The 144,179-nt window shown below is 27.7% G+C and overlaps 4 protein-coding genes across 4 annotated transcripts in view; all 4 read right to left on the bottom strand.

Annotated features, from left to right (window-relative positions):
* The window catches only part of LOC107451190 (uncharacterized), a 148,696-nt gene extending 130,193 nt beyond the window's left edge, over positions 1 to 18,503 (bottom strand). Inside the window, exons 1-2 of the mRNA XM_016067207.3 lie at positions 18,242 to 18,503; positions 7,354 to 7,460 (exon numbers count right to left, since the gene is read on the bottom strand). Coding sequence (XP_015922693.2) covers positions 7,354 to 7,460; positions 18,242 to 18,313 — 179 coding nt within the window. The 5' untranslated portion in view covers positions 18,314 to 18,503. The remainder of the gene's footprint in view (positions 1 to 7,353; positions 7,461 to 18,241) is intronic.
* Positions 18,504 to 25,563: 7,060 nt separating this feature from the next.
* Positions 25,564 to 95,102, bottom strand: LOC107451201 (ubiquitin carboxyl-terminal hydrolase 24). The gene is made up of 59 exons (XM_016067220.3): positions 94,457 to 95,102; positions 91,304 to 91,478; positions 90,488 to 90,555; positions 89,972 to 90,115; positions 89,673 to 89,792; positions 89,422 to 89,457; positions 88,861 to 88,926; positions 88,191 to 88,331; positions 87,885 to 88,043; positions 86,763 to 86,877; positions 86,452 to 86,555; positions 85,181 to 85,288; positions 84,594 to 84,689; positions 83,427 to 83,585; positions 82,965 to 83,048; positions 82,110 to 82,259; positions 81,898 to 82,029; positions 81,309 to 81,420; positions 80,808 to 80,884; positions 80,500 to 80,637; positions 77,867 to 77,920; positions 76,809 to 76,921; positions 75,673 to 75,850; positions 74,628 to 74,726; positions 74,440 to 74,514; positions 73,024 to 73,122; positions 71,677 to 71,762; positions 69,945 to 70,029; positions 68,858 to 69,034; positions 68,582 to 68,775; positions 67,174 to 67,351; positions 66,310 to 66,466; positions 63,701 to 63,859; positions 62,666 to 62,888; positions 60,812 to 60,873; positions 60,538 to 60,723; positions 59,004 to 59,115; positions 57,985 to 58,129; positions 56,714 to 56,874; positions 54,966 to 55,229; positions 54,095 to 54,233; positions 53,492 to 53,611; positions 52,954 to 53,168; positions 51,410 to 51,543; positions 49,453 to 49,606; positions 47,088 to 47,322; positions 46,657 to 46,763; positions 45,768 to 45,881; positions 43,787 to 43,886; positions 39,182 to 39,301; positions 37,917 to 38,012; positions 37,286 to 37,397; positions 37,088 to 37,206; positions 35,712 to 35,825; positions 35,534 to 35,599; positions 34,955 to 35,045; positions 34,246 to 34,324; positions 31,578 to 31,746; positions 25,564 to 29,115 (listed from the first exon to the last, which is right to left on the bottom strand). The coding sequence occupies exons 1-59, from the start codon at positions 94,685 to 94,687 to the stop codon at positions 28,930 to 28,932; spliced, it is 7,692 nt and encodes a 2,563-aa protein (XP_015922706.1). The 5' UTR covers positions 94,688 to 95,102; the 3' UTR covers positions 25,564 to 28,929.
* A 6,269-nt stretch (positions 95,103 to 101,371) lies between these two features.
* LOC107451203 (Rhythmically expressed gene 5) lies at positions 101,372 to 112,158 on the bottom strand. Its single transcript, XM_016067224.2, has 5 exons — positions 111,906 to 112,158; positions 109,899 to 109,965; positions 107,223 to 107,327; positions 104,353 to 104,427; positions 101,372 to 101,567 (listed from the first exon to the last, which is right to left on the bottom strand). The coding sequence occupies exons 1-5, from the start codon at positions 112,005 to 112,007 to the stop codon at positions 101,470 to 101,472; spliced, it is 447 nt and encodes a 148-aa protein (XP_015922710.1). The 5' UTR covers positions 112,008 to 112,158; the 3' UTR covers positions 101,372 to 101,469.
* Positions 112,159 to 122,705: 10,547 nt separating this feature from the next.
* Positions 122,706 to 123,218, bottom strand: LOC139425255 (uncharacterized). Its single transcript, XM_071179207.1, has one exon. The coding sequence runs from the start codon at positions 123,216 to 123,218 to the stop codon at positions 122,706 to 122,708; it is 513 nt and encodes a 170-aa protein (XP_071035308.1).
* Positions 123,219 to 144,179: the final 20,961 nt, after the last annotated feature.

Genomic DNA, 144,179 nt, shown 5'->3' with positions numbered 1-144,179 from the left:
TTCTTTTTTTTTTGCTATTTCTTGACCCTTAAAATACATAGTTTTCCGAATTCTGAAAAATAGAGTCACAATAGTTTACTTAGAAGAGCGGTTGAAAGTGTGAACTCCTAAAAGTTAATTTCTTCCGAATATTCCACTTCACTTAACGAACTTTTTAAGAGAAGCATAAACTTTTTGCCCTTGATTATAAGAGCTTGCTGATCTAAAGATTTCAAAAATATTTTTTAATAATTATTTGTGATTTAATTTAGCAATAATTTTAAATTGTAAGGCATACAAACTTATACATCATATCATCGATATATTTTTAAAAAATAAATCAAAATTTGAACAAAATCCGTTGAATAGTTTAAAAAAATACAATTTCAAAATACCTCTCTTTTTAAATTTTTTAGATATTTGTATTTTTTAGATTCCTATTTGCCTAATTTTAATTTTTTGTGTTTTAAAATTTTAAGTTATATAATTGTATACTTAACTATCAAAAAACGGTCATTTTTAAATTAAGTGGTGCATTAGCTTCAAAAAATTTAATTACCTTTTAATAAACAAGTATTATAATTGCAAAAAAAGCTTAAATGGTTTCAGATATCCAAAAAAAAAAATACATAGAAAGTCAAATTGTTAAGGAGTCTAAACCTTTTGATAGTTTTCCTATCTAAAATAGAGGATCTCAAATTTTGCTCCAAAAAACATTTTCTTATGTTCTGCAAAAAAGGATATTTCTAAAAAAATATGAAAAAAATTTCAAAAAAAAATATATCAAACTTATTTTAAAGTTTAAAAAAATACGAAAAAAATATTAGTTATTATGATATTTTGGGCTCGCGATGTTAATAAAAAATTTTAGTATCAATTAACTTTCACCGTTCAGGTAAAATATTGATTGCAAGAATTTTTAAAGTTTGTAATGGGTTAGTTTCAAGTCCATCATTCGAAAAATTAAAATTCCTGTCAAATGATAACAACAAATTACACATTGTAAACGTCACACAAATATAATTCCATGATATAGATTTTAAAAAACTTGTCTAATAAATTTGAGCTTAACTAAACGGAATAAAAAAAATTAATTAGTGTCATAGAGATAAAATAATCAAGTTGTAACGCAGCAATATTTGAAGTAAATTTATATTTTTTTCATGTAAAATTTTGTGATGTATATTGTGATATTTTTGTCTGAAAATTTAATGTCCTAATAATGAAATGATTGCAAACCGCCAATACTATTTTGTCATTCCATGCAATAAATGCTCGTACTAGATATAGCTGCAATATAAAAATTTAATGCTCCACGATGAATTTTCAGTTTTAAGGGTGCCCCGTATCTGAAGTAGTTAGAAACTCTCTGATCTAAATTATTAAAATAATGAATTTCAGACTGTCCCTACTACATCATCGTATTTACAAGGGTCCAAAATTCCAAAATCGTTCAAGAAAGGGTGTGTTTATTTAGAAATGCTTAGGATTTATACTTTTTTAATAATTTCATAACTTAAAATGTCATTTGCACGAATTAATTATCATAAGACAGCCAAAAACTCATATGGATTATCATATGGAACCAAAAAAGCTCTATATTGCATTGATAAAAATAGTTAAAGGGAGGAACGGTTTTGTTAAGTTAAAAAAAATAAGTAACGCCAATATGCAAATAAGGTATTAGATGATAACTAAGCTCTTCCCGGACAACTCTGCCAAGCAGTGCTTGTGATTTCGCAAGGCAGTGGTGCTGTGATCAAATTTGTGTAGAGGTACCTCATATGCTTGCCGAAGCTTGAAACATTGTAGCTTGTCGCAATCTTTTTTTTTTTTGACACATCGTTAGTATAGCCAGCTGCCGTCTTCTAGAAGACGATGCCACAAGATGGCGGACAGTTGCAATACTCGAAACGGGCCAGTCACAGTCAACCTGTTGTAAGAACCTCAGAATTTCCAGAAATGTGAAATGTAGTGTGATCTCTTTGGAAATAGTTAACAGAGATAGGAAATGTGGTCCACCGACCTGGCCAAGGCCTCAAAGAAGCAACAACGCAGGCTCAAGACAGTTAAAAACATCTATCCAGAGGGATAGGTCCACGACAGCATCACAACTGTCTCGCAACCAGTGCAACAGGAACAACCATTTAACGGATAACAGTGATCCGGAGACTTTATGCTGATGGATGACGTACCAGGTCTCCTGTAGTCCACATTCCTCTGACAGTGAACCACCAAAAGGACGGTGTAACATGGTACCGTACCGAGAACACCTGTCTTGGACATAGGCTGATTGGCAGTGCGTTATCTTCAGTGATGAGTCACGACTCAGTTTGGACAGAGACTTGAGACGTGTTCTCACCTGAAAAGAACCCAAAAGTCTATATCGGCTTTCGAGCCGTGGTGTCTTACGGGACAGAGCACTCGTCCCCCAATGAGGTGAGCCGGTTTCGAATCCCAGCAATGGCTGGCTGATTTGAATTCCACACCCATCTGGCACCGACCACAGTGAGGACGTAAAATATCCTCAGTGGTAGACGGATCATGGATTAGAGTCCTCTTGTAGTCAAGTTAACAGTAGGAGGTTTTGTGATTTTCCTCTCCATGCAATGCAAATGCAGGTTAGTTTCATCAAAAAGTCCTCCATCAAGGCAAATTTCTCCCAATACTTGATCCAGGAATACCTATGTCTTCTGGATTGGGTTCAAAATTACAAGGCTACGGAGTTGAACATAACCTGAATTGCAGTAGTAAACCCTGAATTGGGTCGGTGTTCAGCGACGGTTATAAAATAAAATATGTCGGCCCTCTAACAATGTATAAAATGACCTCTATGGTCGAAGCGGTGTAATGGTGTGGGCAAGTATCATGGCAGGCGAGCATACCGATTTTCAAGTTTCCGATAGAGGAACTCTTGTAGGCCAGACGAGATCTATCTAACCTATGTGAGACTTTCCTACAGAGTATATGGAATGAATTTCATCTTTATGAACGATAACACCTATCCACACAGGTATCATTTGGTGAACGAATGTCTTCAATCGGAGGATATTTAATGATTGGAGGGGCTTGCGATGTCCATTGACCCTAATCTTATGGAAGATGTACGGGACGTCCTTGGACGTTAAAGATCAGCTCCTACGACTATCGATAAGCTCAAGGAGTGAGTGTGGTTTCCACAGGAAAGGGCCCTAGTGAACTACATGAAACGCTGATGCGAGAGTTGTGTAGCTGTTGAGGCAATCGTATACCCCATTAGACATGTTTTTCTCTGACTGAAAAGGTGTCGGTCAGCTGCAGTGCTGGACAGATGACAGTTTCCTTATTTAAGGTACAGATTATGCCCATTTTTGTTTTTCCACATATTGGTCTTATGTCGGATGATATTTTGGCTAGATTCAGTTTTATTTATTTTGTCAGTGGAGTTTGTTGAAATCAAGCAACTTATTAAAACTACTAAGATGTACTGGTTCTTATTTTGAGGAATAAACGTCTAGAATTAATCAAGTAACATAAAGAGATGATGATAAATGATTCGTAAAAACCATTTTTATGTTACAAACGAGTGCTTATTAACGTATTCTTTCAGACATACGTACAAACGTATTAATACAATCAGAAGTATAGATTGATAATTTGAAGTAGTAATTAATATAGAAGAAAATATAATAATAAATAGCTTTCTGTGCTTTTGTGTAGTTTAAGAGATGGAAAGGTGTCAACTCATACCTCAAAAACTAATATGGTCAGCATAAAAATATTGAAAAAAGAGAACATTTTTGAGATTCAAAATCCATAAGAATAAAATAAAGATTAAATAAAATTTTGTGGAAAACATAACAAAAATGACAGACAAACAGAGTTCGTTACAGACAAAGAAACTTTTGGTAAAACGCAATCGCAATTTGTTACAGCTAAAAATGCTATATTTCAATCGATAATCGGGTGAAAACAAAATAACTTTCAATGTTTCTTTTTCTAACGTAAATATATCAAAGTATTTCTTGAGAATACTCAAAATTAAATAGATGTAAATAGAAAGGTTAAGTAAACATTAAGCGTAGTTTTTAATAGATTAGAGATTTAATTTATTAATTCGCTGTTATATTTTGGTTTACAAGCCAATTTTTTATGCGTTTTTATTATTGCTTTGTTTATACGTTTAGACGCTTTTTTTACTTGTAGAAAGATACCTGCCATAAAAAAACCTTCAAAACATCATAAAGATATTCAAATTTTTAAAGAAATTTTTTAAAAAAAAATTTGACTTGAAAAACTCATACTATTTTTAAACATTCAAAGAAATAAAAAATTATTCAAAAGCTTCTGAAACATCAAAATGTAGAAATAAATTAACAAAAATAAAATAAGGTGTTACTCAAGATACAACTTCAAACAATACGGAGAATGGAAATGTAGAAAAAACTATCAGAATCTATATTATATAAAACGCTAATACGTACGTATGTATCAATAAAACCGATGATATTTCTTTTCTCGCGCTGGCAACAGTTTTCATTCTTAATTGAAAGGCTTCGGCGTGCAAGAGCACGTAGTGAGCATCATGGTGGTGGTACTTATTCCTCTTGGCCCAGAACAAGGCTAGACCAAGTCCAGGAGACCGTTCACCGACAGAAAACCAAACACCATCTGCGGATCCTCCAAAATAAAATTTTTCTCCAGTCCCATACAGGTCAGCAAATGATCANTTTGTTTCAGGTCCTATGAGTAAGCAAAAAAGCTCAAGTTGTTTTTACCGAAGCGCTTTGGTAATTATTTTGATAAAATTAACAACAAAATATCTTTTTATAATGTGTGATAAAATTTGGTAAATGGGGTAAAATTTCGTAATTTTATAATTACACCCTAAAGCATTGCATTAAAACTATTTATTCGGTTAAATGTACTTTTCAGTTTTGCATTTTTTAATGAATGTGTGATAACAAGTATTATAATTTTGAAAACCAGAGCTTCCGGCAAACCGTTACCATATGAACAGAACAATTACCAAATGAATGATTTAAGTACTGTATATTTTGGTTTTATTAAAAGAATTATGGGTTTTTTACCAGAAATTTCACTAACATACAGAACTGTGACTTAAATAGAATTTTTTTCTTCGTCAAATATCTGAACAAATTTTGAAATCTAGGCTTAAACTATGATTAAATAAGCTTATACCTCTATTCAAGTCAAAATCTTCGTGACGATTGAGGAAAACACTTATTTTTTATCTCTAAGGAAACTAAATAAGCCAATTTTAGTAACACCTTTTTAATATTTAAATATAAACTCCTAATTATTGGATTCTCCGATATAGGTCGCTCAATATTTCTTTGATATACTACGCTTTTTGACAGTTTTTTCAATATTCGTATATCTATTTGAAATAAATGTGGGTTATTAGATAAGAATTCGAATTGAAAATGCAACTGTGTTACAAGAATTTTTGAACAAATTGTAATAGAATAGTAAAAAATGAAATAGTTCTTAGATTTATATAAATGAAAGAATCAAGAATTGAAGAATTTTTTCGCTTAGGCTGTGATGATGAAAGGCTTTGCATTAAAAAAATTATCAAACTATGTTATTAAAGACATTTAGATAACGCGATATTTAATTACTTAATTACTGATATGTAAAATTGAATCAATAAAGAGAAAAATGTGATATTAAATGTCTTAGAATATGAAGCTAAATAAAGTTTTGAATTTGAGTGGGATTCGCAGATGTATCATTGCATCTCAGCATTGGTAATAATTTTAAAGGCTTATCTAATATCACCTGGTTAGAAAAACCTCTATTAATTTGTCACAAAGAGTTAATAGTACTTCAGTCAAAAAAATTACTCTTCACGGATTTCTTGCTGACATTGAATCCCTATTCAATTCAGTTTCAATATCTGATCCCCAACCAATGGCATTCTAAGTAACAATTAACTCCAAATTGGAAGCCCCTTTAACGGTGAGCATCAGATGATTCTTCATACGATCTTGAGATTCTTATTCTTTCACTTGAGAGTTATTCTTCAAGTAACTCCTGCGACTATTTTCGGAAAAGTAGTTTCCAAGTTTTCCCTTAAATAATGCAAACTTTTTCTAATAAAATATAAAAGTCTCCAAGGAAAGAAGTTTGCAATTAACCGTTTCAGTGCTGAAAAGTTTTCTTATATATGTGCGGAATGAAATGCGCAGTAATTTCTTCGCACAATAAAAATCACAATTGAGTAAAATGAATAAAAATTGTGATTGATATGAATTCAACTGCTCTCAATAGATGCGAAAATTATACTAACCAACAGCAGCGTCTCCGCATTTTTGGTAGTACAAAACATGCATTTTTGGCCCATAACAAGCGAAGCGCGATAGCGCTTCACTGCACTCAAACGGTTAAGGATAGAAGTTTCCATCAAGGGATAGAAACTTCTAATAGAAAATTTGAAATTAAGAACAGAAGTTCTAAACATGGGATAGAAGTTTCGAATAAAGGAAATAAATTATTAATTAAGGATAGAAGTTTTTAATATTGAATAGAAGTTTTCAATAAGTTAGGGAACGAAATTTTCCATTAAAACATGGAATTTTTCAATAAAAGAAAAAGTTTCGAATAAACGATAGAAGTTTTTAACAAAAGAAAAAGCTTTCAATGAAGGAAATAAAATTCCAATAAAGGAACGAAGTTAACAATTAAAAAGTTTTACTGAGGTATTACAACCCCTCGCATATTATGTACGATTTGCCGTTACGAATATATTACGTCTGTTGATCAACCTTTCTTGATCAAAACTCTATAATTTACTTGGTTACAGCTTGTGAGACGCATGTTGAACAGTAATCAAATTTTCTCCACTGTAAGTGATGATACTCAAATTTCAGCATTCTTTCTACTACCTGACACTTCTTTCAGACCTACATTGAAATACTTGCTTCTTGAGTTTCACAAGCAAAATCGATTTAAAATTAAAATCAATCGCATTCCCCAGATTTCTTAGTATTTCCTGAGAGTTTGATTTAAAATGCATTTTCAATTTTAGGTTTTGACCTCAATTTATATGAGCTCTAGAATGTGTGTAGCAACAATATATATAAATCTGAGCTGGAGCAATAAAATATAGCTTAGTATTAAAAATAAATAGCAATTTTTTAAGAAAAAAAGAATATTAAATTTTTAAAAAGCAAAAAATATTCAAAGGCAAAATTGCACGTTGCATCAACTTACATCACAAGAAGAATTAATTTCAATGTAATAATATGATTTTAAAACTTTCCTATAATAAAAGCCTTTACTGTAGTTTTAATCTCTGACTTCGGTAATAATTACCATTAAATTTTTAAATACTTGCTTTGAATGAATAAAATGAAATTTAAAAACTACCTGACAAATCCTACTGAAATAGTATGATCCACTACTTGGTTTTTGGCCAATTTTCTTTTTTCAAGCCACTTTTCTTTCGGGACTAAATACAAGTGAAGTTCAACCAACTGAAAAAAAAATTATTGAATAATATTAAATCCAACAAATGTAAGCATTGATTGCATATAAAAAGAGTATAATAAAAGTTATTTAAAACTTTACAAACGATTTATTTTCATATGGGTGACAGCTTAATAGTTTCAATATAAAGTCAAACTGTTAGAGATTTTGGAACAATTATGTTTCGATATAGGTTTGATATGATGGTTTAACATTCACCTCGCTTTTTTGAGAGTGTATTTCCTCCTAACCATTACCTTAAGATATTTAAAAACACTTAAATAATGTTGCCCTTAAATATCAAACTGATTTATATATAAAGTTTGGCAAAAATACTTGACTTCCTTGCGATGAAAAACATACATTTATTTTTGTGAGATACTTTTTTAATAATATTCATGCTGCTCCAGCAGCTATATTTATCATATGGTTAAATAAAAATATTGTTTGTGTTATAAGTGAAAATATTTCATAAAAATGACTTTTTTAGCAATTAAAATTTTGCACTTACTTTAATGAGCTACTTTACTTCCCAATGCTCATTCTGTTGCTGTTTTTATTTTAACCTAATGTTTATAATTAAATAAAAGTAATGAAAAGTATAAGAATGATTAAAAAATGTTTGAAAATAATTTTGAAATAAACAACATTTTGTACGATTAAAACTAGAAATTTATTTTAATAATTTTTGATTCCTGATGCTCATCGTGTTTGCAGTTGCTATTTTTATATTAGTAAGAAATAATTATTTTAATAGGAATTTTAAAATTAGATAATTATTAATACTCATTCCAATATTAGATAATGTTCGAAAAATCCAATTTTTTTGTCAGGTTAAAATTTTATACATTTGCATTAATAATTTACTTTGTTTACTAATATTCATTCTGTTACATCAGCTTATTTTTGTCAAATGGTTTAATAAAAATAATAACTATGGCATTAATAATGATGAAAAAATATTTGGAGAGAACAATTAAACGAATAACACTTTTAACGATTAAAATTATGCAATTGTTTTGATTATTTACTTTGATTTTAATTTAAATCACATTTGAAATTATGGCTGTAAAGATAATTACATCGAAAAGTTTTATTGCATATAAAATTTAAAATGAAAATATATCCTAATAAATCAAACAAATGAAAAGTATGCTGTATACTGAGTTGTATAAAAATAATTAATAATCTGTTGAAGAACCGTTTTTTTATTGACATTACGCCATCCTGTTTGATATACTTTGTATTCGATTACCTAAGCAATTAATACCTAACTTATTCCATGCATCAAAAATACAATTAACAAGTACATACATAGTTGAATATCGCATCCTATTTTTATAAATGTTTCTTGCGAGAAATCCTTAATTTTTTTCCCTATTTCTATTTTTTTACATTTGTATCAGAAGAATATGGTGACCAATTCAAAATATTTTTTTTTTGTTCACACTAACTTTTTAAAACCTTAGATGCGTGGGAAGATACTTAGTAGAATAAGAAGTTTAAACCTCCTAGAAGACAACCTTATGCTAACAGCTGCTACTTTAATACTTCCAAATACGATTGAGAGTTCATGTTTTTTAGTATCAATACTAAATCAGTTTTAGAACATGTTGAAATTCAACAGTAAAAAATTACAGAGCCTCTTTTAAAACAACAATTCTAACAGCGAGTGCTAAAACTGTCAGAACCGTCAAATTACAGCGTTTTTATCAGAAAAGTATGACGCACTTTTCCAATTTTTTCCAATTAATATTCTACTGCATCCATTACTGCTTAAACGTTGATCTGTTTTCTGTTGATTTTTATAGATATGGTGAAACTCATACGGCAGTTATTAAGAATTCTTAAAACTAAGAATTCTTAGATTTAGAAATATTTTTATGGTGCTCACTTCTAATTTGTCAAGAAGATATTTTTACAAGACAGTTATTCAAACTATGTTCATCATTTCCTTGAATGACGTTATCTTTTGATATTTCTTTCATTTTTTATTCCGAATGCATTTTCAATAGCACTTTATGATCTTTTTATATAGGTAGAAATATTTTGAACTTACTAACCTTTACTGCATCTAATCCATATTTTCTTATTTCAATTTTGTTTAACTTAATTCCAAGCGTCATTTTTAAAACTAAAGCGTGGGGGGGGGGAAATATTTTCTTCAAAATAAATGAAAACGATATTTTTCGAAAATGAAAGTTAAATCTTCTAAAAACTAAATAATATTTTGGAAACTTCAATAAGAAGTAATAGTATTTATAAAGTATAAAAGCAAAGTAATAAGTCTTTATGTAAAAATAAATGACAAATATTTTCAAAATAATTGATTAATTGGTTAGTATAAGAAATATTTTTTAAACATGTTATAGCAAACGATTGCGTAAATAAAAATCAATACAATGTTTAAACGTAGCATTATCGTTTGTTTAATAAAAACACAGCTGTCTTTCAATTTACGAACCGAAGCATATAAGAACAATTATTTGAATATTCAAATGATTAAATAAAAAAGCAGCTGTTATTCCTTACTAATAATTTTAATTTTACTTTATAATTATCATTTTCTTGAAAAATGGATTAGAAATTCGTTTAAAGGCAATATCCATTTGTCTTATAAGAATATATTAAAAAGAATTTTATGTCTTTGGTTCATTTAAAACGGAATTTGTTTTCAACCAATATGATAATCTAAAAAGCACTATAAAAAAGATGTTGTTTTTATTCCATAAATGCTTTTTAGTTTCATCAATCAAATAGTTTCAAAAATAATTTTTAATATCATGATTCCTAAAATTAATATACACTACCGGTCAAAAGTTTGCGAAAATTTTGAAATCTACAAAAAAAGGTCTAAGTTCAAATGTTCATAGAACTGCGAAAAATCGTTCAAATTTCATGAAAATTTGGTATGTTCTAAAGTGAATCCTTTACAGTTAGTTACATATGATCAAATTGCAATACTTTGCTTTTTGTGAACTGAATCCAGCTTTTCATCATGGGTTGTTTTTATGGTGAAAAAAGTTGTTAAGTTTGAACACTTGCCAAGCTTGCAAAAAAACAAATTTTGTACTTTCTGTTAATAGAAAATAGTTATTTGAGCCGTTCTATGTAAGCCCTCAAAATTTCAGATCGATTTGATTTTTTTTGACGAAGTTATAGAATTTTGAAAAACATGTGTATTTTTCTCGATTTTTGAGCATTCCACATATGCGGTCTTTTGGTCTATACATCTTCTACCAAAGAACTTTTTAATTTTAATGCTTTCTATATTTTCAAATAATTAATATTGATTATAAAACAAATATTCTTATTCATTATTGTAATTATTGTTATTACAAAGAATTTATTATGAATATAATTAAAACAATATCTCATAGATGTCACATTTCATCTAAAATTTGTTTGTTCTTGCAAACGATGCTCTGATATTTGAATCGAAGTCAGTTATGGGACATTTTACAACAGGAATGGAACTCTATATCACTTGAAGTGATTAATGGTTTATTAGAACGAATGCTATGCATATGTAAGGCTATAATAAAAGCAAAAGGTGGATGGTTCGAGGAATCTAAGATTTAAATGTTAATTTATTTAATTACAAAATACGAATAAGAATATGTTAAATATTTGACCTGTTGTAAATAAAATAGTTTAATAAAAATGCAAATTTTTTATACTATTGTTATTATTTTTTTAGAATTATTTATGTAATTATTGTTATAACTTTTTAATTTAATTTAATATAAAGTAAAAATATCACAACAAAACTAATACAGGTAAGCAATAAATATAAACAATAAATATAAACAATAATAATTACAATAATGAATAAGAGTATTTGTTTTATAATAAATATTAATTATTTGAAAATATAGAAAACATTAAAATTAAAAAGCTCTTTGGTAGAAGATGTTTAGACCAAAAGACCGTATATGTGGAATGCTCAAAAATCGAGAAAAGTACACGTTTTTCAAAATTCTATAACTTCGTCAAAAAAAATCGAATCAATCTGAAATTTTGAGGGCTTACATATAACGGTTCAAATAACTATTTTCTATTAACAGAAAGTACGGAAATTTTTTTTGCAAGTTTGGCAAGCGTTCAAACTTTCGAAATTTTCTCACCATAAAAACATTCCGTGATGAAAAGCTGAATTCAGTTCGCAAAAAACAAAGTATTGTAATTTGATCATATGTAACTAACTGTAGAGGGTTCACTTTAGAACATATCAAATTCTCATGAAATTTGAATGATTTTTCGCAGTTCTATGAACATTTGAATTTAGACCTTTTCTTTGAAGATTTCAAAATTTTCGCAAACTTTTGACCGGTAGTGTAACCTAAAATTAATAAAAATAATAAGTAATAAAATAATAAAAATTCCTAAAAATAATAAAATTAATTTTACCGCACTTACGGAGTAAAATGTATTAACTGTGCACTTAAAACAATGTTACAATCAAAGATGATTTTTGTTTCCATCAGTAATTTTCCTTTTGAATAATTTCAATAATATGAAATTATAAATCTGAATTGTACAGTACAAAATTATAATTACGGAATTATCGAATTTTAGTTGTCCCAAAACTTGTACAATTTGGAATTTCGTGACAATATCTTTTACAAAATTTTCAGAAAACTGTAGGAACTTATTGATTTTGCTCAACGCAGTATTTTCTTTTCTATTTAGAAATCCTCAACAGCCTCATGCTTTATTTTAAAAAGTTGCATTTTTTTATATTTCAAAAAAAATTAGCATTGATAAGCAAAATTATACTAATATTACCTGAATTTAATTAATTAATATTCCCTGAACTTATTTAATTTAGTCACTTCATTTGACTTAGCTCTTTAGTGTGGGTTATTTCTTGGCAACATAGAATAATAATTTTTTTTGTTCCGGAAGGAATAATTCTAAACAATGATTTGAATCTTTTGCCATTGGAAAAACTGTGGAATAATTCAAAGTAGCTTATTATATAGTAACCAACAAATAATGAGTAAACCACAAATAAATTAAGTAATTTAAATATACGGTCATATTTATATTACCGAAATGACTGCCTGCTTTTTTTTACTTTTCTTATGATTTCTTTTTATCATAGCACGAAAGGCCTATAGCAAAAAATTATTTAGTACAAAGTTATTATAGCACTTCTTTCTTTGTTATTCAGCACAAAATTTCTATTCAAAAATCTTGCAATAAAATAACACCTTAACAATAGTATAAAATTTTAAAGAGAATGATATTACCCAACGATATAACGCAATCAACGAGAGAAAAAAGCATATCGCATTCATTAAAACAACCATTGCATCAAACAACAAATTTTCTATTTTGGTTCTATAATGTCACATAAAATCGTATTTGTTTTGGAATAAAACAACAATTCAGCCAATGGTGTTTAAGCTTTAATTCTGTTTTTACTGATTACAAAGAAATTTAACAATAGTATAGTTGCTGTTCCTAGATATGTAACCATATTGATAAAATTATTGAGAGAACATCTTCGCACTCGAAAAATTAATGTATCAAAATCGAATTTATTAATCAATTAAATTAGTGATAGTGACATAAAAATTGAAAAACAAAAACCAAGTAAAAAGAACTAAAACTCCCAAGTTTTAGCCAAAATATTGATGTGTACAACTATGTATTGTTTTGCATTGTACATATATATTTTTGCTGTTCTCTAATTATGCATGTAGGATCTAAGTGTGTTGTCATGTTGTTTAATTTTTATATTGTTAGCGAACTCAGAAATATTGCCTTTATTTTTTTCTATTTTTAATTTTATTTTTATTTTGAATTAATTGTCTCTGTATTAATCTTATATTAATTGCTTTCACTCTGATTTACTATAACATCATTATATACATAACTTTACTTCACTTCCCCTTCTTTTCTCTTCATATTTTTCCGCTGAGTAGCAATAGATAAATAAAAATGTTATTTGAAATGTTCTTATATGCAGAGAGTTATCTACTTTAGAAAAAGTGAAATAATAAATATATTCATTAGTAGTTGCAAATTAATTTTAAAGCAAAATAAAATGTGATTTAATGAAACATTAACAAAAAAACTAATAAGGTGTCAAAAATGATTAATTTAAACACCTTGAAATTTCAACTGCTAAGCAAATCAATTTCTTATTTTTACAATGCTTTCATCCATAATGATTCCCAAATTTTACATATTTTTTGTTTTTATCTATCCTCAAATATTAACTTTCAACTTTTAATTTGTGTGCCTTTTTTGACTCCATATTTAAGAAGGATTTTAAAAAACATATATTAAGGATAGTCATTAAAGAACACCCAGTATGACTAAATGAAATGAATGGGATGCTTGACATTCTAGAGGACAAGTAAAGCTACCTGAATTTAGATAACACAAGGAAATTAGATTTAAGTATTCCACTTGAATTTAAGTAACATAAACCAATCACCAGCTCATCAATTTATATTAAAGCTTAGTTTACGGTGCAATTACGTAAAATTTCGAAGCAATTATTAGAGATTAGCTAGTAAAGATCTCTCTCTTTTAATAAATTTAAGTAAATAATCTTTAAATTCCTAATATTTTCCCTGGTTTAATTTGATAAGTATTAAGATCCATATACCACTATAGTTCTCTCTTCCATTCACCAAGCGTATGCCATGAATTAGAGGGAAATAACCTCATGAGAAGGATTCATTGAACAGTAACTTTACGCATCGGTAACAGTATCGAACAAGTCTTTATTTTTCGTATTCGTGTCAGATACCTTGTTTTATTTCATTTACCTTTCTTTTTTCATTACACTCATCCATAATAATTTCACCCCTAAAAATTTATTCAAACATCTAGTACCTTTTCATATTAAGAGCATTTTTACTTATTTAGTTACAATTCTAAATAATATTTACTCAGGATATGGTTTTCTTCAAGCAAGCACTTCAAAAACACTTCATTATTCTGTATATATTTTTATATAAAAGTAAAATATTAAGGCGGCTTAGATAATGATTACGCTTGTTTTCTAAGTGAATGTTTTAAATATACAAGGATGAAGGCCGTCTTTTTTTAAAAAAAGCAAAAAATCATAAATTTTCAATAATTCTTACATGGTTTTATTAGAAATTCAAAATTAATGCTTGCTTAGACTTAAAGGTATAACGTTTTTTTTTTCTTTCTTCTTCTCTACACTATTTTAGAGACAATGCATTTTTAGACCCTATAACTGTTTTTGCATGCCATGATCATATAAGCTCTCCACTATATTCCGGATAAAGCACTGAAACTTATTCTGTACCTTTTTATTGAAGTATAATTGCTTAAATTACGAGAACGCGAATTTAATACCGTCTGGGGCTTCAATAAATGTTCTGCGAAGCACTGATAAGGCGATGAAATTTAGACGGGCTTTAAGGGAATGGTGAAAAGAAATGACGAGCAAGTTCGTAAGATTTCTGTTCGAAAACATTCAGTGTCCACCAACATCATCAAACCTTCGATCTTCTGCGGCGAGTTCAATGAAATATCATCACACGAACATTATAGATTAAGCTTGTCGCCAAGTGTCTACCATTTTTTTTTTGAACTTTTGGCTTGAATGTGATGAAGCTCTTTAACGTGTTGAAAGATGAGGATAGAACATGACAGGGAGCTGGTATGGCATGGATGCATAAAAACTGTCATGTAGTTTAATTATGTATTTGCTAATCATGTAAAATAGGTACACAGACGTTCATTTTTTAAAATAATGTGTATATATATTAGACAATAATTGATTTTTTGTAGGTCTAAACAGTATAGATGATCTTATCTAGATCACCATAGTATGATTTGAATATTTCTTGTAGAGTTATGTTTACCTTTTTTGATCTATGACGTCTGTATTTATATAATTAAAAACTCTAAATAATACACTGTATTAAAAATCATTTACCCGATTGCCCTGCATAATTTGGACGATGCGTTGTCATTTTAAACACTAAAATGAAACTGCAGTTATAAAATCTAACAAATTATAAGAATAATCACTGAAAATAAGTTAAATAAGAGATTGAAGCAATTAAGAAAAGAATGGAAATAAAAGATTACCATAAAATAATAAAGATTTAAATAAGAGATTGTTATTTTCAAAGCTTAACTCAAATTTTCCTTACCCTTAACTAACATACACAATTATTTTATATTGACCCTAATTTTGCACATAATTTAAGGGACTTAACTCCAACTTTTTCAAAATACTTTTTTGTATCGTTTCCGAATCTGTCTAAAAGAATACTCTTTTTGTAAGACATCACTAATCTCTAAATCTAATATAATGATCTCAAATTAAATTAGTGATTTTAATTCATATTGATTCTAACCCTTCCTTGATACGAGTGAAAAAACTCGTTTTCTTTTTTTTCCTGCAAAACTTGTTCTTTGGAGATGATGCTCTCTGTGCGATAAAGACAGTATTTTTATTGTAGAACAAGCTTCTTAACTTGAAACATTGTTGTTTAACAGATACAAGTAATTGAAAAATTGAAATGTGCTGGGAAATAATTGTCCAGTTTAGTAATAATTCAAAATAAATTATTTGTGATAATTGGATACTTGCACTTCAAGAAGAAGAACTCCTCCTATACCCACACGTGACCTATGACATCAGCGTCATCTAATCTTTATTATAAAATGACGTATTAAAGTTGAGCTAAGTTTCTCTAATGTTAATTCTATGTTAATTAACTATAATGTTAATTCTAATGTTAATTAACTATAATGTTAATTCTAATGTTAATTAACTATAAGTTAATTTAATACAGAGCCGTATCACACATCGAATTAGTTCAAAACATAATTCCTACTCGTCTACTTCTTTTATTTAACTTATATTCATTATTTGTTTATGTATTTTACTGTAACCGCGATATATTTTTGTTTTGTGTACCTGGCAACTTCAATGCGTAATTATTTTGTTTATGTTCTACATGTCTTCGTGTCTGTTTTTGGGAAAGAATTGAATTCTTTGAGAAATAATCTTCGTGAAAGAATTTAGAATGTATCACTTAAGAGAATTGATACTTGACGGGCTTTGATTACTCGAAACAGAATAGATGCTAACGTAAACAAACTCCACTTTTCAACAACCAGTCAGGAATGAGATACCCATAGTACGTTACTTGCAGGTATCCCATTCAAATTTAAGAGTACATGGCTTACATACAATTGAAAAGGTAAGTATAAGTACAACTTTCTTTTGTCTTTTAAACAATCAAATGTATTGGCAAAAAGTTTTAAAGAAAATTTTTAAAAGATTTAAAGGAAATTTAAAGTCCTCATTTCAAAGTTACCATTTCTTTTAAATAACTGTTCGCATTTTCGCTACACCGAATTTTTTCGCTAAATTTTTTTAACCATTTTTCTATTGTTTCATTATTTATTTTCACCTGTTAATAATTAATATTTAAAATGCTTTATTAGACGTTTTAATACTATGAGATTTAATAAATGCATTTATGTATGGCGTATACAAATGAATTCAAATCACTGCTAATATTATGTAATTTTTTTTCAGAGATTAAAGTAAAGATTAGTATTGTAGGTTTATGTTATGCAATATGTATTGTTAAAAATCAAATTTTCAGAACCAAATTTAGGAAAAAAATGTATCTCCTTTTAATTCACTGGTTATAAATTCATTTTTTTTTCCTTTTTGATAAAACAGAATTGTGCTTTAAACTCATTAAAGCCGTAACATTTATGTCGGTTCAGTTTCGAAAGTATTCTTCAAATACCGAAGACTGTAACAAAACCAAAAATAGTTAATGTTTCACAACATAATGAGCAGTTGTTTAGATTAGGTTAATTTATAGTGAAATTCTTTGTTTCACACAAAAATTGTTATCTCTTAATAATTCGAAAATTTATTTTTAATCAGAACTAATGTTACTCAGTGAAAAGTATTTTGCTTTGAATTTTAATTATTAAGAATTAAAAATGTCTTAGGAAAAATTTTAATCATACTTTCGTATTTAAATGAATATAAAAATATCAAAAACAATAATACAAATATAACTAACAATAGCTAATATGAAAAATCATTAACATGAACTAATGTGGCAATATTATTAATAAAAATTGATATGGCTCCTTATTTGTATGAGGATAATTAATGATGTAAAAATAAACTAAATTCTTTGGGAAAAAGTATATTTTCATAAATGGATATTTTTTTCAGTTTTATTTTCTTTTTATCTTTTAATTAACTTTTTCGCACCATTAATGTTTTCTGAAATAACTTATCAAATAAAAAAAAAAGCTAAAACAAATATAAATATGACTTAATATCCCCAATATGTTAGTAATATAAATATGAAATACTATGATAATAATATTAATAATAACCAATAAGTCAGAAAAATAAAAATATTTATATGACTATAATTAATGATATAAGAATCTATCACATTATTTTAATAACAAAAAAGACAATGTGATTTAAATTTATAAAAATTACTCATCATTTTATGCTGTTTTATATCATCACTAAAAAATTTAAAACACTGCATAACAATAACTAAATGCTTTTAATAATGCAAATTATTCGTTTGAAATACTTCATTAATCATAAATTCACATCAAATCAAATTATTTTAAGTATTTTCTTCTACTTATTTCATATATTTTACACTCATAGATAAAAATTATATTTCTTTCAACATTTAAAAAATTATTAAAATTACCGTGAGGAAATATTGTCAGTAAATTATGCAATTGACAAATCATTTTAGTCAAAAATTATTTTAAATACCTGTTCCGATGGTGGTCGATCATTTTCTTTAAATTCTGAAATATCTTCGACGTTGGAATTAACATCCATCATCTTTAATCCTGATTAACTACTTATAAAACGCAAATCATAAAACATCAGTTCTGCGATGTGTATTGTTTACGATACAGACACGTGAGCTACCTGTCAAGGTATACGATACCTTGCGTGTAAGTTACTAGAACGAAAAATTTACCACAACATTCAAATCAAAGGGCAACAGTTTTTATTCGAAAACGACAATAGCTACGAAATTTTAGTAGCGCCACCTAGTAAACAGTGCCTGGAGCTGCTGCAAACTCAGAGGAATGAAAGCAAGTTTTTTTTAGACAATCAATATGAAGAGAAGTTTCAAAGATAGAAACTTTTGAGATGCGTGAATTGCGTGTAGGTAGTGGGTATTTATTACTTTTCTTTATGAGACAAATAAGTATTAAAAATATGAAATAATTCTACTTTAAAAACATTCAATAAAAATTAATCCTAGTTAATTTTATCCTTAAAATACTTAAAATAACAGAATTTTTTTAAATACATATTTGGAGCAAAATTAAATTAAAATACTCTAAACTTATTGTAATAGATAAAATAATTTTGGAAAAATATAAAATGAAAAAATGTTAGCATTAATTAGAATATTAATATTAATTATGAAATTTTCGAGAAATAAGACCATTATCTTTTTCGCTATATAATTTTATTTATTTTTTGCTTCTGTCAAAATTTTCAGTGAATGAAAAAGAAATTTCAGTTGAAAATACACTCCAAAATAAATTATTCTAATAAATAAGCATAAGTTGATTTAAGGTTTTAAGTAATAGCTATTTCTATTTAGGAAAAAAACTGCAGTTTTTTAATGAAATTTAAAAACTAATACAATGTAGTTTTTATTTTACCTATCACAAGTTTTGTTCCTTGTGAACAGGCTCTAAATGAAACAAAACTGGTAATTAATGAGAACATAATAAAATGCATTTTTATGAGGAAATCATCAACAAAAAATAAATATAAATCAAAATGCATAATATTAAATACTTGAAGTTATTTTTGATTTCATTTTAAGCATTTAAAATTTTCATTACTTTATATTAAACTTTATGCAGAAACACATTTTGTAAAACATATTGCAAAAGAGGTAATATTTCTAAAATATCGTAATACCAAATGTGAAAAAATAAAATAGTTTTATGTTTCTTAATTAAAAAACGCTTTAACTGAAAAACGAATTTGAAATTACGAACGCCCTTCAATTGACAGTTTCATTTAGCAAAATGAAATCAAAATCTTTTGTCTCACTAGTGATGCGTCACGTATTATGCGTACGCAGTTTAATTTAAAAAATCTTTGAAAATAAATGGGGAAATTCACCGTGTCTCTGGTTCTAACAGCTTTTTAATTTTTAGCGTAGTGCTTTGGCAATTATTTTGGTAAAATTACCAATAAAATATAGTTTTATAGTATTTTATAAAATTTGGGAATGAGGTAAAATTAGGTCACTTCATCGTGATGCTTTAGAACTGCTATGGTATAAAAACCATTTATTCGATTTAATTTACTTTTCAGTTCTGCATTACTTACTCAATACGTGGTAATAAAAACAATAATTCTGAAAACCAGAATTTCCCTTAAACCCTTACCATATGAACGAAATGGATGCTTTAAATATCGTGTATTTTGGTTTTATTACCAGAGTTAGGGTACCAGAAATATTATTACCATACAGTACGGTAATTTTTCCAGAACTTTTTTTGTCATAAAATTTATGTGCCTTCGCTTCTGTGCTTTAGAAATCATAATCAAACACAAAAAATAAAAAAATAAAAAATGCACCTAAAAAATTTTTTAAAAAATTGCAACTTCTGTGACACGCGTGAAATACGAATTCTAAGTTTTTTTTAATTGGCTGTCAGGGAGATTAAAAATTTTTAGCGTTAAATGTTTATTGTTTTTCTTTAACTAAGCATTCGATTTAACTTAAACGATAAATTCAAAGCTTTCATTGGGTTTTCCTCATTAAAGATAGTCTCTGTCAAAACTTTTTGAAACATTCTTAAATTTGCAGGAAAACAATAGCTATCTTTAAAGCGAAAAGTTGCCATAACAAATAACCTTTTAAATGCATTTAAAAACTACAAGTACAATAAGTGAAAATGTGTTTGAAAAAAAACTCCTTTTTAATACCTGATTGCAAAAAGTACAACATACTCAAATTATTCATGGTATTCATTCATGTTTTTAAACACAAGAATTTAATGTTTATTAAACGTTATTCAATGATTTCATAAATGTATAAATTTATATTATCAATTGCTTTTAATTGAGAATATGCATAAAAATACTTTCATTGATTATTTCTGTCATCATATAATTCGACAACAAATGTTTCCATTAACAAAAAAAAAATGGACAAGTAAACATGATTTCTTACAAAAACTTTGTCCTGCAGAAAAGCTGTTTTACAGAAACAACTTATATTAATTCCCTCGTATTACACTTGAAGTCGAATTGTATTTAATTAATATATTTTTAAAATGCATTTAAATAATGCTTATAAATATTTTTATAAATATATGGCATTATATATTTTGACAAAAACGAAAAGATAAGTAGAAATGTTAGCTTTCCTACAAACGCACCATCCTTGCAGAGAAACTGTTTTACAGAGACAACTTTCATTAATTCGGTCGTTTATCACTTAAAGACGAATAGTATATAAAAAATGTGTTTTTAAAAAGCATTTTTAAAATAATGCATATAAATATCCTTATAAATATATGGCATTATATATTTTGATGAAAACAAAAAGATAAGTAGAAAACTTGTTTTACAGCGACAACTTTTATTAATTCGCTCGTATTCCACTTGAAAACCTGCAACAACAAAAAATTTTCAGATTACGAAAACTGCAATATAAATGTTTTTTATTCCTTTGTACTAGTAAAGATTTTAGAAAGGTTTAGTAAGAATTTTACTGACTCTTATGCTCTTTAATAAGGTCAATTTATTAGTCCATTTGAAAAAAAAAATTCAATTAGTGTTTCGCAATACTTTAAAATATTATGAAAGTTATTACGCTTCTATCGTTAAACTTTCAGTTTATGATTTGTATTTAATTTGTTTCGAAAACTGAATAACTCAAAATAATTTGAAAGTAGTATAACTACAAGAGTAATTAAAAATTAAATTTTCCAATTTATTTTATATCATGAAATGAGACTGTTGACAGTCTTTTGCTCCAATATCTAATACTATACTACTAAAATAGCTTTTTTTTTTAAATTTTATAAATAGCATAGCTGTTAGCATTTTAAAATGATTTTGCACTAGCATTGACTGTTTAGTATATTTAAAAAATTTAATTGAATTTCAAAATATAATTTTCCTGGTATGTCACAAACAATATTTCCAATAATACCTAGCTTCAAAACTTCCCATAAATTTTTCAATATCTATTTTTTTAATCTCAACCGTTGTAAGCATTTCTAGAATATATGCAGAGGGTATTATTTCCAAAAACGTTGTTGAAAATAATTTTTTCTATCAATAATTTGTTTGTCACATGAAAATCAATCATTTCCTGGCCACTTTTTATTAGTAATTTATAATCAAAATAGATAGTGCCAGCAATCTGTGTCTTAGGTTAAGAGATTGATTAGAATACCATCCTATCAGAACATGCCTTATTTCAGGAATAAAGAACCAACTTTCTTAGTCAAAATCTATTTTTAAAAATTTTACAAGGTGAGTAGGATTTTATGATGTCATTTTCCTGTCTTCTTGAAATCATTAATAACATAAACTATATAGATTTACCTGAGTTATTTCAAGAAATCCTGTTGTTTTCTGCTGAAAGTAAACGTCTTTGGCCGAAATATTAAAGTTAAATGCTGTAAAATGGTAAATTGTCATTATCCTGGCTGTCATTTTCCTAACTTATGAATGCCACGACATTGACACAATTACGAGAAATTTTTTTAAAACAGTATAATGTAAAGAGGGAAAGCAAATATTAACCTAATACCTAGTTTATGTAAGATTGTAATCATTAATGTAATTAAAGTTATGTATGTAATTGAAGTTAGTTATTTATTTAATGATTAATTATTTTGCGCAATATTTTATTCTGTACACATCAACAACAAAAACATTTTTGATTCTTTCTACAGTAGATAAAAGAATTAATTTAAGCAATTCATGGTCCATCTAACGCAAAGGCTTGAGTTGAGTTACTTACTATTAGCTTAAAATGACAGTTTTTTAAACTTTTAAGCTAATATGTCATTTTCCTGGCATTCAAAATTTAGTAAATTTCTACTTAGTTTTTTTTTTTCAGCAAATGTTAATAAACTACACTGCAGTCTGTAAGATATTAATAAATGTAACTAAAGAAATACACAAAAAAAAATTAGATTATTTTGAAGATTTTAAATTTGAAGAAATTTTTTGCTCCGAATTGTCATGTTTCCAAAGAATCACTCATATATTTACATACTGATATAAATACATACATATCCACCGCCCTCCAACGTCCATCCCTGTTTTCGATCATGGGTTGCTATGCAAATCTGAGTACTTGTGATGTCACTTAGAGTTTGTCATAATAATCCTGGGACACCCTGTATTGCAGCAACAATTGGATTTCAAATTCAGCTATTCCTAATTTAATATTTTGCAGTATGCACTTAAAAATTCTGAAGTAATCACGTTATGATATTCTTATCTATGATATTCTTATGAATATAAAATAATTTCTATTTAACTTTTATGTAAACAGGAGTTGAATAAAATAATTTTAAATTGAATTGAAATTATAAATAAAATAGCATATACGAGAACTTCGCACCTTGTAACCAAACAACTGTAGTAACTGTTTGAACTAGGTTTGAAAGTAAATCTACAATTGCAGACAATATGATTTACCGAAACATTTATCTTTCATATGCTTATGTTTTCAGTTGTGCTTTAAAAGTATGTAAATTAAGAATTTAAATAAGTTACCTCACAAACAGTGACGTAAATAACACTCCCGTAATAATACATTAAATATTAGAGGTGCACAACCTTCGATACGCGGTAGTATTGAACATAATAATAAAAAACTTTTTTTTGCGTGAAATTTAAAAAAAAAGGATATTTTGAATTGCTCACTTAAATTTTTTGCGCATTAAATCTAAATGGATGAAGTTTTCAGATAGCTTTTTTTTCGGTGGTGATCGGAGTAAAATTCCAATCTTTTAAAAATTCCAATATTTTTGATACGATAAAATTATGCGTGAATTTAGAATTTTAGTAATCTCTTTTGAAGCTCTTTACTTGCCCCCCCCTTTCATACTTAATCCAAGTAACTTTTCAATCGCGTTTTCGGAGGTTATTGTCTAATTTTCACGTGTTTATTAAAATCCCGATCATTTTAATACGGTATTATAACGACTCGCAAGGTATTGAATCACTTTCGACGTGCTTTATTTGTGTCAATTTTATTGTAAATTCAAACAATATTTCTATTGTTTTTTGGCCCTACGCCTTTCCACGGGGTTTAAAAATCATATTTAATATGTACTAATACCACAATCGACTAGTGCATTTAAATGTGTGCTTTATTGTATTTTTTATGTGTATTTTTTTTTAGGCCAGGTTTTTTTTTCTTTTTTTGTGTGTGTGTGTGATTTTTTAATCAGGCATTTTATCATCACTTCTAACGTGCTTTTTTTTCCGTTTGTGCAGATTTTCTCGTCAACTCTCTCTCTCTCTCTAGACAGGCACCTTGCCCCATATTTAGGAATCTATATTTCTACTCCCACTATGTAAATGCCACGTATTTCTGACCCTGATTAGACGACAAGGACAGCGCCTGAGCTGGTGCCCTCTCTCCAAACTTCAACAACCAACGAGGACTTTTAGCCAGGACAGATTTAAGGTGCATATAGCTGCGTTTACACGCTGGTTGTTAGATCGGAAACCAGGATCCAACTCACTAATCTCCTGGTATCTAACATCATTTATATCAGTAGTAAAATCAAGTAAGATCAATGCTTGTTTTTAAATTTTAAAAAAAAAAATGTGATTAGAAATGTGTCAAAAAAAATATGGAACACTAAGTTCATTTACTAAGAAAACATTTACCCCAACTCTTTTTACAGCATACATCTGTACAATGAAATGTCGGGCTAGCAAAAAATGAAAATTAGAAAAATAAAAAAAGGTAAACTTAACTTTCATTTCACCAAATAAGAAATTGTGGCACTAAAATTTTTTAAGTCCAGTGCGGAAAATAACAAACTGACCACCCTGAATAACTTTTGTTCCAATGGTTGGATCTTCACTTTTTTGGAATCAATCTTAATGGTTCAAGGGCCTCAAATATGCTTATTAATTTGGGCAGACGATATTGTAAGTTGTGAAATCACACCCAAAATGTACTTCTGTTGAATAAGCATACATTAGATGGATTCGGATATCTGACCCCCATAGTATAGAGGGTAGCCACCATGTGGGAAATATGGTCCCAATATTTTGGTCGAGAGAGAGATCCAAAATTTGGACCCCTGAATGTAATTTTACTTTTCTCGTATTTCTCCATATCCCGAGAACTTTTTAAGCGAATCGAAAAAACATTTCACACGATACAATTCGTTTACCCTAAGATAATTCTGTACAAAAAATAACTTTCAGTAAATATTTATTATTATTTTATTTAATAATAGTCGAAAAAAGTTTGAATTGTTAAGTATACAATTTTTTACATCATTTTAAAGAATACAATTTTATTTGGAAAAATACAATATTTTGTTACACGGTTAAACTCTTTGTTACGCAGTTAAATAGTTCTTGAAAAATTACATTTTAAGAAAGTTGTATTTTTTGTCCGTTTTTATTTTGCGCACTACACATGTATGAATTATAAACTGTAGATAAATCGCAGTAGTCAGAAATACTTAACTCATTTCCAAAATAAACTAAAAATAAAACCAGCACACAATTTTTTTTAGTGGAATATGCAGCAATTTTTGAAAATTTTTTGAAAACAAAATTTTTGATATGAACTCCAAGATATTGCAAGACTGTGTTTAGTGATGGTAAATCATAGAACTTTTAAGCCAGCAAAATAATTTTAGAAAAACGATAGTTTTTAAAGTTTTTTTCAAACAATGGTATTATTGTAACTTCTAAACCAAAATTTTATTTAGATTACAGCTAATTTTATGTACTTTTTAATATCGTTTCCCTATCAAACTGACTTTTACAGCATGCTCTTTTTAAAATTGTCATTTTGTGATGATATATTTACAGTCAAATAAACATAATTAAAAATACAAAAATAATATTTTATTTCAAAAACGAAAAAAAGAGGCAAAATTTAAAACTCAAAGGCTCAACTTTGTATTTACATATTCACAAAACTATTGCTTTATTAAAAAATACATAGTATGTATATAATTTAATTCTACAATAAAAGTTAACACAATGAGCTCAAAAGTCATAACACTAATGGTATTTCCAGTAAGCAAGCACCCATAATTTTTATCCCTTTAATACAATTTTCAAGAAATCTACAATTTACAGAAAACAGCTACTCTATTGTATCCTAAAATCATTCTAAATATTTTTTTTAACATAATTTAAGGGGAAAAAAGACATGTCTTGGAAATGTCAAAACAAAAAATTACTCAAATACTGTTTTACCCATTTGTAGACAAAATAATAAATGGATGGCAGAAAAAACAGAAATTTATTTAATACCCATAAATCTTAAAATTTATCAAAAACAGTACATTAAAACACTACAAACTTTAAAACAAAATTTAAATCTAAATTCAAATATTGTAATTCATTTATTTCTTTTGATTAAAATGGATAAAATACACCATAGCAACAAATTTAAATATCTATATAAGTAACTTTAACTTAGAAATATTAGCACCAGATACAAAACATTAATAAAAAATATTAAAGTACTGGGAAACTATATTCTTAAATGTATAAATAGGAAAAATAATCTAGGTAATCAAAGAACCGGGAAGAAATGGATACTACAATGTTTAAGTAGAGAAATATCTCACCATCATGTTTTAAGAATGAATAAAATAATACATAAATTATAAATATTATTTCAAAATATAAAGTCGATTTTTAAGTCACAAATAACTACAGAAACAAACCGATAGCCTCTAAAATTATTTTGATTTTCTAGTGTTTCCATTTCTTGTTTTATTAAGTACCTTAAACAGTTTAAAATATAATTAAATATTTCACTGGTATTCATCACGGGTGCTCTTGATTTCACTGATGTTTACTTTCTTACATCCCTTATTCAATGGACCTTTATCCAATACATCAGAAAAATATAAAAAATAATTTTCACCATAAAAACTCTAAAACACAAATGCATTCCGCACAATTTATAATTTTTGATAAGGAACTACACCACTAAGATTTTAAATACTGTATATCCCATTAACTGTTTAATAGATTTTCTAAAGTTCAGTGCATGATCATTTTCATTAGTTTTTAAATTTTGCAAACAGATCCAAGTTTTTTTTACACTTAAACAAGACTCATCTAAAATCATTTCACAGAATAAAAGTCAGAGTTGTTAAATTGGCACAAGTTTAAGGGAATATTTTTGTATTATCAACTAAAATAAAAAGTACATTCTTAAAGTTTGAATTGTTCAATAACTGAGAAACTGTGCTGGTTAGGGTGTTGCACTCATACATGTGCAGAGGAAACTAGAACCTCCTTTAAATATATAAAATCAACCAAATATTTTGTAAATCGTTTTTTAAAAAAAATATTTAATGAAATAAAGTTTCCAGATTTTTGTAAATTTCTTCTTACACCAAAATTAAGTGTATCCCCCCCCCCAACTTTATATGATTTCTCATCAATTACAGGGCACTTATTTGCTTCATTTTGGAAATAAAACACGTAAAAATATATGATATACTTCATAAACAAGCAACAATCGTTTGAATATTTTACAAATAAAGAATAAATACGGAATAAACTTTTTAAGCTAATTAAGAGTGGATGCTTTTATCTTACGTGCATCTATTTAATAGACATTTTGCAAAACATTTATGCAAATTTTGATTTTAACGAAGCAGTAATACATATAGTTTGTTACTTTTTTTCTATCCAGACATTGTTTTTACAAACATACTTTTTCTAAACAGTCGTAAAAATCAACAAAAAAAAATCTTTTTTTTTCATTTCTTACAAACAACATTTAAAAGCAAGAGCAATCAAGAGAAAACCATTCTTGTTTTTAGAACATAAGAAATGTATGTGATATTCCTTACATACAAAGTTTAAAAAAAAAATAATACAGTAAGAAATCTCCTGACTAAAGTATTTATAGGAAGCCCAATTTACTAAAAAATAAAACTTTAAAAAAGTATAAAAATGTATATTAAAAAAAAAGAAATTTGTTCAATAAAAAAGCTGAAAATAAAACACAGTTACAAATTCTTACAATTAATGCCCTTTAAGAATAACAAACACAATTTACAAGTACAATGCACCAATGAAAAACAGACCACTCTAAATAACTTTCGATCGGATCTTCACGTTTTAGGACTCAATCTAAATGGTTAAAGAGGGTGACCTCAAATATGCTAATTAATTAGTGCAAACGATATTTTAAGTTAGAAAAGAAGACACAAAAACGTACTTTCTCTGAATAAACATACCCTTTTTAAAAAAGATTTGGATTTCTTCTCCCTAAATATATATGGGGTTGCCACAATCTGGGAAATGTAGTCTTCTTAGTTCAATCGGGGAAGGGGTCCAAAATTTGGACCCCTTAATGTTAATTAAAAAGTCTTTTTTATTTTTTGCGTACTTCGCCATATCTGAAGAACTTTTTTGGAGAACTGAAAACTTTTTGCACACAAAGATTAAATTCGTTTATCCAATGATAGGTCCATGCAAAAATTAATTTAAGTAAGTATTTACTGTTCTTTATCATTTTATTAAATAAGAGTCAAAAAAATTTTGAATTGTAAAGAATACAACTTTTTACATCATTTTAAAGTATGTAATTTTACAAGGCAAAATACAAATTAATGCGAAATCGGTGGAATAGTTCCCGAGAAATCAAATTTTAAAAAAATTGTTTATATAAAAAAAAAGGTATGTTTGTTCAGAGAAAGTATGTTTGGGTGTGATTTCATAACTTAAAATATCGTATGCACTTATTGGTTAGCATATTTGAAATCACCTCCTCGAACCATTAAGTCCTAGATTGTGAAGATCTGATCATTAGATCAAATGTTATCCAGGACGGTCCCTTTTTTTCTGCGCTGTACATTAGAATTAATTTCATACTTCAACATAACTATTTACACTTATTTACAATATCAATTTAAATTCAAGCATTCCTTAACAATTAGTACTTAAAGATTAAAATTGAAAGCTTATTATTCTTGAGCAACACAAATACCAATTTTTAACAATAAAATACACGGAAATATTTCAACGTCTTGTACAAAATAATTAACTGTACAAACACATTTGTAACAAAACATTATTATTGAAGCAGCACCTTGAGATTTCGTAACACAAAAATATTTTTTTTTCTTCAAAAAGTTGATTTCTGTACAATAATAGTTTTAACTTTGGCATTTATTAAAAAGGCACAACAATATCCCCATTAAGGCTTGAGGTGTCTATGTATCAATAGAATCTAGACCTTGCATTCTTGAAGCTCTTCTTAATTCTTTTGCTGAAAAATGAGAAGGTACTTTATCTACAACAGTGATCTCTTTATCATCTTCATCTACATCCATGACAATATCTTTAGAATCGGGTGACTCCAGACCAACAAGCAGGGCAGTGGCTTCAGCAAGAGTGTCCTTTATAATAAAAATGTTTAACATTAATTTTCTTAAAATAACAAAGTTTTTTTTTATTAATAATATTAACATATTGCTTTCAAACTTTTTCAGCAGCAAATTCAAAACATTCTTAAAAATAATTATGTATAATCCAAATTATGTTGTATTCAGATAAAAAAAAATTAATAAATAAACAAAAAAACTTGCATTATCATTAATCTTTTGATTAATACAAGAATTAAAAAATACTGAATATATCTTCAAATATCATAAATGAATGAAAAATTATTAAGAAAAAACGAAGTTAAGTATTAAAAACAAAGTTATATTGTAAAATATATATATATTCTCTATAATTTTTCATTCATTTATGATATTTGAAGATATATTCAGTATTTTTTAATTCTTGTATTAATCAAGAGATTAATGATAATGCAAGTTTTTTTGTTTATTTATTAATCAAAAGGAAGATTATATCTTTAATAATTTATATAACTTTTCCATGTGCAAATCCATTTCGGGCAAATCCGTGGCTAAAATTATTTGCAAATATGGTTCTCTTTTCTATTTTATATATTTTTTTAAATAAATATTTATTTTCTAATATTATTCATGGCCAACTTTTTAAATTATCCAGTATAATATTACCTTGCACACATTCATTTCGGACCCATCCTTGGTAACTAACAAATCAATGCACAGCATAACAAATCACTTCAGCAATGCAGTAATAACGGCACTTTATATTCCTCTAGTTACACTCAATTTGCGCTTTTGTTTTCATATTTTGTAATCTGTCAATCTTGTTGCGAAAACATTCTTAAATCATTCTTGAAAAATTTCCCATTCATGTAAGTACATCTGATTTTGCAACTCGCTTTATAGTGTATGTTTTATACTGTTTTTTATTTTTATTTTATTTTATTTTCTGTTTTTACGTGTTATTTTTACTTATTGTGTTCTATTTTATTTGTTGCAATTTTTGAGTGTTCCTCACACTATTGTATTAATATACTTTGCTTTGGCTATATTGATACAATATCAGAAAGCATTTTTTTTTTTTGCGGATATAATATCATGTCGGCTGATGAAAAGATTATATCTTTTTTTTTCCGGTTTTTTAAATAAAATTTTATCTTTTCTTTTTTTTTCTTTTCTTTTTTTTTAATCAGTTGTTTGTTATTTTTTTAATTATTATTCCCCCCCCTCCTTTTTTCATATGTCTATAATTTTTCTTTATTTTATCTCCATTTTGAACTTATATATATATCATTTGCAAGTTTTGCTTGATGTGGAATCACATATGCTATCATTAAAAATCATCTTCGCTTATAAAAAAAATAAAATAAGATTCTTTATTAATCTAAGCATACAATTATTTATTACTAATACCAGATGATTATTCTATGAAGCAGATTGCAGCTTTGTTTTTAAAAGTGATACATTTCCACTATGTCTTTTTTTCACCCTTCATATTAAATTTTTATGCTTAATAAATTAGTTCTTTTTAATCATAAATTTAATGATTAAGATTTTTTTTTAATTCAGTTGATCTTATAATATTCTGCCTTATATTATAATATCCTGCCTAATATCATCCCTCTGGGGGGTTTAAGTATTTATGTTAGCACCTTTTTAAACTATCATTTTTGTTTGGTAATTTTTAAGTGTTGTTTTTATTTCATTTGATTAATAAGTTTTCCTTTTATTTTATCTTTTTCTCTTTTCTTTACAATTAGGTATGAAATATATTGCATTTTTAAATCATTGGTTTTGTTTTATATTAGTTAATTTGGTAAGTTTAATTAATGTTCAAAAAGTAAATGTGAATTTTGTATTTTTTAAATTTGTTTTTCTTGTCTAAACTTGTAATTGTTTTTATTCTTCAAAATGCTATTTTTCTACCATTTTTTCTTTTTTTAATTTAGAAGAGTTCGGTTTCTTTTTTTTTTTCTTATTTCAAAATGTTTTTTTTTTTTTTTCATTGCAGTTTAGGTTTGATAAAACATTGATTAATGAAACAATTTGGCCGATCAAGAAAACCTAGAAATTCAGACATCCGAGATAGTGATGCTCTCGAGTATCCCAAATAATTTGTTCTCCACTGTAATTCCAAATGAAAATTATTAATTCCACTTAAAAAAGAACAATAAGTTACACAAAGTTGCTTATTATATTGTTAATAGTATAAGAACTATAAATATTTAAAGCATACTTTTATAAAACATGTTTTATAATAATAACCATTACTGAAGTTTTTCCTTAAGAGTGGTTATGATTTATTATATTGAAATGAATACATTTATAAAATCGCCAATTTTAAAAAAAGCTAGAGGAAAAATTAATACTGCACTAGCACACCAGCACATCAACCTGTTTTATACTTATAAATGTACTATGTCCACTAAAATAGATTGGACAGAAACATTTTTTTTTTTTCATCCAGCATTATCTATAAAGGATTCATTTAACTGACAAACCTGAGCACTAACTGTCCTTTGAAATGTTTTGGTGTTTGAATCTTCATTGGAAACAGAAACATTGGATGGCGTCCAATAGCTATGCTCTGACATCATCTTCTTAAGCCAATTAACAGCCCATTGCCACTTATCTGGCGTTTGTAAAAGATAATCTTTTGCAACTGAGCACCTGAAAAATAAAATATTTAAGTCAGTAATGAAAAACCTTTCTATAGCCTATTCAATGGAAAATTTTATCCTTCCCAAAGAAAAAAAAGTTGATAAAAAAAAAGTTATTTCAACTCTTGAACTATTAACATAGACAAAAAATATTTCACATCTTTTAACAGAGAATAAAAAATTTCTTAATTCTCTGATCATTACCAGCTGGAAGCAGTTAGTTGCAACTTAAATGGCTTACATACAACAAAAAATTTTTACGTCATTTAATCAGAAAATAAAAGGAAAAATTAACCAAATTATAATGCTCAGAAAGCAGAATTAAAAGTACTGGAAAAAATATTTTAAAAATGCAACCAATATTTTAAATTATTTAAAACTAACATTTGTATTCTTAAAAGCTACTTATGATAAACGAAAGAAACCCAGTCATAGAAATCATAGTCTTTAAATATAGATAAATTAACATAAATAATGCAGAACATAAAACAAAAAATGAATAGCTTAACACAAATTTGATGATGAACAATTATAAAAAAATACATTTATTAGTTTAACAATTTAAGATACAGTGCACTCCCGATTATCCGGGTTAATCACCGGGACAGGTCGCACGTACAATCGAAAAACACGGATAATCCAAAAACTCCTTTTTATTAAAGAAAAAATGAACATCAGTACAAAAAATATAAAAATTACTTACATTTGCATGCTGTATAAGATCAAATTAGGAATTTAACATTTACTGCTTAAAAAAATGTGTAATGCGTCTTTGCTTCCGCTGTCTGTTCATCTCTTGCTGTACATTGACACATATTTTACGTACAGTAGTAACTTCACCGTAATCAAATCCTCGTTCTCCCATATAATCAATCTAATAAAGTTTCCACAGATTGTAGAGCAGCAGAATCAGGAATGCCGGCCTGGTGGCCGAGCGGTTAGCGTGCCTGACTGTGAAGCCATAGGCTGCGGGTTCAAATCCCGCTCTGGGCATGGATGTTTCTCTCTCTCTTTGTGCTGTCCTCTGTTGTGTGCGTGTATGATGTGTGAATGTGGTCCACCCTATAAATGGGTTTGTGGCAGTGTGGCGTGGGCAATGTTGCTCGCCTCCGTGACGTTGGTTCACAGGTGCCCACTGGGTAACGCGAAATGAGCAACAATTCTGGCATAGTATAGGCAAAGATTCAAATTCAGTGCCTGCCATTGGAAAAAAAAATCAGGAATTGCATTTCCCTCATTTATTACATCTTCTGCATCAGTACTATCATCACTATTTGATTTAACAACACAGTTAGTAAAAATTTCCTCATCTGTTAAATACTGGAAGTCAAGCTCACATACATCACTTTGAAACGAATCTTCTAAATGTTCCTCATCAAGAATTTCTAAACCTACGATTTCTTTTCTTTGTTCAAAAATACTGTTATCATATTCTTGAATATAAGAAGATCAAGCGGTATGATCTTTCTCCACGATCGTGATAACGTAGACGATTTTACCTTTGACCATGCTCCTAATATACTGCATCCAATAATGAATATTGCTTTCAAAAAGTGTTATAACTTCATAACTTACTATTGCAGCAATTATTATCAATAAAAAACATTAGATTCATATTCTGTTAATAAATGGCGAGACTGATTTGACAAGATTTCTATTCATATCAACATATATTTTACATGCATGATAATCTTGAAAATGTTTCTCTTTAAAAAAAAATTTTGTGACTCCGAAAGGAGCACGGATAAACCGCAAACCGGATAATCCGCGCATAGATAATCGAGAGTGTACTGTATTTAAAAATTGATCTTTTATGAATAACAATCAACAAATTCATCAAAACAGCACTGACCATATTATTGGCAGATATATGTTCAATTTACTACAAGATTTCTTTTTCTCCCTTTAAAACTATAAGTGAAATATTATTTATTACAAAAACCATTTAATGTAACTAACTGATAAATTAATTATTAAAGTAAACTACTTTAGAAGATTCTGATAAAAACTTAATTATAAGCATTCTTAACTTTTTAACAAAATGCTTACAGATGATTCGGATAAAAACATATTTAAAAAAATTCCTAAGTTTTTAATAAAATGCCGATGTCAAAATTAAAGTTCAGTTAATGTATCTGATAATTAAGTCGTCAATTTATAATTGTTATATTTGTAAACTTTTAAAACAACATGCTTTTTCGAAATAATGACAATTTAAGCAATTATTTTTGTGAAAAGAAATGCCAAACACAGTAAATTTCAGACATGTTTCCAGTTTTACTAAACAGGTTTAAAACAGAGCTTTATCAAATTAACCAATAATATTTACACGAAAAGAATCCTCAAAAACAGAAATCTCCTAAGAGTTTAGCTAAAGATAAATGCAAATGATTTAAATCACCTACACCAATACTCACAAACCTATATAAAATTACATTCCATGGAATTAAAATGAATGTTAACACATTCAGTCAGTTAAGAAATTGTAAAAGGAGAAACTAAAACTTACTTTAAAGAAAGACTAACAAGAAATTTCACTCCTTGGTATGACCTACGACTATCACTAGTTTCGTTGGCTCGAATAATAGCTATAAAAACGTATATAAGCACATTTTAATTACAAAATTCAACAACAAATAAATGTTCATGAATAAATTGTTCAAAAAATTACAACTTCTAGGATAATAAAAAAAATCAAGAAAATGAAAATAATTAAACTGCACACAATAAAAATCACTAATAAATGTTCAGAAATTTTTTACAGTATATATATATAGCATAATAAATAAAAACAAAAAAAAACACGAAGAAAATTAAGAAAAACAATAAGTTCATTTTTCTGTATTTTTTGCCTTGTTTTCTCTCCATTTTGAACTTTATATAAATATAAAAAAGATACTTTAAGCGATTGAAAAAACAATAGATTACTCCACATAAGTTTTATTGTGTTATTGGGATATGCCTTAAAATGCAGCATTACTACAATAAAAAAAAGACATTGTTAATAACTGTTATTATAAGACTATTATTAGTGTACTGAATTCGTAATAAAATTTCTTTCAGTTCAATTTAGAAATATTGAGAGACAATAAAATATACAAAAAGGGAGGTTGGAAGTTTTTTAAGCTTTAATGAGTCAAAAAAATGAAAGAATAGATATCAAGTTTTGTAAATTACTAAATTAATTTATTGACTTTTAAGAGTAATTATTTTCCTACCAAGCATTCCATCAAAGAAAGGAAGGCTTTCAGTACACATTCCATCAATCACTAGTTGTACACGATTTAACTGCAAGGAATCTTCTATAGCCTAAAATATATAAAACAATGGTATTTTTAAAAAACAAACACTTAAAAAAATTTATAAATGCAAATCATATAAGTTATGAATTAATGGATATGGAATAAACACATTAACATAGCAAAAGATGTTCTGTATTAAAAAAATGGTCTTAAAAAGATTACAATTAATAATGGATAAAATAAATTATAATTTTAGAAAATCAATTTTTAAAATTCACATGTTGTTTAATTAAGGAAATTTTTCAGAATTTTGAATTATTTCATTGACTAGCAGGGAAAAAAAATTTCTATTTTTTTTTACCAATAGTTACCTAACCCTTTAATAAATAAAAGTAGCAACATACAACTAAATAACTTGTATAATACTATAATGTATGTATAAAAATAAATAACTAAATAACTTGTATAATACTAATAACTTGTATAATGTAAATAACTATATAAGTGTAGAATAATTTTAAACAAATAATCCAAAATGATAAGTTTAATACTCACTAATATTTCTAATAACAGAAATGACAGATTTTTCAATTCATTGGATGGCACAGATGAGTACTGAAGCTAATAAAAATACAAAAATAGATAAGTTAATTTATTCACAATTACTTTAAAACTTAGTTCAAAATTAAATTTGAAACTTTACACAGACATATCTTGGAAATTTCATACTCACCATAATTTGACGAATAACGGAAATAGAGAAAATTTCATTACAAAATGAGCACTGCACTAGCATATCAGTAAAAACAGATATAGATCCAGAAACTTCTCTGCAAGCACTCACAACCTATTAAACAGCATTTTTATAGATTACATTTTTCTTCTAAATAAATAATATGATAAAACTTTGATTTAAAATTACTTTAACAGAAAAAGTTAAAATTGTCAAAGAAAACTTAGAATGCAGCTGTTATTCATGTTGAAAATTGTTTGGTGATAAGACTTTTTTAACAGTTCTGTAAAATTTTACAATTAGTTAAATGTGGAGAATCTTCTGACAATTATATAATAATTAAGAGCTATATGTATACAAATTACTACGAGATGTGTATTAATTTTGGAAATATTACAATAATTTTTGAGCAAGATAAATTTTTCAGTTTACATATGACATACTTAAATAACACTGCCAAATGAAAGGTATAAGTTCACCTTGTTGTATTAATTATTCAACAACCCATTCCTCTCCTAGATGGCATTACTTTTATAACCATTTTTATCTCATTTATCAACACTTTTAAAAGGGATTTTTTTTTCTTCTTTTTTTTGCACTTTTTCTCATTTTTTTTTTTACTATGCTCACTCTGTATTTATAATTTCACAGATATAATACTTAACAAAAACTGTTAGAACTTCATTCATAGATGTAGGGAAAAAATTTTTAGATTAAATTTTTTTTTTTTAAAAAATGAAATTATAATGTTTGTTATGACTAACTGTGGGAGGCAAAGTTTCAAGCTCTGAAATTGCTCATATATTGGGTGGATACCAGATTTAAATAGGATAAAAATACTCATATCAAAAAATTTACTTGAATATATTTTGAGATAAGAATTAAAGTTTGTAAAACAAAAACAAGTAGAAGAATTTTTAACATGTGTACTATTTAAGTATTTGAAGTACCAGCAAAAAGTTCATTTAAACATTAGAAGTTTTTATTATACTTATTAAGATTAAAAATCTAAATTCTATATTGTTAGAACAAATTTTGTATTTTCATAAATGTTAACGTTTCATAAATGTTCATAATGTAAAATGATGTGCTTTGACAAATATTTTTGAAGACTTTTAATTTATTTAATTTTAATTAATATTGAAGCAATACTTTGTGAATTAAGCTGCGATCGGTTCACAAATATTACACCAAGCAAAATAAAAAATTATCATTAAAGTTTTAAAGATATTGTAGAAAAACATACAAAGAAAGCTATAAATAATAGTAAAAGTTACTAAAATATTTCATACATTAGATGGCAATCAAAAGTGAAAATAAATTTTAAAAACTATAATTGCATTTCTTCAATTAAAAAACTACTAAAGCAATATTACCTCCTGTAAGTATCTTGGTGAACCAGGACCATATAAAGCATCAGCAATTTCTTTCGGCATAGAAAGAAATGTTTCGCTAGCGGACCAAATAGAAGTGCGTTCGGAGAAATCTTCCAGTTCTAAAATTTAAAAAGTATTATTAATGCTTTTAAGAAACATTTAGTTCTAAATTGGGCAGTATGAAAATTATAGAATTACCAGTTGTTCTGTGAGGCGTTAAATCGCAACTTAATGTTAAAAATGCCATAGTTATATGCAGAGATCCAAATTCCTGTGTTTGTAAGGGTGTCCATCTCCTTGGGAAGGTTTCCTAAACATTAAATAAAATGTTTACATTAATATGATGTACTGAGAATTATTATGTAAAAAAAAATTACTATTAAACAAGAAATAGACCAAACAATTGAAGGTAATTGAGAATGGAAAATCCCATTTGCATTAAACATTTGTCAGTGAGGAGTTTTTTATGGAAAAATAGGGAAAATAAAACTTATATCCTAATTTGAAAAGAATAAAGAACAATTATAAACATATTTTATAACTGATTTACTAAATTTAAATTTTTTCAACTTTTGTAAAAAAAAATTTATAAAATCAAAATAATTACATAATAAATCTAATATTTATAACATTATAAATAAACTAGCATCTTAATAAGCTTTTTTAATGCTGTTTAAAGAACTAATTAAGACAAAGATTTACGTTATGGAAAAACCTAAAATAAAAACATTCTATCAAATATACATCAGTTAGCTAATCTTTCAGTTAGCTTTAAATATCAATTTAGCTAAATTTATACCATTTATTGATAAAGAAAAAATATATTTACCAAACTTTGCATATTTGCAGATGCAGGTCCTAACAAAAAAGTAAGAAGTCTTTGGAAAGCATTATTCTGGATTAGATGACTGCATGTTTTGTGACCCTATTAAATTCAAAATTAAATCAATAACAAAGCAAAAGGTAACAATTTGATAAAACAAACCAAAATTGCATTATGAGATCAATCAACATATTAACTTTAGAAGCAATATCTAAAGGTTCATAATAATAGCACCATAACATAATTTAGTTTCACACACAGTTTTTAGTGGGGCTTTGTGTGTGTGCGTGTGTGTGATACAAAGAACAAACAAGATCAAAATTAAAACAATGGAAATTAATTACTAAAGTATTAATAAATAAAATCATAAAAAAATTCTTAATTAATGAAATTTTGTTTCACAATCAAATTATGAAGTTTGAATTTATGTAGAACATATTATCGAAATGCCTTTGTAAAGTGGAAATTTTGGAGAAGTCGTCTAAACAAGTGTAAGGTCAATTAGTTACTATAAAGTATACTCTGATGTTGATCTTTGACTGCAACAATTTGTGATCATCTTCACTAAAACCTCTAGTTTATGAAGACACACTTTATTTATTGCCTTCCATAATAAATTTGAGCAAAATAAGTAAAAATGAGTTATAAATTATACAAAACTTTCACAATATTTAAGAAGATTTTCCATTGTTCAAGAAATTCTACTAACTCACAATCAAAAGAAACGAAGAATATATTTGAAAAACTTATTCACAAAGATTCTATATATTTATTTAAATTGGGTTAATATGAATCTCAATGCATAAATCAAGCGAATACGAATCTCGATTTTTTGACTTTAAAATCCTGTAAATAGGAATCTGGATGCTTCATTTTAAAATCGTACAAATACCAATTCCAATGTACAGTTTTAACTCACTTGGACACGAACCATGAAAGTGGTTTTCAAATCGTGTGCATGTGAAACACGATATTTGATGTAAAATTGTAAAAATACAAAACACGATGTGCAATTCTAAATTGCGAAAATAGGAATCGCGATATGTGATTTTAAATCATGTGAATGTAATTTTAAATAAGTTTGCATTGGTAAGAAAAAGTGTGAAAATCAATATTTGTTTTCCTCTTGAGTAATAGTTGAAAAATTTCTGTGTACGTCATTCACACTTTCGTCTATATTATACGGGCCTGGTCATGTTAATATCCTTAAAAATCATAAAACAATAAGCAAGCAATAGGTACATAGGCTAATAAAAAATATAAATACTCACCAATTGGGCATAAGTACTGAGTAACCAAAAGTATTGGCTACAGCTTTTACAATTATCTGGCACATCATGGGACAGCATGTCTAGAAGATGGATAATAATACTGTGCAAGTTTGGAGAAGTCTGTAATCAATTTCAAAGGAAGTCTTTTTAAGTAAGGAATAAAACTATACAATGAAGGAATTTTAGTAATTTAAAATCAAAACAAAGAACATTTTTAGCACTTTAAGGTACCAATTAAAAATAATTAGAAGCAATAATAAATTCTTCAGCTGCTGAGAATGAATAAAGCTTCTCCAGGGTTCATGCTCTACTATAAAAATAAAATTCAAGTACTTTTCAAGGACTTTTTAAGACTTATTATAAAATTCTCAAGGACTTAAATTTTAGTTAAAGATAGACTAAAATTTAACATTTTAAACTAAAATGTTTTGACGATAAATGTTAGTCGATAATAGCAGTACTGAAAAATAAGACTTCCATTGCTCTCTCTTGATTTCGGAAAGTGATCTAAGTATATATATAAAAAAAAAACAAGGGTGATTGGCATCAAGTCGAGAATAAAATTCATGATGCATAAAAACGTCAGGTTTGAATTTTGCATTAAGGCTTATTTTAAGCTAGGTATACAAAGTCTGAATAAGCAAAGATTCGGGCAGAAGACGGGGTAGGGGGGATTGTTCTATATAATACTCTGATATCAATTAGATATTTAAAAACTACTCTGCGGGAGACTTTTATTTAATATTTAAAGTGGCAGAAGCATTTAGGCAGTGAAATTTAAATTGTTCTTAAATATAATTTTGAACTTTCGACCACTTTTCTATTTAAGAAAATTAATCAATTATTGGATGTTGCAGCTTGATTATCATTTTAAATTTATTACCAGTCAACCATTTTAAATTGAAACAGTTGCAAACTTTCACCTCAATAACTTCTGATGGATTCTTAGTAACAATTTTGGTCACTGACTTTTTTAATTAACCACTCATACTTGAATTAGCTTTTTTTCAGTAGCATCGATCATACGCACTTGCCATGGTCATGTGAATATGAATTGCAACGAGTAGTTTTCAAATCGAGTATAAATACGAAAGCCGCATAATATACGTTGAGTATAATACGTTTGATATCGCAAAATGCGTGAATACGAATAGCGACATTGGATTTTAAACTCGCGGAAAAACTAATTGCACTGAAAAAAACGCTTAAGTACAAATTGCGATATTAGATTCTTAAATTGCTTTAATGGGAATTGCGAGTACGATTTTTGAATCACGCGAAAACGAATTGCAACACCAGGCATTAAAGTGGACAAAAATAAAAAAAGCTGAACTTTTACAACACAGGTCACTAGGAGGAGGGGGGGGAGTGCTCTATATGATACTGGGAGATTTTTATTCAATATTTAAAGTGGCAGAAGCATTTAGACAGTTAACTTTAAATTTTTCTTAAATATAATTTTAAAATTTTGATCACTAATATATAAAAAAAAATTAAGCAATTATAGGAAGGCTCGACTATTAAATTACTTACTAATGAAAAATATATCATATCTTTACAGTAACTAATTCAAGAGAAAGCTTACTTCTACTTCCTTCAAGAATCGCGATTTCGGATTTTAAAACCGCGTGAATATGAATCGTGCTGTTGGATTTTAAAATCGCGTGAATATGAATCGCGATTTTGGATTTTAAAATTGCGTGAATGTGAATCATGCTGTTGGATTTTAAAACCGCGTGAATATGAATCGCGATATTGGATTTTAAAATCGCGTGAATATGAATCACGATATTGGATTTTAAAATCGCGTGAATATGAATCGCGATTTTGGATTTTAAAAACACGAAAATACAAATCACGATATTGGATTTTAAAATCGCGTGAATACAAATCACGATATTGGATTTTAAAATCGCGTGAATATGAATCGCGTTTTTGGATTTTAAAATCGCGTGAATATGAATCGCGATTTTGGATTTATAAAATCCCGTGATTACGAATCACGCTGTTGGATTTTAAAGACACGAAAATACAAATTGCGATATTGAATTTTTAAATCGCGTAAATAAGAATCACGATGCATAATTTTTAGATCACGTGAATACGAATCGCAGTGAGTAATTTTTAAATAGCGTACAAATACGAAAAACGATATCTGATATTACAACTGCGTGATAACGAATCGCAAAATTGGATTTAAAAATGCGTGAATACGAATCGCGACGTTGGATTTTAAACTCACGAGAATACAAATCGCGATATTGGGTTTTAAAAACGCTTAAATACAAATCGCGATATTGGATTTTGAAATTGAGTGAATAGGAATTGCTAGTACGATTTTTAAATCGCGTAAAAAAATTGCAACACGTAAGTTTTAAATCAGTTAAATACAAAAATCGATGATTGATATTAAAATCGTTTGATTAAAAATCGCGATTTTAGCAAATTCCGGTGCAGTTCCTAATATTTAAAATTCCAAAAATCAGCCAAACAAAAAAAAATAATCAAATATCGGCGCTTGTAACGAAACGCTTAGACTCTTTCCACTCTATAGCAGAAGTCGCGGTAATCCGACTATCGTTCGGGCTGCTTGGGTTTCTCCAATAGGACTTCCCAAAAATTTTAGTTTTTGGAACATGGTTGGAAATTTTCAAAATTGGAGAAAAAAAAAGCGGATTTCCGCTTTTTCGTGGAAGTCTTTCATCCCTGCAACACATAATTTTTAAATAAGTCTAATACGAAGATCGATGATTGATATTAAAATCGCCTGAATAAGAATCGAGATTTTGTCAGAATCTGGCGCAGTTCCCAATATTTAAAATTCCTAAAATCAGCCAAACGTACATAAAATCCTAAAATCAAACAGTACGTGTCATCATCTGAAAGACGGAGAAGTCATTCTCTCACACTTACGCGCGTCAAAAAGTTAAACATAGAAATACTGGAAATAGGGCTGTTTTCCTGAGTTTTCGATACTTTTCAAGATCATTTCGAAATTTTCAAGGACTTATTATCATTTTCAAGTACTTCTAGGGGCCCTTGAAAATCAAAATGAAATTCAAGTACTTTTCAAGGCTTTTTCAAGGCCGCGGGAACCCTGTTCTCTTATTGAACAACAGTAAGTGGCAGAAATTAAAAATGTTTGATATAAGTAAATAAACATTTGCACTAATTCTCTAAATTTAGCAATATAATAAACACTTTAAATAGCACTAACTAATGGAGAAAAAAATTTTACATAGAAAAATACTGTTAGCAATGATGATATTTTGAGCATAAAAGCATCTTAGCATATGATATTGACATGGCTATATTGATTTGTTTACTTTGACCTAAACATAAATATTAAACTAAACTCAGCGGCGCTACAGCCCGTAGAGGGCCAAGGCCTACTGTGCCCATCTCAGTTTTCTTGACCTTGGGCTCTGGGGTGCAGGAGCAGATGTTCTGGTTAGGTGGTCAGCCGAACGCGGAACCCCCAGTGTTTAGTTCCCAAGCATGCTTGGTACTCATTTATCGACCCACTGAAGGGATGAAAGGCTGAGTGAACCTTGCCCGGCCCCAGGATCGAACCAGGGACCTGTGGCACGACAGCGCGAAGCGCTTCCGCTCAGCCACCGGGCGTCAAACATAAATATTAATGACACCAAAAGGTTGTCCCTTTTTACAAGATTATTAAAGATCATTTGTTTGCTAAACTTTTATTTTACAAACATGCTTCAGAGCCTTGCTATTACCTAAAATCCGCCTGCATAGTAAATAATTCTTTGCTTAATTTAGGAGAATTATAATTTTAAAGAAATCTTTTTTTTATACTAAAATTTATGAAACAAAAGCAAAAAAAATTTCCTGCACATATAAAAAATCTATGGTAAAAAGTACTTACTTACTTAAAGTTATCAATATTGGTAATTGACATTTGGAAATCTATGTTATTAGAATAACTGAAAAACGCATTCATTTTAACTAACTGTTGACAATGAAAATTAATACAATTTCACACGATTATGTTTTAATACGCTCTTTTTAAAATGCACTATTCAAAAATTTTATTTACCCATTTAAAAATAAAATTTGTCAGTAATGAACAGAAAAAGTGCAATGGCACAGAATCTTGTTTTCAGTGGTAAGAAGTTTACGATTAAAGTAGATTTGCATATTAAAGGAATATAAATTGAATATATTCCTTGGAATATAAAATATGACTTAAAATAGCAAACAACTAACTGAACTAAAATAGCAAACATTAACTGAATAAACACAAGCAATTTATTTTGCAAATACCACAAAATTATATTTTAATGATTTATAACAGAGAATTGGAAAGAGAAAAAGATTATACTGAAATAGATAAAAAAAAAAATATAAGCAAAAGTCAAATTTACACATTTAATAATAAATTTGGTTGATTCTATAAATTGTATGTTTCGTAAATAAAGTATTTTTCATGTTATATACCAATTATAACAAGCAGATAAATTTTTAACTAGCAGCATAATTCTTATTATTGCAAAAGAGTAATTTGATGTATACTAACAATTAGTAAGTATTAAATGCGATGAAACTGAATTCCATACACTACTAAATAGTAGTCTTTTAACTTACCACTTCGCCATCATGACGAAGAAAGTTTGTAATACCCTTTTCTAAAATCCTAGCAAACACTTGCCTCACTTCTCTACATGGACAGTCTAATAAAAAAGGCCTGAAAAAGAAAGTAACTAAATAACTCAATATACATTATTAAATAAAACATTGAATTTTAGAGACCATTATCAAATACTGAAAATATTTTCCCTCTAAAAATGGTAATGCTTTTGGAAAAAATTTAATTCATTAATCATCAATAGTTTTTAACATTTAAAACATTTAACTGAATTTGAAAAAAAAATAAACTGACTTATCTAAATTTCTTAGGAAAAGAAATTCCAAACAATTGTTTCGCTATGCATGTCTTTTTTTTTTGGGGGGGGGGGGGGGGGGCAAAAAAANGGGGGGGAGGGTGCAAAAAAAATAATTTTTATTTACATAGCTACCAACCTGGTAAGAACAAAAATAGAAACAAAAAGCATGATAACCCAAGGGGTGATTTTCATTCGAAGTCAAAAATTCTAAAACTTCTAAGAGCAAAAATTTGATGTCAAGATACCAATTTATATACCATACACGTTCACATATAACATAATTTTTTGAACTAACATTTGTAATTAAATTCCTTACTAATGAAGAATATTACACCTTTATAGTAAGTAAATAAAAAAAAAACTTACTTCTCACAAGAATTGTGATGTTGTATTTTAAAACTGTGTGAACACAAATTGCAATATTCAATTTTTAAACGAAGTAAATACGAATCATGATGCATAATTTTTAGATCGTGGGAATAGAAATTGCAATGCATAGTTTTCAAATCAGGTAAAAACAAAAGTTGATGTTTTATTTTAATATTGCATGAATAAGAATTGCGATATTAGCAGATTCCGGTGCAGTTCCAAATATTCAAAAGGGCCAAAATCTGCCACATCAAAATAATCAAATTGGTGGAAGAATCACATGTATGTAAACGTCTTGTTAACCGGATTTAGCAAAAGTTTCAAATTTGTAAGTTTTTGATTTACGGAAATCCGCGATCTTAAGATATGCCAAAGTCCGCGATATTAGCAAAAAAATTACATGCCCTGTTTTTAGTTTTTAGACACTGGATAATGATACAAAAAAATTTCCTAAATGAAAAGAAATTAACTCATTTTTTTATATGTACAGATAGATACAAAACCGACAGTTAGATACAAAACTTAGACTCCTTTTAGCGTTTGATCAATAGAACTCTTGGAAACAAATCACATGAATACGAATTGTGAAGTTTGATTTTTTTTTTTTTTTTTTTTGAATATTTATCGGAATCTGAAGTTTTTGAAACACATGTAAATACAAATCACAATGAGTGACTCTTAAATTGCGGAAATATGAATCGTAACGTTCGATTCTAAAAAAGCGAGAATAAGAAATTCAATATTGGATTTTTAAATCACGACGTGAGGTTTTTTAATTATTCAAATCATATCATATTAATTATGACAGAAACATAACTTTGAATGGAAATATCATATTTCCTTAAAGGCAAAATGAAAAACAATTTAAAGTCTATTCTCAAGAAAACTAAAATTTTGCTCTTTCACTTTTCATACTTTTTAACAGAAGTTTTGAAACAATTTACTTTTTCAAGCCAGCTTTTCAAAAGCTTTTTTGTCATATGTATGAAACTTTATCTATAAAAGAAGGATAATTTTTTAAACACTTTGTTAAAACTTAAAGTGATAAAAAAAAAAGTAAAACAGAATGTCTATGTCACTTCTCTTCCACGTGGCCAAATATTAACCTTTAAATTCCTGTCAAATATAAACTTTTAAAATCTACATGATTATGCATTTTGTAGCATGCAAAATATACATTAAGTTTTTGGAAGGTACTTAAACTTTAGCAATATTTACTTAATTGCAGTTACTTTAATAATACACAGTACACAGAATAAATGCGTAAAAAATAAATAAAAGCAAATGTCTTAACAAATTTTAATTATACTTACTTTAAATAGCTCAAACCAGCATCTGAGCTGAAAAATTCGATAAACCAAAACGATGATTCCTGGCAATGAGTCATAACTTTTTCAATAAAATCTACCATATCATTCATAGTATCACTGAAATGAGAAGTTTAAAATATTTCAAAGTCTAACTATCATACCAAAAATATCTACAAAGAATAAACAATGCAAGATGTTGGTTAAATTAAAAATAACTTGCCATGCATTTTTTATTAATAGCATAACATATTTTCTAAATTTTAATTTTTTTTATATCATAAATTTATATTCATACTTAATCATTCCTAATCCTTTTCAAATTTTTTTTTAATCTTCCTTTTTATGTAGCTTTGTTTCAAGGCAAGTGTACAACTAATTATTATTCAATTTCACAACAATTATTTATTATTCAATGTCACACCAACTAAATATCAAAAGTCTATTATTAATCTTACTTTCTTCAACCTTTGTAATAGTATCATACACATTATTAGGTTTACTTCAATAACAAACTACTTGTGGTTTAATTTTTTATAACAAATTATTTCAAAATTAACTTTATATATCATGGAATGGTCACAATTAGTGCGACTTTTGGCAGTGTTCATTTTCAATAAAGTGACAGAAAAGAAACTCTTTCCTTGTTCTGAAGCATTAGTTAGTAATCACTTCTTAATTATCTTCATATCTATTCAGTTGTGAGAGTTTTTTAAAGCTTTTTGTAACCTATTTCAAACAGTCATTTTCTAAAAATATATCATTGTTAATGATTATTCTAAATCCCCTAATACTAAACTTTAAACTTTTTCCTACTGATAACATAATCTGCACATAATTAATTCATACTTAAATTTCACTCCGTCATTTACAAGATTAAAAGATTTAAGCCTACCTTGTACGCTTCTTGTACCGCAAATAAGTGTTCAAAAGGAAATTTAGACTAAGTGGCATCAGGCTATTTACGGCATAATATGGAAAGTTGGGAGCACTCACAAGATCCTAAAAGACATGAAACAATGAAACATTCTTACTTCAGTCATAGAATAATTATCATAGAATAATATAGAATAAGAATCAATTACAATTTTAACAAAAATAATAATACATAGCCTTAAAAAATTAGTAAGCCTTAAAAAATTAGTAAATAGGTAATTTTAGTAAATAAAAAATTAGTAAATTTTAAAAGCTTCCATATATTTCATAGTTGGAAAAGTAAGGAAAAAAATAGGAAAATTTAAGGTAGTTAGTATTCCTATACTCACATAAATAAAAATCATTCACTTCATTTATTTTTTAAAAAAAAATTACAAATGAAGAACTTACAACATTGGCAAAGAGCAGCTTGCGTATAAATAGGAAGTAGGAATCATTATAAATATCACAATTGTGCATAAAGCGTAAATTTTCGTCCTGGACAACTTGTTGTATCCGAGCTGGCATTTTTTCTAAAAACAGTCCATGCCTTTCACCTCTGTCAACCAGCTGAGTCAATTGACTCAAACTATCTCTTTGTCTTTGTGGACTGTTGTGCTGCAATGGTAGTTGCTTCTTAGGTGTTCTAAAATTATTTCATAAATTTATATGTATATTTCATTAATGTACGATCATACATGCATACAGATTTAGATAAAATGAAAAACTTTCAGAGAACACAAAATCTCATTAAAAATAAACTTTCTCTATACAACTGATTAGCTCTTACAACAAGTTTCAACCCTGTCATACCCACCTAATTTTGACTAAATTTTAAAATCACAGATTTTGTTTAAAACATGGTTTATTTTTCTTCTAAAACTCTATATTGATTATTATACATACCAGCAAGACTGAAAGTCTAATGCAATGACATACTCATGAGAAAGCTGTGCAAAACAAAGAAAATCTCATTTCAATTTCTGCCAGATTGAACTGTGCGTTAGGATAGGGGATATTTACCTTTATTTTTTCTTTTTTTTTAAGAGTAATACTGACAAATTATCCCTGATGATGAAAAATATTAGATGCAGGGTCAAAATAGGAGAGCTTTGACCATTTTTTTAATGGGAATTACTAAAAAAATTTCTGCAATGAAGAAAAATATTGTCTGTGAGGTAATATGGGAGAGTATTGACCAAGTTTTATTTCTAATGAGTAAAAATAAGTTTTGATTTTTTTTTTAATAAGGAGTAATACGAAATTTTTTTTTGCAATGATGAAAAATATTGACTGCAGGGTAAAATAAGGGAGTTTTGACCCTTTTTTATAATGTTAATACTAAAAAATTTCCACATTGGTGAGAAATATTCTAAGAACAGTGTTTGAGCCTATATATACTATACATACCTTCATATTTTTAAAAGGAAAAAAATTACATATAAAATGTCCACTCACCATTAAAATCATATTCATTTCAAGAAAACTTGATTTCAAAAAAGCAGGTGATTTTGTAACCCAACATATTTACACACACATAAAAAATGGTTTCAAAGTTAAACTTTAAAGTACACTAAAAGCTAAATTAATTACTATGTTTATATTTTACTCTATCTTAACTAACATTTGACACAATACTTAATTAAGCAAAAGCTACATTTTATTAATTTACAGAAGGAAGAGTCTTAAAATATTGATGCATTATTGTCTTGATAACTAAAATGTTATATTAAAGATTTAAAATCTTTATTCTTTAATTTATTGCTGATAAACAAAGTCTAAAAAAGATTTTTAATTTACAATATTACCTCCTCTTTGCTCTATAGTTGATCTTAAAACTTCAAGAGTTTTTCTGCAATCTATTCAAGATCGGTTTACGCCATTGAATGATTGAAAGAGTGTTGGTCATTGACATTGAATATAAAAGAACATTTAATATCTTTTAATTTATTAGCAGTTTTTACTTGAATTCTCTAACGCAAGTTTGACCCCATAATTTTCGATAAAAAGGCAACCCATACTGTAGTTTTGCTCAGTTTGTTTGTGGAGAGTAAATTCATAAGAAGGTAAATTCTTAGTATTTACACAAGAAAAAGCAGGATTTCTTCCATTTTTAAAAAATATCTTTTTGGTTTGATGAAAACAGTGATGATGTTTTAAAGGGTGATTTCAATATGTTTAGATATAGTGATGCTTCCTTCGTTGGAGCTTTTCTTTAAAAACGCAGCTAATAAAGCAGTCATTTTATAAGAAACAGTCACTGTATAGGTAGACAAGTATAAAGTGACCAAAAATTATCATTCCAACTTCGCTGAGTAATAACACAAAGATAAGTACATTTTTTTCTACATCAAATACGATATGATAGAGATCCTAAATAACAACAACCACTGAAACTTGATGATTTATTTTCACTGGAAATACACATTCAAATAAAATTCATAATATTAAACCTCATAATCTTATAATTTATATCAATAATTTATAATTATGCTTTTTCATTGTACTATTATACTTAAAGCTAATGAAAAGTAATTCTGAATATACAATTTGAGGTATCAGAATGTAACTTTGATATCAATTTAAAAATGATGAAGTAATATATCATAAAAAACTATTAAACTGCATACTGTGCTTTATATATTCCATGCACTATAAAAATTAATAAACCTGCACAATGACTTTAGTGATAAAATCTATTAAAGCTAATTAAAATTCTTTATAGAGCTAAGCAATGTTATTAAATAGTATAAGCAATATTATAAAAATTCTTTACCTAGAAAGATTAGAAAACTCTTCAGATTTTCGAAAAGAAAATTTATTCGGAGTCTTTCGAGGTGTTCTTGGAGTTTTTATAACCTCGTCTAATTTTTCATAAAACAACATGTATGCATTCCAGTACCTTTGCCTAGTTTCAGGATAAGAGCTGTCTACAAAAGAATATCTCCATATAAGCATTTAAATGGCTTCATTTATATGAGTAGCAAGAAAATTTTATATTCTAGGTAAATTTAAGTATAGAATATAATTCATGACTTAAGTTTCACTCATACAGAAGAATTGGATATTCTACTTTTATATGGGCATTAAAGCTTTGAATACAACAAAAATATCAATATATCAATATTTTTTTAAGATAAGATTTTTAAGATTTTATTAGCACAAAGTTAATTCTACATTTATTATAAATATTTAAAAGATGATTTCACATCATATTCCAAAATACATAGCCTTGAAAGAAAGTTGTTTTGCTTAAATGTGTAGTCAGTAATAAACACATTTCAAACTTAGCCACCTTTAAAATATGAATGATCAACTAATTTTTTACATAATTTTTTTTTTCAATATCAAGAGTAAAATGTTGAGATATCTTTCCGAATTTCTTCATTCTAACAGCATAATGGCTTTTATTTTAGATAATGTATTTCAGAAAAACAAACCTGTTTGCATACTATTTACATTTGCTGGGATACTACACAAACACAGAGCAAGATAAAATTGACATAAGTTATGTAGATCAGACATGTGGTTGTTGAAAGAAGAAATTATCTGAATTTTCTTCATGATAAGATAGTTTCTTTTTCCAACAAAACAGTTTTAACTCAATGATTTTTTTTCTCATTTTAGTGCTTAATTTTTCTTTAACATAAATGAATAATAGACCATATATTTTTTTTTTTACCCATAACTATCATTTAGGAAGAAAGAGAAAAAAATTTTACACAATTAATTTCTTTTTGATCAACACATAAAAGAATATATATTCAACTACTATAGGTGATATATTCCCACATTTAAAATATATATTCCTCCCTTTTTTTGCCGAAAAACAATATTGCTAGATCAAAAAGTGACTGATCAAAATTTCACATATCATCATAAATTTTACAAGAAAAATACAGGAGTTTTAAAAAAACTTCAGAAACTTCAAAGCAATAAAAGCCAATAAAATGATCAAAACACCTCATTGATTTCTATGACTGTATCAGCAAAAATTTGGCTTGTTGAAAATTGATTACTCTAATGTGAGGTTTGAAACTTCTGTGTCGCAATATATTAATAATATTAATTATTGAATGTAGTGAAACAAAATAACAACAATGATTTTAAAAAAATTCGGATACAAATTGAAATTTTTAACAAAATAGCCATTGTTAAATTTTAAGCTTAAAAAAATTCAGAAAAGAACATCATTAAATGTTTCATGCAACAATCTTTTGAATGTTTGGAATTTTGAAATTACTTTTTACACTGTCAATTTTATACTTAGGTTTCTGCCAAGTCAATTCCAGCCAAAGCCATTATTAGGAAAATCCCTTCTTTTCTTATTAATTCTCTTGTGCTCAACTGAAATGCATTTTACTCTTACAATTCTCTCTTTTTTTATATCTGCATAAAAAATAACTTTCTTGCGTGAACAAGGATTCCGGAAGAAAAAAAAGGAACATGCTGGTAAAAAAAGAGGAATAAATATCTCAAAAAGAGTATTTCATGATAGTTACGAAATTTAAATTAAAGATCAAAGAATTCTGAAAATTTTTTTATCAGAATCAACAGTCTAGATTCGAGAAATTCCATATTTTATCAGAAAAATCACATACTTGATATAGATTAATGCAATCCATAATTAAATGTTTTTAATTATTTAATAAATAATCAGTTAAATAATCAAATCAAACTCATTAAAGAAAACAAATAAAATAAATGAGGAACAATAATAAAATATCACTTACTTGAATCTCGAACTTTAGCTTTATATGTACCACCAAAACATTCTGCTTCAATAGTCATATCATTCATATCCACATCCTCAACAGTTATGTCATTAAACTTGAACCATTTGGAAAGTTTGTCTCCAGCATCTAACCTAAAAATGAAAGAAAAAAGCTTGAATTGTTCTCACTTATAACCATCATTTATGAGCAAATTTTTAAAAAAAGGTCATTAACACTAAACATACCATAATCGGTCAAATGACCGCTTAAGAACTTTTGCATTGAAAATGAGCTTATAATCTTATCGTTTTGGCACATTTGACTTTATGACTTTTTCTAACAATTGTATACAGTTAATATTCTATTATTATTTTTTTTGTATTTTGTTTGCTTCGAATAACACTTGTCGTATACCTAATTCTACCACAACTGGTCATTTGACCGGGAGAACAATTTATTGCTTTATACGGTTATCGGATCAGGATCAATTACGATGTAATGCGTGTTCAACATATTGCATTTGATAAGTTGCACGTTTCTGCAAAGACTGTTGTGCAGTTAGCTCAATCAGATTAACTGTGAATTCAAATTTCAAGAAAGTACCTAAAATTTTAGTTGGCCCTTTTGTGTAAGAAAAAGTGACAAAAACTAAATGTTTTGGTAAGTAGCTTATATTTTATATAGATAGTTTTACTTCATTTCTAACTAACTGTTAGTTTTTACCCAGAAAAATCTCAAAACAATCAAGACAGCACAAGTTCTAAGAAGAAATAATATTAATTATAAGAATAATTATAAGACTTATAGAAATAATAATAATTAGAAGAAATATGTCAGCAGAAAATACACAATGGAAACACCCTGTATAAGTAAAAAAATGCAATGAGCAATGAATTAAAAATTCTTATTCTTTGCGTTTGTAATACATAAAAATTGGCAATATACAATTTCGTTTAATTATATTAAAGTTTTTTTAGTTTATTTCCTTCCTAACACCCATAATTCATATATTCAATCAAGAAACAAAGTCCGTCATTTGACCGGTTATGGTAGAAATAGGTATATATTAGGTGTTGGTATGTTTAGTGTTAAATAAAACTAAATATGAAAAAGCAAAGCATTTATACAACAGCCAATTTTCGTCCAAGGGGATTTATGGAAGTTAAGTCTGCACAATCTTGTAACTAATGGCATAATCGGTATTGCAGACCAACTGCCATTACTTCGCAGACAAGCTGATACTCATTGATGCAGTTGGATAGGGTTTCAGCTGCAATTAGGAATTGATCCCTCATACTAATAGCTCTGTGTAATAAATATAAACTGAAGAAATTTTTTTGATAAAAATATTACATGAAAGTAATAACTTTTATTCGAAATCTATAAGCAAATTTCTAAACTTTTGATGTTTTCAAACTCAATACTTCTGAGTATTCAATAAAAATGAAAGAAATTCTCTTATAGTAAGAGTATTTAAGAAAAGACAATATTTTTTATACAGTACACTGAAAAAAAAAGCATTTAAATTTTAAACAGATTTTTTGGTATGAAGAAAAAAATACCTTCTTTCTTTGATGTAACTGTAATAATGTCCAGCATTAGCTTGCCCGCTATGTACTAGTACTCCAACTAATTCATACATTGAGTTCCCTACTTTAGTAGGAGTTCCTGTAAAAGCAGGTACAACTTGATCATCACTATCATTGTCACTTTTTGAACTTTCTTTCTCATGAATACCTTCAGCTGTATAAGGTTGCATGTCCAATTTCCAAGGAAACTGTTATAAAAATATTAAAATTTTAGCGTCAAATTAAACAGCTAAATTATAAGACTTTTCAACATGAGGAAAAACTAAGCGTTTTTCAATGAGTCAAAAATTATTTGAAAGAAAATATCTTTTTTTTCCATTAAGCATTGAAAGTAGGAAATCTAAAATTATATAAAGTGCAAAAAAAGAACAAAATAAACTATACAGTAAGAGGTATTATAGGAAATCTATGTTTGTAAAATATCACAATTTACAAACATTAATCCATAAAACAGACTTTAAACAAACAATAAATACTATAAAATAGAATATGAAACTAAGAAATACCGTACCTTAAAGTAATCATCAAATTTTAGGGATCTGTTTGACTCCCAATCATAATCAAATCTTTTTAACTGAATAACCAGCACTGGAGGTAAATTTTTGATGCAAGTTCTTTTAATAGTGTTGCGCTATTTAAAATATACAAATTCACAATTATAAATTTTTAATGAACAAGGTACTTAAAAAACACATGAATAAACAGAACTTAATATTTGATATCATATGAGAAACAAAAACTTTGAATATACTTTCTGACAATAATTAACTATTTTACAAACTTTTAACTGGTCATTTAATACAATGGATTAAAAATGCAATAATTCAAAAAAATTATTTATTATAAATAAAACTTTCATTTAATACAATTAGATACCAGCAACTGATATAGCGTTGATCAGCCAATGAAGTTCTGTGACTTTGCTTAGAAGTATCCAATTAAATCTGATCCAAAAAATCATTCAGAAGAGTGATATTAAAACTGTGCCTTAAAGCTGAAATATTAACATGCCATGCACAACCATGTGGTTAGATACAATCATGTGATTAATTGCAAGTACCCAGTCTTAAAAACAAGCACATTTAATTAAATTTTCAATTCTCATGTGTGTTACCTTTTCATGACATTTTTCACATAAATAAGCATTGGGACCTTCAAGAAGTTCTCCTTTCACAAAATGATCCAAAGAATCAATAAGATTTTGACTCTTAATAGGCAAGTTCAAAGCCATAAACGTTTCTTCTCTTTCATACCTAAAATAATATTCCACTTTTAATTCTACAAAATTAAAAACATAATAGTACAAACAAACAAACAAAATATAAAAACTCTGGAGGAATTTATGGAATAAATATTGGTACACTTCATTTCTTATCTGCGGAAGCAATAACGGACAATAATTATAAAAATTAAGTTCTTGTAAATAGTAGTAATTCACTAGTCAATAATATTAAACAATGTGGCCTTACATAAACAATAGTCTAGATTTGAATTTGGAGTATCATGGAATTTTTCTGAATAACAGATTGATATTATTTATGTTATTTAACATAAACAGAAGCTCAGAAAAAAAAATATTTATATTAACTAATTCAAAAACATCAACATAGATGATGAAAATTAAACTTTACACAATAGTAAATGAAATAAATTATTTTCACATAGAAACTTATAACTTCATAAACATAATTAAGATTCCAAATCAAATAATAGCTGAACAGATTTTACAATGAGATATCTTTATTTGTAAAAACGAATGAAGAAACAGTATGAAAAATATTTTTACAGCATTTTAAGGGATGGTCTCACAAATTTTGTTAAAGTAACATAATTATCAATGCATAGTTCATTAACCATTTTAATTTTAAAAAAATGAAAAAAAAATTGATGAAATGTGAATGATGAATATAGTAATGAAAAAAGAATCAAAAAATATTTTTAAAGTAAACTTTTGGCAAAATCAATATTAAGAAAAAAGATAATACCTGTGAGGACATCCTTGGCATATTTTCTGATCAGAAAATGTCCCTTCATACTTAGGCTTAAAAACTGGATCCCATTCATTTTTAATAAGATATTCATCAACTTGATCTATCAAATGAGTAAAAAACTCAAATGCATCTTGCTGTTCTCGAACATTAATAGGCTGACCCCACAATCGAAAGCATTTCCAAAATTTTTCTGGTGCATGATATTGCAAACGAGACTCCAAAAGGTGGCCGAATACCATTTGAAATTGATAAAAAAGGCTGTAAATAAATTGAAGAAAAAAACACATTACAATCTTAAAATAAAATGTTAGCACAGAATAATAAATTACTAAGTAGTTTATAAAACGAATTGATATTATTTAAAATGATAAATATTAACATTATTTACCATCGCTAATATTTTTTTACTAAGCTAATTAAAGATTAAATGAAAGTTGGCTCATAATGCTAAACAATAACGTACTAAAGTCTTTTAAATAAAGCTACAGCATATTACTGAGTTTATAAAACTATTTAATCGATAAAAACAATTAAAATATCATGAATTTTCATTGTAAATATTTTTGTAATATAATAAATAAATAAAAAAGAGTAAAGATAGGTTGTTTTTAAAATGGATAAAATTTTAGGTTAAAAAAGCTAATGCAGACAAAAATCTGGTTTAAAAAAAAAAAAAAAAAAATAAAAAANGAGTCCAATTGATGTAAAAAAAAAAAAAAAAAAAGCATTTGAAAATTTTACTTTATTATTTCTAATATTACATTAATACTTTTAACTTAATATATTTCTAGAATTTATTTGAAGAGTTTGAATGCAAATAAATAGTAAAAAATTTAGCAATGTGTGCAATTTGTAGCTTAATGAACATGTAATTGAAATTATGCTTTATCAATGCTAAATGGTTTTTTTTTTTTTTTTTCATTTAGCTATAGAAAAGTCTTAATAAAATTATGAATGAATCAGTTTAAGAACTTTTATTGTTTTATAATGTAAAATTAGATTTTAAAAGTAAGGAAAAGAGACATCATTATCACATTAAGACAAGACACATATAATTTTATCAACTTTTAAATGACAATTACAAAATAATTTTTAGTACCTATTCAAGAACAGACCTCTATGCACAAAATTTATAAACTTTTTCAACACAATTTTAACTCAGCTGTAGAAAATATGCAATACTCCAAAATTATTTCAATTATATCAATATTTTATTGCCAATAAATATGCATTAACAAAAATGTTTTTAGAGCAGCAGAAACAATTCTGCAAATAAAACATACTAAATGTCTGAAAATTTATTTTTTTATCAACATTAATTCATTTTAAAAACAAAGCAGTCATCAGTTTCATGAACATTGCTGTTTAATAGAAAATCTATAGAATCCCTAAATTAAATTCATATAAACACAAAAACTTTGAATAGTTTACACAAATAAATAATGTTTATAATTAATTAGTTTTCAGAGACCATAACTTTTTTACGCATCTAACGAAAAGCAAGTTTACATATATATATAACTTTGATTTTTGCATTTGAACTATGATCAGTATCATAATTAGAACACACTTAATAAGTAAAATAAAAATTACACTTAAAAATTTTAATATTTACTCTTTGTAAGGTTTGATGATTTTTCAAGAATAATTTTTATTGATTGTGTTTTAATATTAACAAATTTTTTTATAGTTTTTAACATTAAATGTCTTTAAATATTACAATTATAAAAACAAATGCTTACCCATCCTCATCAGGTTCGTTTTCATCAACTGATAAAATGGCTTCTTTTATACCAGGTTGCATATATATTTGCTGAATAACTGAATTCATATAACAAGTTGCACCTGCATTCTTTAAGCCAACGTACCCACATGTAGCTCTGGCAGCCACTAAAGGTTCATACTAAAAATAAGCATTATGATTAAAAACAATAAAATAATCCTATTATGATTAAAATACTTAATCAAGTCGATAAGAGAAAAAGATATATAAAACAATGATGGCTAGAAGCTAAAAACAACAACTTATTTTCTCCCTTAAAAATAATTATATCACACATTATTATTACATATACTTACCCCTCCTGAAAATATACATATTCAATAAAGAACACATTAGGAACAAATATTTGGTTTACTAAAGCTGCATACTGCTTTATAGTTTCAAAGTAATCAAAAGTCTCTAAAAAGAATAGCGTTAAAACCCAAACTGAATGGACAATGAACGACTACAACTGTTTCATGGACTCAGCTGTTAAATCTATATTGATTAAAAATTTAAATTTTGGTTTCAGAAACTCCCTTTGTTTTTAAACTTAAATTTTACTTAAAGCATCATATTTATACATCAATTTATTATTAATTATAATAAACTAAACAAAAATAAGTAAAACTAATTTAATGAATTATTATCATAACTAGATTTAGGGCAAACTTTAACAAAATGAAATTTCAGAATTAATTTTTTAAAATAAAATTTTTAGTAAGAATTAAAGTAGACAAAGCGATTGTCTCAAATAAAAATTTACAAAAAAAAAATTGCAACAATCTGTAATTAAACTGAAATTTTATATGTACAGCTTAAAAAATAAGCAATCTAATACAATATATATAATAAATTAATAATTACTTAATTTTAAAATAAAATAATAGTTGAGTTTATTTCTAATCTAAATAAATACATTTTTACAGAATTAAAAAAATATGATGAAAATTAAAATAATAATTTATTATTGACTTACCACATTACATTAAAACACTCTTACTTCATCAAGAGTTATATCTTACAATTTTAGTTTCAAAGCAAAAACCATTACATAAAACATAATTTTTTAAGAATCCCTACAACTCCAAATATAATTTTTAATCTTTACTTTAATTAAAATGTTACTTAAACTCTTTAAACAATAGCTTTAATTTTTTTACTTATAATCAATCACACTTCAAATGTGTTAAAAACTAATATTTGTTATTGCATGATAGAAAGAAAAAAAAGAAATGTAACCGCGAATACCTCATATTCCTTAGCAAGTTCAGGCTTCATGCTATGATGCATAGATATTAGTTGTTTAGCAATTTTTTCCATATTTTCTGGGCACCCTGTAGCAAGTTCAACTAAAACCTCGAATGCAGCGATACAAGATTCTAAACTTTTACATCTAAAAATAATCATGGTTAAATAAAATACATTTCAACAAAAAATTGGAGAAAAGAAAATTTCAAAAATAAATTAAAACTTAGTTTATAACAAATAACGAAAGCAAAATTACATCTAAAATAAAGACAAGAAAGCAAATTTGAATTAAAATTTAATATAAACATGATGAACATGTTTTCAAAGCTACCTTAATAAAAGAGATATAAAGATCTAAAACTAAAATAAAAGAGATCTAAAACCTAGATAGTGTTTATGGATTTAACAGTATTTACTGTTTCTTTTACAATAGTTTTTTTAACGATATTTTAGTTTTCAAAACTACTTTCCCGTTTTGCTACATTTGTTATGATATTTAGGCAATGAACAGAAGACAATTTAAAAATATTAATTTGATTTTCAATTAGTTATTAATTTCTTTTTTTGGAAAAGCCTAGGTATGCAACGATATGTAGATTTGGTTAATTTTTGATTGAATTATTTTAATGCAAATACTAGGTTTTTAAGAGTTTAAATCGACAAAAATGTTTCATTTACATGAATTTTATTTAACAAAAACTGAAATTTTAATATAAGTGAACACTATTTAAAATAAATTTTAAATTATAAGACTAGGGCTTCAGGAAAGTGACCAACAAAAAATGACTTTGAAATTTAAAGTACATTTTATCACTGAATTGAATATCTTCCAAACATATCAAACTGAATGAATTAACATGGAAGTAACAGTTTTGTAATAAGAAAACATGATTTAGTGTAAAGAAAGACCAAAACTTTAATTCATAAGAATTTTATGTTAAATATTAACTGAATTTTATAAATATCAAGTATGTTTACATAATAAAATTATTGAAGAAAGAAAAAAGTTATAAAAATACTTAGGAGCAAAATCCTGTGAAGAATTCTTATTTGTACAAGTGCTGCCAGCTGATATCATGAGAGATGCAGGGAATAAAAAATTCATCAAAAGGTCTGGTATCAGTATTTTACCTAAAACAATATGTCTTAAAATAAGAAGATATTTTTAAATAAATAAGTATTTATGGTTTAAACAAAAAAAACTTAACTACAAATATATTATAACAGCTCAGATTACTTTTAATTTAAATATAAATGCATAAATCTTTTAATTTTGTTTAATGTATTTATAGTTTTAAAAAAAAATTTTTGGTAAGTTCACAAGCATGTATGACTTAATGGTTTAAAAAATCTTATCTATAATCAGTAATCACCAATATAGCACATTTTGCTAAGTGCATCACATATTTGAAAATGCAGCTAAGAATTGCAGCCAACAATAAATTAAAAACAAGAAATAGTGTTTTTGAACACCCTATGCCAAAAAATATGGCAATAAATTCGTAAGTAGGTTATTATTTTCAATAATGTACAAAATTTTATAAACCTAGATTAAATATATATAGAGATGTGAAATTGTAATTTTTTTTTTTTTTTTTTTTTTTTTTTTTTTTTAATTTGTCTTACGTGTTTTTGCGATAACAAAAATATTCAATAAAATTAAACAAAATTTTTGGAGCTAATTAAGTAGTTCTTTTATACTGCGCAAACAAGGGAAAAGGGTTTCTTTCCTTAGGCAATCTTATTTTAGTGTGTGAACATTTATTGCAAGGCATTATTATTTATTTAAATATGTCTTATGATACAAAATAATATTTGTAGAAAACCCTTTATCATTTTGAGTTTCTTTTAAAAAGTACAAAAACTACTTAGAAAATTGAGTGAAACTTTTTAAGATATTCCAATCGGACTTGTTGTATTAGTTGCCATATATGATTCTGTACAAAGCTAAGAAAAAAAAATTTAAATTTTCCTGTGCCTGAGCATTATAAAAGAGCTATTTTTATTACTCACATCATGCGCAGTTTTAAACAAATTTTTCTAAAATTTTAAAGCAATAATTTTGGAACTAATTTTAAATTGCTCTGAAAATTTTGTTTAATTTTATCGAATATTTTTAAAGTTATAGCATAAAAGAGTCAAACAAAAAAAATTTGCTTTTTAAAAAACGTCCACATTTCCACAAACATTTAAGCTAGGCTTATGAAATTTTGCTCAATTATTGCATACAATAACCAAAATAATTACTACAAGTTACAAATTTATTGTTACATTTTTTGGCATAGGGTGTTCAAAAACACTATTTTCTGTTTGTAATTTAATGCCAGTCCCTTAAATCTCTAAAAGCTTTAAACTTCATTGATAAGTATGAGAAATTGAATGATCTAAAAATTTCTGAAATTATAAACTGATTCTTTAAGTATTTCTTGAGAAATATTAAAAAAAATGTCTTAGTACAGAAGTGTTTTCATTATTTTGCTCACCCCTTTTACACATATATAGATAACTATTGAAAAATCTGTAAACATTTGAACCATAAATTTAAAAATTTACCAGCTTCTAGTTTATGTACACCATCACAAGTCAGAAGAGTTTTGATCAAACGAAAATGCCCAGCTAACAGAGCACTATCAGCAGATTGCAATGCCGGCAATGAAGAGGTTGAGAACCCTTGAAGCCATGTAACTTCATCTTCTATCATCTGTCTTGGATCAATATGTAGACCTTTCTGATCAAAATCTTAAAAGAAATTTTTAATTTATTCAGGAATAATGGTATAATGCATCATACGTTTTTCAAAAATGAATATTTTTATTTCATTAGTCACCTGTTAAGCCTTTTAAGAGTCTACATCCAAGTTCAAAATACTCCGTGCATTGAGAAAGCAGTCTAAAAAAACATACCATATAAATATTTTCCTTCCAATTATATAAATATATAAATACAATATCTATAAATACAATAATTAAGATAGTTAAGAACAGGTAACAAATTATTACAATCAGTAATGTCTTCAATAATAATTGATCAATTTTATGTATTTTAAGTTTCTAAAATAAAAAAAACAATTTTTGCATAAAATAAAGATTTATTATACATTATATTATAGAAGTAAAAATACTTCAAATAACAAACAGCTTTTAGTTGAACATCTAAAATTTACTATGATAGAACATAAACACCATATTACCATTTTAAACATAAATTTTTATTTTAACCCACTGGCAATTTAGCAAAATGGCAAGCTAATGAGAATGTTTCTCACTGATACACTATTTCCCTATCTAATAGCATAGAAAAACTGATTTTGCTATGCAGTGAAGACTGCATGTTAAAATTTGACTTTTTACATGCAGAACCGTCAGTGGGTTAAATAAACGCAAAAGAAGACATTAGGGTGAAAGGAATTAAATACAAGGTATCTGATACATTTTAGATTTTTAAATTCATGACTTTTCAGGACTAATTTCTAGAATTTTTCATGACTTAACGAAGTTACTATTTTTTCCGACAAAAACGCAACAAGAAGTTTAAAAACGCATTATAACAACATATATTGAAATGATAGGTATAACCAGAACTGTTATACTTTCCATATTCATATTTAAAGATTTTAAACTTAAAAAAACAGAGTAAAGAAAGAGTTGAAGCAATAAAATAGCTGAAAAAAATACAAAAGCAAATCATTTTTTTTTGCAGAATTATATTCTAAAGATACTTTTCTTGTTCTCCTGATTTTTCTGCTCTCATTTCAGAATTAAAAAAATTCGCTAATGACTGGCTTGCTTCAGCTAGAATTTTAAATTAATAAAATAAAAAAATAAAAAAAATAACAACAATTCTAAAATCACAGAAATTTAAAAGATAATTCGCTCTAGAGATGATGTTTTTTCTTTCATTTTTTGAAAGAACACAGTTTTTAAAGGACATGATAAAAACATTTTATATTTGAATAAAATATGACTGTGGGTGGGGATTTTATTACGAATTCAGATATTCAGAACACCATTTTAAAAATTAGATTTTTCACAAATTTTAAATTCCATTTTAAAAATTAGATTTTTCAGCGACCTAAATCTATGACTTTCCATGATTTTTTTTTTAAAAAAAATAGTTAAAATCATGACATTTCATGACAAATTTTGTACAATACCAAAATTCAGGACTTTTCATGACTTTCCAGGTACGCGGATACGCTGTAAATATAGACTGGAAAAAAAACACAAAAGTGATCTAGCTGCTGCACTCGCAGGTCTGATAAGTTAGAAATCTAGGATTTTAAATAAGAATCTAGGTACATAGAACATATCCATATATACATAGGACCCAAATCTACCTAACCTTTTGCAAGGTAACTCACCATTTTTCACAACCTGCATACTAGGCTTAACATACTAATTAACATTATGAGAATGGGGAAAAAATACATCAATAAGTGACACTCTACAAGATTAGTGTGCAGGTTTCACTGATTTAATAAAATAAAGCTGGTAACTAGGTCACAGCATTTGTTTATAAGTTACTTTAGTTTTCCTTTACATCTTCATGTATGAAAGGGTACTTTTTAACTCTCAAAAAATTAAACTTTTACAATTATCTTAAAAACTCAACCAAAATAATGTTATAAAACAAAATTATTAGTTTGTTTACAGAATTTTAAGCAGTTTTCCAAGATATTTACTTTTGACTATCTCCTCTGGTACAACTTGAAGGGACCCACAAAGGCAAGCGAGCTTTGAGCAAAATTCCTATTAAAAAATCTCGAGGATTTGGAGAAGAATTAATCACAAGAGAGCTAAGCTTGGTAAATTCCTCCAGAGCACACTGTCGCACAGCAATACTCGAAGAACACAATAAGACATCAATAACAAATTCACTAATACAAGGCAGCGCTGCAAATTTACCTAAAAGGAAACAGAAATATTTAGAAAAACAAGTAATTTAAGAAATTTGCTTTATATACAAAAATCTTTCGAAAAAAAACAAACTTTAACACGGTTACATATCTTTCAACAAAAAATAAGCACCTTTTAAGTACTTTGTAAGCACTCAAAAAATATTTTTAAGCACTATGTACGTTACAAAGTGCAAAATAATTTCCAAAGACCATATAATCATGATAAAATAATTAGTTTCTGACAGGAACTCTTTTCTTGATTACATTAACCACCATAAAAAGATCGAGAGATTTTTCAGTTCGATTTCAGAGGGTGGAAAATAAAGCCTGAAATTGAGAATATCTTGCTAACTACAGCAGATTTACACATGAAAGTGCAAGAATCTCACCGAACTCAATTCAATACATGCAAATGCTGACCCGCAAGTATTTCCTCTAACATGTAAAATGATTGGAGCTTTCATACGCTACGGACCGACGGTACGCCGAAATGCACTGTGTTTGAATGAATTGTGAAAACGTCAATTAGAACAATGTGAAAACCATGCTTTTGCATAATACGTGGTGAAAATCAACATGGTTAAGAAGAGAAAAAAAAAATTTGAAAAGGCAAACTTAAGCACTTTTTAAAAACACTCAATGAAAAAAGCACCTTTAAGGGCTTTTTAAAAAATAAAATTCGAAAATAAGCACCTTTAAGTACTTTTTAAAAATGCCACGCACCATGTTTAAAACAATAATAATAACAAAAATTGAAAATAAAATTTAAAACTAAAAGTATCATTATAAAAATGCTATTAAATATATAAAACATCGTACTGAAAACGTCTGTCCGTAATTTGATACAGGTAACCAAAAAATTTAATGCTTTGAGTGCAAGTCTAACATCTTTTTCTCCAACATGTTGCTGCTGGGCACAAACACCACCTTGCAATGTGAATCCATCACCATTGTCACTACCACTACTAGCATTACTACCTAAAAAAATAGAAAACATCTCTTAATATTATTTTTAAATAATTTTACATAGCTTGTTTAGATTTATTAATTTACTTAAAGAAACACTGTACATTTTTTCGTGTACCGGTAAAAAAAATCCTACAGTAGGAGTAAGTTGCATTTAGGGAGGAGGGGATAAATAGAAGAGGTGATGGTGATTTATAGAAAAAAGTTACTCCTTTAACTGATAGAGGACCAACAAGGTCATCATTATGTGACACATCGTTTTTTCCGAGGAAAACTAAACCTAGTTTCGAAAAGTGATCCTGCTTTGAAGATTGCAGTCTTTATTTTTAAACGTTTATTAAGTCTCTTAGTAAGATATACAGAATAATTATAAACATTGGTCTTATTAAATTTCAGATGTAAATAGACTGTAAGATGTAATAAGACTAATAAGTTTAGATGTAATAAGACTATAAGACGAAAATGTCTAGAGAAAAGCAAAAAACAAGCACAATTTAATTTTTAAAAATTCATTAATCGATAATATGTTGGAGTATTATTAACGGTTTAACTGGTAGAAAAAGATGCCTTGTCGACCACTCTACAGGCAATAGGAATTCAACTGTAGAGATGAAATTTGACATATTGAAGGAATCATTTTTATTTACAAAACTAATGTAAGTTTGTTTGTTTTTTTAAAGTTTTAATTTGTTTGAACGTAGATGCAATTTGAAGCGCTTTTCTTCAAATTTTTTTTCACTTTTCTTCGTTTTATGTCACATTTTGCTTGAAACTTATAAGAAAAACTTATTTGAAACTTATAAGATTTAGAAACTTGAAATTACGAAAATGTGTAGGAAAATGTACAAGGAGTTTGATGGAATAAAAAAATTAACTAATAGTTCAAGAGTTATAAACTGTTAAACTTGCAGATGTAAAAAAAAAAAAAAAAAAAAAAAAAAAAAAAAAAAAAAAAAAAAAAAAANAAAAAAAAAAAAAAGTAGGCTGATCTATTGTCTGTCAAATTGCAACTCCAAAGTTCTCAGTTGAAATTTCATATGTTGAAATGGCCATCTTCTTTCAGTAATAAACTGAATGCTTTTTTTTTTTTTAGTTTGTTCAAAAGTTATGATAATAATGATTATTTATCCACTGCAGTTGATGTAATGATCAAATCACAATTCAGGACTCAATCTTAATGATAATGGTTCAAGGGGGTATTTTCAAATATGATAATTAATCAGTGCAGAAGATATTTTAAGTTACGAAATCAGACAAAAAAAAACTTACATTCTCTGCATAAACATAACTTTTTTCGACCGATTCGGATTTTTACTCCCAAAACATAGGGGCAGCCACATTCTGGGAAATATGCTCCTGATGGTTTGGTCAGGAGATCAATCAAAAGTTTGGACCCCTTAATGTTAATTTCATTTTCTGCATATTTCAATTCAAAACTTTTTTTGACTATTGTTAAATAAAATACCAAAAAATAATAAATAATTATTAAAATTTATTTTTTGCTTGGACTTATCTTTGGATACAGAAATTTTATATTTGTGTGCAAAAAGTTTTCAATTTGCTTAAATATGGAGAAATAGGCAGAGTAAAATTAACATTATGGGGCCCAAACTATGGATCAATCTCTTGACAAAACTATGAGGACCATATTTCCCAAATTGCGGCTACCCCTTATAATTTGGGGGTCAGAAATCTGTATCCTTCGAAAAAAAGGTATGTTTATTCAGAAAAAGTATGTTTTTATGTCTGATTCCGCAACTTAAAATATCAGCTGCATTAATTAATTAACATATTTGAAATCACCCACTTGAACCATTAAGATTGAGTCCTAGAACGTGAAGATTTGATCATTAAATCAAAAGTTATTCAGGGTAATCTGCTTTTTTTTCTTTGTGCTCTGTACATTGTATATCAATGTACAAAAGTACAACTAATATGGACGTCATTTATAGCAACTTTTTTACAGTAAAATAACTGTCATATATAAGCTACATCAAGTAATGGCATATTTAAATTTCTAAATTATTTTTAAAACTTTATGAATCATTTTAATGTTTACTAATGCTATTTGTAAAATTGATATTCAGAAGATTAGTCTTGATAGTATTGAGGAGAAATTGTTGCTAACAATAATAAATGCAAAAATAAGCTTTTAAGCGTACTTATAAAAACACAAATTTTAAAAACTTGTAGAAGTTTTCAGCATGTTAATAACTACAGCAAAACTGGACAATAAATAATGATATCAGCACCTATCTGTTTATCAAATGATCCTAACTAGCAATATATTTAAAAAATTTACATCAATGAAATGTAATCAAAATCTATATAAACCTTTTAATTCAAGCCACTTATAATTTACTTTATTTTGCAAATAAGATCATTGACTTGCTTTCGCAAATAAGAATAATAGATATAACAGAATAAGAATAATAAAAATCAGGATAAAAAATTTTATTTACCAGTACTGCTCTGTCTACTCCTCCTTCCCATGCTAAAATGTGCATTCTCTTTGGAAGGTAATGCACAGTTTACAAGAAGTAAATTACCAGCTGCAGCAGCCCAAGACAAACGAACTAAACTTGACAGTGTAAGCAAAAGATCGTTAGGTTTTATGGTCTAAACGAAAAATATTCAGAGTTACTCATATTGGTAGATTTAAATAATTAATGACACTTTTTTATAAATTTTTTATCACACTAATTGGCATATGACACACTGAAAATAAAAAATCTTGAAATTCAAAAAACAAAAATGTCATCATTATTATTAGCTGTGATTCCCTATAATATGTGGATGGCTTCTTTAGCAGGTTATTAATGAAATATTTTGTTAAATTATATGTATACAGAAAAAGTAAACAGAGAAATAGTACATCAAAAATATATTAAAAACTACATCAAAAATAAGAAAGGTACACAAAAAAGAATAAATACTGCCATTTTTTATTAAGCCTGTTCAGAATTCGGGGAAAATGTTTTGTAAAATGTGCAAAATTCACTTGTATCAGAGTTGAATAAATAACATGGTATGGAACAAAATCAATACTAAGAGAGAATGTGTCAAAACTTATAAAATTGTGAAAATAGTACAAACATTGGAACAGACTAAATCAGCAATCAATCATTGTTGAATAAAAACAAAAACTCAAAAATCAACATCTTTTACCAAAATATTTTCAAAATAAATATTTTCTTACCTTATAGATGATTGAAATCTTTTTTAAATGTTATTACTTATAAAAAACATAATAGCTACGCATAAATCAGAACAGAATGTAAATTTTGAAAGTGAAATGCAGTATCTAAAATAAAATTTATTCTCACTTCTATAGCTTTCACACCATTTAGTCTAGTTACTGCACTTGAAAACTCATCAGTTATAGCAGTGCTGGTACAAAATTCAATAATAGATAACTTTCCACCATTTCCACTTAAAATATTTGACAAAGGATGGCCAAACAATGATGTTACTTCTAATCCACTTTCACCACACAAAAGGAATCTAAAAGTGTATTTTTAATAGGTCAAGGTTAATACCCATCAAAAAATAAATATAATTGCAAGTATCAATATTACATCAAAAATTAAGTTTGATAACTTTTAAAGGTAACACAAAAAAATGTAATAGGAATCAAAATAATTAAATAGCATTAAAGAAGTACGAAAATAATGTAGATGGCTTGGCTTCTACCTAACATTTATGCTATGTTAAAATTAAGAAAAAATGAAAGAAACATTTTCAAATCTCGTAAATAAGAATTACAATGTACGATATTTAAATCGCATGAGCAAGACTCATAACGCGCAAGTTCGAAATCAGGTAAATACAAAAATCAATAAAAATCGCGATGTTGAATTTCAGAATCTTGAAAATAAGAATCGCAATGTACGATATTTAAATCACGTGAATGAGAATCGCAATGCGCAACTTTTAAAACAGGTAAATACGAAAATCGATGTTTCATATTAAAATTGCGTGAATAAGAATTGTTACATAGAGTTTTAAAAACGTGTGTATACAAATTGCGATATTGGATTTTCAAATCTCATAAATAAGAATGTAATGAACAATATGTACAAAAATCTATGTTTGAAATTAAAATCGAGTGAATACGAATCGAGATATTAGTAGATTTTGAACTTGGGATTTCTAAAAGGATTGTTTGTATTGTTGCTTAGCCATAATAAATAAAAATTTACAAGATTTGAATGAGCAAATTAATATTTTCACCGCAAATCCACCACTATTTTTTCATTATTTCATTTGGTTTCCCACCAGCAAACAGGAAGCAACGACGTCAGAATTACAAAAATTTGAGCTATCTGTCGGGAAAATCTTATTTTCTGCGCGTAAAAGTGGAGAAAACAGCAAAAATAAGTGAAAATGGGAAGGGTTAGCAGCTACGTAGTTTGCATTTTCTGCTTATCTTTGAAAATCGAAAATAAATATAATTATTTTATTTCAACAACTGAATTTCCACAAAAAGCGGAAAAGCTGAAATTCGAGAAACTAAAGCAAAAAAAAAAGCGGAAATCCGCTAAAAAGCGGAAAACTCTCATCCCTGTATTATTCATTAAATAAGTGTGTTTGCTTTCATTTTAAGCAGAGAAATAGCAAAATGCATTAAATCATGAAAGTCGATAATAGAGTTTTGTTTAATTGGGATTTCACTGCATGTCAGAACAGTTAGAGAAATAACACAAATATCGAAATATTAAAACAATAAACTACCTTGCAATAGCCAGTGCTGTCAAATAACATCCCTGCCTTATATCATAATCTATATCAGATGATATGCTATCCTTCTGAAGAACATTCAGAACAAGAGATAAACCACCAGCAGATAAAAGATGATTGCTGAACATTTGGGCACTTTGCAGCGTATTAGTATCTTGTACAACAGGCATCAACTTTCCACTAAGAACCTAAAAAATTATAATTCTGCTGTTATATCTGAATCCTCAAACAACCAAATGAACATCAATAGATACAAAATACTCTTTGTACCTCAAGGTTGTACAAAAGTTTAAAAGGTGACATTTGATATGAAACATCAAATAAATGTTTCAGAACTTCTTTCGGTGATTCGCATCGCTCTTTAGTGGGAGAGGTAACAGTGAACTTCTTGGGACTGGATTTCGGACTGCTTTTTGGAGTTCCAGGAGATGGAATTTCAGTGATTTTCTAGACAAAATAAAAATAAACTTTTTGCATTATTTTCTTTTTTTTTACTTTTTTTTTACTTTGAACATGAATATGCAATTACTAGAAAAAAAATTACAGAATATTCATAATATAAATATCTACAATAAAATTTTTTAGAACATAAGTAACTGAATTCAAAAATATTATTTTAAAAAAAAATCACAGAATTTGAAAGTTGGCAATAAAATTAATTAATTAAAGTTCAAAAGACTGCATCAAGAGGGAAATTATGTACCATTTAGGACCAAGAATATTATAATAATCTAAGAAAAACTAATATATATAAAGTGCATTTTTAAAAAAAAGTGAAAAATTTCAAGATTAATGTTTGATTAGATTTTTGATCATTTTGTGTTAGCATCAAAATTTTGCCAACAAAGTTCTAAATTAATTACATTATAAAAAAAGATTTAAAAAGAAAAATTGCCCTAACATTTGCTAAAGGTAACATAATGTCAACAAAAAATTAATTATATAAAAAACATGGTTGCTAATATTTTAAAATGAAAATTAGAAAAATTTTTACAATAACAAATTGCATAACAATGAAAACAACAAGTATTGAAATTTTTTAAATCAAATAAAGATTTTTTTTAATTGCAAGCAGTTAATATTAAAGGTTAACAGTAAATTAAGAATTGAAACATAATAATAAGTAAGTTATTCAGCCTGTTATAAATATGTTCAGCAAAGTTATAAATATGTTACTCAAAATTATTATAGCAAAAGAAAGAAATTTGAAAATAATTCTGAGTGAAAAAAAAAATTATAAAATGCTTTTGGGAAGAGAAGAAAAATAGAAGGAACCGAAATTGAATTGAATGACTGAATTGAATTGAATGAGAAGAATATTGAGAAAAAAATTACAAATATGAAATCAAATATTTACTTTAACACTTATTGAATCCAATGCATCCAGTATAGCCGGATCAGTAGGAATAAGATGCAATAAACTTCGAACTTGGGAAGTAATACTGAAATAAAATTCATCCTTACATTAATATTTTATGAAGTATGAATTAGATGCAAAAACACTGAATCAAAGTTTAAATTTAGAATTAAAGAGAAGATATTGTAGATAATTTAACAAAGTTTAGTTTATCTCACAAGACTTGCTTTGAGAAATGAACCTACACAATCTTAAAGTAATTCCGCACAGTTAAAAAAAATTATAAATGGAAACTGTTTTTATTCCTCTAAATTTGTAAGGAAATTTTCTCCTTGTATACTTTTTTTTTTCTTTTTCCTTAACATGTAGGAACTGTTTAGTTACATATGAAAACAGCTAAGTTAAATTGCAAGTAAATTTCAAATTAATACTCAAAGAGTTTAGAGTGTTTGTCTTGTTTTAAGAAGGGTGGACTGCCCTGCCAGCTCTTTGATCCCTATAAATTCTTTTTTGAAAAATAAGCTGCCATCCAATAAAAACACTGCCTTTTAATTCATATTCCATTTTGAAAAAAATAAATTCACTGTTTAAATAATAATTACACACTGAAAATTATCTGCATTTACAGTTTTTATTCTGATTACAATTACAAATATTTACTTTGTTCAAATTATTCTCAACTGCTTAAATTTTTATAAATATCTCTTTATTAGGGGTGGTTAATAAACTGTTTTTAAATTTTAAATTTAAAAATTATTTTTCAAATAAATACCTTTTCAAATAAATACCTTTTTAAAAAAACAATTCACCTTTAAATGTTAATTTTTTTCATAATTTTCAGCTCAAATTATAGAAAAGAGCTTTCAAGTTGTTTAATTAATCATTTCTTTTGGTTTACACTTTGATATAAAAAATAAAAAAAACTATGACCAGAGATATGGTCATGTTGTGTCAAAAAGTTTGTATATATCAAAAGTTTATGTCAAAAAGTTATGTTTGGTAATGTCAAAAAGTTTGGGAACTGAAAATAAAATATATGATACATTACAATGTTGCACTATGGATGTGTCACATTTGACAAAGGTCAAATTAATGTATTTTATGACAGTTAACAAAAGTTATAAAAACAGTTTCTATACTTAACTTCTATTTGTGAAATGTACTTTCTATGTTTATATTGACAAATATTGCACACAAATTGCTTCAGGCTAAATAATTTACTGATCAATAAAAGAACAACACACACATACTTTATGTACTAATTATATTGTATTCAACAGATTGGGGGGGGGGGGATTANGGGGGGGGGGGGGGAATTATTGCACATGCTGCTTTATTTGCTTATTGTCCTGTTGATAATTATGTGTTAATTGGAGGATTGAAAGAGGTTAAATATGCATTTTTAAATTTTTGTTTAGTATTCATTTATTTCAAATACATAAGTGTGTGCCGGCTTTGTACTAAAACATTACAGAAAAACAAACCAAGAAAAAAACAAAACTAATGGGATTAAAATTAAAAAATATAAAAGCAAATTGAAAGTATAAATATTAATGTAAGTAAAAATGTTCCTAGGAAACAGAGAAACTAAAATAATCTTCAATTTTTTTTAAAACCATTTTCGAAAAAGTGATATAAAATAATATAATGATATGGCCATAAAATTCCTAAAAATGTAGTGCTCATGATTAGCATATTCAAAGGCATTTCTTAATCAAATTTTATATTTTACTTTGCATCCTCAAAGGTAGACAACTGGTACAGTTTATCAAATACATGACCTCCAGCTGCCATAACTACACCAGGTAGAACTTTCTCCTAAAAAATATAAAATAATATATAGTAGTATATCAGAATTGCATTATAGTAAACAAAAATATTTAACACTTTCACTGCATTTTTAATAAAAATTATAAGTATAAAATAAAATGTTCTGCAAAAAAAATTTTAATTTTGAAAATATGCTTCCTTTGGAATTCAATCAGTTTAAATTTTTATTCTACTTTTAAATTAATTTTATAGCAATGATTTGAAAGTTGTATAAGAAAAGAAAATGACCATGAATTTAGCATTATAGTAAAATTAAATTAATACTATAAATTGTTAAATATTATTTAAAATAATAACAGGTTTGTTGATAGCCAAATAAGATTCACAAAGCTATGAAATATTTAGGTTTTAAGTGTGGTGAAAATTTGATTGAAGTAAATAAATTAGAGAAGTTCAACGAAGTTTTACAATAAGGAAGTGCTGATTCAATGAAATGCTGAATAAATAAAAACAAGCTTTCAAGTGTGAAACCTATTTAGTTCATAGCTGTTGAAAGCTAAAATTAAAATAATAAAAAATTGAATTCATTCATTCAAAAAAACCTATAATAATTTTTGTAGACTTTAATTTTGCTGCTCATTTAAATAAAAAAATTCTTTGATGAATTATATATATTAAAATTTGAAAATTCTTTCTCCAGGATTTCTTTATTCTTTATTATTGTAAGAAAAGCTAGAAAATGAAAAATACAGCATGACTGTAATTAAATACATTTTGTACACATTAAGAAATAATCTCAGCAACATACTAATCTTTATCTCATTTATTGTATTTAATAAGTCATTGACAGTTTTTTTTAATTCAGTGTTTGTGCAACAAACAAAACAATAAAACAAACCTAGATTTCTCCCTTTTTTTCACAGCACAAAAGTTTTTAATTCATAAAACAGTGAAAAACAGAAACAAGAAAATAAATAAGTAAAAATCATAATAAACAAATAAAATTCACGTTTCAGGGTTCAAATCAATTGTGCTTTAACCTGTTGTCACGATTATGGGTTGGAAATTTTATCTTTCTCTTATAGAGATATATTTTAACTAAAAATACTTTATTCGGCAATATTTTCCCAATTCATCAGAGAGTAAACAAAATTTTCATTTACAACTTTTTTATGTTTTAAATATAAGAGATAGAAAGAAAGGAAACTAAATAAATTTCAACTGCTGCAACAGTAGTCATAGATATTTAAAGTATAAATAAAGGAACTTCTGAATAAATAAATCTTATGAACAGAAAAAACAAACTGACCTGATCCAAATGTTCTGAAAAAAATGGTGAATGATTTCCAGCAGAAAGAGAGTCAGACATCAGAGTTAATGAACCATAACCAGAGTAATTTCTAGATTCCTAGAGAATTGAATTGAACAAATTTTAAAATTTAAAAAAACACTCAAATAAAACTTCCTTTTTGATTTAATTTTAATTAAAAAAATTTTATAGAACTTATATAAAAATAAAAATAATCATAATTTTTACTACTTAACACTTTGTTGACTGGTGTCGAATTGACTCGTAATTGTACTTGTATTATCTATTTTAACTGCGTAAATATAACAATTTTAATGGCATTTCCTTCTGTATAAATAAAATATATTGGCATTTACTTAGAATATTTTACTTTGATTCCATATTTAATTGCAAAATCATAACTGCGACATTATATAGTTTTCGTGTAAAATTGCCGGTCAATAAAGTGTTAATCTATAAATTAATTTTATCCAATTCCTTAAGTCAAAATTTTAATGCAATTATTTCTTTAGATGACAACATGATATATAAAAGTATATATTTTATGGCGCAATTTCAAAAACTTATACAATTTATCAGTTTATTGAGTCAAATATTTTATGTAATAACAAATCAAATTTGCAATTTAGTATTAACCTAATACATCACTCAAAAATAAAATACACAACTTAGAATTATAAGAGAATCAAAAGTTATATAGAACATTTCAAAATTAAAATTTGAATACCAATGTCATTTTAATCTATCTCCTTTAACTACAGAATCAAATGAAACAAAGCAATTTTTTCTAGTGGTAAACAAAGATCAAGACAGAATTCTATGTGAAGGACTCTCACACAAAGTTTTAAAAACTAAGTTTAACATAAAGTTTTATTTCAAAAGAAAAAATATGTATGTGATCTCACAGGGGAAATAAAATTTAGCATTTGAGGAAAAAAATTGCTTTTCTTTTAATTCTCATTCAATATGATATTTTGGAGGTAAAAAAAAATGTCACAGAAAGAAATGCACTTTTTAACAAATTGATTTATGATCTAACACAAAGATAAATTTCACACAAAAAGGTATAAAAAAAATAACTTACCATATTTAAATTAAAAAATAAAAGTTATGTAACTACATAAAAACATATATTTCTTTTTGACAGACAAATCACATAACACAACTTTGAGTCTGGAAACTACAAATATTAAACTGAACTGAGTCTCAGATTAAAAACCAAGTGCTCTCTTGGTATTTTTTTTCTCCCATTTTCAGTAAAACAGCACACAGTAAAAAAAAAAAATTTACTAATTTGTGTAATAAGTTTGATAGCGAGAGATCTTGGTCTAAATGCAATTTAAAACAAGTTTAAGATATTTAAACTCTCCAATAAAATTTGAATAAAATGTAATATATTTACTGAACTATACTTACACATTTCACTGTCAAAACAATGCCATCCTGAAAACCTAATTGGCTCATCTGTCTCTGCTCCTTATTTCGAGGTATCTGTTAATAATTCACAAGATTCAAATGACTTAATTATAAATATTTTCAATTTATAAATATAATAACATATCATAAAAATTTAACATTTAAAATAAGCTTAAAAAAATACTAACTGAAATATCATCCTGATAGAGATGAACTTGAAGGGGATTGTGGTGCAAGTATTGGGCGATTCTTTGTTTCACAGATCCAAGTGTCTCATTACTGTGAGTCTGTAACAATCAATTACAGATTAGCTTACATTTACAACAACAAAAAAATTTTTTTTCAAAGTTGACTTTCTTCAAACTGAAAATAATTGAAATTACTTTTCATTTTTAGTTTTTACAATTAAAGATTAGTATTTTTTTTAAATTATAAATATTTAGCTATCTTGTATATAATGTCTGTTTCTGGTAATTAAAGTTTCTGACTACTTATAATTTATTTATATTTTCCTTTTTTCGGTATTATCTAATGATGATTAAATATCAAATATTTTTTTACTTTATTCTTTTAAAAAGAAATATTTGTTAGTCATAAAAATTTTCTCATTTGATTTGTTTCAAAAACTTCAATGTTATTTTTTAATTACTTTTCTTTGATAGTGCAGTTGATATTCACTATAAATGTTATATTCTATTCAGTTATAAATGATAATGTGATTTGTTATGTTAAATGACTTAAGCATTGCTATTAAGAAAGCATAAATTATAACTAATAAGCATCATGAATAGTTTGCATGTCAAAAAATATACTTACAGTATTAGAAAAAAATACCTCAATTTTGAACTTTTGTGGCATTTCATCAAATTATTTCTGAATCAAATATTAACTGAAGCTTTATTATTCTAATCATAAAAAAAAATTAGTTTTCATATAACGTATAAGGGTTTCATATTACTTTAAAAAATAAGGATTTATATTATTTTAAATCAGAACTCATTAAATACAAACTCAAAAATTAAAAGTCATGGGTCATAAGATGACTAGTACTTACTAGTGTCTAGAGGCATTACTGGGAATACTCATGAATACTATTACATGATCATTATTAAATAGTGATATGGGAATTTTTAATTTCCTTCTTTGTTTCATCCTTTTACCCTAGGCACATACATATCTAATACTAATTAGCATAAAATAAATGAGACATAAGTAAATAAACTAGAAACTCACAATAACAAGATGTTCTTCTTTTGTTGATTCAATACAAATTTTAAGTAGAAGTGGATGACCAACAAAAGAAGTCCCATGAGATAAAATAGTTCGAGGTGTCGGATGGTTTTCTTCAATCGATGAAATGTATCGTTCAGCTGTTTGCAGTAACCTACAAATGTTTTGAAATCTTTCAGACCTAAAGTAAATAAAATTGATTAGTCTTAATACAACAAAGCTAAATTATCACATAATAATACTGACCATAAAATTTTTTTTTGAAGTAAATTAGTTCAAATTGGACAATTCCAATTACTATGTAGTAGAGAAAATAAAATTACTTTTTAAAAAATAAATAAGATTAATTTTTAAATAATACTAAGTAACTTCCCACCAACACAATACTTGATGCCTAACTTAATTTTTATTAATGAATAATTATAATTATAAAAAATATATATAAATAATTCTTAATCAGACAAAATTTTGACTGTTATAAGTATTTATTCATACTTAAAAAATTATGTAACAAACTTTCAAATGAATACAAACAAATGCATTAGAAATCAATTACTTCCTTTCTGCAAGTACAAAAAGATGAATAAACTAAAAAGGTTAACGAAGGTAACGAAAAATTTAGTAATAAATAATTAATGCAGAATTATTTAATGATATTGAATTTAGTGTTGGCAAAACCACAATTGCGAGGAGGAAATCATGGTTGATGAATCTATTAAGATTGGTTGAAATTTATATAATGAGAAGGTAAGTAAGTAAAGTGCAAGGGAGTTTTAAATAAGCAGTAATATTTTAATAATAACTTTATAATAAAATACCTTTACGATAACTTAAATAATTTTACAAAGAAACTTTCGGTAAAAATTTCAATATTTCACACAGAATAAGAGGTGACATAATAAAATTAGTGATGGAACCCGAACCCAAATGAGCAAGCAAACTTCCAATTCACAAAATATTTAAAATTTTTATTTAAATTTAAATTGTTTTTTTTTTAAGTTGTTTACTTAAGACGACTCATTTTACATTTAACAGGTAATAGTAGACAGTTCAAATCTTCAAAAAATAATATAGAGTAAAAAGAGTCAAGAAACAGAAATGTAAAAATAAAAAGAGTTAGGCGAAAAAGAGTTTCATACTTTTTGGGAGCAGGAGATGTAGCTGCTTCAAGAACAGAAATAGCTGTGAGTGTCTTTGTTGCATTAGAAACTGCAGCAATCATAGCATTACCACTTAAAGACATAGAAACACACTAGAAGAAAAAAATTCTTGCAATGAAAAACACTTCATATATATACTCAAATTACAATCATACACCCATCACCAACATAAAAATTTCATCTCACTGTAAAATTTCTGAAATTTAACTAAAAAAATAATTATATTAAACCTAGAACTTAACAAGTAAAATCAGTGTGCTGCTACATTATAGTGACTTATTCTTTCAATTCTAAAAAATTCATTAGTGTATTAAATTTTATTAGAAATCATGTTTTAGGTAAACAATATAATCACACATTGGCTATATAAAAGAGATCATCTACCATATATTTTAATTAATTCCCAGATCATTAATTATTGTTTTATCATCACAGAAAAACATTTCTAAAAATTTCTATTATCACCCTACAGTTTAAAGTCATATATAATTCATATTTTAATAAATTAAATATATTACAATTAAGGTCACATAGCCAAATGCTAAGTTTCAATAAATTTTCTCAAAAATCTGTTTAAAAAAATTTTACTTTTAGTTCAATGACACAAGTTAACATTCTAATTTCCCAAAATATAATTGACCTAAAACTACAAGTTGGGGTTTGCAATCATATTTAAAGTAATGACAACACAATTATTTCTATATGTTATAAAATATTATTTTGGACATATTTTATGAAATTTATTAAAATTATTGTTCTTTTTTTCCAGTTTGCTACATTTTATTAACAAATACTTTTTCTTTTAATGGAACATAAAAAACGAGCATTGAAATCTTCTAATTCATCATCGAAAAAAAAAGAACTAAATACAATTCGTCTTGTTAAAATTGTACTTAACGTAATGACATGTGCTTTGATTTTTTTATCCCTGAAACTTCCCATCTCAACACGGCAATATCAGTGTAACATAAATGTATAATCACAATAAAGCACCAAAAAAATAATAATAATAAATTTCGTCGAAAAAAAATGCTTACTTCAAGTTTTTTGTAGCATTCATTGATAAATCTATTGTGTAAAGATAATACATCCTAAAAATAAAAATTATTTTTAATACACTTACACAAAATGCTACATAATTATAATCAAAGACACTGAAATGTTACAAACCAGTAGTGAAACATAGCTAGAAATTTTAAATCATATTAGCAGATTATTATAAAAAATTATACAGTAGAAAACCTTTGATCTGATATTCAAAAAACCAGGAAACCAGAAAAACTGGAAATTGTTTGCTGAGTTTACCCGCCATTTTGATCTAAAACAATTGAGGCAAAATGCAGAAGTTCCAACATCACCCTTGAAGTTCAGTAGAGGGAAAAATATGGGTCTTTGATTTACGAGGGGGAAACGCAGTACACATGCTTACCAGTGGAAATGTAATAAAAAAGTATGTCGCTATACTTTACTACATAAATATGATCAAGTAAAATAAGTTAAGTAAACATTTTTATTTGGAATATGAAAATGGCTAAAATACAGCTATTTTTTAATCAATAATTAAGTAGGAGCATAGTTAGCTGTACAATATAAAACTTTTAATCTGGTTTCCAGAAAACCGAGAAAAACTTTGCCCATTTTTCCCGCCATTTTTGAACTAGAACACCTAAGTCATCCTCGCAAGTTGAGTAGATGGAAGGGAATCTTTTTCTCCCGTTAAATAGAATGTAAAGAAGCAGCAGACTTACATAAAATTAATGAGCCAAAATTCTATATTAAAAAATTTTCTGTTAGCAAATTATTGACTCTTGTAAATAGTTTCAACCCTTTCATTACCATGTTCGAAAATCACAAAGAAAGTTTTTATTTCATAAAATATTCAAACCATTATTTTTTTAAAGTTGAACTCTGGAATAGTTCTGGAATGAATTGAAACTTCAAACAAAACCTTGACTTAACAAGACGTGGCAAGAGCCTATGCTAAAATGTTGTGACGTCATCTAAAATAAATAATATGCATAGCGGCGAGTTTGCAAACTGAAAGACGAAAAACAGCTCTCTGGCCTGAAAAAAAACCAACAGCTGCCTGTCCATTTCTTGATGCCTAAAAGCCAAATAGTATGATGCAATCACAGGGAAATTATAACTGCACGAAACAGAGAGAGAAATTCGTCTCAAATCAGTTGCTGCCAAATAGATCGCGTAATAGAATAGAAGAATTTTGACAGATTTTTTATTTATTTAATCATTTGACTTTTGGAAATGAAATCAGGTGAATGAATGATAATTTCGTTTTTCGCTCTTACTAACAACTGAAACAACTTGCAAATAGAAGGTGATAGGAAAATTGCAAGAAAAATACATTGCCATACTTCATTATATAAATATAATAAAACAAAAAGAGTGAAGCGAAAATAAAAATTTTTAATTGGAATATAAAATCAGCTAAAATAAGGCAATTTTTTTATTCAATATTAAAGTAGAAATATAGTTAAGCTGTATTAAATAGTGATTCAGAAAACCGGGAAATCTAAACATCCAGGAGAGAGATGATCCTAAGCGTTCCAAAAAATTGATTCTCTACTGTCATAGGATTTTGATTATCTGCAGTAATTACAAATTACAGATAAACTAACTTTGGATAATCCAAAAAGTCGATTTATGGAGTGTAACACCGTTTTTCATTTGACTTTTTATAAATTAAGTTAGAAAATCAAGAGTTTTTTAACAATAGTAAGAGCTATATTAATTAAGAGTTAAATTTAATTATATTATGACAATTTAATGAAAGTATTTTTGAAAAATAGGTACAGCATTGTTAAGTAGGTATTTACTTTAAAATCCATTTAGACTATTACCTAGAATACTGATACTCTTAAACTCCTTACAAAAAAAACTATTTAAACAAAAATTGAATCATTACCTGATTTCATTGGTTTTGAAAATTGATTTCAATTTCTTTTTTTTCTTTTTTCTTTTTTTTTGTAGGCTTTGCAATGTTTTTTCTAGATTTCATTTGCACTACAAATTATATTTTCCCTGAACAAATAAATGTGGAGGTCAGCTACAATTTGGAAAATATAGTTCCAATAGTTAGATCAGTATAGTCATTGAAATTTTGGACTTTTTAAAGTTAATTTCACTATTAACTATTTCTCCATGCCTCTAGAATTAACAAAGCGAATTTAAATATTTTTGCACACAACTATAAAACATGCTTTTGGTGAAATAGGCAAGATGGTGAAACAGGCTAGTAGGTAACAACAGTGTAATAGGTAAAAAAAAATTCAATAAACATTAAGGGACTCAAACTTTCAATTGCTGTCTTGTACTATATGGTACAAGACTTTTGTATCATATTTTCCAGATTGTGATTACTACCGTAAGTTCAAAGATAAAGAATCAGTTAAACTAAAAATATGTAAAGTAAGAGAAATCATAATTTTAAATTTGAGTTTGTAACTTAAAATGTTCTCCGTGCAAATTAATTACATATTCAAGGATAGTCCCTTGAATCATCAAGATCCCATTTTAATGCTTGAAAATCAGTTCATTTAATCAAAAATTATTCCAATATTTTGCCTTTTTTTATTTCAATGATTCGGACAAAAATGTGTTATTCAATCATTAAATATAATAATATTCAAAGAAGTTTTAAAAAATCTCTTACTTTTTTAAGTCTTGGAACTAAGGCATGATAAGATATTTCCAACAAATAATCTATAGCGACATTTGCAATAACCTCATCAGAAGATAAAGCAACTTGCCATAAAAAATCAATTCCATTTAACTCCAACTTTTCTACATTCTAAAAAAATAGCATTTAATTAGATTTTGTGGCCAAATAAATGTGTTTATTCATTTAATATACATATATATATATAAAAATTAGAATTTGACATCAACATAAAAAATTTTAAAAAAATGGAATATTAAATAATAATCAACCAATAATGAAACAAAATTTTAATGACTTACTAATGATGATGGTGTTCGCTTTAATCTATGTTCAGAAGCATTGACACTCTCAAAGTAAGTTTTGAAACAATTAAAACCTTTAAAATAAAATGAGCATACATTAATTTAAAATAAAAAAGAATAAAAGTTAAAAACAAATTTTAAGAAAGAGTAAAATATAACATATAAATAACCTTCTGTACTTCGAGTACTCTTTGCTTTTGCTGTTTGAACAGATATAAACTAAATCATTTAAACAACATAGTACAACATTTTTATACAATTTCTAAAATTCATTAAATAATGTGATTACTAATTATTAAGATATAAAAACTTCATAGAAAATCACTGTATATTTAGCTAAACTAATGTGGAGCAGATTTTCATGCAAAAAGAAGGTAGTGGAATGATAACATTGAATCTCTAATGGGCTAAATATTATAAGTAGGCTTCCATTTCGTTAAAATTAACATTTGTATAAATTTTGAGCATATCTAATATTATACTAATTTATGCACTAACCTGTATATGTCAGCTGAGCTGGTTCTAACTTTAATAACTTGTTTTGAAATAATGAAGTTTGAGTTTCCGATTCAAGATCTTGAAGACATTTAGTAAACCATTCCAAGCATATCTAAAATTAAAGCATATATATATTTAAAAAAAGTTATTAAAATAGCAAAAAATACAATATTCTAAACAAAAACAATCAATATCTGTAAAACAATTTCTTGTAACCAACATTTTATATTAACATTAAAATAATTTTCCCAAAAAATGGGATGATTCTCCTTAAAAATAAATTCATTTTTGTGTAATAACTTTTAGCTAATAAAAATATTTATTACCTTTAATTAAAATTCTCAAAAACATGAAATTTTTGCTAATAAAAAACTCATATCTCAAAAATATAAATTTAATTTTTAAAAACTCTTAATTGTAAATTATTTCAATGACTTTGTCTTCATTTTATTACTTTATTGCTGGTGGTTTTGAACTGCGAAATGCTACCAATAGATTGGTTAGAGAGAAGAGCCAAAAGCGACCACATTGTCCTAACAACAATTATGTAAGATTCCAAGTTATAGCAAATCAATTGTGAAAAACTTACCTCCCTATCTCTGTCACATGCATCAGGATCAGATATCAAAGCCTCCCAAATATCTTTAGCTCTAATCCATGGTAAATACTGAGCACCATCTTGTAAAATGAATTGCATGAAACTTAAATGTTCAATCAGATACTAAAAATAAAAGTAATAAAATATTATAACTGTGATCACACTAATTCCAGCTAAGAAAGTTTTTACAAAACATAACTTACGTCTTCATGAGAGTATCTACCATCAACAATAGTTGAAGGCTTCAGATCTCCATTAGCGGCAGCTAAAGCTGCTTGTTTGTGACACTTAGCTAAACTAGTGGTTACTAATTTTAACATGTCATGATTTTTGTTCAGTTCATGCAAACTAGCCTAAAAGAAGTTATAACAAAATTAAAAGCCTTAATAATAAATAAACTAAATTACTTTTTAATGAAATATACACCATAAAATATAAACTTTAAAGACAGCGATAGTAAGAAATAAATTTTAGAAAATGTTTTTTGTACACAGAAGCAAGAAATTTGGTAAGATAATTATTGTAGTGCATACAATATTTGCAAAGGCATCTATGTGAACAACTGCAATATCATTTTTATTATATATATATTAAAAATATACTTGTTTAATCATTTTAAGTCATGACTAAATGTTGCAGAAAACTAATAAGAAAAAAAGTGTCAGTCTTTTAGCTATTAAGAACTACAAATGGACATGTACTTGAAATTTTCAAAACAAAATAGTAGATTTACCAAACAAGTTTATATTTTATAAAAAAAAATTAAACATATTTATAAATTAAAAAATTAAATTTGTAATTGCTCTTACAAAAAAACAATCTAAGCTAACATTAACAATTAAGTTACAAATAACAGATTAATAAACTATACATTCAAACAATTTTATTTAAAGTATCAAATAGTTCATTTATATTTTAATTAATGCATGCCCAACATTTTCAATTGAACCATTTAATCTTTAAAAACAAGTATTGCAAGTTAAAATTCTATAACACATTCATGAAATATTCTTAATTAAAAAATTCTTATAAAACAATACAATAATGGCTCTACTTACTCGGTCTTGCTTATATACCCCAGATTTTAAAATGCTTTTACAAATGTTGTGTAATAAACGAAGTGCGGGAAGGACATTAACTCCCTGCAAATAAAAAAAACTAATTTATGACTGAAAAACAATTGCAGTGTTAAATTATAATACACAATCTCCTAAAAGTAAGAAAATTTAACCTCCGAAATGTATAAATTTTCATAAATTTGCTTTTAACAAATTAAAACTTTTTAAATCAATTTTTACATAAAAAATATCATGATCAAAATTTTTATTGCAAAGTTCTTAAATATTTTAATTTTTTTTTCTTCAGTATCTCTAAAAAAAAAGCTATTTATGATGTAATTAATTGATAATTAAAGTTATTACATTTTTAAAAGCTTATTGAAACTTAAACATAATAAAGGGTTTTATACATTGCATGATTAAATACATTTTAATATAATATTTTTTAAAAAATTGACTCACTTTTTTTATATCTTCAATACATTTAACACAATACTGTTTTTTTATGCAATCTTTATGAGAAACATCTCTCAGTATTGAAAATTGTTCTTCTAAAGCAAGTTCAATCAAACTCATAGAGAGATTTAATGAATGTGCCAATTCCCATAGTAAGTCAACAATCTGCAAAAGAGACATAACTATTTATTAAGTTTTTTGGAAGAAAAAAAATACTTTAATACTATTAAAAGAAACATCATAACTAAATTAAGAAAGCAGAGCCAAATTCATATAGTTAACTGAAGCCATTTTTGTTACATAGACTTCCAATTTTAAAAAGTGAGGGGCATTAAAATAGAAGTCATTGAGCCAATCTATAAAGTTAAGAAATAGTACAGCGGTATAAAAAAAAGTGATGCTTGTAACTTTAATAGTTCTCTTATCACAAATTGAGGATTGACAAATTAATCATGCAATTGTTTTAAAATAAATGTGTTTTCTTGGTATTTATTGCAGTAAGAATTATTAAATTTCTTATAAAAATGATTTTTTTAAATATCTTAATATAATTAGAGGTTTCAAAAATGTTCCTAACTTGCAGAACACCTTTCAATTTTCCATAGAACCCAAGGGCTCCATGGAACACATTTTGGGAACTGCTGCCTTAAAAATATCAATAAAGAAATAAAAGTTTAAAAACTTTTTGTTGGCGTTTAAATACATGATCATGGCATATTTTTAAAAAAGAATTTCAGAATTATTAATGCCATTTTAAATACACTTTAATTTATTGGAGATGAATCCCGCAATGTAACAAAAAAAATTCACATTCACCTCACTTATTTGAATAAAGTAAGAATAATTTCTAGACTGATTCTGGATCAAATTAAGGAGTATAAATAATTTTCTCATTAAAATGTGTTAACAAGGAAGGTTGCAGTACTTGCACAATATGATTAAAGGAGAGTCAGAAAACATAAAGCTTATTTTTTAATACTTATGAGGAATTTTAGGTAAAAAAAAGGCTGTAGGGTAAATAAGAAAAACTAATACAGAAACCAATATTTAATATTAGCATACTTTTTTCTTATTGGAGATAATACATGATTTATGCAACATATTTTCAGATAAAAAATAATAACTACAGTTAATGACTCTTATAATAATAACAAATATTTAAAAAGTTCATACTTTGGTTGATGACTTTCCTTGATTTGTCTCTTTTCCTACTCGACCAATGAAAATTATTAATCGCTTTCTAATTTGATCAGTAGTATTTTGCCAACTCTGAAAAAAGATACATGCACATAGCAATATAAAATCAGCAAAAAAAAGAACAAAAGTTAAAGCTCCAAAAAACAAGAATATAAGGAGTAATACTACAAATTATGTAATGCTACAGATAAAAAATTTTAAAGTTGGTTTAATTACAAACATAGATTATTTTACTGGTTAGTTTCTCATTAGAAAGTCTATATAGATATTTAGAAAAAAATATCATTGAAGTAATGTAGACATGCCTCTTGAAAAATTCAGTTAAATAATTATAAAATAAAAAATTTGAAAAAAAGGTTAATATCTATTTAATTTAACAAAATGCCTTAAAAGATAGCTCTCTTGATACTTTTATTAATTTTCAAAACTAATAGATGACATAAAAAAGTTAATCTAAAACATGTTTCCAACCTGACAGTGAAATTTTAACAAAAATATCTTTCAATTTAACAACAAGCTGAAAGCCCTTCTTCATAGACATAATTCATAAAAATAGCCCTTACTTCTTGCACTAATTGCAGCATATGTTCAAACTGTTCTGAATTAAATTTTGATGAAGCAGCTAACATTATAGAGTGGATGTTATCAACAATCTGTGCATTTTGCCCATCCTGAAAAAAAAAAAAAAACAAATAACTGATAACAAATTTATCAATGTTAGACTAGTTAACAAATGTAATAAATAGTTTTCAAATTTTATTCCTCTTTGGTTTTATACTTTCATCAAATTCATACATTTTATTTTTCTCATTTTAAGTTGTGGGGGAGGAGCAGGGTTCATTCTAGACTAAAAAAAGGGCAGGGTGCTAAAAATTGAAAAGGGCACTATACTTTTAAAAAAAAGGGCAGCAAGTTTAAAAAAGGACATTGTATTTNTCAGGGCAGGATAAAAGGAGTAAAGGGCAATAGGGCGGATATTTTATATCAAAAGGGCATACGGGGCGGGCCGCCCCGTAAACCCCGCTTAGAATGAACCCTGGAGGAGTTATCGACCATGCCAACCTTCATCTATCAAAAGGTACCTCGTGATTGAATCAAGTTAGCATGTCTTATATACCAGTGAATTGATGTTTAATTTTCGTAGTGGTAGTTACGCCACAAAGTCTTCAAAATATTTAATATTGCTTATTATGCAATGAGCATTCATGTATATTACATAATAAGCATTATTAAATACTCATATACTCATTTAGCATTATTAAATACTCCTTATTAAATAGCATTATTAAACACTCATACCTTCTTGCATTCATGCTCAATAATATATTCTAAGAGAATAGATATAAATATTGAATATTCATTACTAAAAAAATTATCAATTGCTAAAAAATTATCAAATGGTAAAAGGGGAAATAACCTGCATATTTTCAGTTTTTTAAACTCTCTAAGGTTAAAGCAAGCTATACTTCTATTTTTAGATGTCTTGAAAGGTTTTTATTTTTAAAGTGAAAGCTCCTAAATTTTCACCTTTTTATTGAAAATAACTTAAATCTGTATATAAAAAAAAGACACTAAATTAAAATAAAATTGAACAAATACCGAAGTTATATATTAAATAATATACTAACTAATATTTAAATAATTTAAATCAATATCAAATTATATGGAAAGTAAAAAATTTATGAATCTACAAATTAGCACATTTAATACAAAAAAAAAATTGCTTTAGTTTTAAGTTAAATTCTACATAACAAAAAAAAAAGTACCAAAACATTTAAAAGCTAAATAAATACTTAAATTAAATTATAGTTTAAGAATTCAGAAGATAATCAACCTGCATCATCCAAATTTTAGTCAATTCTTCTAATGATAATCGGTGTCCAGTAAATTCCACAATTCCTTTAATCTTTTCTGTATACTGAACTTGGTCAATGTTGCCTGAAATACATTTATTTAAAAAATTTGACAGAGTTGAAGCAGGCATTACGATTTAAGCAGAGGTAAAAACTGAATCAATAAATAATTATAAAATATTTTTTGAAACAATTCTTTTTTTATAGATGTTAAATTTCAAGCATAAAACATACTATATTCCAGTATGATAAAAATGAAAAACTATAACAAAAAATAAAACAAAACTATTACCTTCTAAAGCTATAGATAAGACTTTGTTTTCAGACAACCAATTTAAAAGATTGTCTGAGTCTATAGCAATTTTCGATGATCTCATGCTAGAAGTATCATCAATTAATTTCATCACCTAAAAAAATCATTGTTTTTTAAATGATGAAGATAAAGAATTATATAAATTGACAATTTCTTTTAGTTTATGAAACATATTTATTAACAAAAATACAACTAAAACATAATTTTTCGCATCATACAAAAATGAACATTTTTTTATAAAAGACGATTTAAAAAAAGAACTCATAACAGAAAAATCAATGTGAATCAATTATTTATTTCAAAGATTAAGCTCAAAATAACCTTATACAATACACGTTAGAGATGGGTAAGTACAAATGTTTTTGGGATCAGTTATAAAAATCTGGTACTTCAAGTATCAGATACACATTAATCTTAAATTTAGGTCTTAACTAAAAGTGGAGCTAAAAATTAAGACTCTTAGTTCAAAACAAATTGACAATTTAGAAATCAAATTCAAATTAATTATACTTACAAATTTCATATATTTAAATGAGATAAATTTTTTAAAAAGAAAAAAAAAATTTCGTAATTTAACAAAGCAAAGGATTTGTAATTTTAGACAAAATAGTTAGAAAAAGCTCACAAAAATCATACTAAAAACAAATACTTAAAAATTTTAATAATATAGCCTTACAATAAATATTTATGAAAATTCTTTTATGATTTTGTATGTTTAAAGCAAATTAAAATATTGTATGTGATTAATTTAAAATACTATAAATATATATAAAGTAGAAATATATTCATTTTGAAAATCTGTGACAAATCAAATAAGTATCAAATTGAAAAGATAAACTTCCTTGACTAATGAATCAGTAATTTCTGAATACAGCCGGATCAAGGAAGTAATCATTTTGCCCAAGTTAGCACTTTCAAATTGATACAAATAGGTAAAAAATTATCCAAGTCAATACATGATCCAAATCGATGCTTGCTCAGTGGTACTGTTATGGAGTTAGACAAAAATAACATAATTTAAAAATGAACACAAATTATTTAATAATTGATACCATTATCTAGCAGCTTACATAAAATTTAATAGTAATTTTTCATACTAACCTCTTTCAAGCCATTCATTCGAGCATTAAAATGTGGGCATTTTAACATACGAAGAATGACCTCAAGACACAATTTGTTAGTAACAATCACCTGTTGAGGCCACAAGTGAAGACACAATAATTTCATACTCTTTAAAAGTTCAGAGATGGAACAAACGTTCTGAAAAGAGATGTTGGAAATAAAAAGGTAAAAAAAAAAGCCATAGGCAGGAAAAGATAAAATAAAATTGAAATACTTTCTAAACAAATTTAAAAATGAATTGCAAAATATTCATAAATAAAGAATAGGAAAAGAACAAGCACATACCTTGCTTTTGATATCATTGTCTGTCAAGCTCTTTATGTGATGCACAGCTATATCCATACAAACTGAGAGGTGCGGACATATTTTGGTGGGATTCAGAAATTCTGCACATTTAGCTAATGGTGCAAGCATTGCCGCCATACCCTATATTAAGAGAATAGGTAGGCAAAGAATTATAAATTTAAAATCAAACTATTTTACTCATTGAATAAATGATTTGTAAAAAAAAAATCTTTAAACAAAACATATGCTTTAACTTCATTTGAAGGAACAACATTAGGAATTAATAAAAAAATATTGACTCTTTATTTTTCCTGAAAAGTGAATAACAAAACTTAGTGCTTTTCATAAATTTTTGGCTTAATTCATTTAAAGTTATTTTACATTAAGGCTTTTTTTCTTCTTTTTTTTTTAATTATGTGGTTATTTTTTCTCAGAGCGGCTCTGTAGTATTTTGTTAGAATTACCTCAAATATTTTGTTAGTTTAAAGCCATTTCAATACTTTAAATCACAGACAAAACTAGAAACAATGGAACTTAATGGCAATGATTAGCATTGGTAATGGTTAGTATTTTGAAGAGGAAGAAAAAAAGCATAACAATAAATAAAGTAATTTACTAAAGAAAACATTCTTTCACATTCACACAATAATTCAATTAACTTGCTACTTACCAAAGTTGTAATATCATCACTTTTAAAACGTTCTTGAATTTCTTTAAATCCCCCTTGCTGTGCAAACTAAAATAAAATAAGTATAATTATAAAAAGTAATTAATTTATGAAAGATAAATTTTAAATGCCCGAAAAGATAGTTCTATTAAACTGGGCAAATAAAAGGGAAACATCATTGTTAAAATTTTAAATAACCAATTTAATTATCTTCATACAATTCAACAGTATGTGTACTTGAGCATAAAATAAAATCAATAAAATATTGTTATGAATTCATTAGAATGCATAAAAATAAATGTATTTCAATGAACAAGATTAGCACCATGGGCAAAGAGATGCAATAGATAGTACCCCTGCATAATTTCTGCAAACTAAAAAAAAAACATCAGTTGATGTTAGAATGAAGAACAATCAAACCATGTGCCCTGACGCACCAACTCATGATGTGTTATAAAAATTAATAACATTTGTGGAAAATACAAAGCAAAAACTTATAAGCACATAAATCAATGAAGTAAAGGTAAATTTATTTCATATTGTTCATTAATTAATAATATTTACCTTATTTATCAAGTCAACTAACCAACCATAAGGTTCCTGCAACGAATAAAAAAATAGTAAATGTCAAATTTAATGGGAAAAAAACATGCATTTTCTGAAGAAAATAAATTCATAATGCTTCAAATTAAAAAGTGCTAACACCATGTCCTGTAGTTTATTTGAAATTTAAAATAAGATTTAGATAAACACTTTCATCCAAAATCACAATCAAGAATTCAATAACTAAAATCGACAACTGTAAGAGTACTTACAATGCTATTGCGACTAACAGCAAAAGCTTGGTCAGGGGCAAAAACAGAATCTAGCCAATGTGAAGATGCACAGGGTTTATGCCTATTTTTCATATGAAATTCTGCTTCTGGATCAAAAGCCTAAGAAATCAATAACAATTAAATAAAAGTAACAAACATTATAAGTGAATTATTAAAACAGCTTTATATAAAATACAATTATCAGAGAAAATAAAATAGTGCACTGCCTACAAGACATTTTTTCAGAGATAGGCAATGTCGAAATAATAACCAGAAATATTTTCTCAGCCTAAACATACCTTTTCCAAAACTTGGCATAATGTTTCAGGAACTGGATCAGATTTAAGTCGAGTGGTGACTAAATTAATAAATAAATGCAGCATGGAACGAACACCTTCTTGAACATCTAAGCCCCAATTACGCACAGCACCGGATGTCAAAAGCTATATTAAAAAAGAGAATTATAACATTTATGTTAAAAATTACATATTTACATTTATTTTATTATTTCCTAATTTTAAAAAGATATTGCACATTCAAATATAGATTGTGCAAACAAATGATTCTTATAATCATGCCCTGAATTTCAATAAATACTGAGAGAAACTGTTACAAAAAACTTAAAATAAAGAATATTTAATGAGAAATAACCGAATTTTAAAATTAAAAATTTATAAATAACAGAAATAAATTTCTAAAATTTAAATTTCATAAAAATGTTTTCACATTAATGACAATTGTCATGCTGTAAAATCTATATGTCATATCAATAAAAACATATGTTTTGAATTTAAAATATTAAATGGACAGCATACCTTTTTAAAAGCTTCGGGTAATACACGTTCAATAAATCTTCTACAGTTTTCATGGACTTCACATAAACCTTAAAATGTAAAAAAGATATCAATTTCTAATAATAATGCTATAGTAAGAATCATACATAAATACAGAAAAACTTGATATACAAGTACAGCATCTTATGAAAGTTCACTGTTACGACAATTTTTAAGTTACCGACGAAAAAGGGAAATATTATAGAACCAAACCAACGTTTGTAATTATTTCTGACATCAATGGTAATAGGTGAAAAAAAGACATTATTTCAACTTATTTTTTTCTTATAACCTTAACTTTTAATGTTCATAAACAATTGTATGGGGTTGACCAAGTTATCTTTCTTAGAAAAGAATAATTCTTATGCTATTTTTAAGAATTCTGCTAAGAATTAAGAAAAGTAAACATTTACTTTTCAGTTTTTTTTCCTTTCATGCATAACTAATACATTCATAAAATTTAAATCTAATATTAAACGACAACAAATTAAGAAAAAATATTTAAAGAAAACAAGTTTTTGTTAAATGTGGAGTTTCGAATTTTTTTATTATTTTGAACTATTTAATGCTAATTTATAAAAAATACGAAGAAAAAAAGAAAAATAACACTGATGAAACAAATAACAAACCTTAATTCCCAAACTTTAAAAATTCAAACGTCTTTTCAGAATCCTACAGTAGCGGTTGTTACTCATAACTTGACTCATACACATTATAAACTTGTTAGATTTACAGCATTCTGTGTGACATAAGAAAAACATCTAAACAGAGATATTTAGTTTATAGTTTTTTACATACCTTCTTCTGCAAGCTGGGTAGCACTAATTATACACTTTCCAAGTGATTCTTCTTTTTTAAAAGGTATGGACCAATGATCTGTAAAAATTCTAGTTTCGAGCTCATACAAATTAGTAGTTGGAAATTCATCAGATTCCATTGCTTCATCTGGCTTGTTGAGATTTGTTTGAACTGCCTGGAAGATAAGATAAATAAAAGTTAAACAAAACTTCAAAACAAAAGATAAAAGAATCTTTCCCCACCTTTGTTATAATTTCACTGTTGTAACATCAATTATATCCATATTATAATACAACATAGATAAATGAATAAACATTAAATTCAAAGCACAATTTTCAGTCAAATTATTCTACAAATTTTAAAAAGCTAGACAAAAGAAGGCAAAAACTTTTAATAAAATTAGAAAATATGCATAACATGCTATGTCATTTTGACCTCATATTTCCTTATCATACATAAAATTTTACAAAACAAATTTACATATTTTTTTTTTTTTTTTTAAATCGTTAGATACGTTAAGATACTAGGAAATAAATAGGCAACAAATGTTTCTTAAAACATGTTTAATTCAAACAATAATAAAAACACAATATATTTTATTTAACTTTAAATTAATTAGTCATTCTAAAATGCAAAGTTTTAAAACTTTTTTTCTTTTTGGTAGACAGGTAGCATGTATGAGCGTATCAGTACTGATAACAAAATTAAAGTCAGTACTGATAACAAAATTAAAGTTAATAAAGATTGATTCAAAAATTGCAATGTAGGCAAGATAAAAAGGGACATTAAAAAATGAAATTTTAATTGAGATTGTAATTAAGATGCAAAAAAAATAATTCATTATACTTTAGAAAATATTCAAACACAAATTTGGGTGGAAAAAATACAATAAAGCTGAATCAAGCTTTCAAAATAAGTCAAAGAAAAATATATACTGAATTTAACATAGATATACATTTAACATATACTGACTTGTACGAAATTTTCATTTTTTTTTCTTTATTACAGTAAATAATAAATCAAAATATTAGTGTAAAATGAAAGATTCATAATAGGATAGCTAACTTTGAGTGCCCTATGAGCAAATTTTGACCTTCATAATACATGTAACATACTGCAAACAGCTTTTTCATACATTTTATATATTTATAATTATTATGCACACATGAGATATATGCACATAAAATAAAGATGTTAAGGAAATTTTACAAGCTATAAGTCAAAACAATTATAAACAATTGAAAATCTACTTAAATAATTCCCTTTCAAATTTAGCGATATAAGAATTAAATCATAAAAATAATGCATGTAGAACATAACCGACAAAAATATGAGATAAAGATGCAAAGAGCTAGATAAATGTTTAAAAAACTCAAAATTTTAACTTCCTGAGATTCTATGTTATTTTAGAAACTTTATAAAGAGCAGTGTTAACCTGTCACTGCAAAATTTCCATTTGAAAAAAGCATAAATAGTGAATTATACTATCATTATTTTAAATATCAATAGTGAATCAAGTTTTTTAAAAATAAGTCAAAAACTTATTATTTTCATTTTTTAAAATGAAACTTAACAAGTATTATTTAGCATCTGAAAAACTAAACTAAACTCAACGGCACGACAACCCATGGATACATTTTTGATTATTTAATTGGTTAAAAAATTGCTCTTAATAACATGGATATCTGTGTACTTTAGAGAAATACAAACATTGACGGACATGATACTTTTATAAAATTTATCTACTGTTTTATGAAATTGAGGTAAAAATTTTGAAACTTGTGGGTCAGTTATTTTGATAGCTAATAATCTTGAACTTTGAAACTCTAGTGTTTGCATTTAATTAAGAGGTAATAATAAAAAAACTTATAAAAAGATACATTACAATAGTCTTTCTAAACTAGTCCTGGCAAAGGCAAATCAGGGATGGGATGAACACATTCTGCCAAAATTTCACATTTTTTTTTAAATTTGAGAAATTTAAGTTTCAAAGAAGGAAGGGCCATGCAAAAAGTTTTTCTAAAATATTCAGTTAAATAACTTAAAAATTATGTTTTTTTTTTCTGAAAAAAATTTTACAAGTGGGTGTCAGAAATTTTCACGCACCATTTTAATAAATTTATTAAAACCTACATTAAAATCTACACATTAACATTTTTAACAGCATTTAGAATTTATAAAAATAAAAAAAATCATGCTCTAATTCATTTTATTATGCTATTGCGTTAATTAAATCAGGGTGCGTAGCCAAATTATTCAACAAAACATAAGCACCTTTCAAGCACTCAAAAAATATTTTCAAGCACTCTAAAAAAATATGATAGTTAGGCAGGGATGGAAAGTTTTTGACAATTGTCAAAAATCATGAACTTTTGAATCATGTAAAACAAATGGCACTTTTATACGCTATGAACTGACAATACGCCGAAATAGATTGGGTTTGAGTTAATTGTGAAAATAACAAAACATTGAATAGAACAATGTGAACCGTGTCTTGTGGCATAATTCGTAACGAAAATCAACAAGGTACAGGAAAAATCTCATTTTCAAAAAGGGAAAATTAAGCACATTTTAAAAACACCCAATGAAAAAAGCACCTTTATGGGCTTTTAAAAAAACGAAAATAGGTACATTTAAGCACTTTTTAATAATGCTATGCACCCTGTAAATATATTATGAACACAAATGATGAAATAATGAATATTAATGTTTTATAATTTTCAAGTTTACATATTAAATATTTTTATCGCCCATCTTTCGAAATGGAACAATTACAACTAGTTAAAAAAAAAAATTCTGAAATTTATTTACTGAATTCATTTTATTACAAGCAAACCCTCCAAGGGGAGACAGCACCAAATGTTAGTAACTATAAGTCTGACTGACCCATTTAGGGGATATTTCAACATAGGTACCTGACTACGCTAATTACCAAACCTAAGGCACTAAAGACTTTTTATTTGCAAAAATTATTAAAAAATATACAGTTCTCCCAGGGTTGGCTCCCATTAACTTAATTTTCTGAGTTCATAAAATCATATGATTTCAATGATCGCCACCGAGTCGATCGAGCAATATCTTCATACTTCTATATCACAATAAGATGATTTAATTTTAGCATTTTTATTGAATTTGTTTATAAATTGAACTCACTTGGGTGTTATTAAGCGGCTCGTAAGGTGGAGGCGCGACATTACTGACATGACTAGAAGAAACATCTTTCATATTTTCATCACTCCCTAAATGAAATTCAGCATGTTCATTAGTAAGTATAGAGACAGCTTCGTTGATATCATTCTTTCCAAGCCGCAAAGCTTTCCTAATATCGTCAATATTTTCAAATCCCATACTCAACAAAGTCGTAATGTTCTCCTCCTGATCCATGTCGCACTAGCATTTCTTCGAATATTATACACTGATAGACGGATTTGGAACTATGACTATAAATTTTGAACACAACTTTATCACAATTGGTTGTTTATACACTTGTTAATAGTTCTAATAAGCTAAAAACATTAAAACAGTACTAATACTACACTAACACACATAAAACAACGTTATAAACATGCGCGCCGCCATGTTGTTCTATTTTGATAGCTGTAGTAGAAGTTTTGTTTTCATTTCGATTGAAGCCAGCACGTGAATTTAAATATAGAACTAGTAAATTAGCGGTACTAAAAGTTGAAAAAATGTTTCTCGTTTTTAAACGTAAAATATTCGTTTTTCAGTTTAGAGGAAGCCTCGTTGTAACTGAATCAGATTTTCAGTTTATTCGGAATCAAAATATTGGGTATTATACGTTCGACATTAGGCTTGATGGCAAAGTTTAAATGGAAAAAAAAGAGTTTTAAAAGAAAGGTTGCAAGGAAAAATCTGAAGTTCTTTTGTTTGCTTAAATGTTAATATCGCGTAAGAGTCACATTGCTGCACTGTTGGTAAAGGACTGTGATTGATCATCAGCGTGCAATCGTGTGAGTTTTTGCCAGATCCCTAGAGATTGTGCACTGATTACCCGTCTCCGCACCACGCCTTCCAACCGCTGAATCATGCTTGGACTTTTCAAGATTTAAAAACCACCAGCAGGTTTGATTCGGAACCACTAAAATACTATTAGAGAAAGGGCGAACTCAGTTTTACCAATGGAAATCGAACCCTGACCCAAGTCATGAAAGGCGAAGCAATATACCCACCATACTTGCCTAGGCGGAAATAAAATTCTTCTATCAATGTAATTATACAAAAAAGTAAAAACGGAAAAGTAAGTTCGTATTTCATCTGATTGATAGCTGTTACACAACAGCAACAAAAGTACATTTAGGCGATTTCGTTCAATTTTGAGATTTTGTCACTTAAAATTACGTATGTAATGCCCGTAATGTAAAAATTTGCTCGTCTTACAATAATAAAATGTTCATCATTATTAAATTAGATTATAAATAATTATAAAATTATACTTTTTAGCATGAAATTATTTTTGGATAAACGAATGTTAGAACTGTGAGCAAAATAATTTTGATCCTCTTAAATAATTTTAGGTATGGTTAATTGAATTACTCAAATATAATTAGCATATTAAGGAGCTCAAACATTCGTTTACACGCCACAGACTAAAATATTTCCATTATACTTTCCAGATTGTGTAATGTACTCCATTACATTACTTTAAAGGTAAGTAATCCGAAAACAAAAGTTGTGTTTTAAAATTATTTCGAAATGAAATATATCAAAATTTAACCAGATTTTTCAGATAAATACTTAACATATCGTCTACATTAATTAATTAGCCTATTAATACGCTTAAAGAAGAAAAAAAGATTAAGATTTTATAATGATGCATACAAATCAGATCATCACATCAAAGACGGCGCCAGTAGTTAATCAGGGGCAATTGCCCTCCCCCCATTGGATAAATCTAAAAATCGTCGGAAAAATGCTACTGTCTTGCAAAGAAATATAATTAAATTCTTAAAAAAATCTAATTTTTTTTTTTTTTTTTCGTAAATAAGAATTAATTAAAAACATAAGGGCGAGAATGTGTTCATTTTACTTACAATTGAATGCCAACTTCCTATTGAGTTGACAAACTTTTTGTTCCTCGAAAAATTCTGAGGGTCAAGCCTTTTGTTTGTGGAAAAGTATGGAATATATGGAAAGTTATTCAACACCCCTGAGGGATAGAAGATTATCTGAACTCCTACCCATCGTCCTCACGTGACCACACTTTTTGAGACTGACTATAATACATGCACACTTTCTCCACATTCAATAAAGAAAAGAATTTTGTAAAACGTTGCATCGTCAAAAGTTAAAGAATTCCAATTTTAAATTAATTGGAAGAGATGAAGTAGTAAGTTGGTTTGTCAATCTTTTTTTTTTTAATTTGCTCTTAAATAGTTTACATATTTATATATGCTTATAAATTCAATAGATTCCTGCAAGTGACGTAGTGTAGGTATCTCGATCCTGATTAGTTGTTGAAACGCGGAATTTGTTTACGTTAGCAACTGTTCTTTAAATTCTATTTCGAGTAAGCCAAGCCCGTCAAATATCAATTCTCTTAAGTGATACATTCGTTACTCTTTCACAAGGATATAAATTCTTCGATATATTTCTTACTTAATACAAAGACAGGTACGAAGCCATGTAGAACATAAACAAGCTAATTACGCATCGAAATTGCCAGAAACACAAAACAAAAATCTATCACGATTACAATAAAATACATAAGCAAATAATAAATCTAAGTTAAGTACGAGGCGTAGACGAAAAAGAATTATATTTCAATGAATTCAATGTGTGATACGACACTGTATTTAATTAACTCCACGTTAATTAACATTCTAACCTATGTGGAGAAATTTGGCTAAATCTAAACAAGCCATTTTGCTTATAAACTATCAGATAGTGCTGACGTCATAGGTCACATGTGTGTGTATCCGTGATCTTTTTCTTGAAGTACAAGAATCCAATTATAATTGCTCAGATATGAGTTAAAATAGAAAATAAACTTGTAATACCCATACATGCCAAGTTGTCTTATAAATTACAATAAAGATGACCTCGTCGAAAAAGTTCACCTATCCGTTGAGAAAATGTTTTTAAAAAAAAAAAAATATATAAATTTATTCTATTATGCTGAATTTTATTTATTTGTTTTTAGTATTATTATAGGCACCGCTTTCTCCAAAATTGTGAGATAGAGGAATGGCAAAACTGCACAGCAATTCCTTTGATCGACATATATTATAAGCGTTATAACCGTCGTTGAACAGCCGACCCGATTTTTGGGTTTACGACTACTAATGTTCAACTCCGTAGCCTTGTAATTTTGAACCCAATCCAGAAGACAAGGGAACTCCCGGATCAAGTATTGGGAGAAATTTGCCTTCGTGGAGGACTTTTTGATGAAACTAACCCGCATTTGCGTTACACGAAGAGGATGACCACGAGAACCTCCCACTGTTAGTCCCACAAGGGGTCTCTTACCCATGATCCATCTACCACTGAAGACATTTAACGTCCGCACTGGTCGTTGCAAGCCGGATGAGGAATTCGTAATGACCAGCCATCGCCGGGATCGAACCCCGGTTCACCTCATTGGAAGACGAACGCTCTATCCCCCCTGAGCCATTATAACGAAATTTATAGTATAGCATTCTAAATTTTTCATAGTTTTTTACAACTTAAATAATAAATATTCTAGAGCCGCCGATATGACTTTTATGATAAGTGATTTAGCTCTCACTTCCCATGGAGGAGACTTGGATTTGAATCCCCGTTTTAATTCGCATACTGCTCTCAGTTTGCACTGACGAAAGTTGCGATAAACAGTAATACTACAGTGGTAGAGAGATCATGTCATGGGTGAGAGTAATCACGCCCTCGGGCTAACCGTGGGATATTTTCATGTCTTTTTCTACTAACGTAAAGCAAATAAATATGAGCTTGCTTCAATTCTGATATCCTGCATGAAAGTGAATTTGTCCTAAAACTTTACCTAGGAGTTACTTTGTACTCTAAGTTCCGTTCATAATTGCACAACTACGAATTTTAGCATTAAAAGCAAAAAAATCATCTGCACGAATTAATACCAGTACTAAAGTAAATTGAACATTTTATTCATTTATTTTTTTGCCAAGATATTTGTATGAAATGAAAAAGAAAAGATACTATCACATAATTATTTAAAACCAACTTCTTTTTGTTTTCTAAATGTTTTTTTTTATTGTTTATATTTTTTTTATTTCCAATGGCAGATTATAGACAGTAACAGCATACATAAACATCTAAAAATAAGAACAGAAACAAAAGATGTTGCAACAGAGTCTAGTGTTAAGTAAATGTACATTTGCAAGGTTTATTCCCCTTTCCTTTCTTTTTCATTAGCAGATGAACGATTACTACTTATTCAACTTATTATATTTTAAAACTTTAAAAACGCATGAAAATAAAAGATACGCAATTAAAATTTAAAAAAAATAAAAAATAGAAATTGTAATTTTTTTTCTGGAAATTTTTGCAACACATATAATTAGTTTAGTATAATTTTAATATACCTTCCATAGCCGCAAATAATTATTCTTTAAATCAAAATTTCATTTCATCCTTGTGAAAATTTTAAATGCAATAAAAAAAAGCTTGATATATCGAGAAACATATTGTAAGAAGTTCGATGTATAGATACCTTCAAAATATTAATATTTAAGATACAAAAATTCTTTGTTAAAAAATATGTTTGCCTAACTCTGTAGCTGCAAAAATTCTTTTCATGAAAATGCATTTTTCTGTTATTTAAGTTAACTAAGTTATACGAAAAAGGACAAAATGGAAGATATATGTTTTTATTTATGTCTGATATTAACAGTGAAAGTGAACATCATTTCACCCTATTTTCTTCTTCTCTATCTTAATCTTTTAAATTATTAAAGCATACATATGTGGATAACCACCAGATAAATTATCTTCCTACATAAATATGAAAAATATTTTGCTGTCATCAGCAATATTGTCCTATATTTCAAATAGATGTACAGTGCGCAAGAAAAAAAAAATAACAGATCCACCTGAATAACTTTTGATCTAATGCTAGGATTTTCATGTTCGAGGACTCAATCTTTATGGTTCAAAAGGTTGACCTCAAATATGCTAATTAATGTTAGTTTTACTTTTTTCGTATTTTACCATATCCCAAAAACTTTTTAAGCGAATCGAAAAAAATTTTGCACACAATTATTAAATTCATTTTCCTAAAGATAATTTCATGCAGAATATAACTTTTAGTAGATATTTATTATTTTATATTATTTTATTAAATAATAATTAAAAAACTTTTGAATTGCAAAACATGCAATTTTTTCGTAAGATGAAAGAATGCAATTTTAAATGGCAAATAAATACAAAATTGAGCAATATCGGTCGAATAGTTCCTGAGAAATCAAATTTTGAAAAATTGTATTTTCCGAAATTCAGCCCCCTTTAATTTTTTGTGTCTTAAACTTCATAAAAATAAAAGCTAAAGTAAATTTAAATCATAGTGGAAAGAATGTTTCGCGCTGATATGTAATTGAAGGGGTTCTGCAGAGCGAAAGATAAATCTTGCTGGAAAGTCTGCTTTCTGCAAGAGAAAATAAGACACAGGCAGACAAAAAGCAGTCATATATTGCAAATTTTCAGAAATGTAAAATGATTTATATTCATTTCTAGAACGCAAATTGAAAATTTTTAATAGAAAATTATTAAAAATTTAGCTTTATTTTTCGAATTTTAATTCTTCATTGAGAGAATGAGTGAGTAAGCCGCTGGACTCACTCTTTCTCTCAAATGAAGAAATTAGCATTGTGTCGAACACAAATAGCCCTTTAAAAGCATCTTCGAGAGGAAAAAGTGATAGGGAGAATTTCTAAGTCTCTTTATATTTGTTTACATATATATTAGTGGGCTGCGCCCCCTGCTCGCTAACTCTCGCCAACCCCCGAAAATTGCTACGCAATCTTGTTTGGTTTGTTTCGCTCGCTACTAACTTAGGTACATTGCAAATGCACAAAATTCATTCAATTCCATATAGAAACTTCTTTTTAAAAAAAAATTACATCTTTTTAGTAAATACTAAGTCATTAAAATAAATTTGAATTCAAATAAGTGACATGTGCAGAAATGTGCTATAGTATAATTCGTGATATAGATCAAAAATTGTCAAATAAATTCGTATTATATAAATTCGTGAAAAAAAGCGCTTTCGACAAAATACTAAAATAGAGATCTATCGACAAAGACTACTCACTTCTGAAAGCTTAATAGTATGAGATTGCCGCAGCTGATGCTCTCCGGTTATTTCAGTTTCCGTTTTTAAAAGCGCTGTATGTTGAGTTACCTCAGCTAAATTTGGCATGTGACATTTTTAGCGGCAATCATTGGTCGATTTTCTAGCGTTGCCATTCGGGGAGTTGTAATGAGGCTTTTTTTTGTCGCCGTTAATTCAATGTCTAATTCAGGGGTTCTAGTCACGTAAACAAAACAAAGCAAACGTTGCCACCGGCGGAAAAGAAATACAGCCAAAATTTGGGAGCCACGTAAGAGAATTATATATATTAGATTAACATCGTCTGAAATTGCATGAAGCTTCAACCAGACCTAAATCCATTGGAGAACATGTGGAATAAAGATTTGTTGTTTAGGTAAACTGGACAGTCTGACAAAAAAAAAAATATAGTAAACAATGCCTTAAAAATCTAGTTCTCAGATACGAAAATCAGAATATATATTAAATCAGCAACAAAACAAGAAGAATTTACAGCTACGAAAGGAAGACGTGTTGTATATATAAAGGATTAAAATGAATAAAATCATGGATGTTTTGGAAAAAAGAAAAGATTTTTATTTTTGCTTTGTCTCCAATAGTTTGAACGATATAGAAGATTCAATATTCAATGGTTGTTTGATTTATTCTAATTTATAAAAACAGTAGTTCTGTTTCTTTAGATATTTGTATGGAGTGACGAAAAATAAATTATCTGAAGTCTAAAATAAAGAAATCAAATTTACCATTTTCATAAAATACAGTAAACTCTATAAGAATAATAAATGTTTATTAAATAAATTTGAGAAATGACGGATGAAAGCGATATAATTTACAAATGTATTGGCACACTCTCTTGTTCTCAGCGAACTCAAAATCTTCCCCAGCGTCTAAGAAGATATTTGGGAGCAGGAACAACAACTCTTTGAGGATAATCATCATTCGTTTCAGAAAAACTAGGCTCCTGATCTGTAAAATAATAATAAAAATATACACACAATTAAAAAACTGTATGTAATTAGGATAAACAAATAATTGTTTACGCCTGTAATCAAGCTTTTTCTTCCAATTCATAAACAATTTTCTTTTCCCAAATAAAACTTTTCAAAACAGTACCAATTCTTTCATTGTTAAAAAATATTAATAAGTAATTATTTTAAATATAATCAGTATTAAATAAAATATTTAGTATTAAATAAATTTATTCACATTAATATTTTTAATTCAAATATTTTTTTTCTCTGTAAATTCTAATTTTTTCAGTCGTGAGAATGAAATAATTCTTGTTAAATTGTTATGTGCTTAAAGAAAAACTTATTCTTTATTGCAAAACAGCGTACAATTTCCAAAATGTTTGTATTTATAAACATCTGATTGTGAAATATTTAAATCCGTATCTTCATAATTTGTTATTCCATCAATGACAATTCCATGCGATAACATTATCGCGGAACAAACCAATCATCATGGAAGTCAATAACTAAACAGTGCATGGAAAATCAATGGTTGCGCAGATGTAAAATCGTTATGGCAACACGAATCAAAATTCAAATCAGACTCATATTTTTATATAAGTAATTCTGAGTCGTATATCATTTGAAGGTCAATAGCATGTTTTATACAGTCATCGTATGCTAAAATATAAATGTTTCATAGTTATCAAATTCACTCCTTTGAGTACTAGAGGAAATTTAGTATTTCCAAGAAAAAATGTAGATGATAAGCATTTATTTAACGGGAAATAAAAAACAAGAACAAGCAGGTAGTTTAGTGAACCTAATTGAGTGAATCTTTTCGTTTAAGTTCTAAATATCTCCTTTTTTGTTATTATCAGTTTTAAACTTTATAGTTCCAGCAGCACATTAATCGTTCTTCGTATTGGGAAAAAATTAAGCTATTAATAAATCAGTATTGAACTACACTACGAATCCATACACAAAACTGAAAGACGACTGAAAACTGAACACGATTAATAAAGCCAAAATAATTTTCTTTTCATTTATTATTTTTTGTCCTTGCCGATGGCACTGCATTATTAGTTCAAGCAAAACACGTTTTTAGTAGTTCATCCCATCAAAATAAGGATAACTGTATACAGTACTGTTTTGGAATGATGTTATGGTCAACTCATGATCGTCAAAATTTATCCCAACAAAGCGATTTTCTCTGATACTTATCCCTTTCATTACCCATTAAATACCTCTTTCCACATTATCTGTATTAAAATTGCACGGTATTAATGTAACTTTTATAGGTTCCAAATATACTAATTTATCTCGATTATATTTGGTATTGATTAAAATACACCAATTACCACAATACCAAAAGTACCCATTACCAAAACTAATAAAGTACCATCGGCGTCACTAATTGTAGTATGGCAATTTCTTACGTTCCTCCTGAACGAATTAGTAAAATTTTTCCACTATTTTAGTTTTTAGTTTGGGCATCAAAAAACAGTTTGACGATTTACTACGATTCTCCTTAATGAATTACTATCATTTCTTCATTAATTTTTCTCTTTAGGATGTACCTTATTATTTTTTAATTTCAATTAGTACTTTTTACCAAATTTAATCAAGTATCATTGTCAACACGAGTGTAGCGATTTTTTTAACCTTTTTCCTGACCAATTTAGTTCTATTTCTCCATTAATTTGGCTTTTCTGTACGTATCTTTTATTTTGTTTCAAATACCGTTGATTTTAAATTATTTAGTTTCATAGAGTTTTGTTTTAAAAGTTTATGTTTACGTTTTATGTTATATATAAAAAAATAATAATAATGGAACACTTGGTATCCTCGTACTTGAGAAATACTATTTTGGTGACGTAGTTCACCTATGCTATCACATTCATGTCGATTATTGAGTTTGTCTGACATAACGAATAAAAATTAATTAAATATCTAAGAACATGCAATAAACTCCTTTTCTTGATTAATGAGAGCTATAAGCAAGCAAACATCACTGACGCTATCTTTAAAATCGTCTGCATTTAAAATCGTAATTTCTATCAGTGGCGCTTTCTCTAAAACCAATAAGAAAATTCCCTTTTTAAATATCTCTCCTGGATGATCTAAATAAAGTTTTTGATCGATTTTTGGGTCGGGCGCTAAAATTGCTCCTTTTACCCACTGTCCTAATTTGAAGACAATAGATCAAACGGTTCTGGACTTATACACACAGGAGAGGGAACACACACAAGCTTTAACTTTTTCATTATTATAGATATAATTTTCCGCTTATTATTAACGCATAAAGAAGGTGAAGGATCCATGGTACCTGGATTTTAAAACAATCAAGATTACTTTTCAAATTTCGTAAAGTTGACCGAAGCTTGCTTCTGAATAAGTTTTTACTCAAAAATATCTCTAAATGCCTTATTTTATAAAGAAAAAAAATCATTACTTACGTGAGAAAAAAAAACCACATGCACAATTGTTTAAGCGAACGACTCTATAAATTAGTCCTATTTTGAAATAATTTTTAATTTTTCTTGTGTTTATATTCTAAAAAAGAATTTGTAGTAATTGAAAATAAGTAATGCAAAATTTTTAAACTTATTTTACTATATTTCTTATGAATTATACGAATACAGAGTTAGTTTAAACTATTTAACATTAGGTAATTTAATTTGAAGTTTCGTTTTATGAGGAATACCGTACTTATATAATTCATTTAATGTAAAACACCTTAAAAATGTAATATTTGTTAAAATTATTTTTAAAGAGCCATTTATTAGATGTTAGCTTACCTGATGATTCTTTAATAGTATCTTGATTCTTTTCAAATGGATATTTATATTCTGACTTCGTTGCAGCTTGCCACACTGAAAAATTAAATTAATTCTCTTAGAGAACGAATTTAAATAGGTTGTAGCCTTAAATGACTATTAAAAAACCAAGAAATAGCAATGTTATTTCTCAGATAGCATTTCAATTACATAAATCTTATGAAACAAAAAATCTAAAAGTATTGCTGCGTTATTAAACAACATTTCCAGAAAATTCTGTTCAATGTTAATATTTTCACATTAACACATTTTTCTACTAACATTTTATTCTTTTATTCAATTTTTTACTCTATTTTAATTTTTTAATTAAATCGTATGAATATTTGAATCATACATGAATTTATTTTATTTTAATTTTGTTTTTCGCACTTCATTCTTTGATGCTTACAATTAGTTTCCAAAACTATATCTGTGATTCGATAATTTCAAATGTGTTTGTTATAAAATTAAATATTTCTATTAGTTTTCGCATCACCTTACTCTTATAAGATTATTCTAATACATCAATATTTATCACAAATCCAAGCCCTCTTAGAATTTTGGAAATAGTAGTAATAGAATTAAAATAAAAAAACATTTAAAGAAACCAAGTCGAAAGACTTACTTTCATGATGGTGTACCTCTAATTAGGAAAAAAGAATAAATTAATTTTCAAATTCAATTTGATTTAGAAGTGATTTAAAATTTGTACTGACGAATAAAAATGGAGCAGAAATTTTGAGAACTGTGTTTTCAGTTTTCTATATCGTGTGAATACCATAAGCAAAAAAAGTATTAATTTTTTTTTCGTTGAATGTCTCAAATTTATATGTACCTGTATTTCAGATATTCTTAAGGATTTCTTCATTTATTATTATCTTTATTAAAATATTGCAGTTATAATTTATAAAAAAAAATAATTTGCATATTTCGCACTGTAATATACAATTTTGTACAAAATTTGAAACTGATAACTAATAATAATATGCAGGTAATAGTAACTGCAAACTAATAATAATATGCAATTCTGTACAAAATATGCAAACTAATAACATTCTTTAAATGTTTCACACATATATGTATTTAGGATATTCATAAGGATTCCATTATTTATTATTACGTTTGTTTAAATATTGCTGTTATAATTTATAAAAAAAAATAATAAGGTGCATATTTTGAGCGTTAATATACGACAAATATTTTAAATCAACCTTTCTATAATTTCCTACGGATGAAATTTTATTTCTTTTTATTTAATGAAAAAAGTATACAAATACAAACTTTTAACAAATTACTTATTAATAAATTTTAGAATTGTGCAAATGTTTAATTACGTTGCTTATCATAACATCGAATAATTGGTCTGAGAATTATTCGTTCCAAGAACTTCCATCGAAATTGTAATTGCTGTTATTGTACAGCTAAAATTACAAATTATAAGACCCATACAAATACATTCATTTCTTCTAATCTAATTTAAATATGTATTTTGATTATGATAAGACATCCGTGTTGAGTATATCGATTCATATATTTTAATTTTCAGCTTAAATATAATATCCATTAAAATAATATTCGTAACAAATAATAGTTAAATACATGCATTTCACTATTATATATTACTGCAGTAATAGTGAAGTTAAAGTTTAGAGAAAAATTTTCGTCTAACATTCAAAATTAAAAATAAAATATAAAGGAAATCGGTAAATATTTTGTTAAAGGATTTAAAATAATGCATGAAACTTTAAAAAATATTGAGAGCAGCATAATTTTTTCTGACGATTCCTTCAAGCTCGTTGAAACAGTTGCCTTTTATCAAAAATTTTTATTTGAGCTTCGTACATTATTTTTTTTTCAAATTGTATTTTATTTAAAAAATAATTTTTAAATAGAAATGCGTGCTTTAAAGCAATTCAATTTAAACGATATCATCTTTTCGTAAATTTTAAATATCCGTCCCTATATGGAAAGAAAAATTCTGGTAAAATTACCGTACTGTATAGTAATTGGTTATGACATCTCTGGTATAAAAAATATCTTATAATTTTGGTAATGATAGTCAAAATATACGGTATTTAAACCATTCATTTGGTAATTTTTCTGTTCATATGCTAATGGTTTGCCGGAAATTCTGTTTTTGGTTTTCAAAATAAATTATAATTCTTATTACCACACATTTAATAGAAAATAAAAACTCAAAAGTAAATTTTATTGAATAAATAGTGTTATATGCCATGATTTAAAGGTATCATGATAAAAGTTCTAAATTTTGTTACATAGAAACCATATTTTATAGGTATTTTATTATTAAGTATTACTAAAGCGCTTCGTTAAAAATTACCAAGCTTCTTGGTGGGCCCATTGGTAAATTTTACTATATTCTAGTAGTTATGACCATACTTTTTTCCCCAGTGCAATTACTATTAAAGCTTTGCATTTTCATTTTCAAAATAGGTATTTATTTTGAGAAAGACGGAAAGAGAAACACATCCTGGATATGTTTCAAATGCGGATGTCTTTAAAATTTAGTGCACATGAAAAATTTTAGGAAATTTTTTTAGCTTTTAGTATATTACCAGAATCAACTTTAAGTTCATTAAGTGTTAATTTTAACATAAATGTTTAAATAGCTTCAGAATTGTTTTATTCTTTCATTGCTTTAAAAAAAAGTTTTAAGGAATTTGATTTAAGCTTTCAAAAAAACTGACTTCAAAGAAAGAAATTTAAATATAATTTTAAAAACTTTTAAACTTTTATTGAAAAAGATAGTTTAAAATTGATAATAAAATAATAGTTATAATAATAACAGTTATTAATATTATTATTACATAAACAGAAGCATTCTATTTTACCTAATTTCTGTCCTTCTCTTTGGTCGGGATCGAGTAGATCAAGTGTATTTTCGTCGTAGTTCAAAAGGTTTGATATTCCATGCAAAGACATAATTTTTCTGCAATCTGAAAGAAAGAAAAAAAAACTATGTTAATGACATTTTCATTGAAATTACCAAAACTGTCATTCGACATACTTTTATTTTACTCTTGAAAAAGTGATTTATAATCAAATGAAATTCGTGCTGTCTAAATAAACGCGACAAAGTGCTGCTTTCTGAATAAGTGATTTTGAAAATTTATTTCTCATTGCTTGAAGTTTTCAGGTAAACATTCCGTGGGAAAAAGTATTTAATCATTGCAGACTCAAAACATTTCACAAAACTAGCACAAATACAAATGAAAATAATAATCGTCCCAAAAATTTTAGTGAATCTTTTTTGTTTTTTGAAATCAAAAAGAAGAAGAAAAGAACAACCGCCATGGTGCATGTAACCTATTTATGGTAACATAACACACCTAATATATATAGTTATATAAATATAGATTTATATTTCAAGTATACATACTAAATTATCACTTATTAGTTAACTTAAAATTCATTTATTATAGATAAAATTTAAGATTCTAATATTAGTTTTGTATATTTAATAAAAAAGGATACTCTAGTTTTTTTTCCGTAATTTTTTTCACCAAATTTTATGAAACATTGTTTTAAAAAATATGGCACGTCTTTGAAATATTTTAAAAACAATGTTCAATAAATTATGGCATATCCCCGAATTTGAAAAAGCTACCTGGAAGTTTTTTCCCCTTAAAAAGCAAGGAGTATTACATAAATAGTTTACTAAATATCTTACAGTGCTCGAAATAAAAAGTTAAACACTTTAATAACTTTAGATTTAAAGGATTTTCACATGAGCAAATCCTAATGATTAATGATGAAGAGACTTACTTTAAATGTGCTAAAATATTTGTTCAAACGATATTTAAAAATAAAAAATCAGACACAAAACTACCAGAATACTATAAAATTTTCCGAGTTTCTTTGCTCTATGGTAGCACTAAAAAGTGCAGTGATTTTAACCGAAGCGCTTTGGTAATGATTTTGATAAATTTAACATTAAAATATAGTTTTATTAATATGTGATATAATATACTAAATATGATAAAATTTGGTAACTTTATCATAATACCTCAGAGCATGGTATATGAATCCATTTATGCAGTTAAATTTACTTTTGTATTTTTTATTAAATGTGTGATAATAAGAGCTATAATTTTGAAAACCAGAGTTTCTGGTAAACCGTAACTGTATGAAGATAACAATTACCAAATGAATGGTTTAAATATCGTATATTTTGTTTTTTAATACCAGAATTAAGCTGTTTTTTTTTAACCAGAAATGTCATTATCATACAATACGGTAATTTTACCAGAATGTTTTTCTCCTTGTAGTGTAAAAGCAATTTCAAATTTACGAAAAGGTGGTATTGATTTTGATTCTGGGTTAGAGGTGAATTTGGGTATAATAAGAATATAGCCTTGTACCCGGAAGTAAAAAGTTCATAGAACTACGATGCACTTGAAGCTTTCCGGAAACATTTCCAAGGCCGTGTCAGTAGGATATCTTGGTAAGCACAGGTGTTATTCTAGCTCAGCGGCTCCCAATTTTTTCCAGCTACGTTACCCTAAATGATCTATCATTTTTTTGTGGAACCAAGATTTTATAATTAATTAACAATAGTAAGCAAATTAACCAAGGAAGCATCGTTTTGAAAATTTTGAATGTGACTAATTAAATTAATTTTTTTCATAGTTTAAAATTAGTAATAATCTTAAAATTAGGTGTTATCTTAGACAATGGAATTTACAAGTCTGGATTTTTTAAAGCTAAATTTAATTTTTATAACTCATTTGTTTCATATGTGTGAATATCTTTGAAAATACTTATTTTGAATGTATTTACTATGAAAACACACCATCCAGAAACTGTAAGAAATATAAAATGTAGCAATGCAAAAAAAATATATATATGAATATTTAAAGTATTTCAATGTTAAATTTAATGTAGAACACCAATAAAATTTAGAGAATTTTAATGGGTTAGAATTACTTAAGTTTTTTTGTTATGAGTTTATTTCTAAATATTTTATTAAATATTTTATAAAATATTGTATAAAAGTTTCATTTTTTATTTAAAATTGTTATAATGGTGTTATAGTTGTAAACAAAGAAATTCTGAAATCATAAAATTTAATTCTATGTTAAACCAATGTAATTATTTTTCATGGGTCAAAAGGTTATAAGCATGCAGAATATTTAACAAACACTTAAAGTTATTTTGAATCATTATCACATTAATCATTATTTTGAATTTTAAGAACATGAAAGAACTTTCTATAAATATCAAACTTAAACTTCCATTAATATTACTCGAAGAAAAAAAACCGTTTTCTAATGTCTTTTTTCCCACATTATAGATACAGAAAAAGAAAAACAAAATATATTTGATTAAAAAAAAACATTAAAAAAACAATTGTTCAATAAATTCCAAAAAATAAATTTTGAAAGAAAAAAAAAAGCTTTAAGATGTTATAAAAAAAATCTTGCATAAAAAAAAACAATTGTTCAATAAGTTCCGAAATTTTTTTTTTTTAAAAAGTCGTTTAAATATGTAAAAAAAAAAAAAATTACCTGGAGCAGACGATGTTTTGCAATAACGTTCTACCAAGTGAACAAACTGGTACATGAGACGACCCATCTGGAATGGAAATGGCATTTTAATTACATGAATAAAGATATTAGAGGTCAAAGAAGTTACCCAGATATTTTTTGCAATGTCAAACTGAACTTTACAACTCAAAAAATTATTTTCTTTTCTAACCTAGATCCATTTTAAAAACATAGTATTTAAGTTTCTTTTTTCATTGTTATCGGAATTTTAAAAAAATTAAATATATCTCATTAACTAAGAAGGTTGAAATAAAACTAGAGAGGCGTAACAAAGACGAAGTTCACTTTAGGAAATACCCCAATTTAGAAATAATAATAATCCGAAAACTTGGTTATCGATTGAAAAAGGAATATTTAGTTTTTACAAAAGAAAATTAATATGTAGAAAATGTTTCGAAAATATTGCCAGATTGTGTTTTCAGTTATTGTGAAGACTATGGATTATAAGTATAATTCAATTACCTAGTTTATTATTTTGTTAGAAAATTTATAGAAAAATACCATATCTTTTAAAACAATTGTGTATGATATAAAATAAGAAAAAAGCGGAAAATATAAGTGCCCTTAATTATAACAATAATAATAAACTTGAAGTTTAGATACCCCGTTGAAGTTTATGTAATAAGAAAGTATATGTCAATTGCCTTAATCGAAAATTATGACGATTTTTCATTTTGGAATAATTATATACAAAATATTTTCATAACTAAAATCCTTTTATTAAAATAAACAAATACATAATTGCTAAAAAAATTGTTCAGAATCAAGTAAGTACAGAATAAAATTAGAAAATTATTAATTAAACTAATATAATTAGTAAAAGCTTTTTAACCACCGTGAAGGTAATACAATATCTATTATTCATCCCGAGAACAGACTGTAATTTTGACAATTGGGCAACTTTAAAATTTAAATTATAATCAACAGTTCAAAAATTGTAATTAATATAAAATTATAATTTGTAAATAAAATTTTAAAGTTTCAAAATGGTTGGAATAATTCTTAAACTATTTAAAGCTGTTGTCGCTTAGAGTAAAAACAAAGCAAAACATTGAGAAAAAAAATAGTAGGTACTATTTGTTGATATGTTTCTAAATTTAGCATAAGTAACTATCAATTGCAGAAGAATAATTTACATAATTATGTGTTGTATTGAAATGCCATATTCGAATCAAAAATATTTGAAAAGCATAAACATTGAAAAACATATGAAACATCTTAAATGACTGTAGAAAATACGAAGTAGAAATACGAATACCTGTGAAATGAAACGAAACATATTAAAATACTTATTTGGATACAAATTGTAAAATAATTTGTACACAAGATGCGTCGTAATGCTGTGCTTAATTTTAATCAAAAATGACATCAATGCAGACAATCCGTTCAGCAAACGATTAAGAAAATGTGGACAATCCTGCTATCGCTTTTGCAATTTTCAAAATTAAACTTTAGTTTTAGAACGAAATAAAGTAGACAAAAAAAAAAATTTGGTTAGGAATTGTAAAATAATTTGTACCCTAAAAAGTTCTTTACTTTAATCAAAAATGCTTTTATGTGATAACACATTTCTCAGCAACAAATTCAATAAATGGTGAGTCTTCATGATCGTTTTCTCAATAAAAAATTGAATTTTTGTTGCAGAATAAATTTAAACATAATAAGATACTTTTTTAGTTTCAAATTGTAGAATAATTAGTATTCTATACGGTGTCTTATCGATGCCCTTAAAACGCTTCAAGATAAGAGATGCATTTTTTTTTAAATATATGATTCAAATAAATGAGGAATTGTTTTCTATCGCTTTCTAATTTAGAATTTTTAGCTTTTGCAGCATGAAATAAAGCAAGTAAGAACACTTTCGACACATACATTATTTTACAGCAGTACTTTACAGGTAGAGCAAAATTTTAAAGCCATTTTAAGAAATTATAAATAAATAAATAAATCCTTAGAGACATTAAATACCTTTTCTTCGTAACTCAGCATTTCCCACATGGGTATTGCACTGGGAGAAACACTTTTCGTAAGTATTAGGAACAAAACTGCTAAAGGAACATACAAATTCATGACGAACAAATTACAAATTTAAACAAATACGCACAAATCGAAGCTTTCTTACATATCTTAAACGTAATAAGAACACTTTTAAAAAACTATAACGACGATCAGGTTTTGTTATTCGATTTCCGGACAAGGTGAAAGAGAGCAGAATTGTGTTGAACCTCCGAGTCTCGTCTTTCTTTTTATAGGTAACTCGAGAAGATGAGATGAAGGGGTCAGAGATAAATGTCGCAGGTAACAGACTTCAGAGAGAAAACAGAGACGGATGAACGGAAAAACCAACGTACCCACTACGTCTCTCCACCTCTTGTGCGTGCCTAACTCGGATCAAGGGTTGACGTCGTTTGTGAATATTAAAAATTCGTAGTTTATGAGATGCTAGATACGATCGAATTCTTAGAATAACTCCATTAAATTACAATTTCTTTTTTTCATTTATAAATTTGGATATGAAATATGGTTTTTTGCAATTGCCCGAGGCGGTAATTTAGCTCATGAGCGTGGTTCTTTTAAATCACGTTTTAGATTAGCATCATAGTCTTATAAAATATTTAGCTTTGAGGAATATTGAAGTAGAATTTGTTAATTAATTATTTTTTTGTTCAATAAATTGAAGTAAAATATTTTGAAAAAAATTTCTAGATTTTTTTGAAAAATAAGTATTTTAAAAATCCAAACGGAGAAATTTATTTGTGTTAAACGTAAAAATGGAGCTACAGATATTAACTGATGAAACGATATAAGATTTTCAAATGCCGACGAATTTTTCTTCCTATATCTTTCAGAAAGTGTATATATAGCCTACAAACATTATTTTTACAAAGTTTAAGTTGATTCAAGAATTAATATTGCAATGCAAAATACCGTTTTCAAAATAAACACTACAGAATTTCAGATGAAAGTAGATTTGAAACATTTCCCAAAGTTTAAGATAATTGCTCGATTATAAGGATTTAATGTTAAATTTGATTTGATCAGCATACGAGTATAGGCTCGCAATCAAAAATATATTAAGAAAAGTATTGTATTTTAGGTCGTTTTTCATATCTTAATTTTGAGCTTGAACAAATATAACCTTATTTACAATCTAAAGACAACATTTAAATACACAAACGGTTTCCTCTGAAATATATTTTTTAACAACCTAATAATAGGAAATTAAAATTTAGTCATCTAAAATAGAAATTGCAAACTGTACCAAGGTGCTGCATTCTCCCTTGTAAGGTATTGAAAAATTAGTTATAATTAAAAAATGCACAAAAGAAACTTTTATTCTTAATTTATTAAAAGGTTGCAGTAGTGACAAATGTATTAATACCTTTTTATTTTTCTCTGATGCACTCCAATACATAGTTACATTAAATACAAGTAGTATAGCACTCAATAAACACTGAAAGTGAAATAGATTTTTTTTTACATTTAAAGAAATTCAATTTTATTTCAATAAATGCTTCATAACTTAAAGTTTGAAAAAAAATTCCTGCCCAGATATAATTTATTGGAAAACTGATTCATTTGATAATATTAAAAAATATCAGGTTTAGAATAATTATTCATTTAATTAATTAACAAACATCGGTCCACATGATGGAAGTTCGTTAATTTACAATCAATCAATCACCAGTAGCTAAATGAAAAAAATTTGTAATTTGTATATTGCAGTTAATAACTGATTATCAAAAAATTACGGAATTCGGTCAATAACGGTGCAAATAATGCCGGATGGATATATTTTAAGACATATATGATATAAAAAGTACTTTTAAAATGGAACTATAAGGGACATTTTTGCATATGAAAAGGTACACTACCCTACAATAATGGAAGAGGTATTTTTAGTTTTGATATTGCTTTAGATTTCTCAAGAAATATCAAGAGGGTTATTTTTTAATTTAAGAAGTGTTTAGGTCATGTAATTTCTCATATTTATTTATGAAGTTTAAAATTTTCAGTGGTGTGAGTCCGGTAATAAATAACGAACGAAAAACAAGTATTTTTAAACGCCCTGTACCAGAAAATATAGCAATAAGCTTGAAGCTTGTATTGATTACTTAGATTGTTATTTGCAATAATTGCATAAAATTTCGTAAACTTATCTAAAATATTTATGGGGATAAAGACATTTTCATATTAAACTAATCTTTGTGTCTTTTTTTTGCAGTAAATTTAAAAATATTAAAAAAAAGTCAAACAGAATTTTCGGAGCAAGTTTAAATTAATTACAAGATTATTATCCAAAAATTTGTACAAGATATGACAGTTCAAAGTAGTTATTTCATACTGCGCATGCGCGGATAAAATTTTTTAAAAATGAGGAGAAATTTAAAATTTCTTATCTTTTTGTAATGAGTTGCATTCAGTAACTAATAAAAAAAAGTTCTATGTTGAAAATTTAAATGCTTCTAGCAATTTTCTTAGTTCTTTTTAATTTTTTTTTAAAAGAACGCTCTAAATGAAAAGAGGTTTTCTACAAATTTTAATTCGTATCATGAGGCAAAATTAAATAACAACTGATAATACCTTACAATAATCATTCGTACACAAAAATGTGATGATATAAGGAAAGAAAGCGTGTAAAAAAAGCATACTTTTATTATCCCTCACAATGCCGGTGTCAGTTTTAATAAGTCTTGTATAAAATAAAATTTGTGAAAAATCCCTAATCATTCAGAGCTTTCAACTACAAGAACTACTAAGTAAATTATCAGAAACTTTTTTTAATTTTCAGTATGTGTTCAAATCGAATATTTTAAATTAGTTACTAACTACAATTTACTACAACATTATGAAATTTTTTTTTCATTTTTTTCGTGCATGCGATCCATGAAAGATCTACTTTAAATGCTCATTTCTTGTGCAATTTGAACAGAGTTTTTTGAAATTTTAAAGTTACAATTCTGCAATAAATTGAAAATTATTTTTAATATTTTGTTTAATTTTATTGAATATTTTTTAAGCTATAGCGAAATAACGTAATTTTTTATAATAAAAAAATATTCATATCTCCATAAATATTTAAACTAGACTTACAAAATTAGATGCAATCATTGCAAATTACAACCAAATTAGTCGGTACAAACTACAAGCTTACTGCTATATATTCTGGCATAAGGTTTATAAAACTCCTTGTTTTCGTTCGTAATTTATTGCTGGTCAATCGAACCTTTGACAACTTTAAAATTCATTGATGAGTATGATAAACTGCACTCTAAATACCTCTAAATTTTTAAAATCATCCTTTAAATATTTCTTGAGAGATTTAAAAAAGAAATATTCCATTGCTGTTGTCATTATTTCTTTAAGTTCTAGTTTTTACATTGGTGTTTGCAGATTTTTATTCAAAACGTTGAAAACTAATTAACAAACAAAATTAATTAGCAAAATTTATGAACAAGTAAACGTCTAAGCGTAGCGTTTACTTGTTCATAAATTTTTTAATTCATCTATGGTATTGCATTTCATAAACAATCAGAAATCTTTTTGTTCTTGAGTTTTTAATGAAACTGTCAGCTTAACTGCCGTTTTTTTTTGTCGCGAGCTTAATAATTTTTTTTTACTCTAAAAAAGATAAAATATTTAAAAAAAACGCAATGATTAATGAAAATTACATTTACAGTAAGAAATATTTAAGAACAATGGATAACTAAAATGACAAAGCTTTAAAAACCCATTGTTAATTAGTATCTTAAAAAGAGATTCTTATGTCACGTGTTTAAATTCCCTGTTATTTAATTAATTGATATTTAAAATCATACTTGCTATTTATGACGAAATAAATAAATTAACACCCTTGAAGAATAATCATCTCACAGAAGTGTTTTTCCTAAAACGATCACAGAGATTTTTCTTTTTTGAACTGAAAAAAATAATGTTAAAATTTCGATGTGACTTTCATTCGAAATTAAAGGTCATAATAACATTTTATTTTAAGAGGAGATATATATTAAAGTTTTTTTTATGCAGATATCACTATTTATAGGCAACTGTTTCTCAAACTTTTCTTGTGAACATTAAACTTAAAGAAGTTATACAAACCTGAAAGGTTAAAGTTTATTATTTTTTTTTTTTGAAAAAAGGAAGAAGAAAAAAGCTTAAAGTTAAAAAAATTTACGGAGGAATAGTTTTGTATATTTTATTAAAAATATTACAGAATTCCAAATTTTAGAACACAAAATAATGTCATGAGAATTGCCTAATATAAGACAGGCGATAATGGAACCTGTATTGCAGCTCTCCACTTACTGTTCATTCTCTGAAAACTGTTTGTCCAGGAATTTTCAATATTACAATCTTGATTGGATTGGATTAATAAGCTAATGAAACAAATCACATATTTTCCCGCTAAGCGCCTTAAAAATTTGTAGAAAAATTGTGTATTGTCTATGAAAATGGTGTGATTTTTTTTTTCTCGTTGGATATAATTTTCAAAATAAGCTAAACAAAAAACCTGCTTTAGAACTTTAACTCTCACGCATAATTTCGAATTCATACGACGAACATTTTATAAAAAAATTTATCAAAATCGTCAGAAAAATTATCTTTGTGTACGTAGAACATTTTAAAATTCAAGAAAAGCTGTGAAAATTTACTATTTCTCACAAAAAAGTCTTATAAGTACCTAACAAAAAGGAAGTTTTTAAAATTATTGTTTTGTTTTACCATTTCTAAAATGACATTTCAAGACATAAATTGCTCTTCAAGAAGAAAGCGAATACCCACGCATGTGATCTATGACGTCAACGCCAGCTGATCGCTAATAAGCAACAAGACGTGCTAAAGTTGAGGTATCTCCAAATAAGTTAGAATGTTAATTAACGTAAAGTTAATTAAATACAGCTCCTTATCGTGCATCAAATTTGTTGAAATATAATACTTTCTCGTATATGTCTTTTACTTAACTTAGATTTATTTGTTTATGTATTTTTTTGTTACCGTGATATATTTTTGTTTTGTGTACCTGCCAACTTCGATGCATAACTAGTTTGTTTATGTGCTACATGGCTTCGCGCCTTTCTTTGTGTTAAGTAAGAAATATATAGTGAAAGAATTGAAATCCTTGTGAAAGAATGCAGAATGTGTCACTTAAGAGATTTGATACTTGACTGGCTTGGCTTACTCAAAATAGAATGAAAAGAACATTTGCTAACGTAAACAAATGCCACGTTTCAACAACCAATCAGGATCGAGATACCCACACTACGTCACCAGTGATGCTTGACTTCGGTGATCTGCTGGGAGCCGTGTCTCAACGATCAGTCCACTTCGGGACACATTATTTTTGACTTTCGCAATTTTAACATGCATTTTAATTTAAGAATTTTAAAATTATTAAACATATTTCTTTAATTTTGTCTTAGAATCTGTCGTCTTAGAATTTTTTTTTTGTCTTAGAATCTGTTACATCCAAATTAAATGTTCTCATTTCGCATTTCAGAAAAGTGCTTAATTTAAATTATGTCTACGGAACTAGCATTCAAAAAGTCTAGAACTATTTGTGTTCTTTTTAGGAAGCTCTTGGATTTTCACTGTTTGTGTTTCCTTATTCAAAAGCCAATTATTTACATTTGATGTCAGTATTCATTTCCTTTAGGGCGCAATTTAAATTTGGCATTTATTGCACAACTTATAGGAATTGATAATGATTCATTCCATCATAAAATAGTACCAAGGTGTTGGTGAACTTGTAACATGTAGTAATGAACTTGAACTAAAGAAATATCTATCATGCGTTGTCCCTGACTTACAAAAGTTTTCCTCGAAATAGCGTTGTTAATTCCATTAGCATTTCCTCTTCAAATGATAACCATTTATTATTTGGCTTGCCCATATGGATCTATGTTTTACTATACTATCAACCGTTAACGAAAAATTACTGTTTTTTACAGACTGCCATCTCTAGAATTACCGCTCTTTTTTATTCTCCTGTGCTCTTATTTCGTCTTAAAACAAAATAAGAGAAACAAAAAGAAAGAATAAATTCCTTTCCTAATTCCATCATAAAATAGTAATTCAAATTCTTACTTTTTTTTAAAAAAAAAAAAAATTCATATTCATTCTTTTTTTTCACTAAAACAAATTTTTGAACAATTTTTAATTTTTTTGAAAATATTTTTGTGCAATTCATTTCTTTTATTTTCATTACTTATTTAGTCTTCTGTTTGAATACTTATAATTTATTTTTATTCACATAAAATAGCAGGGATTTTTAATAGTAGAATTACCAAGTATAATTTGTAATTCTTTTTCTTAACGATGCATTGTTTACTAAAACTTCATTATACTTAGATATTTAAGAAAAATACAATTACATAGAAGTAGCTAGCTTTATTATTCTTTAAAAGCATGCTTTTTAAAGATTTTTAATAGTAGTTTAATAGTAGAATTACCAAGTATAATTTGTAAGCCTTTTTCTTAATGATGCATTGTTTATTAAAACTTCAGTATACTTAGATATTTAAGAAAAATACAAATACATAGAAGTAGATAACTTTATTATTCTTTAAAAGCATGTTTCTTAAAGATTTTTAGTAATAGAATTACCAAGCATAATTTTTTTGAAGATTTTTAATAGTAGAATTACCAAGTATAATTTGTAAGCCTTTTTTTTAATGATGCATTGTTTACTAAAACTTCATTATGCTTAGACATTTAAGAAAAATACAAATACATAGAAGTAGCTAACTTTATTATTCTTTAAAAGCATGCACGGAAAACATGCATATCCTAAAAAAAAATAGAATAAAATTTTATTGCGTTATTTCTGTCTCGTGTCCCAGCCACTATTAATATATACTTAACAATAATCACACAAATTTCTTGAGCTACGCATAATTTTCTTCGCTTTTCCATTGGTATATATCATATTATATTATGCAATAAATATAGATCAATCTTGTGTCCATATGAATATTTAGATGGAATGGTTCAACCTTGGACGACAGGTAACCTTGAGAAAACAAAAATACGTGACAAAAACTAACTTGTTTTCAACATCTCCGAGACCAATTTTTCTACCTATCTTTCATTCATCTTCGTTTAAAAAAAGGAGTCTGTGTTATGTTTACTCTAAATTTTGTGAAGGAGGATGTCAATTTAATTTCTTTCAAAAAGAATTCTCCAAAAAGGTACAAAATATCAGTATTTCCATGACTAATGAATTAGAAAGTATTTTGATAACTTAATAATACACAAAAATATTCCTTTAATTGCTGTACATTATAAGCTTATGGATTTAATATGTTACTATGAATTGTCGATATTCGTTTTCACGTATAATTAATTACCACTAAAATTGCGAAGAGTCTAAGAACAAACATAATTTCGCATTCCCACATTGGAGGTCAGGACAAACCCAAATTAAACCTTAGAATTCTATGAATTAAACACTTTCATTCGTTATTTAATGTTTCGCTGATATGTTTACCCGCTCTTTCACAAATTCTGATTTACTAATTCATCGATTCTCTGATTTTACATCCATTGATTTTCTGATTCGTTTATGTGCTTAATCACTGATTTGTTAATTATTTTAATCGTTAAATGATTTTCTGATTCGTTTCATCGCACATTCATATATTTGCTTATTCGCACATACATTTTATAACCGTCGTTGAATAGCCGACCCAATCTTATGGGTTTACGACTACTAATGCTCGACTCCGTAGCCTTGTGATTTTGAACCCAATTCAGACGACAAGGGAACTCCTGGATCGATTATTGGGAGAAATTTGCCTTCGTGGAGGACTTTTTGATGGAGCTAACCCGCATTAGCGTTACATGGGGAGGAAGACCACGAGAACCTCTCACGGTTAGCCCGTCGGCAAGGGGACTCTAACCCATGATAAATCTACCACTGAGGATATTTCATGTCAGCACTGTGGTCGGTGCATTCGCACATACATTGATTTGATGATTTGTTTATCCACTCATTCGTTGATTTACTTATTTGTCTTTTCTTGTATTCATAAGTTCGTAAACATATTGATTCACATATGTGTTAACAAACTCATTTATTTACTGATTCAACCATTCACTCTTTTTTTTTTTTATCTTTTATTTCATTAATTTATTGATTCGCTCATTCATTGATTTGGTGATTCGTTGATTTTCTTTTCGTCGATATGACGATTTTTTAATTCTGACTAAGTGGTGTAATTTGGTCATTTATTGTCATAAGTTTTGTGAGGATGGACTTCAAATTGAAAGTTGCGAGAAGTAACAGAGTTAAAACTTGAATTCGTGTCCTTCTCAATTTCGAACGCGAAGTTACGGATGCTCCTAGACTCATAGATAATGCGCAGAAACGGATTTTGGTTCGAAATTGTAACATATACACTTTGAAATCTAAATATGCACTAATAGTATATTGTGTTCACTGTAACGCATCGAAACGCGCATTTCACTTATCAGCAGAAATGCGCGTTTAGACCCGTAAATTCTAGAAGTTCTTAAAAGGCAAATTTTTAGTTTTGTTTAGGTTGGGTTTTCTAAAATATTTCACTGACACTCTCTAATATATGTATTACTTAAAAATTTATATATTCTAATCTATGTATTATTTAAATATACGGCCTAATGTTGCAACTATCATACATTATTATATTCCTAAGCTTTCCAGTAATCGAGAAACATCATCAACCATTGAAAATTTATAAAACAAAGCAAAACGCATACAAAAAAATTATATCCCCTGAATAACTTTTGTTCTACTCATACTTACAGTCTAAATAGGAATATTGAAGTTTCAAACTGTTAACCTCAAATGTGTTGATTAATTAGTTATAACGATTAAGTAACCAAATCAAATATGAAAACGTAGTTACTTTGTCGTATTTTTATTAGCACATACATAGGATTGAGATAATTATTTAACCGATTTCATTCGAACTTTGTATTTTTCTTTTCAATATTACTTAATTTAAATTGATGTTGAAGTTTGCATGCCTTTACAATTCAAAATTTTTGCAACGATTATTAAATTTATTCAAAATAATAAATAATAATTTACGTATATTTTTTTAATAAAATCTTTGAATAAACGAGTGATAAAAAGGGGTCGCAAGAATTTTTAAAATTTCGTTATTAGTTTTAGAGTATGACGAAAACCGTAAAAAGTGAACTAAGCATCAAGAAGCCCGAACTTCCCACAGTTATCATATATAAATTAATGAAATCCTATTTTCTAATTTATGACTACTTCATGATTTATGACTAATTTATGACTACTCCATATTTCGATGGTCAAAAATCTAAATTTGTCGATAAAAATGTATGTTTATTCAGAGAAATTACTTGCCTGTGCTGATTCCCTAACTAAGGTAATAGCTAGAGCTAATTAACTAGCCTATTCGAGGTTACCCTTTTGAACTATTCATTGGTTTTTAGTAAGTGAAAATCCGATCATCAGAACAAAAGTTATTTGATGTGGTATCTATTTTAACTAGTGAACTGATTTTTTAATGTGGGTACTGCGTTGCATGATTTCATAACTATGCAATTAAAGTTAAACGGCATTATATTCAAATTACATCTCACTCTTCAAAATGTAAACAAGGTGCGAAACTACATAGTGTTGTTCATTTTTCAGACAATACTGCTATCAAAAATTTATTATAGAATGTTATAGAATATGTGAAATGTGTGTCTTTCAAATATTGTCGCAATATATCAGCATGTCTGTAGACGATCTTAAGAGCAGTGGCGTAGCGAGCTTAACTCGCGCCCGGGGCACAATACCCTTTTAGCGCCCCATACGAAAACCATATAATATTATATGTAAAATATACTAGCAAATTAATAAATAAATAAAGTAAAATAAATAAAGTCATAGATTCAAGCTAGGCTTTAAATTTGAGACAAAAAATGTAGTTGAGAGAACAAGACTAGATTTTAAAATGTAGAATTAGTTCAAAAGATATCTATTATTTATTTTACATATTTATAAAGAAATATTTTAAAAACGCGCAGTTTTAAAACAATAAAAAAGTAAATATTTATTATCTCTAAGGAGATACATATGTTTAATAATCATATGATTATAATACATTAATAAAACTAATTTCTATGTCTAAATTTTCTGTGCTTTTGATGAAGCAAATGTATCAATAATATAATATAAATTGATCATCTAAGATTTTTCTCTTTCCACACTTAAAAATGCTAGGTCACTTGGGCGATCTGTCAAAATTAATTTTAATTTGCTGAATGAACGTTCGCAGCTAGCAACTGATACTGAGATAGTCAGGAGTATTTGAAATGCCGCTCTCAGATTTGGAAAAACATCTTCTCCATTCGAGATTGATTATAAAAGTAAGAAATTCTAATGGAGTTTTAGGTTTAATTTCTTTTCTACTGCGGAGTAACATTTTGCTGTCACATATTTTGATAAAAAGTTCTATTACATTGAAATCTGTATTATAAAATTCACCCAGATTTTTAAAATTTTTTTTCAAGGTCGTTATCAACATTATCCTTGTTTAATAAATTTTCAACGTCTAGTAGAAATCCAAATTTGAAATTAAGGTCACTTAATCGTGTACACATTTCTTGTTGGAGACGATCAAGAGTGCTTTTCATAACGCGAGAAATTTCACTTTCTGCGGAAAGATCACCATAGCCAATTCTCCAGGCACGTATTGTTGTATCCATATCCCATTTTTCACAAAGAGACTCTGCTTTTTCTATTGCCTCTTTACAGAGCTTGTCTCAAATTTCGGCTAGTTCAGTCGCTAATGATTCAAGATCATGGAACACTTCTCTAAAATTCATTCTAGGATCTTGTAATCTGAGCTGCACACGATCAATCCTTCTTAAGATTTCATACCAGAAATGAACTAAAGTTATAAAACTAAAGGTTAGTATATTTTGCAACAGAATTGTAGCTTCACTTCTGTTGTCACTTGTAGTGGTAGTGTGCTCTGCTAATTTTTCTATTAGTTCTTTTATATTCTCTAGCCCATAGATGATAACGATAACCGCTTGTATTCTGGCGCTCCATCGCGTTTCAGATGTGTGACCTGCCATCACGGCAGCATTATCGTAACATTGTGATCTGCAGTTTGTTAATGAAATTTCATCGTAATTTAATTTCTCTAAAATTGTATTTTCGATCGAGGCTGCATCTTTAGCATGTATTTCAATAAAACTCAAAAAAGATTCTTTGATGGAAACTTTTTTATTGATGAAATCAGCATCTACATACCTAGCGACTTGGGACATTTGCTCTCGATGAGAGATATCAGGAGTTGAATCAAGCAAAAGTCCATAATATTTATTTCTTTTGATATCGTTTATTAGTTGATTTCAAACTGTAGATGCCAGAAGATGAATGAATTTACTTTGAATCTGTGGTGACAAATATGAGAACAACAAATTTTTCTGTTTAGAAATTTTTTCATACTCTATTCACTTAATAATAGAATCGTCGAGTAGATGTAGTAAGTAATCTTATTTGATTTATTACTTACCAAGAATGCCTTGAACTTGAAAGGTAGTAACATAGTGCAATATACAATATAATTTATGCTGACATTAAACTTATATATAACATTTAATAACATTTCATTTTTATTCTAAGCAGAACGCAATGACAAGGACGTGAATTAAATATTGAAATATATTTAATTTGAATATGAATTTAATATAATATTTAATATGAATTAAGTATTATGAATAATATATATGAATTAACATTTATTATATTACACTGGCACTAATTTAAAATATATTTTCCAGAGATCAATTATAATAAAAAAAAATTATCCAGCAATTTTTTGTTTTGCGAACCATTTGGCGCCCCATTGTGAGTAGCGCCCGGGGCATGATGCCCCCCCTTGCCCACCCCTCACTACGCCACTGCTTAAGAGAACTATAGATAGAAAAAAAATTAATAAACGGTTCCCTTCTTTTAACAGATTTATTACGCTGTCAAAATTTTTGCCCTATGGCAGAAATAAAAATTAATTATAGTAATTCTAAACTATTGATTAAATTCTCACGCATTAAAATTAATGTATCTGTGAAACAAACTCATCCATTAACTTAATAACATGAATTTTATTTTGCAAAAATTGTCTCGTCTACCGAAGTTACGGGTGCTCCTAGACTCATAGATAATGCGTAGAAACGGATTTTGATTCATAACTGTAACATATACACTTTGTAAGCTAAATATGTACTTTGTAAGGTAAATATTGTGTTCACCATTACGCGTCTAAACGCGCCCTTCACTTATCAGCAGAAATGCGCTTTTAGGCGCGTAAGTTTTAGAAGTTTTTAAAAAGACAAATTTTTGATTTTGTTTAGGTTGGGCTGCTTTGTTTTTCTAAAATGATCCACTGACAGGCTCTAATATATGCAATACTTAAAAATGTTTGAAATATACGGCTCAATGCTGCAACTTCCATACGTTATTATATTCCTAAGCCTTCCAGGTATCGAGAAACATCATCAACCATTAAATATTTTTATACTTGCTTACAATACTTTTGCTAAAAGGAATCAAACATAATCGTTTCTGAAACTCATTCCATGAAGAATTGTAAATATGACATATCAAATTATACTAAACGTAGAAGCAGAATAGTTATAAGCTGATAGTTACAACAATTAATGTTAACTAAAAAGCTCATTATTGAAAAAATTTTCATAAATTCCATCCTGCAATCATTATATTTTTTATCAACTAGTCATATTTTGGCCTCTGGTTGATCAATTCCGCTGAAGGCATTCCGCTAAGTGCTTTTAGTTTTTCAAAAAAAAATTTTTTTTTTTTAAATTAAAATACATGACGCATTCGAAACCCAAATCGGAATGGTACACTACGAGGAAAGATTCACCTCTCGGTGGTTTCACGTTGTTTCATCTCATTATGTAGTAAAAACTGGATCTAAAAAAATTACATTATGCATTTAAAGTATGTGAGCGGGGATTGTATATCTCGTCAGATCAAAATTCCAATTCCTACTAGTTCTTATTTCAAAATTATCTTCTTACTTAAAATGGTATATGTTTGTAATAGTATTGTATATCCCATACTATAACTACTTCGTTTGGAGAAATTATTTCAAAATCGAGTACAAAACTATGAACATAAAAAACTTTTATATATATCCTAATCTGCTCAGTCACAGTTTTGTCTAATAATTTAAAATATTAGCTATAGTAAATAAAATAGAAAGATGATTAACAAATCATTTAAAAAAAATTTTATCGTTTTACGCATTCCCGATTTATGAAAATGTGCGATTTTGATATTTCAAAGATGAATTATTTTACTAAAATTTTTAGTATCGGCAAAAAAGGTAAAGTTTTTTTTTTGTTTTTTTTTTTTTTTTTTTTTTTTTTGTTTTTTGTTTTACGACCAAAAACCGATTCCTCGCTGGTTTAGTGCATATTTTATTGCATTATTCATAAAATTTAATATTGCAAGGAAAAGGGAGAAACTCAAGAGGACGATTTTAAACAAATTAAAAACATACATTTTTATTATTTAAGTAAAAGGAACATTATTTAAAGCATAAAAAGTTTTCTAATCTTTAACTATACTAAGTTGTAAAAAGTAGCAATTCTTATGCACCAAACCATTAAAAACCGAGTTGAAAACTTAGCACAGTGGCCAAATTGCAAAAAAAGAATGGGGGAGGAGGTTACACTAAAACGTTATATAGTTTGGTATTTTTAATCCAAGTTAGTTTGGTATTTTTAACGTGCAATTCACGTGCATATTTTTTTACATCACATTTGACAAAGAATAAGCGCATTAAAGGTGATAAACATATTACGGGTGACTATTACAATAAACCGTTAAGATCAATAAACCCTCTTTTTTACTTATTTAATATTGTTATTTATTTATATATTTTGGAAAATTGGAGATAACTTTTGTGCTCTGGCAACTTGAAAGTTAAGAAAAAGAATTATAGTAAACTGTAACAACTATGTTGTGCTCTTCAGAAAAGTTTAGTTGATATTTCTTGCATGACTAAATGGTAGAGAGTTGCTGAATAAAACCCGAACAGAGGACACAAACGCGGCTATTCTGATGAGCACGCTAAAACAATAATAAGAGAGAATGTAAGGGCCCAAGTATATATAACATATTCAAAACTACATAACCTTTTGTGAGCTAAAATGTGCTTGGTCACTAGAGTATCCTATGATATTCCAATCAATGTATTCAAAGACCGGGATAACCCAGTTGGTAGGGTGCTGGGCCCATGTCCAAGAGTGCGTGGCTTCGGTCCCCGCCGGCCGAAGACTCTCCGTGTAGTAAATAGTGACTGATGCACGTTAAATCTGTCGAGTCGCAAAGTCCTCCATGTTCCCATTACAAATCAATACATCTGGGGGTACTGATCTAGGAGTTTCCTTGTCTTCTGAATTGTTTCACAATTACAAGGCTACGGAGTTGAACATTAGTAGTCGTAAACACAAAAATTGGGTCGGCTGTTCAATGAGGGATACATAAAATATAAAATTAATGTATTCAGTGACTCAGGGGATAGAGCTTTCACCTTCCAATGAGGTGAACAGGGTTCGAATCCCAGCAATGGCTGACGATAAGAATTCCGCATCTGGCTTACACCGAGCACAGTGCTGATGGGAAATATCCTCAGTGGTAGACGGATCATGGCCCTTGCCGTCAGGCTAACAGTGGGAGGTTTTCGTGGATTTCCTCTCTATGTAACGCAAATGCGGATTTGTTTCATCAAAAGTCCTCCACGAAGGCAAATTTTTCTCAATACTTGATCCAGGAGCTCCCTTGTCTTCTGGATTGGATTCAAAATTACAAGGATACGGAGTTAAACAATGGTAGTCATAAACTAAAAATTGCGTCGGCTGTTCAACGACGGTTATAAAATAAAATAAAACTTATGTATTCAATAAACTTTTGTAGAATCTTTACCAAGAAATGAATTAATAAAGTGTATACATCAAGGGCCGCAATTTAGCATTTAAACGGAAAGAGAGGAGCAAAACGCTATCAAAATCTAACGAACCTACATTGAAGACAATGCCGGAGGAAATGGAGAAGAGATGATAGGCCATTATTAGAAACACACCCAAGTTTAATCGGAATATCAAACTGGTTTTGGTGTTTTTCGTCTCATAAACGAAACAAAAAAGAGGATGTAAAAAATTAATTAATTATTTAATAAAAAATAAGTGATGTATTTTTAAGCACATATTTTCTTTGTTCCTCCTTTTACAAAGAGGTGCTCTTTTTTTAAAAATCAATCCAATCTTTTTTTAATTTTAATTGACCAATCAGCACTAGAGGCTCTAAAATTAACAATTTTAATTTCAAAATAAAATAAATAAATGAAGAAATGTTCATCACTAGTAAATCCACAGATTTTAATAGGGGTTTTGCTTCGTTAGCGTTTTAAAATTAGTTTGAGGCCCTTTATGTACATCGCAGTCGGTTACAGATTTCTTAAGAATTCTAGAAATAAATATAAACAGGGTTGATTACAGAACCTTCTCTACTAGTTTAAGAAATCAAAGTTAATCTAAATGGACTCATTTAAATCCACTTATCAATAATTTACAACAATGATGCGTTATAATTTAATGTGTTTTACATGCTTTATTCATTTTTTTCAAATATATTTCATTTTTTGAGGCTATTTACGAAAGTACAAAAAATAAGAGAAAATACAGAATTTTTCTGACAGGAAATGATTCACCAAATTTTCTTTTATACAACTTTACACCTAAATCATGGAAATAAGTAGTGCTGCTAATAACATCACTAATCAGGGGCGCCACGACAGGAGGTTGCTGTGACCTCCCAAACTTTTTATTTTATTTATTTCATAACGGTCGTTGAACAGCCGAACCAATTTTTGGATTTACGAATACTAATGTTGAACTCCGTAGCCTTGTAGTTTGGAAACCAATCCAGAAGACAAGAGAACTCCTGGATCAAGTATTGGGATAAAATTAACTTCGTGGAGGACTTTTTGATGAAACTAACCCGCCTTTGCTTTATATGGACAGGTAAACCATGAAAACCTCTCACGGTTAGCCTGACGACAAGGGGACTCTAACCCATGATCCGTCTACCACTGAGGATAATTTACGTCAGCACTGTGGTCGGTGCAAGCCGGATGCGGAATTCGTATCGATAAGCTACTGCTGGGATTTGAACCCGGTTCACCTCATTGGATGGCGAATGCTCTATCCTCTGAGCCATCACGGCTCAAATTCGGCATATTACAAAAATTCATTTTCTCTTATTTCAGTCAATTGAAATTATGAATAACGCTCCCTATTTTCTTAAATTTCTAACTTATTTGGAGAGCTGCGGTGATTCAGGGGAAAGAGCGTTCTCCTCCCAATGCGGTGTCCCAGGTTCGAATCTCGGCGGTGGCTGGTTGATACGAATTGTGCTCCTTACTCTCACCGACCATAGGACTGATGTAAAATATCCTCAGTGGTTCACGGATAATGGGTTAGAATCTCCTCGTCGTTGGGCTAACGGTGAGAGGTTTTCGTGGTTTCCCCTTCCATGTAACGCAAATGAAGGTTAGTTCCATCAAACAGTCCTCCACAAAGACCTATTTTTTTCCAATGTGTGATTCAGGAGTTCTCGTCTTCTGGGTTGGGTTAAATATTACAAGGCTATGGAGTTGAACATTGATAGTCATAAACTCAGAATTGTATCAGTTGCTCGACGCCGGTAATAAAATAAAAATAAATTTATTTGGAGTAATTAAACTTAGAAAGCTCTAAAGATTGGGGAGCGATAAATAGAAGGAAGGGTAACCTTTAATGTAATTAAAAAAAAAATTAATAAAATGAAGAAAAAAATATAAAAACATAAAAATTACTGTATTAAATAGAACTTGAGAGTAAAGAATAAGAAGCTCGCTCGAAAGGAAGTGTGTCAGCATTTTTTTTGAGGGGGGGGGGTTGTAATAGCTAGCAGGAAGCTGATCCCTCTTGTGATTATAAATGAAAACATAAAGAACTTAGCACTCTGATATAAATTTCTTATCCATTAAATTGGTGAGAGACTCTTACAAAATTCCTTCAATGGTACGAGAAAAAATGGTAGAAATTGATTCAAACTACGAATAAACAATTGTAATTTTAAAATAATCATGTTTATTTTATTTATTTATATGCTGGTTATAAATTTTATTAATTGAATTATTATTAATCTTAATGCATAGTAACTGAAATAATGAAGCATTAAGTCATGTTTACTATATTTGTGTCTACTTTAGTATTGTTCACATTTTTAAATTCAATACATATGAATAAGTTCAACAAACTTTTTATACATATTTAATTTATTTTATTCGTTTGTTTTTCTTTTTTGAACATTTTTAACTGTTGAAACTATCTTTTCAGTTAAAAGCAGGATTCTCAGAATATCGATTTTATTTATATCCGGCGTTCGAAGAGATTTGTCAATTATTAAATTACATGTTATTCGAATCATACAATAGGTTCAAAATTATATCTTCATCTTAGCTGCGAATTAATTTCTTTCTTTTTTATAAATTTATTAAATGGTTCATTATTTATTTATTTATTGAATGATAAAGCATTAAAAAAATAAAATAAAAAGAAAGTAAAGCATTCCTGCTACAGCCCATTATGTGCCAGATGGTTCATGGAGGTTAAGGCTCCACAATGTGGCAATTACTGAATGTGGTAATGTGGCCAGCATTGCTCAGAAGCAGACTTTACTTCCCACTGATCTGAAGCGGGGTGGACATCAAGCCGCCACTAGGGATCGAACCCCAGATCTTCTTCGCAGTTTAATGCCTTGCCTATCGACCAATCATAGCTTGATGACTTGAATAATTAAATATAAATTCTTTGTCCCGCAGTGGACTGATCGCTAAGACATGGTTCCCAGCAGATCACCGAAGTCAAGCATCACTGGCTGCGGTCAGTGTGCGGGTGGGTGACCACTTGGATCAGTCTGCGTAGGGACCGAGAGTGTGCGGTATTGGTCCTCGTTAAACTATTCTACCGTAAAGTGCTCGACTTCGTGTGCAGGTCGTCCGGCTACCGAAGCAGGGGCGTCATCCCCACTGCAGAGGATCAAAATTGTGATGGCATGTCTTTGGATCATCCTCAGGGATGTTTCCCAGACCGTCGCCAATAGCCCATTGCGCACTCTAGTGCGACGTAAATGAACTACAACATCAAAAATATAAATTCCTTAAATTCAGTAATTTATTAGAGGAAAAAAATTAACATATTGTGAAAATATTAGCAACAAAATACTTTTTGTTTGAAGCTAATAAAATACAAATTAATGATTCTGTTAAATTCAAAATTTCATTTAGCGAAATGGGTATTTTCCCCCTCCCTAAAATATAAGTTCTCTGCTAGTAATGCAAAATCCTTTTCAGGGAAAAAGCTTTTTTATATAGCAAATTCCAAATTCTCGTACTATACAATTTCTTTTTAAAAAAATAATAAATAAAATTGATATGCGATGCCTTTAAAGTTTTTATAGTTCTTACACGCATGTTATAAAAAAGGAAGAATTCGTTGCATACTTTTGAATTTATCAAGGACGCCGATATATTAATAATACATCAAACCAATATGCTTATCTAAATTAGGAATGCAGAAAGAACTCCTTATTTGCAAAGAGACTGGCGACAAGAATCCTGCAAATGCTCAACATTTAAATCCTAAAATGGCAGGGAAGAACCCGACAAAAAATGAGCAGGGTTAAAAAAGCAAAAGGGTTGGGGGTAATAACCAAGCGGCGCCTATAGAATGCTATAGAAAAATTCTTCCGCTTTTTTAAGTTCTGATGAGGCATTGCTATGACGTCACACAGCGTTCATCTTCTTAATTTTTGTTTTCATCCCGAAGGTCAAGGACAGCAGGCGCCTCCAAGAATGTTGTTCAGTTTTCTTATGTCACCAGGTGAGATGATACTATAAGTGGAAATTCCCATTCTATTCGGCGTCTGAGACCGTCTTCTTCTTATGACAGCTCACCCCTAACCTCTGAGAATATATGTTTTCAACTTACCTAATAGGCTGCCTACTTATTGTTGGGAGAGAGAGAAAAAATGCATTCTAGACTGCGATAGAATCTGTCGTAAACATCCTAAGGCCGAAAGTACTTCACTTATCTTATGAAATGATTTTTCAAAAATAACCTTAATTATTTCAAAACGAACTTTTTAAATGTCAACGAGACATTTAAAGCACAAAGACGGTATAAAGAATATATATTATATTATATTATATTATATTTTATTATATTATATTATATTATATTATATTATATTATATTATCCCTAGCATCAAAATAACTTGGGCCCTCATCGGACCAATATTTAAAAATCTTGGCACAATAAGTGTTCAAAGGGCCATTATTTTCCGATACTGGCCCTATATAGAATTGTCCGATTCACCAGATATTTTACAGCCATTTTACGACCAATATCAGCCTTATAGAGATTCAGATTTACCCAATATTTTAGATTCATTATTCAGCCAATATAGGCCCTATACGGGCCATATATAGGCCGATACTGGCCCTATATAGGACCAGTATTAAAAACATCCCAACATTAACAAACATCCCCTAGACATCCCAACATTGGTCTTACGGTGGATGTTTATGTAGGATCCATATTGAGCCATTTTTGAGCCCAACTGGGACCTAGGTCAAATTGTTCCTAGGGATATTAATATTATATTACTATTATCCAAAAAGGGCTAGTTAGATTCCCAAAAAACGTGCGCAGACCCACGCTTGCTCAAAGAGACATTGGAACGTGCCACAACGCCTCCAGACAATAAATATTTCGTGGTGTTTTTTTTAATTAATTAATTTTCTAATTTTTCTCTTGTATAGTTGATGAAAGTGGCCATATTTCTATATACAAACTGAAGTTTCAACGGCCAAAGCTAAAAAATAATTCAAAGTTTACTTCCTATGACTTTGAAGCTTTATTTTGCAATACGAAATCCAAAACTAGAGATTGTCCAAAAAGATGCGTTTCCCTGCATAATTTTGTATCATAATTACAAAACTGCCTTTTGTACGTTTAAAGAGTAGCCATATGTCTCTAGGCAAACTGAAAATTTAATTATCAATATCAGAAAAAAAAATTAAAGTCTAAATCCAAGGTATGCTCCTTGAGATAAGATGGGCTCGGACTCGTGATAAAATTTTCGTAAACTTTTTACTACTTTTAAACAAACGTTAAGTGCAGTTATTAAGCAAAAAAAGAAAAATGTAACATTTTTAATTGATTGTGGAGAAAAATATTTTAATGACTAATTTTCTTGTTAATAACAGCAGAAGACTGATAACGAGACTGCGAAATGTGAGCTCGGATTAAAATAATAATTGATCGGACCTAAGCGAGTCCAACTCATCTCTAAAAGCTCCATTTAACAGAATGGCATCAGAACAAAGAATTTATGTTCCAAAACTATGTTTCGCGGTGTAATTTCGTAAAATTAATTTCTTAACTGCATTTTGCAATATTAAATGTGTAGACACATTTCCATAAATAAACTAAGTTTTCAATCTTACAAAATATCGAAGTCTAAACCGAAAGTAGAAAGCTCCATTTGACAGAATGACATCAGAGGAAAGGATTTATGTTCAAAAAATTTATACATAGAGGCATAATTTTGTAAATCATTTTCTAAACTGTCTCTCACGCTGCCTTAAAGTTCGTATAGCTATATTTCAATAACTAGGAGAGCTGATTTAGATGTTAATGTTAGAAAAAATTTTAGCTCAAAAAAAGAAAACTCCATTTTCTCAGAACGACATTCGTAAAAAAAAAAATTAAAAAAAAAAGAACGAAACTGATGTTATAAGCAATTAAAACTTAGCTTTAAAGATCCATTATATAGAACGACATTTGTAGAAACTAAAACATTGCCGTAACAACAGCCTGTTGCTTGACAGAGGTACCATGATGCTTAAGGCACCACAATTTCGTGACAAACGGCAAATTGACTTGCAATGCAGGCAATATTATGCACCGACCACCTTTACTTCCGTGATGAGCTGGTGTCCATTGATCTGAAGGAAAGTGTGCATCAAGCTGATCCAGGGAAATGACGACTCAGTACCTTAACCGCTGCGCTATCTCGGAAAACTATTTATGTCCTTAAAACATAGATTAAATAGAGGATGGTGCCATCTTCTAGAATGCAAATTGGAGTTGTAACTGCCAATTCAAAAGATAAAAGTCAAGCTCAGCTCCACAGTAAATGACACCATTTCATAGAATAATGATTTTATATTAACTTATACTATATCCGGCGTAGAACAACCGATACATTTTAGGGTTTAAGACTATCCATGTTCAGCTCCGCAGCCTTGTAAATTTGAACCCAACCCAGGAGACAAGAGAAATTCCGGATGCATTTTAAAGGAAGCATTGGGACAAACTAGCCTTAGTGGAGGAATTTTTGAGGGAACTATCCCACATGAAGAAGAAAACCACAAAAATCTTCTTGGTTAGTTTGATGGCAAGAGGATTCTAGCAACCTATGATCAGTGTATCACTAAGCTATGGACTCATTGTTGCTAAGGTACCCAAATTGTTAATCCCACAGTCACTTTACAAACTAATTGTTTTCACACTGATAACTATAACTTAAATCCTCTGCCTCGACCTTGTTTACATTTCTACTAAGAGCTCTGAATTTCTGCCGAACACGTGAAGGTTAATGAGTAACTGCTTTTCAGACGCTTTTTTAAAAAAAATGATTAAGATAACATCAGTTTAAGCTATGCATTTTTTAAAAGAAGAAAAATAGTGTTGTCCTTTTCTTAAGTAACATTATTAATAACTGTTACATTTACTATCATCTCTAGAATTTTGAACTCAACTAGGAAAACTGTAGTAATACAAAATTAATATTACTTGCGATATTTTCTTGCCGTAACTTTTTTTTTCGGTAGCATTTTAAAGGAAATTTAATTTGTGTTTTATTACAGAATTATACTACCGTCGTTGAACAGCAGACCCAATTTTGAGTCTACGACTACCATTATTCTAGTCCATGATCTTGTAATTTTGAATCCAATCCAGAAGACAAGAGAACACCTGAGAGAAATTTGGCTTCGCGGAGGACTTTTTTGAGGCAACCCGCATTTGCGCCACATAGAGACGAAAACCTCCCACGGTTAGCCTGACGGCAAGGGGACTCTAACCCATTATCTGTTTAGTACTGAAGATATTTTACGTCAGCACTGTGGTCGGTGCGGAATTCGTATCAAATATACAGCCATCACTGGGATTCGAACCCAAGTCACCTCATTGAGAAGCGAGCACTCCATCTTGTGAGCCACCCTGGCTCGAATTTTTGTTTTAGAAGAAATTCTCAACACAAAAATAAAGGTAATAAAGAAGTGTAAAATCCCTTTTACTGTTAGCCTAAGGACATTCAAACTAGGACATTCGGATTCAAACTAGAATGAATAATTTAGTGGCCGATTATTATAGACCAAAATTATTCTAACATCACTCTTTCGGAAACTGCAAACTTACTCCGAGCGAATTAATTTTCGGGTTTAACGTACTGTTTGAGTACAGCGTATTTTGTAGTGTCACGTAAATTAATGAAATGAATACTTCGAAAAGTAGAAATGCTGCTCTTAAAAAACTAAAGGCTTTAATAGATTTTTTTCACTTTTCGACACTATTTGATTGTTTTGTTATTTTATTAAATTTCTTATTTTATTTTTTATTAATTTTTTATTTTATTTTTCATTAATTTTTTATTTTATTTTTTATTATTTTTTTATTTTTTTACTTTATTTATTTATTTATTTATTTCATTTTATTTTTTTATATTATTTTATTTTTTATATTATTTTTTTTTTCATAAGTCAGTTGATAAAATTACATTTTTAATTCTCTTTTTGATCAATTTACTATGTACTTGCAATGAAACTAATAAAATTTTTAGAAAACTCAGGGGAAAATTGAACAAAATCTTAAACTTAAATTTAGCTGATCATAGAAGAGTTAGTTATGCAGCATTTGTTTTAAAAATCGTTTAAATTCCTAGTTTAAAACAAATAAAAAAAACGTAAAAATAAATTAATACGTTTTTATTTATTACTTTATCAATAAATTTTCTTGTAAAATCCATCTTTTTTGCTCGAAACAATTGCTATTATTTTACACATCATGTTTCGTATTGAAAATGTTGGTAATTTAAAACAATAAAACAGGAAACGACCCTTAAAATACTTTCAAAAGTTGCTCGGAGAATTCGACAAACTTCAAATAACGTCAATGACAGAAAAACCATTTTTTAAGTGCTATTTAAGTTGAAGAATAAATTCCTAATAGTTAACTTGTATTATTGCTTTATGTTGTCATTTACAATAAAGTGGTTTTTTATATGCGTTGAGAGTTTATTGCTTCGAAAAAAGTTCAAAGAATTCGAGAATAATTTGATTTCCTTGAAAATGAATGCTATAAAAGTTTTTATTGCATGCATGCTAAGTGAAAGAACACCGGAATAAAAGAAAAATGAAGATTTGATAGTAAATCAAGGTTAAAGGTAAGTTCTTGTTTAAATAAATATAAATCATGTGTATATATCAGGCTTCACCACAGGCATTTAGCTTCACATGGGAAATCTTCAGAGTTAAAGGTTAGTTAGTTGATTAGTTGATTGAAAGTTTATGGCACAATCGCTAAACACTACTGTACAAACAATAAGCGAAACACTAAGTGCGGAGAATTCCTGACCTTTTAAAACAGTAAATCTAATCCTAACATGCTTATAAATTGAAAAAAATTGTAAGGTCCCTAAATAAAGCGAAAATTCGGAAAGGAGTTAAAAGGCCTCTACCCTCGCCATCTTAGACTTAAGGTTAAATATATATATATATATATATATATATATATATATATGTNTAAATATATATATATATATATATATATATATATAACCTGAGAGAGAGAGAGAGAGATTAAATGAAATGTCGGCTTTGCAAACAATTTAAACACGCCTTTTAAGATTTAGATGTTATAAAATACTGCAAGATCATGAAAGGACGGGATTCAAAAGTTTACAATTTCGGCAAAATCTGCCATCTATCGTCAAGTAAATATTAATGTTTAATCGATAAAACTTTAGACTCCACTTTGAAATCTATCATTCAGATTAATACTTCCATTTCTCAAAACAATTTTAATAAATAAATAAATTACAACTGATTTTTGAAAACACAAGACGTTTTCTTCCATTTACTAACATCCCATCTAGGGAAATCCAAGTTTTCAATCTTTATTGACACCAAAGCAAGATACCGAAGCTGTTTCAGATATTTAACCAAGTATCTGTCACCAGTTATCAAATATTTAACCACATATTTCAAAATTGCGGCAATCCTTTTATAAATTCAGATTATTTGGTGTTTAATTTTATAGCATATTTATTTTAACCCGTTCAACTTTATTTATGAATTTCGGAATTCTTGAACGAAATTAAATAGGTCGTTTACCTATCTATTGTTTATTTTCATATAACAATACATCTTTCCACTTAATTAGAAATTGTCTGATTAATTTATTAAACTGGAATTAACACGAACTACGAGAAACTACAAGTAACGACAAGTTTGACTGCCATACAAATGCAATAAATGATGATCCCTGACTAGAGTCCGTTTACTGAAAAGTTTGGGAAACCTTGTTCTAATAAAAATGAATACTAAAAGTTCAAATAATAAATACAGGCAAATAAAACTCTCTTCCAGAAAACTATTTCAACTAACGTATCAATGTTTTTAAATTACAAATTTATTACGAATTTACCATTTCAATGGTTTGAAAGTAAAGTGTTTCTTATGATGAGTACCACTAATGAACAAAATAACGATTCCCACTTTAAAAAAAAAAATGATGTTAATGAATTATTAATAGCGCACTCATGATGTAGACTTTTTTTTAAAGTGAAGTTGACATTGACATCCTTGAAGTTAGGAGTGTGTCACAAACACAACAATGTGTCATCGCCGCTGATTTAGTAGATGATGGCGTGATCTGCATTTGGAGCATTGCGTGGTATCTCGATTTAATTCTCAGGTTCTGCCCGAGCCCACAACAAGCATTTAAATACCATGAAGGTGTCGCTTTCTGCAGGAAGGGAAGAATGCAAAACACGTCAGTACTCATTATTTCGCTATTTAGTCGCAGATGCAATGCCTTCACGTACAACAGAAAGTCGGCAGTAGAATTCAATCTCAACAGTTTGTTGTACTAGAAAAAAAAACAATGAAAAATCCTTGGCAGTAGGAAAAGTTATAAGAATTTGTAAACAATTTTATGGCTATTATTATATATTTCTTACTTCAATTTAAAATCAGCAGCGAATATATTTTTGTAGCAAAATAATAGCTGTGGTTGGTATTAAAACTGAAACCAAATCAAAGATTCAAATAATAATTTCAATTCAATTGAAAAGATTCAATTGAATAGGTGTGTTCTTACATCCTTTATAGTCGAATATTTATAGTTATTTCGAATGGTTAAGTGGTATTCGATGCACTGTTGCACATCAGTTGTTTTGAATAAGTAATCGGAATCTTTAGTTTTAATCATGCTTCCAGACAAAGTCCTTGTCTTTTTAATTCGAATTGCAAATGGCAATTTACTCTGTCAGCAGAACATGGGACAGAATGAAAGAACGAATAAATCAGTGATTCAATGAATGAAGAATGGGGAAGAATGAAAGAACAAATAAATCAGTGAATCAATGAATGAAAGAACCAATGTAACAGTAAATCAGATAATAAATAAATCAGCGAATTAACAAATGAACAAATCAATAAATAGGTAAATTAATGAATAGCTAAATTAATGAATGAGCAAACCGTGGTTGAGTCAATGATTCAAACAATATCAATGCACATCAATGAATAAGCAAAACTATCAATCAGTGCAATAATGAATGAGAATATAAAAAAAATCTATTAGTGAGTAAATAAATTAATAAGCGTATCAATAAACTGATGATAGAGCGAATCGATAAACCAATGAATCATCAATTATTAATTCGTTGATACATTCTTCAATTGATTAAATATTTGACTTGCTCATTTATGTACTCGTCAATTTATATATCCAGTTTCAGTCACTTTGCTGATTCTTTGCATTACTTATTCATTAATTTATAACTGAGCTATGAAACATTTATTCATTGATTAATTTCACTGATTGATAGATTTGACCATTCTTCGATTATCTTAGAATTTAGATAATAATAAAATGCTGTTCATCAATTCGCTCATTTATTAACACTCTGATTTCTCGATTCGCTTATTCGTAAAATCGCTAATACATTGGTCTGATGATTATTTGTCGACATATATTTTGATTACTTATAATGATGATTACTTCCAATCATAAAGTTTGATTACTTCTAATCATGATTAATAGTAACGTTAAAGACCGCATGCAAAGGGGAAGGGAGTGCAAACATAAAAAATATTTACTAAATATTTCGAAAATCTTGCATAAATTTTTCTTTTCCTCTTTTTTTTTGTATTTTTGAAAAATTTTTCTAAATGCAGCAATTTTCACGAACAATTCTCACGATTTAAATTAAGCTACCAAACCATCAATAAAGATTTACATTTTTAACAAACATTTAACTTTCAAAGTACAAGGATATTAATAAAAAACATACTTTATAAATATTCTCCAAATTAAATATGGAATGAGCATAAAAAATAGTGAATTTCATTGAAACATATTTATTTTAATTTTCTATTAAATTACATTTTTCACCTATGTCTTTTAATTAACAGAAAAAAATTAGTTTATTATAGTAAACTTAAAAATGCTACTTTTGCGCTCCAATATTGTCCGTAATAAGAAGTATTTAAAATAAGATATCAAATCAAAATTCAAAAACATGGTATAATTTTTTATTTATTAGATTTCCAGGGGTTGCAAGCGTGACCTCTCGACCTACCTTGCAAGTGCTCATTAATGATCACAATATTTACTATTAGTTATCATGCTTTTAAATATTTAAAAACTATGCATATTAATTGTATGTAATGTAATCAATTAACCCATTTTCTGCCAATGGTGCGTAAATACACTATTTTAATCAATAATTATTTATTAACACCGTGGAGAATATTTTTCAATAATTTTATTTTTCTTCTGTTTTAGAGGGTTTTAAAGACATCTACAAAATATTGGTAAATCAATTGGAGTAAATAATTTCTGTTGAGAAATTTTCAAAATATACTAATTTTTAAACTTCAAACGGTTATTGAAAAAGTTCATTTTTTTAAACTGTATAATTATTCCACTTGAGATTTATTATTTGTTTTTATAATGGGTTAAAGTTGTAAGTTCTGAAAATAAAATGAAAACAAAACAAATATCGCAAAAAAGTTAAAATTTTTTCATTCAAATTTAATGGTGCGTTAACGCACCATTGGCCGAATCTATGAGAAATAGGCAAAATTTGAAAACCCACTTTTTATGCAAAGTTTCAGAGTTTTATTGAATTTTTGTTGTACATTCAGAGTTTTATTAGTTTTATTGTTAAGTTTTTATTTTTATCAGAGTTTTATTGTGCTGAGGCTAACAGTGTTCGACAAAATATGCCATAAGGAACAAGCGTTGGAGGACTTTCTGATGAAACCAACCCGCATTTACGTTACATGGAAAGGAAAACCACGAGAACCTCCCACGGTTAGCCTGACTACAAAGGGATTCTAACCCATGATCCCTCTACCACTGAGGATATTTCGTCAGCACTGTGGTCAGTGCCAACTGGATGAGGATTCGTATCAACCAGCCATCCCCGGGATTCGAACTCGGTTCGCCTCATTGGAAGGCGAATGTTATATCCCTTGAGCCATCGCGGCTCAAGAAAAGAAGTTGTGATTTCACAACTCAACGTTATTTTGGATTACAATAAGTATATGGGAGGTGAAGACCAACATGACAATACCATAGCTAAATACCCCATCAAGATTCAAGGTAGGAAATGGTGGTGGCCATTATTTACAAACATCATTGAGAGCGTTATAGTAAATTTCCGGAAGCTACATAGAATTTCAACTATCTCAAAAATATCACTTATAGACTATAGATCTTATATAGCTATTGCCAAATTAAAATCTGAATCCAAGAACAATCCATCTATTGAAAGTTCATTACAAGTTACTCATTCAAACAAAGGTCCCCCATCATCCGCAGCTCTACTAATAGAAGTGCAGACTGATAGAATCGGATATACAATAAATGGGCATGGAAAAAAAGATAGAAAGAATTTGAGAAAAATATGACCTCTTGATATCTGCAAGAGGAAGATAGTCAATGTTCATAAGCATAGTGGGTGGAAACTTCGAATTTTCTCCCATACCTTCGCTTAGAATAGGGGTTTGGGCTTCATATCCCACCCCATGCTGGAGTCCGGGTAGTGGAATTTGCGATTTTATAGAAAATACACCGACAACTGCATTGGAATGCAATAATGCCACGCAATACTGTACAGTTCGAATTCCAATTTCATTTAACATCCTGGGTGTTTCATTCTATGCACATTTGGATACTTCGAAACGTGGTACAAAGACCGGATAATTACTGCCATCATCTGCTTTTCTGTTCTAAATTGTATTAGCGCAGAAGTACGTATTGGTTATAATCTTGAAAAATGCAGACATTCCCAATATTACACTTATTATGTATAAGCCTGCATCAGTATTTGGTACAGTATTCACTGTACTGCATCAGTGTTTGGTCAACACGAAGGATGACCACACCAGTAGGGTCATCGCTGAAGATGGATTCCAGATCATCGACAATATCCATTAGTGAAACACTAGTGAGACGTTAACAAACAAATAAAAAAAAACATCAAATCTTTCAGAGACGTAATTTTTTAGCTTTTACTTAAAGTATCATACATACTTTTAGTGTCATATTTGTTCAGTTGATGACTTAGTAGTCTTCGATGACGTGTAAAATGACATACTTGTGATCTTGTGGATGACTAAAAACACAGATGGCGTTAGGAAAGAAAAAATAATGAGGGTTCCGGTACGTATATTTTTTTCCTACAAAGAGAATTTAAGAAACCCCCAATTCTATGCTGACTCCTGATCAAAATGTGTTAATTCAGGGTTTTTTTTTTCAGTAGGTATTACATGTCTGCATTTTCTCGAACAGATGGAATTTATTTTATATTATTATATTTTTTGAAATTTTATATTATTATAATTATTAATTTTTTAAGTAGTTAGGATATTTTATTTTGCCAGGAGATTACTAAGAATTTCATGCTCAGGATAAATTAGCAAAAATGTCTGTCGGGAATACCTTTAAAAAATTATCAGTGTGAGGAATACCGCAGAATGAACATTAACTTTAAAAAACGTAAACGTGAAGAATGTCGGGCTAGTGTATACCTGGCAAAATAGGTTAAATTAAATCAGCTAATTACGCACAATCCGTGCTAAGTTATTATTTCTTTTAATCTTATTATTATCATTAATAAATAATACCGCAATAGCCCAATGTGGGCCAGTAGTATCATAGAAGGTAAGACTTTACAACTTCCCAATCAACGACGTGATGGTGGAAAGGTGGTCAGCATTGTACACCAACCACTTTTACTTCCCTTAAAAACAGGCACTCAACAATCCAAAGCAAGATGGGCTTCGAATTGTTACTGAGGTTAAAACACTTGTCCTTCGCATTGACTGTTCAGTACCTTATCTTTTGTGCTATCTCAGCTCAAAATCAGCTATCCAAATGGCTCACGTCTTTTTTAGAATTTATAAAATACAGAAAAATTTTATAAATGGTAAAAAAATACTTGTAAATCTAATTGTGCTTCAATTATAAGAAAAAGAAGATGTTTCTACAAAAAAAATATATCTTAGGTATTTTTAGGTAAAAAAAATATTGGAGTTGTTTTATTATAAATTGGCTGAATACCCATACTTCGTCATCGGGGTGAGTAAAAAAAGGAAAAGAATATATAAATCAGTGCTGAACTACATTACGAAATCATATACAAATCTGGAAGGCAATATCGTTGACTTTACATTGTCAAATTAAGCAAAACATGTTTTTTTTTTGTTCATCCCATCAGAATAGAGATTAACTATATTCAGCATCACTTGGCATGTTGCTGTTACTCGTGGCCAACTTTTGAGATTCAAAATTTACCACTATCAAGTAATTTTTTTCGGTACATATCGATTTCGAGGGGCCGCAAGACGCTTATTACTACTGTATCGGTATTAAATTTGGTCAGTTGTGGTGTCTTTTTAATAATTACAAAATATATCAAAATAATACTTTACACCTATATCAGTATATTTGGTACCTATTCCGTAGCCCTTCAACATTCGAGTTTTGTGCGAAATACAATTGTCAGAAGTAGCAAACTAGAGCCAAAATTTTAAAAACAAATAAAATTCTTATAATACCTTGATAAGGATTTTAGAGTGCAACCATTTCTCTATCTGAGCTTTAATATATGTTTTAAAATATTTAACATTGGAATAAATATTTTCTGAAACAACTGAAAATCCATTGAAGAATTCTTATCAAAACAACTGCACCAATTATCATAATACAAGACATACATATAGCCAAAATTAATGAAGCGTCATCTGCTACCTTTTCTCCGTTAACTTTGCTTTTTAGTACATAGCTTATTTCTTTTATTTCAAAATGTATCTATTACCTAAATTAATTAAGCATCATTGGTTTCGATAATAGTGTGACGATTTGATGATTTTTTACTTATCTCCTAAGCGAATTAGTTCCACTTTTCTGTTAGATTTTCCCTTTCAATGCATAGCTATTTTTTTAATTTCTATTACCGTTGATTTTAAATTAGTTTCTTCATGGAAACACGTTTTAAAATAATTAGATTCGTGCAACTAATCACGCGGTAGTGTATAATTACGTGATTGTGCATGGTTTGTTAACATTACATGCACAAGGCTTGGGTTTATTATGATGCTTAATAAAATTTCAGATTTAATTGGTTCCCTGTGAAGTCACCTTGTGAAAATTTAACCCGATTGGTTGACCCACTCGTGACGGCTCTTTCAAGCATCCAAATACTATGAACAAAATACACCCATGGTTTCAGATTACTTCAGAAATACTAATTTGGTGACGTAGTCCCCCCCCCCCGATACCACGGTATCGTTGTTCATTGAATTTATCTAACATAGCGAATAAATAATAATTAAATATTAAAGTACATGCAATAAACTCTTTTTCTTATCAAGTAGAGATATAAGCAAGCAAATATCACTGAAGTTATCATTAAAAAGTTGATAAAACTGATTCCTCAATAGTTTAGCTTAATATCATGCCTAACTCTCAACCAAAGGTAAAAATTGCATTTCGCTTTCCTCTTCTTCCACTTGAATGGTTCGTAGTCGAATGTACTAAAGTTAACAGTGACATTTCCTCTGCTTCGAACTATCACTATTCGAAATTTCATCTATTCTGGTTTAAGAGTCTATAAAGAACAGACAGACACACATTAATTTTTATATGTATAGATGATACTTGAAAACTTCCCAACTCTCGTGCATTTCCTTCTTTTATGAATAACATAACGTGGAAAATAAAAATTTTTACAGACAATCAAATAAAGCATAAATTCCAATGTATTTTTTCACTCTCAACTGAATGAGACCAATCCCGAGACCATCGGATTAATAATTTAGAAGTTATAAAGATTTTATGTATAGAAAGTGCAAATTTGTATCTATACGTATTTATGTTTCAATGTTGCTATCTAAACAAGTGTTGCATTATTTCCTATGCATTTTTTACGCTTAATCGTATGAGACTATACCCGATATAATATAATGAATAGCTCAAAATGTGCATGCTTTTTAATGAATAAAAAGTTCTGCGAAATGGATACAGTGCGCAATAAAAAAGAAAGATATCACCCAGTATAACTTTCGTGAAAATGATCGGATTTTCATCTTCTAAATGTCAATTTTATCAGTTTAAGGGGTGACCTCAAATATGATAATCAATGAGAGCTAACTATTAATTAATAACAACAAAATCAGACCTAAAAACATACTTTATCAGAATAAACACATAATTAATTTGTTTTACTTATTTGGATTCCTGGCCTTCAAAATATGAGGATAGACAAGATTTCGATAATTATGGGTCAT

Source organism: Parasteatoda tepidariorum, chromosome 3 (genome assembly GCF_043381705.1).
Source record: "Parasteatoda tepidariorum isolate YZ-2023 chromosome 3, CAS_Ptep_4.0, whole genome shotgun sequence".
NCBI classification, from domain to species: domain Eukaryota; kingdom Metazoa; phylum Arthropoda; class Arachnida; order Araneae; family Theridiidae; genus Parasteatoda; species Parasteatoda tepidariorum.
The sequence above is the reverse complement of the archived record's forward strand: the minus strand, read 5'-3'. Positions and strand labels throughout refer to the sequence as shown.

Bases quoted from the DNA above. Each gene is read 5' to 3' on its own strand.
- LOC107451201 (XM_016067220.3), bottom strand. From the start codon at position 94,687: ATGGATCAGGAGGAGAACATTACGACTTTGTTGAGTATGGGATTTGAA. The intron at 83,049-83,426 runs GTGAGTCAATTT...TTTTATTTGCAG, and splicing joins GTATTGAAGATATAAAAAAA to GGAGTTAATGTCCTTCCCGC. The intron at 73,123-74,439 runs GTAAGTATAGTT...TCAATTCTCTAG, and splicing joins TTGTTTTGACAGTGAAATGT to GAATCTAGAAATTACTCTGG.
- LOC107451203 (XM_016067224.2), bottom strand. From the start codon at position 112,007: ATGAATTTGTATGTTCCTTTAGCAGTTTTGTTCCTAATACTTACGAAA. The intron at 109,966-111,905 runs GTATTTAATGTC...TTTCCATTCCAG, and splicing joins TGCTGAGTTACGAAGAAAAG to ATGGGTCGTCTCATGTACCA. The intron at 107,328-109,898 runs GTAATTTTTTTT...TCTTTCTTTCAG, and splicing joins CAAAACATCGTCTGCTCCAG to ATTGCAGAAAAATTATGTCT.
- LOC139425255 (XM_071179207.1), bottom strand. From the start codon at position 123,218: ATGTCCCAAGTCGCTAGGTATGTAGATGCTGATTTCATCAATAAAAAA.